This window comes from Homo sapiens, chromosome 13 (genome assembly GCF_000001405.40).
Source record: "Homo sapiens chromosome 13, GRCh38.p14 Primary Assembly".
Taxonomy (NCBI): Eukaryota; Metazoa; Chordata; class Mammalia; order Primates; family Hominidae; genus Homo; species Homo sapiens.
The window spans coordinates 58,563,620-58,685,515 of NC_000013.11; the positions used below are offsets into that span (position 1 = coordinate 58,563,620).

General features: G+C 35.5%; 2 long non-coding RNA genes across 2 annotated transcripts, besides 1 other annotated feature; one reads left to right on the plus strand and one right to left on the minus strand.

The window, feature by feature from the left end:
* The first annotated feature begins 64,134 nt into the window (after positions 1-64,134).
* LOC105370218 (uncharacterized) lies at positions 64,135-79,973 on the plus strand. The gene is made up of 4 exons (XR_941984.3): positions 64,135-64,241; positions 70,618-70,742; positions 70,978-71,058; positions 79,734-79,973. It is a non-coding gene; the product is annotated as an uncharacterized LOC105370218 (long non-coding RNA).
* Positions 79,974-89,507: 9,534 nt separating this feature from the next.
* On the minus strand, positions 89,508-121,188 carry LOC105370219 (uncharacterized). Its single transcript, XR_941985.2, has 3 exons — positions 121,075-121,188; positions 95,518-95,680; positions 89,508-89,631 (listed from the first exon to the last, which is right to left on the minus strand). It is a non-coding gene; the product is annotated as an uncharacterized LOC105370219 (long non-coding RNA).
* Positions 116,275-117,116: an enhancer, noted in NCBI's record as "OCT4-NANOG hESC enhancer chr13:59254028-59254869 (GRCh37/hg19 assembly coordinates)". NCBI's record gives its function as "activates a minimal SCP1, AML or CMV promoter by ChIP-STARR-seq in naive and primed H9 embryonic stem cells {active_cell/tissue: H9 hESC(naive and primed)}" and the evidence as "EXISTENCE:reporter gene assay evidence [ECO:0000049][PMID:30033119]".
* Positions 121,189-121,896: the final 708 nt, after the last annotated feature.

The window sequence follows — 121,896 nt, forward strand, 5'->3', positions numbered from 1 at the left end:
GTACAGTGTGGTGGTGATGGTGTTGTGATAACTGAAATATGGGGATGAAGAGCTAGAAACTTTAAACTCTTTTTCCTTTAAAACCAACGGTATATGTCTTACTAAAGTATGATTTTTCTCTGTCTCAGAAGGCAATGCCTTTGGCAAAAAATCTCAATGAACATTCATGGTGCATAAAGGGGCACCACTTAGTTAATGTGGTGAACTATAGCAATTCTGAGATCACTGGAAGATTAGATGCCCCAGAAAGATCAACCACGCCCTTTATTAAAATTAATAAAAGTATAACTTATTAGTTAGAGATCTGAGTTTGAATATCTTAAGACATTTGCTATGCATTAGTGCTTCTCTAGAATGTCTTTTAGAAAAGAAGAGGGGGGATTTCACCTATTTGTGGATCGAAACAAGTTAAACTCAGAAGCAGAGAGTAGAATTGTGGATACAGGAAGCTGGAAGTGAGGAAGAACTGGGGAAATGCTGATCAAAGGATATACAATTTCAGTTAGATAAGAGGAATACATCTGAGAGAACTATTACACAGCATAGTGACTACAGTTAATAATATATCATATTCTTTGAAATTGCTGAGAGTAGATTTTAAGTGTTATTACAATAAAAAATAACTATGTGACATAATGTGTATGTTAATTAGCTCAATTTAGCCATCCCACAATGCATACATATTTCAAAACATCCCATTGTACACCATAATATACACATTTTTTTAATTTGTCAATCAAAAAGAATTTTAAAATAAAGTTAACAAAACTTCAAATACAATAAAGGAAGAGAGAAGAATGTGGATATGGGGAGGGAGAAAAATGGAAACTTTGAAAAGAGCAAGAATATACTAGGAAAGAAGACAAGATGAAAAATATTATAATAGAAGAGATAGCACATAGAGAAAAGAAAAAAAGCCAAAAATGATACGGAAATGGAAATGGCCTGAGCATTACTTTTTCCTGACAAGAGATTGTTATCACAGATGGTCAATTTGTTATAAAAGTGAGTTTGGCTCCCTCTTGTTCTCTCGTTCTTACTCTCATGTATAATGCCTTCTGCCACATTTTGATGCAGCAAGAAAACCCTCACCAGATGCCACTCCTTGATCTTGGACTTTCTAGCCTCCAGAACTGTAGGTCAAATTAATTTTTTTCATTGTAATTATCCAGTCTGTGGGACTTGGTTATAGCAGCATAAAATAGACTAAGACAATATCTTTTACAGGTAAGAAACTTTGTACCAAAACTTGAGAAGTATCTTTATAACTGTGCTTTAATAATCTCAATAATACGAGCTTGTCACTTGATGAAATAGTTCTTACCTTTAGATCTTTATGAATTTTATAATTTTTAAAAATCTACCTCGCTTATGTTAACCTAAACTATATTTCCTATCTAGGCTAAGTATATCATGTAGACAGCAACTTTCTTCTTTCTTCTATTATAGAAAATATAATTCTTTCAGGATATTTCTGATGCTTCCCTTAAATCTTATATTTAAATCTTCATCAACGAATCCAACCCTCTCAATTTCTTCCTATAAGACTCTCATCATACTCTGCACTATCCAAGCTAGTATTATTTAGAATAATTCTAATTTTAATGCCCTTCTTAAAATATATCACTATAATTGGGCAATGATATTTAAGTGTATTCTAATCATCTTCCATGTCTAAAAAGTTAATAAATTTCAATTTGTCTTGAATTATTCTTAGAATGGTCATGTTATTTTCTAGTGCTCACGGCTTTAGTTTCTAAGTAGTCATGAAACAGTTAAGAATTATCTCTACATTTTTCCCATGAATATACTTAACACCTGCGTTCATATGTTCATATGTGACTTGCTTTGTTCAATCTTATTGAAGAAGGACTACATGTATTTCCCACTCCATTCTTTCGTGGTTTTTTTGGTTGTTGTTTGTTTTTTACAATAGAGCATAAAAATAAACACCTGCTTTTGGTGATAATGTTCTATACATTCAGGGAGAGGATAAAACATGCAATAACCACAAACAGATTGTATAATACAAGAGATTAGGAAAATGGCTTTTATCCAGTATTTTATCCATTACCTTTAGTGTGCTATCAGTTGCCATATTTAACCTATGAGATTAAATGTTCTAATTTGAAAAATTAACATAATATCTCTTTTTGAAGCAAAATACGTGGTTAAGGTGATGTTCATACAATATAAGATGTGTAAGGTTTTCAAAGATAAAAAATACTGCATAGACATGTAAAACAGTGTACTAAATTCTTTGGCCTCTTCCACAAAATGGTCTTCACACTCTCACAACAAATCTAGCAGCACACATAAAATATGACTTTAACACAAGTGATATTTATTTCTTCACTTTTTTGACAGTCATAGAAACAATTTTCCAAATTAATAGATTATAATTTTTAAAAATATTGAAAATTGTTCAGAGTAGATTTTAAATATTTTTTCAACAAAAATGATAAGTATGTGAGATAATGCATGTTTGCTTAGCATGCAATAACCAAAACCACACTGTCTAGTGTAAAATGGCAATGGATCAGGCTTATGTTTAAGTCCTGTGAATGCTACTCAGAGTCAAAAATCCTGACAAAGTTATTTGAGTTTTTAATTTTCAAACAATTATAGATTCACAGGAAGTTGTTTTAAAATATAGAAAGCAGTCCCATGTGCCTTTCATGCAATTTCCCTCACTGCTAGTAACTTGCATAACTGTAGTACAATATCAAAACCAGGAAATGACACTGACACAATTTACAGAGCTTATTCAGATTTCACCAGTGCCAAGCTATTTCCCATATGTGTCTGTATCCGTGTTTGTTTATAGTACTAAACAATTTTTTCAAGTTTCCAGATTCACATAACCTTTATTGCAATAAAGATACAGAACTGTTCCATCACCGTGTAGCACCCTTGTGCTACCCTTCCATAGCCGCACCTACCTTGTTTCCATGCCTAACACCTGGATACCACTAATCTGTTCTACATTTCTATAATTTTATTTCAACAATGTTATATGAATACAATCATTCATTATGCAACACTGGGACTTTGGATTTTTAAATTCAGCATAATATACTTGAGAAACATTCGGGTTATGGCTTGTATCAATAGTCTGTCCCATTTTATTGCCACACAATAGTTTATGGTATGAGTAAAACACTGTTTAGCTATTCAACCTTGAAGGACATTTTTGTTAGTCTACAATTTGGGAGTATTTTATGAATAAAGCTGTTCCAAACATTTCAATACAGTTTTTGCCTAAACATAAGTTTTCACTTATCTGAGATAAATGCCCCAAAGTCCAATTGCTGGATCATATGGTAATCATGTATTTAATTTTATAAAAATTTGCAAAGCTCTTTTCCAGACTTATTGTACCATTTTACATTCCCACCAGCAATGTATGAGTGATTCAATCTCTCTACGTCCTCACTAGCATTTAGTGTTTTCACAATTACTTTTTAATCATTCTGAGACATCAGTAGTACTATCTCATTGCAAATTTAGTTTGCATTCCCTAAATGACTAATGGTATTAAAGCGTCTTTTCATGTGCTTATTTTCTATCTGTATAACCTTTTCACTGAGATGTCTCTTCAGTTTTTTTTGCCCATTTTCTAGTTGGATGGTTTATTTACTGTTGAGTATTATGACTTCTCTGTATATTTCAAACACAATTCTTTTGATGGATATGTCATTTGCAAATATTTTTTTTCCCAGCTTGTAATTTGTTCTTTATCCTCTTAGGCTTTTTCACTGAGCAAAAGTTTTAGTTTTATGAGGTCCATTTTGTCACTTTTTTTCTTTAATAAATCATATTTTGATGTCAAGTGAATGAACTTTTTGCCTAGCAATAGGCCCTAACAATTTTTTCAGAAAAATTTTGTCAGAAAAATACTCATTTTACATTTAAGCCTATAATCCATGTGGAGTTAAATTGTATATGATGTATGAAGTTTAGGTGGAAGTTTTATTTATTATTTGTGGCCTTTGATTATCTAATTCTTCCTGAACCATTTATTGAAAAAGCTATTCTTCCTCCATCAAAAATGTTTTCACCTTTATTAAAAATCTGTTGAGCATATTTGTGGGGTCTGTTTCTGGGTTCTCTATTCTGTTACATTGACCTATGTGTCTATCCTCCTGGCTGTATCACATTCTCTTTAATATTAGAACTGTATAGTCTTGCCTATTACAGGCAAGTTCTAATGTACAGTTCTAATAGTCAAGAGAATGTATATGCATGTATGTGTGTATACATTCTCTTGACTATTAGAACTGTATAGTTTGTATACATTCACTTGAATATTAGAACGATATATACAGATATATACACATATGTATGTGTGTATATATAAAACTCATACATGTATAATTAATATATGTATTAAATCTGTAATTTATTATTTTATTAACAGAAGTACACACTTTAAAAAAATTATCTTAGTTTTTACTTAATGTTCTGTTTCTGTTCCAAGATCCTATCCAGGATAATTCATTAGACTAGAGATATTCATGTCTCACTAGGCTCCTCTTGGAAGTAATAGTTAATCAGATTTCTTATTTTAATGACTTATGCAGTTTTGAGAAGTACTAGATAGGTGTTTTGTAGAATATCACTCAGCTGTGATTTTCCCAGTTTTTCCTCATTATCAGACTAGAGATATAGCTTTTGGGAGGGTGACTACAGATTTCAACTGCCATTCTCATCATATCCCATCAAGGATATGTATTGTCAATTTAACATAAAACTGTTGATCTTATCTTTGGTTACCTGGCTGAGGTAGTGTTTGTCAAGTGTCTCCCCTATAAAGTTACTGTCACTTCCCACGCCTTTCCATATTGCATTCAGTGGGAGGAAATCACAAATGAGATACAAATGGATAGACTGGAAAGAAACAAATATTTATTTGCAAATGCCATAGTTTTCTACTTAGAAAATACCCGCCCCCATAACAAAAAAAGCAAAAAACAAACAAAAATCTTTGAAGCCTCCTATAAGGTAGGATATGAGGTTAATACAAAAACATCAATTTCTTTTCTATATACCAATAATGAACACTTGGAATTTCAAATTTAAAAAATTACAATTATACTAATAAAAGATGAAGTTCTTTGGTATACATTTAAAAGTGCAGAGAAAATGTAAAATTTTGATGAACTAAATCAAAGATCTAAATAATTGAAGAGAGATATTTTGTGTTCATGAATTGGAAGACTAAATATTGTTAAAATGTTAATTCTTACCAACTTGCTGTATTAGAAATTCAGCACAATCCCAATCAAAATATCAGTTTTCAGATGTTGGCAACAAATTCTAAAATATATGTGAAAAGGCACAAAGACTTAGACTAGAAAAAAATAGATAGTCCTGAAAAAGAAGAAAAAAGTTAGAAGACTGCTCGATTAAAAGATTTTCTATAAAGCTATAGTAACTAATATATTGTGGTACTGGCAAAATAATAGACATGTAGTTCAAAGAACAGATAGAACTCAAAAATAGACCCATACAAATGTAGTCAGCTAATATTTGTCAGAGGAACAAAGGCAATGAAATGGAGAGAAAAAAACTGGGTTTTAACATCTTTTATAAAAATTAACTCAGAATGAACCATAACCTTCAAATAAAATGAATGAATATATATCTTCTATAATAAAAAACGTGGTAAAATGTGGGTGACCTTGGATTTTGTGATGAGTTTTATATACAAAATCATAAATACAATTAATAAAATAACAAATTGATAATGTAGTTTTCTGCATACAGATCCTGTCATCTTGTGATATTATTGTCATCTTGTGATATTATTGTGTTTTAAATTTCAAATTTCAATTATTTATTGTTTTTATGTAAGAAAATAATTAACTTTTAAAAACTTCTGTTTTGTAATCTTACTATACTCACTTGTCCCAGGAATAATGACAGTCATGTCATCTACAAACAAAAAGTTTTTTTCTTCTTCCCAATAAACATTATTGTTCTTTTCTAGTGTTATTACACTAGCTAAGACTTCCTATCTGATGCCAAACAGGTGGGTTGAGAAAGGATATTCTTGCCTTCTTCCCAGTCTTACGAATAAAACATCTGGTTTCTCACCATTCAGTGTCGTGCTAGCTATAGATTTTTTGAAGATACTCTTTATCAAGTTGAGAAAGTTTCCCTCTGTTCATAGTTTGCTGAAATGTTTTATCACAATGAGAGTTGGATTTTATCATTTTCTTTCTCTATTGATTGATGTCATACAATGTTTCTTTTCTTTCGCCTGTTGATAATGTTGGTTGCGCTGACTGACTTTCAATTGTAGAAGCATACTTATATACCTGGAATAAATCTCAATTTCTCATGGTGCATAAAACATGGATTTTATTTGCTTTTTTTGACAAGTTTTGCATGTATGTTCATGAGAGATTTTGATCTTTTATTTTCTTGCAATGCAATGTCTTTATCTATTATTGGAATTGGGATAATGTTGGCCCTATAGAATAAGCTAAGAAATGTTTCTCAGCTTCTTTTTTTTTTCTGAAAGAGATTCTACAGAATTGATAGCATTTCTTCCAAAAATATTTGGTAGACTTCACCAGTGAATCCCTCTTGACCTGGTGATGTTCTAAGGACATTAACTACATTAACTATTAATTGAATTGTTTTCATAGATGTACTTATATTGAGATCATCTGTTTCTCCTTGTGTGAGTTTTAGTAGTTTGTGTCATTCAAGGAATTGGTCCATTTTCTCTATGTTATGAAAATTGTGGGCATAGAGTTGTTCATGATATTTCTTTATTATCTTTTTAATATCCATGAAGTCAGTAGTTATGACTCTCACTTCATTTCTGATATTCATAATTTATCTCTTCTCTCATATTTTCTTGGTTAACGTGGCTAGAGGTTAGTCAATTTCATTGATTTTTTTTTTCAGAGAACCAGCTGTTAATTTTGTTGATTTTCTCTATTCTTTTCCTGTTTTCAGTTTCATTGATTTCTGCTCTAATTTTTATTATTTATTTTCTTCTCCTTCTTTAGACTTAAATTCTCCTTTCTCCTCTAGTTTCCTAAAGTGAAAGTTTAGTTTATTGATTTCAGATTTTTCTGCCTTTCTAATGTTTGCATTTAATGCTGTAAATTTCCTGCTATGCACCACTTTTGCAGCACAAGTGCTACAATTTCTAAGTTGTGTTTTCATTTTTGTTCAGTTTTACGTATTTCCAAATTTCTCTTGAGATTTTTTCTTTTGTACATATGTTTTTAGAAGTGTGTTGCTTGATCTCCAAATACTTGAGGATTTCCAATTACCTTTCTGCTACTGAGTTCTAGTTTAATTCCACTGTGATCTGAGATAATATTTCATATAATTTTCATTCTTTTAAAAATTTTAAGTTGTGTTTTATGATGGAGAATGTGGTCTGTCTTGGTGATTTCTCCATGTAAACTAAAGAAGAATGTGTTTTCTGATGTTGTTATATGAAGTATTCTATAAATGTCAATTAGATACATGTGACCAATACTGTTATTGATGTCATTTTTATCCTTACTGATTTTTCTGCCTGCTTGATTTATCAAGTACTGGAAAAGGAGTGTTACAGCCTGAAACTATAATAGTGGAGTATCTATTTACTCCTTTCTGTTCTATGTGTTTTGCTTTACATATTTTGATGCTCTGTTGTTATGTGCATATACTTTCAGAATTATATCTTCCCTGAGAATTGACCCCTTTATCATTAGGTAATGCCTCTCTTTATCCTTCATAATTTGCCTTCTTCTGAAGTCTTCTTTGTCTGAAATTAATAAAGCTATTCTAGTTTTCTTTTGATTAGCTGTAGTGTAATATATTTTTCTCTATCTCTTTACTTTTAGCCTACCCATGTCTTTAACATTGAATTGTTGTAGACAACATATAGTTGAATCTTGTTTTTTTTTTTCTTTTCATCCACTCTCACAGGCTCTGTCTTTTAATTGGTGCATATGGTCCATTTACATGTAAAGTGATTATTTACAAAATTGAATAAATATTGATTGTATGTGTAACCCTTTTTATATCAATTTCATTTTTTCTTTTGTCGCTTTTTTCTTTTTAATCTGATTTCTAGCATTTTAGTTGAGTGTTTTATGTGGTTCCTTGCTTTCTCCTTCTTTACATAACGATTCTACTTCTTATTTCTGAAATTTAATGGTGTCTTAGAGTTTCTTATATACTCTTTCAACAAATCTCAGTCCATTATTAAATAGGACAATACCCCTTCACATGTATAACAGTATTTCAAATTCCTCCTTCTCATCCTTTATGACATTGTTGAAAGTTTAATCTAATTGCTGCCTAGAAATTGATGACAATAAGATAGCTATTATAGAAATAACTACAAGAATAAGAAAATTCACCCATGTTCCAGTTCAAACTTAGAAAAAGAAGTCTCCAGATTCTCTCTTTAGAAGCTAGTTTTCATTTTCCAGAAAGTTCAAGACCTTAATAGAAGTAGCTCTAGCCATACTAAGAATTTATTTAATACTCCCTTGCTTCTTACCTCTCCTTGTTGGAAGCATTCAATCAACTATAGAGGCAATAGTAGCTAGGCAAACTACCACTCAGCTATTAGGTATATGAGAAGTCATGAAAACAGGGCCCACATAGTGGTATAAGTGCCCTTACAGAGGAAGAAACACCAGACCTCTCCCTCTCTACCATATGAGGACACAACAAGAAGGCAGGCATCTGCAGCCCAAAGAGAGAGCCCTCACTAGACACTGAACTTGCTTGCAACTTGATCTTGGACTTCTTATCTCCAGAACTGTGAAAAATACATTCCTATGGTTTAAGTCACCCAGTCTATGGTATTTTGTTATAGCAGCTCAAACTTACATAAGATAGAAGTTTTGGTAATGATAAACTTCCTTGGTTTTTGTTTGTGAGAGAATGTATTTCTCTGTCACTTTTGAAATATAATTTCAATTAGTAAATAATTTTAGGTTGATGGAGTTTTTTGGTTTTTCTTTTCTTCAGACTTTTAATATTTTATTCCATTCTTTCCTTACCTGCATTGTTTTTGAGAATTCTACTATGATTGTTATCTTGTTTCTCTAGGTTATAGGTTTTACTCCCATTTTCTTTTAATATTTCCGTTTTGTCTTTTATTTTCTGCAGTTCAAATATTATATAACTAAATGTTGTTGGTATCTTGTTTTTTATTTTACTTTTGTAATTTGATTTGTGTCTTCTGGATGTGTGCTTTGATGTTTGTCATTTTGAAAGGTTTTCAGCCATTATTACTTCAAATATTTCTTCTGTTCTGTTCGTTCTTCTCCTTATAGTATTATAAATACATATATGTTATACTTCTGAAATTATGTCATGGTTTTTGGATGTCTCCTTCTGTTTTTATTTGTTTGCTTTTTTTTCTCTTTTTATTTCATTTTGAGAAATTTCTATTAATCTATCGTCAAGCTCATTGATTCTTTTCTTTGTTAGGTCCACTCTACTGATCCCATCAGAAGCATTCTTTATTTTTGTTAGATTGGTTTTTCTTTCTAGCATATTCTTCTAATTCTTTTGTGATATTTCTGTCCTTCTGCTTACACTATCCATCTGTTCTCACATGTTGTTTACTGTTTCTATTCTCCTTATATATTAATCATAGTTATTGTTCAAAAAATTGTCAGATAACTCCAAAATTAGTGTCAAATCTGAGTCTGTTTCTGTTGTTCACTTTGTCTCTTCAGATTATGTTTTTTCCTGCGTTTTTGCCATGCTTTGTAATTTTTTGTTGGAAGATTGACATGGCAGGTAGGGTATTAGGGACTGAGGTCAATAGGCCTTTAGTTTGAGGATTCACATTAATCTGTCTCAGAATTTGTCTGTGGTTAATGTTTGTTACAGCTTTACATTCCAGAAGCTTCAAATTCATCCAGCATCCTTTTATTTGTCTCTCTTTTTGACTTTGGGCTTTCCTGAGTACTAAACCTCAGAGAGTGCATGTCTTCTTGTAGCTTTATTATCTGTAATCCTGTTACTTTAGTGGAGTCCAGTTGCTGTAGCTGTCATGTGTGAAGGAGGGTATTCTATAATATTAATCTCAGTCTTTTGGTGGCCTGTGTCTCTGGTCTGTGCCCTTCATAAATGTTTCTCCATTGTTACAGCTTTTATTCAGCCACTTTTGGTGTGAGAATGGAACTCTGGTAGGGACTTGTATTAGTCTGTTTTCACACTGATATAAAGAACTACCTAAGACTGGGTGGTTTACGAAGGAACAGGTTTAGTTGACTCATAGTTTTGCAGGTTTAACAGGAAGCATGACTGGGGGCTCAGGAAACTTACAATCATGGTGGAAGGTGAAGGGGAAGTAAGCACTGCTTACCATGGTGGCAGGAGAGAGAGAGAAAAAGGGGAAGTACCACACATTTTAAATCATCAGATCTCATGAGAACTCACTCACTACCCAGAGAACGGCAAGGGGAAAATTTGCTCCCATTATCCTATCACCTCCCACCAGGTTCCTCTTCCAATTTGAAATGAGATTTGGGTGGAGACACATATCCAAACCATATCATTCCATTCCTGGCTCCTCCCAAATCTCATGTCCTTCTCACACTGCAAAATGCAATTATCCCTTAACAATAGTCCCTCAAGCTTAACTCATTTCAGCATTAACCCAAAAGTCAACAGTCCAAAGTCTCATCTGAGACAAGATAAGTCCCATCCACCTAGGGAAATGTAAAATAAAAAAACAAGTTAGTTATTTCCAAGATACAATGGAAGAATAGGCATTAGGTAAATACTTCTGTTCCAAGTGAGAGAAATTGGCCCAAACAAAAGGGCTATGGGCACTGTGCAAATCCAAAACCCAGAAGGTCAGTCATTAAATCTTAAAGCTCCAGAATAATCTTCTTTGACTTCATGTCTCACATCCAGGGCATGCTAATGTAAGAGGTGGGCTCCCAACATCTTGGGCAGGTCTGCTTCTGTGTCTCTGCAGGGTACAGCCCCTTTGGTTGCTTTCATGAGCTGGCATTGTGTGCCTGTGGCTTTTCCACCTTCCCAGTGCAAACTGTCAATGAATCTACAATTCTGGGGTCTTGGAGGAGGGTGGCCCTCTTTTCACCGCTGCCCTAGACAGTGTCCCAATGGGGACTATGTGTGGGGACTCTAAACCCACATTTCCCCTGCTTAATGCCCTATTAGAGGTTCTCCATAAGGGCTTTGCCTCTGCAACAGATTTCTGCCTGGACATCCAGGCATTACATTCTCTGAAATCTAGGCAAAGATTCCCAAACCTCAACTTTTGCCTTCTGCACACCCACAGGCCCAACACCAAGTGGAAGCTGCCAAGGCTTGGGGCTTGCACCCTCTGAAGCAATTCCCTGAGCTGTACCTTGGCCCCTTTTAGCTGGAACTAGAGCAGCTGGGATGCAGGGCACCATGTCCCAAGGCTGCACACAGCAGTGGGGCCCTGGGACTGGCATGCAAAACCAATTTTTCCTCCTAGGCCTCAGGGCCTATGATGGGAGAGGCTGCTACAGAGGTCTCTGTCATGCCCTAGAGACATTTTCCCCATTGTCTTGGCTATTAACATTTAGCTTCTCTTTGCTTACATAAATTTCTACAGCCAGGTTGAATTTTTCCCCAGAAAATGGGTTCTTCTTTACTACCACATGGTCAGGCTGCAAATTTTCCAAATTTTTATGCTCTGCTTCCCTTTGAAACATAAGTTCCAATTTCAGACTATCTCTTTGCAAATGCACATGACTGTGTGCTATTAAGAGCAGCCAGGCCACATCTTGAATGCTTTGCTGCTTAGAAGTTTCTTCTGTCAGATACCCTAAATCATCTCTCTCCAGCTCAAAGTTCCACAGATCTATAGGGTAGGGGCAAAATGCCACCATTCTCTTTGCTAAAGCACAGCAAGAGTGACCTTTTCTCCAGTTTCCAACATTTCCTCATCCCCATCTGAGACCACGTTAGCCTGGACTTCATTGTCCATATCACTCTTAGCATTTTGGTTACAACCATTCAACAAGTCTCTAGATACTTCCACACTTCTCCACATCTTCCTGTCTTCTTTTGAGCCCTCCAAACTGTTCCAGCCTCTGCCAGTTACCCAGTTCGTTCCAAAGTTGCTTCCACATTTTCAGGTATCTTTATAGCAGTGACCCACTTTCCCAGTACCAATTTTCTGTATTAGTCTGTTTTCACACTGCTGTGAAGAACTACCTGAGATTGGGTAATTTATGAAGAATAGAGTTTAATTGACTCGCATTTCACAGGCTTAACAGGAAGCATGAGGAAGAGGCCTAAAATATCTTATGATTATGGTGGAAGGTGAAGGGGAAACAAGCACTTCTTACCATGGTGGCAAGAGAGACAGAGAAGGGGGAAGGACTACACATTTAAACCATCAGATCTTGTGAGAACTCACTCAGTATCATGAGAACAACCAGCAGAAAACCTGCCCTCATGACCCAATCACCTCTCACCAGACCCCTCCTCCAATTCAACGTGAGATTTGGGTGGGGACACAAATGCAAACCATATCAGGACTGGTTTGAAAGGAAGAGCCTTCCTCCAGGTGAGATCAGACTCTTCAAAGATCTTTTCCACTGAAGAGAGGCTTTTATTTTGGAGAACACTCTGGACATATTTCACAATGCTTACTTTCCTCTTCTCATTTCTGGTACTGACAAAGATCTTCTGGGATTTTTACTCTGGGACCTGGCAAAGTTCCTGGAGGTAATACCTACAAAAGTGTGGGATTTCTCTAAAACTGCTGCCCTCAAGGGATTCTTATTCTCATACAAGTTTACATTCATCCTCTGTCACATTTTCAAATTATCACTTTAGTGTTCCTGCAATTATGATGCTCTAGCAGCTTCTGCTCCAAGTAAGCAGATCTTGTCTGTGACTCTCCATAGTCAACATTCTCTAATTTTCATATGGAGATGTGCAGTGCAACTTTCTCTGTTGGGTACAAGAAAAGTTGTTGGTTTTCATTTTGTTCAGGTTTTTTTTCTTGTTATTAGGATGGGAGTGACAATTGCCAAGATCTTTGCATGTCAGATTTGAAAACCAAACACTTGTGCAGACCAATTTTTAATACTATTTCTGACTCATACTATTTTCATCTATTCAGAATGTTAGTAAACATCTATCACTAATATCCTAATCATGAGAATACAAATGTCATGTACATGTATTGATTTGCAGGCAGAAGTAACCTCAGGTGAGATTTGCAAATCAACCTCTTAAAATTCATCTTATTATTGTTTGGAAGAGAAAAGTTTGATTTTAAATTTTATTTTATTGAGTTAGTGATTTTTTGTTTTAAAGTCTTATTTTAGACTTGTAATAAGTCTGCATGTTCTTACTTGAAACTGTTTATTATGCACCTATATTATATTAGTTTTGGGGCCTTAGGCTGTTTAGCTTGGTTGGTTGTGACAAAATGTTAATGAAGCCAGGGTCACAGGGTTAATCCCACATGAGTCAATTATTTTTCTAAGTTCCACTGCCCCAGATTGCCCTCCTTCCACAATCTGCAACCAGGAATTCTGCAAATAGGTATTATTGCTCTTTCAGAGGATAGAATTAAAGAACACTATTGAATTGCTTTTAGGGAAAATAATTCAATATGCTTGTTGACTAGTTAGAAGATCAACAGTTTCTTTTTATAATAACAAGATTTCTAAAATTTATTTTTATAGACCTGAAATTAGTTTCAGTCTATCTCTTCCAAACACTAGATGACCAGAATATGAAATGACATTACACATTCCGAGATGTATTTTTATGTATAAACTTAGGTAGGTAAGTGTTCATATTGTGGGGAGACAAAGTCACATCCTACATGCAAAGAAATGAATTTTAGAGGTCTACTCCCAAAAAATTTCCATTTATAACTTTTGTATTATAGTTTGTGCAAATGCAGCACAGATATTGTATAGCAATTGGTGTGCTTCAACTAGAATATTTTTTGTATTTTTCATTTTAGAAAAAAAGATTCAAAATCTTAAATTTACTTTCCATCTGGGTGTTTTTCATAAGAAATGGAATTAACAAAGACCAACAAAATATCAACATAATCTATTGCTTTATTGTTAAGTACTCTATTTATAATCTCTAATGCTACCAAGCATTAGTAAATACTAATTTACTTGACCTTTCCTCTCAACAAACTTCTTGTATTACTCTGTAAACATTTGGAAGTTGTCAGTTATTTTACACCATCACAACATACTACCTCTGTTTTTATATCCTTATCTAATTACATTATTCAATTCTCACGAAAACACTCCACTACAATATGCTACAGACAGTGTGTCTATTGTCCTTTGTGGCCATCTATTACTATAAGATGACCATAACTTTATTCTGTATTCCTTTATTACATTGATTCTACTCTTTTTTTTTTTTTTAAGAGTTAGTGTCTTACTATGTTGCGCAGGCTGGCCCCAAACTCCTGGGCTCAAGTGATCCTCCCACCTCAGCCTCCAGAGCAGCTGGGAACACAAGTGCCTGCTACCACACTCAGCCTGATGCTGCTTTTATAAAAAGTAACAGTAACATAACAATTACCAAATCCAGAGGACCCTTTAATCCTTCTCTTACTTTACTACTAGGAGTCATTTGATTGCGTTGGCTACTTTCTAAAGCCTTTTCTTCTGCTGGCTTTAATAGCGACACTGTTTCCAAGACTCTAAGACTCATTCTATTCTTTTTTTTTTTTTTTTTTGAGACAGGGTCTCACTCTGTCACCCAGGCTGGAGTGGAATGGTGTGATCATGGCTCACTGCAGCCTCACCTCCTGGGCTCAAGCGACCCATCTCAGCCTCCCAAATAGTTGAGACTCCAGGTCTTTGCTGACTCCAATTTCTCTGCCTTTTCCTTACATATTTGTTATTCTCTCCAGGATTTTTATCTTCGGCCTTATTCTTTCTCTAGTCCATAAACTCTCTAAGTAACCTCAACCATTTTCATATCTTCCATTCCTGCATTTACATTAGATGTTTGGTTTCCAATTTTGCATGTTAAGTCCAATCCCATGTTAAAGCTCATAAACTAGGGAGTGAGAAAGTGATTAACTTTTCAGTTGTGTCTACCATTCCAGCCACCATAACACAAACAAATCAGTTCTCAGTTTCGCTCAATTTTACCTCCTTCACATTTCTTGTATCTGGTCTCTCCTGTCTAATTGCCACTCCTATTACTCTAGTGAAAACCCTAGCCACAGTCTGATTTTTAATAATAAGCTCCTAAATAGTTTTTTTCCCCTCCAGTTTTGCACAATCCATCTGGCTTTTCCTGCCAGATTGATTTTTCTAAAATGCAAATCTAATCACGTTTACTCCTGTCTAAAACGCTTTAATGGCTCCCTGTTTACCACAGGATAAATAAAGACTCCTTAGCATGATACATGAGGCTCTCCTTGACCTGGTCTCTTCCCTTTAACTCCACATTCCTCTTTCCTCATTGTATTTTCTTTGCCCATTCCAGATCCCTTGCAGATCCCCTATTGTGAAAAGATGGTTCACATATGTGAAAAAAACTCTGTGCCTTTGTTTTGTCTTCTTAGCTACTTTCTCAGTTCTTCACACCCAGCCCCAACATTCACAAATACACACACAAATATCTCCAAATTGCCTAGGGAATGGTCACTAAGCATTTAAAACTTACCTTAAATGTTACCTTTTCTCTCCAACTTTTCTGACATCTCTTTGATTATAAATGTATTTTTGCCCTCACCAAGCACACATTTTAAATTGATATTTCTATGCCCAACTGTCTTAGGGGATTTTAAATTCCTCAACAGATTTCTTACCCATCGTAGTATTCCCCAAATATAGCGCCATTCTTGGAAAATAAGTAGATCTGTAAAATAGTTAAGTGAAGTTTTATTACTTGGCAACATGAAGCACTACAAAGCAAATACTTGCCTCTAACTGCAAGTTAGAAAGGATCCCTGTATTCAAATAACTATATGAAAATTGAGGAACATTAGAACTATTACCAAGCAAAATTAGATACTTTGTGAGCCTCATGGAAACTGAAATGAAGCTGGGTAGAATGAGGAAGAGGCCTTCAAACACCCAGAATATGTCCTGCTTCTCAGAACATGCTGTAACTGAATTCTCTTGAATTCAGATATTGTATTCATAAATCAGAACACGGGAAAGTAAGGGGGAGAAGTATTATATTTTAATTGCAACTTGTAGCAAACTACTTCCATGTCTTTCATTCTATTCAACGTGTGCTAAATAACTTAGAATCATGCCACTGAAAAAATGCAAGAGAAAGAATAGCTAAGTCCGTTTATTTTGAACACTTTTCTTCAGTTCAATGTAAATGTATAAGTTAAACTTGACCTAACTGAGAATAAGCCAAAAAAAAAAACCCTTGTGTATGCTCAAACATCTGTGGCACTCCTGAATTGTCATGGCTATTCTTACTTACTACAGGTGAAATTATGTAAGACTCAGGCTAGATTTTAATTCTGAAAAATAAAATGAATGAATGAAATAAAATAAATATAACATAAATAAAATAAATGTAACAAATAAATAATAAATAAAATATAACATGAACACACACACATATGTGTGTATATATGTATATATGTGTATATATACAATGTAAGTGCAAACTTGAGATTACAAGATATGTGTGTGTTATATACAGACATATATATATGTATAGACGTGTTATATACAGACATATATGTGTATAGATGTGTTATATACACACACATATATGTGTATATATGTGTTACATACACACACATTATATATGTGTTATATACACACACATATATATATGTGTGTGTTATGACCTAGATAATTATCAACTGTTTATTCTTATTTGTTTTTACCCAGTCTTCTAACTTTTGTCTGGATGTGCATCTTCAGATCTAGACAGATACTCAGACTGACCCTAGAATGGAAAATTAACTATCATTTACTCTGATAAATTAAACACTTTGCCATGTACTGTCAATAGGTAGGAATGCCTTCAGAAAGCAGTCTGCTTTGTCAGCAAGTAGTGGTTTATTGCTATTCCCTTCTAATTTCTCTGTGGGCAAGTGCAAACTTGAGATTACAAGACAAACCGTCAGGTGTCAGATTGTTCATCTTCCTCTTCAGCTATCTCCTTTGTCCTCATTAACTCGCTCACCTGTCTATGGGAGAAACATTGCCTTGTCTCCTCGAAGTGCAGCATGTGAGTAATTTTTTAAAGATATATTACCCATGGACATACTTAGAGAAAGTCCTCTTTATTACTTTATATTATATTTTATCAACATTACCCATTAGAAAAAAATGCAAAAAGGATGACTGCCTTTTAGGAAGTAGTATAGCTAAAGAGGTGCATTTCACTTTCCCTTGATATTTTTTATTTCCATATGATGAAAGTAAATAACTTGGAGTGAAAAGAAAAAGGATGTAGATTTGTATGAGGTCAGAGATGAAGAGGGTCCTCCTGTGGCATATATGAAGATGGGCCAGGAAATATTTGCAGACAAGGAATGTAGACATCATAATTAGAGAATGCAATGTTTATTCTTATCAGTTCAAAAAATTGGCTCAGGTCTCCATCTGACAACTACCCAAAGCTTGTGACACAAGAATTGTGTTTGTTTTATATGCCCGGGTAACATAGATATTCCATTCTGTATTGCATTCAGTTTTCTGAATCCTACGTTTTCTAATATTACATCAATCAATCAATTCAATGAATGTATTGAAGACTTAATTGGATGGGACAGATGATAGAAACAGCACATATACCTTTCTTACAGAGCAGAATTCAGGATTCTGATAATAGGGCAAGGAAGACCCAAAGGGATAATTCAGATGCAAAATAATTCAATGGCAATGCAAGAAGTCGTATTGTAATTTCTATCTATATTTAATTTTATCTAAAACTAATTTTTAAATATTAAGCCAACTTAAATTTAAGTTTTTAACAACTTCCCTAAAGATCTATTGGAAATAAATGACAGCAGATATTTTAAATAGAAAATCGCTTCAACGTTCAAGAACACACATGAATTTTAAATATTTTCTATATATATTACATAAATGTGTTTTACGTATTTACATACACAAACAATAGAATTGTTTGACATAGTGGTTTAGCTGGCATAAAATGATAATACATTACTCAGGAGCGTAGTCTTTGGAGTCAGGATGATCTGAGTTTGAATCCTGGCTGTTATTTACAAACTATCACCTTGGGCAAGTAATTTAATCTTGTTTTGTTTTAGTTCCCTTCTTCCATTATTTTTTAAAATTGTAGTAGTAATATCTATATCACAGGCATGTTTTGAGAATTAACTTAGAAAACCCATAAAGAAATAGCTACCGTAATGCCTAGCACACAAAAAGTAGTTATTTTGATCCTGCCATGCAAAACATTATGAAAACTGATTAAATTAATCAAGAATTGGAATGCAGGAAAATTACTCTGCTGCTTCTAAGATGCTGACCATTGAAAATCATGGCAGTGAATTCCTATACACTTCTATGACAGAGGCCACATATTTGTTCCTCAACTCTTTGGCAGCCACAGTTACCCAAGGAAAACTAGAATAATCTTTCTCTAACCCCAGTCAGACCCCTGGTTTAAAAAGAAAAATTATATCAAATTATATCACAGCCTCGAAGGATGTATGTGAGCATGGTAATACTGGATTTTGATGGTGAGATAACATATGCCAAATAGATTATCTAGAAAATTCAGATCATATGGTTACTTCATTAGACAAAGGCTGCTTTATTTGGCTTCAGAAGCCGGTTGAATAAGTGATTAAAAATAATGGTTAAATATTTGAGAAACAGACACAGTTTCTTTCCTTAAAATTTATGTTTCTCTTTTATAAAAGATATTATAAAATGACTATAAAGTAACTATACTTACCTATTTTAGAGAGAACTTTCCTTCCTGCCTTCCTTCCTTCCTTCCTTCCTTCCTTCGTTCCTTCCTTCTTTCCTCCCTCCCTCCCTTTCTCTCTCCCTCCCTCTCTCTCTCTCTCCTACCTAATCCTCTTTTTATATAGAAAAGTGAGGGGCCACTCTTCACATAATACTGTCTGTTATCATTGCCTAGACTAACAAAGTAAATGCTCAATTGTTTCTTTTTTTTTCACTCTTATCACTGGGAGTTCTTTATCAGAGAGTCAGGCAACATAATATTTTAGAAATATGCATTATACTATAACACCCTGGTTACCATGGCACCAGAATAAAATCCAAACTCTTCATCATAGCTTACGTGGTTCTACACAACTGAACTTTGCCCATCACTGACACTCCTGGGTACCTGTCTCCCATTTTCTTGCTACTGTCCCATAGAGAGTTAGGTCCTCTAAATCTCAAAGTGTATTTCTAACTCTGGGCCTTTGTCCTTGCTATGTTCTCTTCCTGCAGTTTTCCTCTAAGGGTCTCTGTGTGACTGGTTCTATCTCCCCTTGCAGATATGCTCACATTCAGTTCCTCAGAGAAGCTTCCCTACCTAGAAACATAATCTAAAGGAGTTCCCCATGTACACACAACCTTGTGTTATTTCCTTCACAACATTTATGATAATCTCATTAACTTTTAAATGTATATATTAGTTAATCCAAAACTCAAAATCTTCTGTCTTGTATACTTGTATATTGATGCTCTGAGAGAAAGTTATTAGATTTATCTCTCTTTAAATATTCTGAAATTATGCATGTGGAAACACTTGGTATTGTTACCTGCTATTAATCTCAAATGATACTAATACAAATACATGCACACAGCACATACACCACACACTGACACACCCACCCACACACACACCTCACGTATAGCCAATCTATAAGATCTTTTTCTTCCTAAGAGTCACTTAAATTTAAATTACATTATATTTTTAAAATAAATAAATGTAAGTATTTATTGTATTCCTGATCATGGACTCAACATTAAGTGCATTTCAGTAGTTACTAAGAGTATAACATGGAAACAAAATTAAACTATAAATTCTGGCATTGCATAAATCACTGGATACATAGTTATTTTGGCTCTGAAGTCTATACCCTCATGCACACAAACAAAAGTCATTAGATGATACCTGTTGTTAATAGGCTATTTTATTTTATTAGATTATGCTTCTTGAATCCCTAGTAATTCAACTAATTGTGTGTTACAATAAAGTTTGCCCTAGAATGGGATGCATATTCCACACCTACCTTTTTCCTATGACTTTTATGTTTCACTCCTCTGATTTTGGATCAATCTTATGCCAAAGTCTTATTCCAAGACTTAATGCCAAACTTATGCCAAAGACAAAGTTTTCTTAACCATCCTTCTCTTCTTATCCTGTTGAATCAACATTTGGACTATGTCTGCATCTTTTTGAATATCACCTACACAGTTCCCTCTTGTGCTAAATAAAGAAACTCTGGATCTTGTAGTGAAATCAATTCAGCATCAGTATAAGGAAAGGAGGTATGTTTAATTACATACCAGGGCTTATCCACAATATTACAGAAGCCTGATGAAACATACAATCAAACTTTCAAGTTTGTCTTGGCTGAGTCACCAGCCCCAAAGAGGTATTTTCCTTGTTTTTCTATGAAACTTCACAATTGACTGACTAATATTTTGAGGACAGGGAAACACAGCCTTATTCATTTGTTAAAATTCCAAACAATTTCTCCATCATGGCGCAGCACTAGGCACTCACTAATGCTCAACCAATGATTTATAATTAATATACAATGAGACACCACACTATTGTAAAATTTTTATATATAAATGTGGTGTCAGTACATTTATGACAAACCTGGACATTTCTTTCTCCATAACACAGAAACAAACAGAATGTCTGTCCTAACCCATGCAATACCTGCAGTGTAGGTCATATTATAATGAAATGAGTTTTTATCACTTCCCAACTGAGCTCATTACTCCATTTAGGTAGATCAAATTGCTTATCTTGACAGAGATTTGATTACCAATTAACTGTAGAATAAGCCAACAAAAATGAAGGGATGGAAAATGCATTGAAGTTTACTGAGACATCTTTATTAAATATGGAGGTCTGCAGCATAAATACTCCCCAAAAAATTGTTTTTCAAAAATGTTATAGATGCCACATGAGGTGGTAATGGTATTTTTGACAAAATAGGAAATCTTAGTAGCTCTGTAGTGAAACTTAAGGTGACCTTGTAAATAGCTGACATAAGCCATTTAATAAAACTCAGATTTTCTGACATTGTTTACTTTTGCCACAATTTGACACTGAGTTGCATCAAGTCAAATGAAACTTTGTGAACAGCCATCCTTCAAACATTAAATTCCATCCTTTTTCCCTGCCTCCCAGGGCGTGGAATAGCTGCTTACCCTCTCCTGTTTGTAGGTTTCTTTGTCGGGTTGCAAACTGGGATGGATACCTTCTGACTTTCACAGCTCTCCAGACTTTATTATATCAGTGGTAGCCCTCAGAAAACAAATATTTCCCTATTAGGTCTAATAAAGTTAGCAAAGAGTGTTAGGATTAAACGTTTCCAAGACTTAATTTGTTGTAAGTTTTCCCACATGTGGCTTAGGAGACAGCTTCTGAAATGGCAGCTCCAGGGCTGATTCTCCAAATCCCAGGAGGAAGTTAGTGCAGCATCTGCAGTCTAAATTATTTTGGCTCCACCAGCTGCATGCCCTTTACGAAGTGATTGTCTGATGTGTGGCTACTTGGTTTTATCAAACAAGTACTGCTTTCTGGAAACTTTCAAAATGGCAATGAGTCTCCAGGACCTAAAACAACTTAATAAATTGAAATTCTACATTTGTTCCAGCTTCTAAAAAGCCCATGATTTTATGTTTTTAAGTCTTGAAAATATTAGAGCAAAACTACAAAATATCTACATCCCAGGTAACTCTGAAGAGCTGAATGTGTATGAAATAAGTATTGGAAAGTAGTCCCCTAAGAAGAGTTACTGATAAAGCTTCAGAAAAGACTTTTCTTCTTGTACTTGCCTGATGGATGCAAATCAAATTCCTTGACCTTAGGAGAGTGATCATAAAATGTAATCAAAGTTTCCAGATCGAAAGGTGCTCTAAATGGTTCAGTAAGCAGCTGCATCAATGCTATAAAGCATCATGACTGCTAACATAGGTCATGTTTCAGGAAAACAAGATGAAAACCTTTTGCTTTTAAAAGAAATTTGGTCAAGTCCCAGGAAAAGAATGACAGCTATATTTATACGGCCTCCAACCTCAAGGAACTTCCAGCAATTTGCAGGTTTTTAATGTCATTAACCTCCAGGGTATTTCTGTTTCATGTGTTTAAAAGCTGGTTGCAAGTACTATCATAACACTTTCCAAATAAGAAGTCTGCAGTGTTACATATCTACCAACTTATCTCAAAGTTAGAAATCAAATACTGATATAGGTTTTCAAGTATGATCTTATTTTTTCCTTGCAGGAAATTCAGCATATTTTGAACACTGGGAAGAAAGAGTCCTTAAACTTACTGTTGAACAAAAAGAGCAATCCGCAACATGAAAACCAATCAGTAGCACACTTGAGTACATAAACTTAAAATTACCAATTCTTTAAAAGATTACAAGAATGTAACTGTCTACTCTTTTGGTGCTTCAAATCTGTATTCATTTGAATCTAATATCTTTAATTTTAAATTCCTGTCTGAATGTGTCTGAGTCTATCCACGTTGAAGTGTGTGTGTGTGTGTGTGTGTATGTGCGTGTATGTGTATGTACGTGTGTGTGTGTGTGTGTGTGTGTGTGTGTTAAAGAGAGAGAGATCTAAAGAGAGGGGTTTTATTAAACAAATTTCCTATATAGAGTTTGCAACTACATTCCCTCTACCTTCCCACAAAATGTGAGGGATTATGCCAGAAAGAGGCTAAATTACAGGTTGTATTTTAGAATATTTTTCAAACTCTAGTAGAAGACAGTGTGTGACTTATTATAGGGGGAATATTATAATTCATCAAGTTTATTGGACGAAGTATTGAAGGAACCCCATAACAGGGCAGAGTGGTCAAATGTGGCAGTGAGGATATTACTGGTTCTTTCTCAAGGAGACAAAGGTAAAATAACTCATTTTGCTAGCCTCTTACATATTATCAATTAAAGTTGAAAAACCATTATATTCTTACTGAGCACCAAAACAAACCAAGAAATATACTATAAATTAAAGTTATAGGCCGAGCACGGTGGCTCACGCCTGTAATCCCAGTACTTTGGGAGGCCAAGGCAGGCGGATCATGAGGTCAGGAGATTGAGTCCATCCTGGCCAACATGGTGAAACTCCGTCTCTACTAAAAATATAAAAATTAGCCGGGCATGGTGGTGCATGCCTGTAATCCCAGCTACTCGGGAGGCTGAGGCAGGAGAATCATTTGAACCAGGGAGTCGCAGGGATTTCAGATTGCACCACCAGCCACAGAGGGAGACTTTGTCTCCAAAAAAAAAAAAAAAAAAAGATATAAAGAGAATTAAATAAGGGGAGTACCCTCAAGGAACACAAAGAGAAAATCATGTAATCAATTACAATGTTATCTTAAGTACTATCATAAGAAAAGAAATAGAGAATTGTGGTATGGGCTGAATTGTGTCCCCCATTCTCAAAAAAAAAAGAAAAAAAGTGTGATGAACTCCTAACCCCACTGTGACTTTGAGATAGAGCCTTAAAGAAAGTAGTTAAGGTTAAATGAGGTCACAAGGATGAAGCCCTAATACAATAGGACTAATGTCCTTATGAAAAGAGGAAGTGATACCGAGTATGTACACACAGAAAAAAAAAAAAAGGCCACTTGAAAACACAGAAAGATGGTGGCTGTTTGCAAGCCAAGAAGGAAGGGCTCACCAGAAACCAATGCTATTGCTGCCCTGATCCTACACTTTTAGCCTCCAAAACTGAGAGATGGTAAATTTCTGTCTTTTAAGACACCCTCACCCTATCTGCGGTATTCTGTATGGCAACTCAAGCTGACTAAGATAGATGATAGATAGATAGATGGATAGATAGATAGAGAGATAGATAGATAGATAGATACAGATAATTGATTAATATATATTTACAAAAACAGAGTAAATAATAAGAAATTCTTTCTATAGATATGACAGAAAGTTGCAGAGAAGAGCAAACACTTGAATTATGTCTTAAAAGATAAATTAGAAAGTGTGACAAGTATAGTACTTTCACAATTTTGTGTTTATGTTTTCCTGAAAATAAGTAATTACCACAATTTTAAAGAAAGGACCTTGCTTTTCCATTCTTATAAATTTTACTCTGTTTTTACTGCACACCTTGCTCCATACTCCATATATTGTGTCAATTTCTTTCAAACAAAAACTCTTCATTTGGATCCAAACCTCCCTGTTTGTTATTGTTGAGTTTTCAAATACTGCTCTTCCCCTTACCTATATTTGCAGTGGAAACCTGCAACTTGGGTCTTCTTTCTATTCCAGAAAAATAATTATTTCAGTCCTGTTGGCACTACCAGTACAATAACTACTACTAAATTTATATGTCTATCAGTACAGTAGTTCCATGCATGTAATTGTGTTAATTACCTAAAACAATGCAATCATGCAAATGTCTTTACTCAGATTTCAAATTGAAAAAAAATTAAGGTTCAGAGAGGTTGAATCATTTGCCAAAGTTCCTCAGTCACTATTAGGTTTGGTAACTAAGACACTAAATAATAGCTTCTGATTTTAAAGCCAGATTTCTTCTAATGGGTACTTACCATTTGGGAGCTAATGGCCAGCATGCATTTACTCTATTTTTTCTTTAGAGCCCATGATCTCAGTTTAGCAACACCTGTCTCCAGTTCTCAGTTTGTGTCTTTGAATGGAAGCCAATCTAGGCTTAGGTCATTCTGTGTGTTCTTTTTATCTAGTTTCAGAGATTCATTTAAAAATGGCCACATGAGGCTCATTTATTGTTAAACGTGGGGACTTTACTGGAATATCTTGAAGTGATGTTTGTTCTGTTCCTCTAAACTAGAGCCAAGAGAGAATAAAATGGAAACTGCAGCATCTATCTCATCACTATGTATAGCATGAAAAGGAAACCAACACAGGACACAGGGAGGAAAGTCAAGCCTAACAAAGTGGCAGTGAAATTGAGCCCTGAAGGCATCATTTGATCAATTAATCTGTTTGGATCTGATGCCACTAAATCACATGAATTCATATGAATCAAAAACATTCCCTTTTTTGGTTAAGCCAGTTTGAGTTGGCATTTATACTAATCACAACCTAGAATGCTAACTGAAAAAGTTTTACTCTAAACCAACTCTCTAGAGGCAACTTGTAGACTGACATCTATGCAGTCATACTTCATTTTATTGCACTGTGTAAATACTGCATCTTTTTCCAAATTGACTATGTGACAATCCTGCATAGAGCAAGTCTATTGGTACAATTTTTCCAACATCTTGTATTCACTTTGTGTCTCTGTGTCACATTGTGGCAATTCTCATATTTCATAATTTTTCTTTACTATTATATCTGTTGTGGTGACCTATGGTCACTGATCTTTGATGTCACTATTGTAATTGTTTTGGGGGCTCCATAAACCATACCCATTTAAGATGGCAAATTTAATTGATTTATGTGTTCTGACTGCTCCACCCACCAGCAGTTTGCTCATCTGTCTTTCTTCCTTGGGCCATCCTATTTCCTGAGACACAAAAGTATTTAAATGAGGACAATTAATAACTCTACAATGACCTATAAGTGTTCAAGTGAGAGAAAGAATAGAATGTCTTTCACTTTAAATCAAAAGCTAGAAATGATTAATCTTAGTGAAGAAGGTTTGTGGAAAGGCAAGATAAACAGAAAGCTAGGCCTTTTGTGTCAAGCAACTAAGTTGTGAATGAAAGGAAAAGTTATTGAAGGAAATTAAAAGTGCTACTCCAGTGAACACAAGAATGATAAGAAAGGGGAAGAGACTTACTGCTGACATGAAGAAAGTTTGAGTGGTTTGAATAGAAGATCAAAGCAGCCATGACACTCCTTAAGCTAAAGCCTAATGAAGACTGAAAGAGGAGAGGAAACAGCAAAAGAAAAGTTGGAAGCTAGTAGAGGCTGGCTCACTAGGTTTAAGGAAAGTAGCCATCTCCATAACATAAAAGTGCCAGGTGAAGCAGCAAGTGTAGAAGGTGCTCATGTAGAAGCTACAGCAAATTAGCCAGAAGATCTAGCTAAGATCATTGAAGGTGGCTGCACTAAACAGCAGATTTTCAGTGTAGCTGAAAGAGACTTGCATTGGAAGAAGATGCTGTCTAGGACTTTCATAGCTAGGGAAGAAAAGTCAATGCCTAGATTCATATCTTCAAAAGACAGGCTGACTCTCTTGTTAGAGGCTAATGCAGACGGTGACTTTAAGTTGAAGCTAATATTCATTTACCATTTGGAAAATCCTAGGGCCCTTGAAAATTATGCTGAAACTACTTTGCCTGTGTTCTATAAATGAAACAACAAAGTCTGGATGACAACACATTAGTTTACTGCATTTTTTTTTTTTTTTGAGATGAAATCTCACTCTGTTGCCCAAGCTGGAGTGCAGTGGTGCAATCTTGGCTCACTGCAACCTCCACCTCCCGGGTTCAAGTGATTTTCCTGCCTCAGTCTCCTGAGTAGCTGGGACTACAGGCACATGCCACCATGCCCAACTAACTTTTGTATTTTTAGTAGAGACGGGGTTTCCCTATGTTGGCCAGGCTGGTCTCGAACTCCTGACCTTGTGATCCACCCGCCTCTGCCTCCCAAAGTGCTGAGATTACAGGCATGAGCCACCATGCCTGGCCTGTTTACTGCATATTTTAAGCCCACTGTTGAGATATATGGCTCAGGAAAAAAGAACAAAAACAAAAACAAAACAAAATTAAAAAACCTCTTTGCAAATTTGCAAATATTACTGTTCATTGTCAATGTACTTGGTCACCCAAGACCTCTGATGGAGATGTACAAAAAGATTAACATTGTTTTCATGCCTGTTAACACAACATGCATTCTGCAGCCCATGGATCAAATTTTTTATTTCGGATTTTAACTCTTGTTCTTTAAGAAATACATTTTATAAGGCTATAGCTGCCATAGACTTTGATTCTTCTGATGAGTATGGGCAAAGTAAATTGAAAACCTTCTGGGAATAATTCACCTTTCTAGATGCCATTAACATTTGTGGTTTATAAGAGGAGGTCAAAATATCAACACTAACAGGAGTTTGGAAGAAGCTGATACCAACCCTCATGGATGACTTTGAGGATTTCAAGACTTTAGTGGAGGAAGGAAATGCACATGTGGTGGAAATAGCAAGATAACTGCAATTAGAATTGGAGCCTTGGAGATGTGACTGAATTACCGCAATCTCACAATACAACTTGAATAGATGAGGAGTTGCTTGCTAGAGATGAGCAAAGAAAGTGGTTTCTTGAGAAGAAATCTAGTCCTAGTGAAAATGCTGTGAACATTGTGGAAGTGATAACAAAAAAATTGGAATGTTACATAACCTTACTTGATAAAGCAGTGGCAGGGTTTGATAGGATTAACTCCAATGTTGAAAGAAGTTCTACTGTGGGTAACGTGCTATCAAACAGCATCTCATGTTACTGAGAAAGGAAAGGAAGAGTCAACCAACATGGCAAACTTCACTATTGCCTTATTTTAAGAAATTGTCCCAGCCACCCCAAACTTCAACAACACTGTGCTGATCAGTCAGCAGCCGTCAATGTTGAGACAAGTCCCTCCACAAGCAATAAGATTACAACTGGCTGAAGGTTCAGATGATTGTTAGCATTTTTTAGCAATAAAGTATTTTTTAATTAAGGTATGTACATTGTTTCTTACACATAACACTGTTGTACACTTAATAAACTACAGAATAGTATAACTTTTATATGCACTGGGAAACCCTAACAATTAATGTGACTCACTGTTGCCATATTCGCTTTATTGCAGTTGCCTGCAACAGAACCCATACTATCCTAAGGTATGCGTGTATTACTCCATGAATGTGTATTTGAGTTATGAGCTTCCTTATGAAGAACAGTAACTCATAACCATGATTACAGGGTTAGCATCTCAAAGTTGTGTTGGAAAACCTGCTTATTTGGGAGATAGACATTAAGTAAAATGTTGCCACATAAAAGAGAAGTGTACAATTAAAAGCAAGACAGTATGGTCTAGGATGAAATGAGAAATTACATTAGGAATAGACTTCCTTACAAAGACAAAAGAGAAGAAAACTGGCTAAAAACTCAAAATGAATAAACTGAGAGAAGGATGCTCAAGAAAAGAAAAATTCTGATTGTCAAAAATTTACAGTGTGAAAGTCCAAAAGAAACTGTCCTATTTGCTGTCATAAGTGGCTACTGGAAGGGCAGTTGCAACCTCACAGTAGAACTGGTGAAACTGTTGTCTACTTTTGATGGGAAACAGGGAGCAAACTATATATACTATGGCAGGGACTATGGAGCACACTGCTGAGAGCTATCTGTGTCCCACACCTCAGATTAAAGCAGCAACAGAGGAGTCCTGAAGGCTAACAATGATACAACCCAAGTCTCCAAGGAAAGACCTCACTGGGAATAAATTGGCCATTCATCTTTGTTTTTCAGTGCCTAGGATAATGCCAGACACAATACTGACTCAGCAATTTTATTCAACCAAATAAAAAAATGTGGAATGAATGGAGGACTCCATTTATTTAAAGCTTTTAAAGGGCTTAAAAGAAAAAAAAATCAAGCATGTAATCAGGACCAAAAGCAGGAAACTTGTTACCTAGACTTATTACCTAAAAAAGGAATGCTCATAGAAAGAAATTAATAAATGGTAAGAGGCATGGCAAGAATGGCCACCTTTAAGGATTCATGTAGTGTCTTAAACCTACACTCAGGTAAGTTTTTAAGATAATACCCTACATGCATGCAAATTTTATTATGAACTGCCTCACACTGTAGAATGAATTAGTTCTTAATTTAAAATGATTAACTATCCCAGTCTATTTTGAACTACGTGGAGGAATTCAAGGTACCAATGAGGCAAGAAAGGCCAACATCTCAGAGAAATGCTGGGATTCTGAGGCCATGGTTTCTAACCATTACTTCAAGCGATAGAAAGTTAAAGTGCAGAAGTAGATAAAAGAATCCTGTTGAAAAAGCACAATGACCATAAACTGCCTGGTTTTGTTTATTTGTTTGGGTTTTTTTCATATAATAAATTAAAAAGAATATCTAACCTGCCTAAGAAAACAAACTGTTTTCAAGAATTTTATTTGGGCTATTTCCATACACATATAATAATATGCTAATTTTAAATGAGTCTCAGCTTTTCACTTAAACATGCCAGCAGGAAGTCTACTTGGCAATACTTTCTTGGATGTTTTGCCAATTACTGTATGTACTTGAAAACAACAAAACTGCTTTCTATAAAAAGCATCATATAATTCAAACTTTTCAATGATCCAGAAGAGTTTCCATCTCAATTACTGTGAGTGTGTAAAATTTTACTATATTCTTTCTACAGCAATTTGGAGCCCTACTGTCGTCTCAGGAAAGAATTCTAGAAACCTTAAATGGGGGATGCTGGATTTTGCGAAAACCTTTTCCCTTGCCTCCAAAGACAATGATTGGCAAATCCAAATGGTTTCCCCTGCATGTGCTGTTCTGACCCATTCCTCTGTGGGGACGCCTTGACATTTTTGAAATGAGTTAGTGCTGCCATCTTCTAGCCCCAATACTTTCCATTTATTAAACACTAACAACATATTACAAACATAAGGATACTATCTTATTTAAAAGTTCTTTTGCACTTATCCTCAAGTATGGAAGAAGACGTTGATAAGCAGATGGGTTGAATAACACACTTAGTCACACAATTGGTCAATGAGAGAGTTATAATTCAATCCCAGGCCAATGTGGCTCTAAATTTGTTATTTAGAGCAGAGCGCTGTAAATATATTGCCCCACTTGCTTTTATAAATAAAGTTTTATTGGAATTCATCCATGGCTACGTGTTTATGTATTGCCTGTGGCTGCTTTTGTACTACGAGAGCAGAGTTGAGTAGCTGCAACAGAGACCATAGGATGCACAAAACCAAAAAGATTTAATAACTGGTCCTTTACAGAAAACAACAATAACAAAAAACTTGCCAACTCTGCTCCAGAGCCTATGCCATTAAGCTAGGACTCGATTCATCTCTAGGACTCGATTCTTTTACCAAAATAATTTTTCACCTTGTAGGCAAGTCTCAATGGAATTCCAGCATCATCAAGCAACCATTTGTAAAATGTCTGTCATTTTTGAAATACAGAAACAGAGCTTTGGGAAAATCTCCATATGCTTGTTGAAAGTTCATACTTCTGAAGAAATAAGTCTACCTTTGAATAATCCACATGATTTAATTTGCCCTTCTCCGGTATGATTTTTCCACGTTTGATTATACTTTACATTGAGGAAATCAGTTTACACTTAACTTGTTTAGCATGTGCTAAATAGTAAATCATAACTGTAGAAGACACTGTCTGGTATATTTCCCATGAATGAATAATATACACCAAAATATTGTTGGATTCTCATATGAAAAATTTCAAAAGGCAGTTTGACAACAGATAAAATATCCAGTATTCCAAGCATTCTTTTCCAAATGCTAAATGAAAGCAGAATGATTTGAGGGTAGTAGTAGCCAGAATAGGACTCAAGGAAGCAGCAGAAGATTGAGATGGGTGATTTACAAATCTCAAATATATGTAGCAAAAATTGAGGCTTTAAACCTTCAATAAAAAAACAGTCATTCTGCGAAGTTTAAATAAGAACTTCAGTAAAAGATTGTTGTTCCCAAAACACACTTAAGGTGAGAAATGGATCTTCTCATGTCCTATAGAGTAAATGAGTTTTGTGTTTTACCAATAGTCATTCCATTTGATCTTTTAGTGGCAACCTTTGTTCCATTTTCAATAAGTTCTTAATCTTTTACGATTTTTTTCTTTTTGAATTTTTCTGGGTTCATTTTATTCATGAATTTATTTAAAAATCTATTAGAGAATTATAAGCTTCACTATTGATCTGTTAAAGACAAAAAAATAAAAAAGCCATTGATGCAATACAAGCAACTGTTTTCTCAAGCCAAAATTGATTGAGAGCGTCCCCTGTATAAAAATGAAATGCGTTTCTGTGGATGCACTGACGCTTCACCATCTGTCCAACATCTTAGATTTACTCTCCCAGATAACTGCATATTTCACCCAGCAGTCCCTAAAGAAACATCACTTTAAACAGGGCCACATGGAAAAATGCACTTCAATAACATTTGAAGGTCTTGCATTTAGCTGCAAGGGCCTCGAACCTAAATGACTGATGTGCCTAGAGAGAAGCTCCATTTGAAGTTATGGAAATGGGGAGGAGCAAATGCAAGGGATGGAATGTATAAAAAACGAAATGATGGCAGTAAAAGACATAGGGATTTACAGATAAAGCCAAAAGATGCTGGCAGCCATCTATCTGTCTGCCTTGATGAAATAGGTATTGGAAATTAACTCAGGAACCCTATGAATTACATTCAATCCATGCTGTGGGCTAAGCACTTGTCAATTTCAGCTGCTATTGCAACCTATTACTTACAGACTACATGGCTGGCAAGTTAATAGCACTGGATAGTGTTAAAGAAAATAGGAGAATAAACTGAATGTAGCAAGGCTTGTCACTGACAGAGCATGCCTTTCTGAAGTCCAGGGTGAATACTCAGGGCCCTGACCTTCACTTGCTCCTAGGTGAGCACTTAACCTTACACATCATCATTTTGTCTATGAAGAAGAGTCTTCCTAAAGGATTAGTCAGCACACAGCCAGATACGTGGGGGCTTTTACTAGTGTTTTCAAGGCTTGTGAAACATTCTTGTAATTTAAGTATTTTTGAGTTGTCAACTCTTTCAGTAGTCACATTCTGTCTAAAGTCAGGGAGATACCAGCACTGACCATTTAGTTTTACTTGCAAATATGACCAGTCTGTTGCTTCATATTATTTTTATTTTAGTCATAAGTTGACTCCCTGTTTACCAAGGCAACATGGAATTCTTACTCTTAAGAGATAAAATTAAGGGAGAGGATTTAGTTTACGTTACAAAACATGTATCTTTACTTCCCACAGACTCTAAATCTATGAGTGAATATCTTCAATCTTATCTCATAAAAACTAAGAAAGATGCATCAGTACAACAAAACATTCCTTTAAGATGAGCTTCACCAGTGCTCCAGAACTGTATTGTATTTTTCAACTTATAAGCTTGTCTAACATTGAAATATTTTAATAAGCAAGCGCATTCAGAGTAAATGTCAGCCAGAGTGATCTTCTGACTAACAGATGCTAGTGGGTATAGAGGGGGGAGAGGGACGTAAAAGCACTGAAAAATCAAGCAAGGCCAAATTAGAACAAATGTTTGTCAAGTAAAAAGGGCAACTCTTCATCTGATGGAAGGGATTTAATTAGAAAAGTCACAGAGAGAAGCTGTCTCAAAAGTACCGGTCCCATTCTCTTTAGATAAGCTAATGAACCTCATTGAACTTTGCAGAGAAATGCTGAACCAATAATACAAAGAAGAAATAATTCACAAAGTGTGCTGCTGTGCCTCTTACATTCAAGAGGGTCAATTGCTTATGCTACTCCAGGTCATAATAGAGAAGTGCTGTGGCAATTTACCTTCTGATTCTGTCTCTGAGTGGCCAAATGGGTAAATGGATCCAAGGGAAATTGAATTTAAATATATCTCCCTTTTGTAACAATGAAATGAATTTTATTGTTAAGCAATAAATTATAAAATATGAATCACATGTTCCATGTACAAAATCACCTACAAAATATATAATCTATGCAGATTGTAGCCTAATTCCATCTCAGTTAATATTCTTTCCCCCTACAGTAGCCATAGCAAAAATGAATTAAAGGGCATTTTTTTTTGCATTAGTCAAGGGCATTTTGAATGCATAAAAGAATATTATAAGCAGAATTTTGTAAGTTACTGTGTAAGGAAGACACAAACCCCCTGGGAAATTGGATATGAAAAAATCTGAAATCATTTACAAAAATCACACTAAAAGAAAGAAGATTCTAAACTCTTCTGATTGTTTAATGCTTCAGTGCCTTTGTTTGTCAGTTTAATTTTCCTTACTGGTTAGCCTTTTGCAGATAATTCATGTCTAGTATTGAACTCCTTGAGAGAGTAATAAAGCACATATGGAAAAGAGTAGCATGTGGAGTTAAATTGCAAAGTGCTTATCATGTAGTATTTCGGATACAGGGTATTTACAAACTACCCTTAACAAAGTTTATCTTGTTATTCGACAGAAGCAAATGCAGTTGCAATAAGTTAAATATATTAATCAAATCCTATTAAATTAAATATATTAATCTAATCCACTTGACACCTCATGATAGAAACCTAGCAGAAACAAATAAACAAAATAACTTAGTGGTAATGTTAAAAATAAAAATCTTGAAATTAACAGGCACCATTCTCATTTTCAAAGGTATATAAAATCCACATAGACACAGATATTCACACCTACATACAAGCAGAAAGCCATGCACATGTCAAAAAATCCTGGTCAGAAAAAAAATTGAATATGTTAACTTTCACATTTTTCCATTGTTATGGAGAAGAAATCTTTATATTATTAAATTGTAACAGATTTGCTAACTTAAAGTCAGGGTGTATATAATATTTAAACACATTCCTATCCTTATTTTGCCTTTGGTGGGGAGGAGGGTGTCAGAAGTAAGACTTATTATCAGATTCTATGATATCTACTTATCATTTAATCTTTGATTCCATAGGTCTGATACATTCTGTTATAAAAGGTAATCACCCTTCAGGGAGAGCACCTAGAGCAGCAGTCCCCAACCTTTTTAGCACCTGGGACTTCTTTCATGGAACATAATTTTTCCATTGACTATGGTAGGGCAGGGACGGTTTTGGGATGAAATTGTTCCACCTCAGATCATCAGGAATTAGTTAGATTCTCATAAGAAGCGCACAACCTAGATCCCTCATATGCTCAGTTCACAACAGGGTTCTTGCTCCTATGAGAATCTAATGTAGTTGCTGATCTGACAGAAGGCAGAGCTCAGGTGCTAATGCTGGGTCTCCCACTGTTCACCTCCTGCTGTGTAGCCCAGTTCTCAACAGGCCACAAAGAGGTACTTGTTCACTGCCCTGGGGTTGGGGACCCCTGTCCTAGAGTGAAAACTTGAGACACATTTTGTATCTATCTCCCAGACCCTGCTTAATTAAGCCTCTTATGGCTTTAATATCAGAAAACTACCCTAGTCTCAGGGAATTTCCTCCATCACTCTAACCCAGTAGTTCCCAATTTACTTATTTTGCCCCCTAGGGAATTTTACAGAGAGAGACTTTTTGTTGTCATAACTAGGAGTAAAGTACTACTCATATCTAGTGTGTAGAGGCTGGGCATGCTGTTAAATATGTTACAGTGCATAGGATAGTCCATAAAAATGAATTATCTAGCCCAAATTGTCAATAGTGCTGAGTTTGAGAAACCATGTACGATCTAACCCATGAATATGAGATGTTTTTCTGAACTTGGATTTTCCAGGACACCTCTGTAATCACACATGCAATTGTTTCTGTGGCAGCCAAATAGTTTTCTTCCAACTCATTTGCATGTGCTGCCTCTTTCTATCCTTATAGTTTTCTTCCAACTCATTTGCATGTGCTACCTCTTTCTATTCTTACCAACAAGGCACATTTGAGCCTAGAGGTGTACTAGAACTCAGGAATCCACATGTACATTCCTTTGTGATAGCATGACACCTTTTATTTAGAAATGCCAGTGTTATGAGGCATGGAAGAGGGGTGTGTCTGGGGAGTGGGGATTGGAGGCTGTGGGAACAAAGGCTGCCTATTTATGTTCCTCCTCCTGGGATTCTTACAGAATTGTAGTGTGTCTCAAGGAAGTCCAATCAATAGCTATGCTGAGCCTCTCTTGCAGTATTATCCGCTCTCTTGATAAGAGAGAAAATAAACGAAGATACTGAAAGCTGGAAAGCAAATTGGCTACCCCCTACTTCTGACTTAATGCAACATTTTTAGTAGATTTATCATTTGTGAAATAACTTACTTAGGTAACCACTTACTAAGAAGCCATTCTGTATAAAGAAAAGGCTATTCTAATAATTATTATATCTACAAACCAATCAGGTCAGCAAAGGAAAAAAATTGGACCTTAATTTAAACCCGAGAACAGATTTGCTCTTTGATAGAGGCTGTTCTTGCACTTTTATATATAATCTTTTTTTCAATTCATAACTAAATATAATCATGAAATAGTTCACTGGATCTTCATGTTAGAAGGTGACTTAAAGACCACCTAATCAAACCTTCTAAGTAGTGAATAGTGAGTAATTTTTTTAAAAAATGATTTCTGATATATGTACAGCAAGTCTTACCAGAAATTTCCAAGGATAGGTGTACACTCAAGATTAAATGAATCTTGGCAAGAGAAAAAACTTGAGTTGGTAATTTGTCTAACCACTATCGAATTTTTAAAATCTCTCTGCAGTATCTTCGACATTATCTTTCAGCCATTCCTTAATTCAAAAAATATTATTTCAATGTGATTGTATTAATTTATTTGCGACGCCTTTGATTGTACTTTTAAGACATAGTATATAAGTGTTATCCTGTTTCAAACATTCAAGTGTTAGATTCTGGTAATGCAATAGTAGAATAAAGTTAGAATAATTCTTTCCCTCATGGAATATTATACTTAAATGGGAGAGATACACTTTATAAATATGAAACAATAGCTGGGTTGTTGTATCATGAAGGAAAAGTACAAGTAACTGATATTTTAAGGAAGACTTTCTTGAGGAAGTGATTATTGAGATCCAATAAAAGGAAACTTATACCTGACTACCCATATTTACCTGTAGCAATTGTCTAATATTAAGCTGGTACCTCTTTTTTGACTGTGACTTTATAGTTCAATAGAAAAAAAAGCTTAAACTTGTTAAAAATCGTTTCTACACTTTATTCATCCCTTAAATGCCAGTCACCAAGCTAATAACTTTATATACAATTATCTAATTCTATCTTCCCAACAACTTTAGAGATATTTATTGTTTTCCTCTTGTAAAAACACAGACACTTAAATTCAGATAAGCTAAATCCCTCTTCAAGTTCACATTGCTTATAAATCAGTAAGCGAGGAGTGAAACTGCATCCTCTAAGGCCACACACTGGATTACAGTTTTTGAAAGCAGCTGTAATATCTACTTGTCACCTTTCTCTGTCCAAACTAAACTCCCCTGGTTCCATTTTACTATTCTTCATCTCACTGGTTTTTATAACCTTACCATCCTCATGTTTCTTCTCTTTTCTCATTTAAACAATATTTCAAGTTGATTGCAAACTCTAGATATAGTTCAACAATCATAGTATAAATTGAATGAATGTTGCTCTTTTTCTAGATATTATATTGCTTATAAGTCATAATTCCGATCATTTTTAGATTATTCAAATTTTGAATCAGATTAAATTTCATGCCCATTGAAATTTTTGTCCTGTTTTGAATACACTATGATACTAAACTGTGTCTCTCCCTTATACATTTGTATTACTTCACAAGACAGCTATTTGATAATAGAACACTTAAAATTTATATAAAGATTTTTCCTATATTGGGAAAAGTATATGTACTCATACCACCCATTGATTCTACTTCTCTTTAGAGTAGAATAAAAAATACCTGTCCATGTGGCCACTTGTCGCTGAGGATAATAGGAGCTAGCATGTTTAAAGCACTGTAATAGGTACTTTCTTTGAATTACCTCATTTTATCTTTCACTAGGTGTTAGGAACTATGTAGTATTTCCATGAAATAACTGAAACTTCAGGAGACTGTGTAACTATGTAAGGTCCCACAAATAGTAAATGTTAGAGTGAGATGGGATTAAAAATGCCGCCTATAACTCACTAAAAACCCTATAAATAGAACTACTATGCCTATCCTTATTCTCCATTCTTTCATCTGTTCATTAAGCATTTAGTGAATATAAGAAGGAAAAATAAGCCACAATATATACTCTCCATATCTTGTATTGAAGTAATCAAACTGCAGAGCAGAAATAGAATATGAAATATTGTATTTCATATTATATTGTCATGCAAGGTATTAGTGGTAGTATTCAACACTGGGGTAGAATCAAGATACTTGCCTCCCTGCATAAGGTATCTTCTGAATTGGATTTTGAAAGATGAATGAAAGCCACCTCCGAAATAGAGGGTTGGGATACATGCACAGTCTAGAGTAGATGTATCCTTTTTGTAAATGGTCTTTGTTCAATATTGGAAAGTCATTGAATAAAAAGAAGTGCAATTGAAGAAGTAAACAGATGCCAAGGTCATAAAATACCATATATGCCATGCTAAGGAGTTTGACTTTATCATGAAAGCTATGGGAGTCATTATAAGACTTCCAAGCAGGGAAAATACATGATTAGATTTGCGTTTTCAAAAGCTCACTCTGGCAGCGTGTAAATAATGGATTAAAGGAAAGTAAAACTAGAAGGAAGGAATCCAGCTAGGAGGCTGTTATACAAATCCAAACGTGAGAAGGTGAGGGTCTAAACTAAGGTAGCAACAGTGAGAATATTAAAACTAGGTGGATTCATAATGCAAGTGATAGTTTGTAGACAGAATCAACATGATTTGTTGGCTAGATAAAGGAAGTAAGGAACTAGGGAAATTCAACCTGTTTCCTGGATTGTGTACTGTTATCAACTGAAAATAGCCAGAGGCAAAAAGAAACAGATTTAGAGCAGGGAAATGAGGTTGTTTTTGAACAGTTTGCTACATTGCCTGTGAGACATTGTATTAGTCCATTCTCACGCTGCTAATAAAGACATACCCGACTGGATAATTTATAAAGGAAAGAGGTTTAATTGACTCACAGTTCTGTAGGGCTGGGGAGGCCTCAGGCAACTTACAATCATGGTGGAAGGGGAAGCAAACAAGTCTTCCTTCACATGGTGTCAGCCAGGAGAAGTGCCAAGCAAAAGGGGGAAAAGCCCTTTACAAAACCATCAAATCTCATGAGAACTCACTCACTATCATGAGAACAGCAGCATGGGGGTAACCACCACCATGACTCAATTACCTCCCACTGACTGCCACCCATGACATGGGGGGATTATGAGAACTACAATTCAAGATGAGATGAGATTTGGGTGGGGACACCGCCAAACCATATCAGATATCTAAGTGAATCTGCTGGGAGGCAAAGGGTGCTGGCCTATAGCTCAAATTGACCTTGCGAGTGATCAACTTACAGGTGGTGAATAAAGTCATTACTGTGGATAAGAATGCTTACCCTAAGTATATCAAGTGATAAGAGACTGCTAAGTACACATGTAAGGGGAACACTACATATAAAGGACATGGGATTCCAGAAAAGTAGGAAGAAAAGCTGTAATGTATTCAGTCACCAAAATCAAAAATGCAAAGCAACTCAAGACAAAAAGAAAAAGGAAAAAGAATAGAAAAGAAAACAAACTCAATTGATGCCGAAGACAATGGAGATGTTAAGATAAAGTCCAAAAAGTCTTCTTGACTGGAATTTTCTAATAGGAACAAAGAGGGTACTTTCGAAGAACCATGGGGTAAATGAGAAGTAAATGTAGCAAATAAATTTAGCAAATTATTTCCAAACACTTATCTGTAGAAACATGTTAGCTGGCCAGGGGGAAATTGTACAGCAAAATTGGTTAGCTGACGCTTCTTTGCTTTTCTTGTTTTGTTTTGCTTTGGAATCATAATAGGTAAGAAGGAATTTAGATGGATGAAAGTAAGAAAGCACTTATGGTGTTGTTTGAGGCGTTAAAGAGTTCTACACTTACGTCTATTTTTTCCTGTGAAGACATTGGAGGTATCTGCCTCTTGAGAGTGAGGGTTTTTGGTTATCAGGGAGAGAAATGCCAAATATTTGAAACAGCCTCTGGAGGAAAAAGGTTCCCTGGGATTGTTGCAAAGACTTTCTGGTTGAGATTAGAGACCAGGAGTTGATACTGACCCAAATTCACACTTTTAGGAAGGATTTCAAATAATCCTTAGCAATATCCATCAGAGAAAAGTTACCATGGAGGCAGAAGTTTAGGTTGATTGAAAAATGGGCTCCTGGAAGTGGAGGCGGGGTGGAGTAGGAGTTGATGGGGTGGATGAAAGATGGGGGATGCTAAGAAGAAAAATGGCTGAAGGGACTATTTAATTCATTCAACAAATATGGATTGAAAACTACATGTATGCTTTATATATATATGAAAGGCTAGGCATTGCAGATATAATTCTGAACAAGGTAGATACAGTCTCTGCTCTTATAGGAGATTTTAGTTACTGGACCTTGAAGTCTAGTATACAGAGAGAAGACCATATACTTAATCCTCTAATGCTAGGCTGCATTTATCACCCAACCAGTATGAACAATATCACATATTTAAACTTTAATGTATCTTCATTATTGAACTTCTCAGTTTTGAAAAATATATTTTAATTCATAACCACAAAAATAAAGATTATCAACTTATAATATTTTTCATCTCAACTCCATTCTTTAATGTTAGTAATTTATATTATAATTTCTGCATTTTCCCTGATTATCATGTTTATATTATCTTCAGAATCATCATTTCTATAAATGTGGGAGGCTTTCTCAGGTTTCTAACATATTCACAAGAGGTTATTGTCTCTCCATAGAGTAATCTACTTCCTTTGGGTGGCTCTGTGACATGAGAATTCTGTATAAGATCAGTGGCTACAAGACAGAAAGAGAAAGTGAGGGAAGTTCTTCACTGTAAGATAAGAGTGTCCCTCACATTTTCTGTTTTGATTTTTAGATAGCCCAAGAAAGGATACAAGGCAAATGTTTCTTTAATTTTCTATCTTTAAAATTCAAGATTCCTTAATCCGAATGCCATTTAAAACCCTTTGAGAAAAAAAAAGCTGGGATCTAAGTTAATAAATCAAAGTAGTAGATAGAAGGTGTTCCACAGTGAGCAGGTCTATGCAAACCTACCTGCAAAAGGCTGAGGGAGCTGAGAGGCCAAAGAAAGAGGCTAACAAATCCCATTTCTCAGAAGGAAACATAAAATAGGGGCTTTAAAATAGAAGCTATGTCTCAGGTAGCCACCAGATGGTGAAACCTGGCACCTGCCCTCCAGAAAGTATTCTTTATATAGCAAGTTTTTAAGGTAAAACATGTGCAGCTGGTGAGGTATTCAGGCTTTCATGCCAAGATTTGTGACCATTTGGGAGGTTAAGTAAGCATCTTTATGAGGGTTTATCTATGCTACAGGCATTGTTTAAAGACCTTACTGCAGAACACATTGGTGTGTGGGGGTCAAAACACAGTCATCACGGCAGTTTTGCTTCAAGATGGTGCCACTCTTGCCAGGCAACAGGCTATTTTTCTATAGAAGGTAATATATGAAGCTTCAACCCAATGCTTAAAAATATCAGTTCAGAGGCAAACTTTTGTTTGACTATAACAATGTTATTAAATTACTGGGTTTTCTCCGGATTTTTCCATTAACAATTTACAGGAAAATTTTCATTTTACAAATACTTGTAAAATCACCAGGCAAGTAAAAATTGTGTTATCTCTAACTCTCTAACTGGGGTAGCAATTTTTGACTGAAAATGAAAAAAAATACAGATGTTGTTTTACACAAAGGGAGAAATGATTAATCTAGAAATTCAGAGTATTTCAATAATTTTATTGTTTAGTTTTTTTTTTTAACCTGGTTTACTCAGTATTTTTTATTGAATTTTTGGTCTAGGACCTCAGTTTCCTCAATTGAAAAAGAAAACAATTATCACTGCAACTTGTAACAGCCAACTTTCTTATCTTATAATTTAGTAAGGCATTTACATTAAGAGTGCAGTAATAAGGGCATGAAAAAAGTGCTTTGGCAATAGAGGAAGGAAGCAGAAATTCTGATTAGAAGAACATGAACACCGTCTAAAAATCTAACCTCAAAGCTCAGTGAGAAAAGATGGTTAGGGATCCCATAGCCTCCAGGAGCCTAGAATTGTTAGGGGAAGTATTAGGGTCTACTGAAGAGATTTGTGTTTTGGTTCAGAAAACACTGTCACATAACATATTATCACAACAGACATGACTTGCTGGTATCTCTGCCCTTTTACATACAGAAGCTGATTTCTGTACACTTTTATTCTTTATCCTTTTCTGTTACTTAATAGTGAAGCTCTGGCCAAAATAAACATGCAAAAAATTTAATTTCTGTCTTATTTTCATGCTGTTTTATGTAATCATATATTTGCACTTTGCACATATATTTATATACTTTTATAAGATTTTGTACATTTGCGAGGACATTTTAGAGACCAAGAAGATGTTGTCATTATGCACACTTCTGTCATTATCGTCATTCCTCAATATGTCCAATTGGTATTAGCTAATTATTCTTGAAGTGTGCATGTAATGCTCATTCTCTCCTTCTCTCTCTTTCTCCCACCCCCCATACCATGTATTTCATACCACATATGTCACAGACCCAAACCCATCAACAAACAAGTTGAATAAATTGTTTACACAGGTAGAATTTGTTGTTTATTCTTTTGTTCTTATCACAGGTTTCAGTGTTCATATTTCCTATTTATTGGTACTCTCAGAAAAATATTCCATATTTAAGACATTAATAACATGTTGAAAAGATGGAACAGTCTTACTAATAAAGATCTCCAGCCAAGTCAATCACAAATGGAATAAGAATAATTGTACATTCCATCTGCTAGATTACAGTCACTTATCTTCTTGAGCATTACATTATTAATTGCTCTTGGAAATCTTTCATTAAAGGTATTACAGAAAGACATCTATTTATTATCTAGGTTTAGGTGGAGAATCCATTTGTAATTCAGCTGTTGATATGTAGCACGTGTTCTGAGGAACTAAAATGGCTATTATATAGAAATGGAGTGTTATTTCATATCAAAGACATCAAAAGAAACATCACTGGAAGTAGTATTCATACATAGGCATGAGAATGGCCAATTATGACGACTAGAAAAGAAATCTTTCAGCCAGTATGCCAGGAACACCTGGCTGTGCCATATCTTCAGGGAGAAAGTCAATACCAATGATAATGTCTTTTAATTTTTCAATACATTACAATTTATAATAGATCTGTTAGTATTTTAGTAGATTACTCAGGGCAGTATTTATAAAGTAAGTTAGTTTGAGCTACAAAGATAAAATACTAAATAAAATAGTCAACCATTAGTAGGATAAAAAATATTTCTTATAGTGAAACTAGGTAATTGGTATTTAGATAATTTGAAACTTTGCATTAAAATTCACAAAAAAAGTTTAACAAAGTACACATTAAAAATCAGTCTTGTTAAAATCTTGAATCAGAAGACTCCAGACCTGTTTTAAAGAACTTCATATGGGCTATTAAGGGTTTTGTTTTTAAAAACAATGTGGTCACTGCTAGTTTTACCAGACACAACACAATTTAAATTAGTTGAGGTAGGCCAATTACGTTCTATAGTAATATCTCAGTAAATGCTAATGATATTAATTATCATCTTCATTATCTTCATTTCCTAGCCATAGCATACATATCAGTTGTCTATTACATTGTTATTTATTGTTAAGCTCTTAGTTATACCTCATCACACCTGAACAGAGCTTTTCTTGACTTCATTTATCATATGAGTTATTGGCGAAGTCATATAAACTATCTTTTCTTCACAGAAAATGAGAGGGAAGAGCATTTTCTCTGCTTTGCCACTAATTGTTTTACATAGAAACTTTACTTACATATATAAAAGTAATAAACAATGGAAAATAAATGTGATGTCACTAACATAATTATTTTACCTTTAATGGCTAATAATTTGAAAGAGCTAGAAAAAAAATTTATGTTTGACCATGTGGATTCATTTGTGTATTAAAAATCAGTTACTGTTATTAAGCATGCAAACACACGAACACACACACACACACACACCAAATATAACTATCACATTATTTTTTTTCAGATTTTGTAAGGTTGCTGTATAAAACTGCACCTTTTTTGAGTAACAGAAAAAGAGCTTTTTTTCTAGTGTTATTATTTGATTCTCCTTTTCCTCAATGTAAAAAAAAATGAAACTAATGATGCTTTATTACTTACATTGAAGAAATACTGAGGATGAATTAGATGTGCATGAAGTTGTCTGAGCTCTTTGAAAAGACGGCAATAATAAGTAATATTAAAATGAGTAAAACAAAATCATATATAATATGCATATATTAAATATATGCATATAGATTCTGTTTCTGTTTACATGTGTATCTATATTAAATTCATAATTATATAAAGACATATATTAATTTTGCCACATACACATACTTACACACACACACACACACACACATATAGTTTTGCCTTTTTTGTTTGTTTGTTTGGTGTTTATTAAAGTGAAAGTACTTCAGGGAAATCCTTTGCGGATTTTATGGCTCTTCAAGGAAATACCCTTTTAAAACGTCTGGAATGTGTGTTAAGAAAAATAAATGATTTCACATTTTCTTGAGAGAAGAAAAGTAATTTCACAGTGCACGAAATTGCTTAGAGTAATATGGATTTTTTTTTCACTGCATTGTTAATTAAGAAAGATTGACACCTGTGAAGGTTTCAAGCCAAATAAAAATCCCAGATTTTAATTAGCTTTTCTAATGGTTATGTTTTCCTGCTAGAAGACATTTGCAAATCTACCAGTTTCTCAGGGAGAGTAGCAGAAGATAAATAATAATAATTATGTTTATTACTTTCATATGTGTCATGGTATGGAGTCGTGCAGGGATAGCACTAGATTAAATAATTAAATATGCTACTGTAACTCTCGGTGTGCTCTCTTCCACCTTTTTAACCTACTCTCTAGCTGTCTTCACGGCACACTCAATTGCCACCACCATCCCTGACCCATTGTCCCATTGTACATGCCTCTGGGTACTCTCACCCTCTTCCTGTCATGCCCCATCCACATCAATTTTCCACAGATAGTGACCCAGTCCTGTGAGTTTCTAGCCTCTCTCCTGCAAAATACTGGTTTCCATCGCTACTTGCTATAAACTGAGAATATTGATAAATAACCTGAGCTAAATTGAGATATTATACAGAAATACAAGATAGATACTTTTTACAGAATTTTATTAACCGCTGAATAATGCATAACATGTTTCTCTTCCACAAGGGGTATTCTTATTTTAATACGGGAAAAGCATTAACTTGAATAATGAATCACTGATAGTGGAATGTTAAGTAGTGTTTTTCAGCCAGGGACAGGTGAGATGCTATTCAAACCTCATCTGATAGGTGACAATCCATTTCATACTACTGCATAACATTTCTGAAAAATAGCTGAGGGACTAAATATTAATCATTTATCATATCATGAGTCACTGAGAGAACATATTACTAATCGTAGAGTGAAATCTTGAGATAAATCAATACAGAATCATGTGTATTTTAATACAAGTCTTTATATAATTGTATCTATACAGGCTATACACATGTACATACATACATGTGCATGCATACACACATACACAAACACACATCTGTATTTATTTTGGCCTTAGCTTGTCTGTTCATTATATTCTACAGCAAGGCAATCAATTGTATTGACTATAGAGAGTGATTTAATTAAGTCATTGTGTTAGCTAAAAACAACCAAGGCCAGTTTTCTCACATTGTCTAAAAATAGCTATTATTTTTATGGGATTATTAAACTTCTTGGATATATAAAAGGGTCATCTGTATATAAATTGTACAAATTGCTTGAGATCATTTGACAAATACATTATCATTAGAAAGCTTACTTAAAAAGGAATTTCAGACATTCACTTGAAAGAGCAAGATATTAATAAAACAAAATTAATTAAAGAAACACGATTAAATTAAATGTGTTACAAACTCAGAACAGTTGACTCTTCAGTGAATGAGTTGTCATTGGAGACATTCTAATAAATAACACATAAGTGTTTGGTTAATAAGTGCAAGTAATTTCTAATATTCAAATGTTGAAAGGAGTTTAAAACTATAGAAACAATCTGTAGAACACACTGCATATCTGAGGTGGAGTAATTTTTACATAGTAGAGCTTTTTGTTCCATTTTTTCAGTAGGCTCAGTGGACTTTCAGAGGCATATGCCAGCATCTTTGGGCATCAGTACAGTCAATAGGAATTGAGCTAATAGATATGTTAAATAATTTGCAATTAAATTTATGAAAATTCAGTTCTACACCTTGATGAGCACAGTGTCAAAGTTAAAATATTATAATTATTTTCCTCCAATGTGACAGTATATGTCTTCTAGAGAACAAAAGAGTGAGACACCTCGTCTAACCTTCAGGCCTGGAACTGAAGCTAAATTTACAAAGCAGTGTAGTTTTTGGTGTAACACTAGTCTATTCCTCTTCTTCTCAAACTTGTTTCCTCACTGTCTAAAAATCACTGTTAAATATCTGCTTTACATACAGTAAGCAACAACAAAAATACATACTTATATAAGAAGTGATGTTCATCTCCTCAACAAGGAATGCAGAGGTAAAAAAAAATCTCATTTTCATACATCTTACTTTATATTATGGGAGGTGAAAGTGGCACTAAAAAGACAAAAAGAAAACGTATTCTACATTAGAAAAGGCAATTTAAAAAGAGAAAAAACAACGGGAACTGGGATAAGAGCTGTCAACTGAGGAACATTTTGACATTTTATACAAGTTTTTCAGGGAAGACCTCACTGAAAGAAGGTGATAATTGGAGCAAAGACTTAAAGGAGGTGATCAAGTGAGCCATGTGACTATCCAGGAGAATAAATTTCCAAGTAGGAAAAGCAGCAAGAAAAAGCCCTTGAGGAAGGAGTAGGTCTGACAAGGGGCAGGGGGAGAGTGGAGCCGAATAGGCAGCAGGAAATGTAGTGGCAGAAGGGATCAGAGTGGTAATCAGAGGGCCGGGCTCTTGGAAGCTACAGTAAAGACTGGCTTAAACTCCAGCTGAACTGAGGAACCATTGCAGCCTTTAAAAAACAAAGTGAAATCTAACCTATATTTCAATACAATTACTCCAATTACCATGTTGAAAATACAAAATAAGGAAGACAGGGAAAATAGCATAGGGTTCAGGAAAGAGTCTTGGCAATAACCCAGATAAGAACCTCTAGTGCCTGGATTAGCATGGTTGCATTGGAAATTAGAAAAGAGTCAAGAATAACTCCATAGGTTTTGACCAGAGCAAGTGGACCAGAGCAAGTCGCTATCAACTTAGATGGAGAATGCTAGTTTTACAGCAGGAGGGATATCAAACTTTGGTTTGAGATACGATCATTAGATTTCTTGTTAGCTATTCAAATGGGGGATGTGAGTAGGCAAATTTGTTTCAAATTGCAGGGCAAGGTTCAGAGTGGAAATATATGCTTGTGAATTATCAATATATAGATGCTATTTAAGACTAAGACTGAAAGAAATAAAGAAGGGGTGTCAATACAGAAAAAGAAAGATCACAATCAGAGCCTTGAGACATTCCAACATTAAATGGTTTGTTCTAAACAGAAATTTACAAAAGAGATTAGGAGGAGGAGGAGCCAGGGGATCAGACAATTAGAAGGAAAATATGAAAATGATGTGAATAAAAAGTTTCAAAAGGTGGAAATTATCAACTTTGCTACTGAGAGGTCAAGAAGGACTGGATTTAGTACGTGAAGATAATTACTTACCTTGATAAAATCAATATCTATGGAGACATGTTGGGAAAATCCTTTAATTGGGTTTATAAAAGATTGTGAGAATGTGATGAGAAGAATTGGAGATAGCTAACTTTTTGAGATGTTTTACTGTAGTGAGTGTAAGGCATTGACTTCCAAAGTAATGCCATCAATGCAAGGTTCTTATATTATTATTTTTATCATTTAATACAGATGAAAAAATATTCATAGGGGAGTGCTGGGAAGTGAAGAACATGGTCCCTTTAAATGATACAGAAAGGGGGACAGGAAGTACTGGGTAGAGGAGGGCGTGGTCTCTGGTTAGGATCCACCCCCACAGACCTAGGTGAGGACTGGCACTCCTGCCTTCATGCCCAAATGTTGCATTACCCAAGACCACCCTGGCCTGCCAGGTCCCCATCCTGTGCCTATATAAAACCCCGAGACCTGCCAGGCCCAGTGGATCATGCCTGTAATCCCAGCACTTTGGGAGGCCGAGGTCAGGAGATCGAGACCATCCTGGCCAACACGGTGAAACCCCCTCTCTACTAAAAATACAAAAATTAGCCGGGCGTGGTGGCGCGCACGTATAGTCCCAGCTACTCAGGAGGCTGAGGCAGGAGAATTGCTTGAACCCCGGAGGCAGAGGTTGCAGTGAACCGAGATCCCGCCACTGCACTCCATCCTGGTGACAGAGCGAAACTCCATCTAAAAACAAAAACAAAAACAAAAACAAAAACAAAACAAAAGAAATAAACAAAAAAACCTGAAACCCTAGCAAGGCACACACGGACAGCTGGATGTCAAGAGGAGGAGATCGACGGAAGAAGACGCAAGGAGCTGGATGTTGAGAGGACATGGGGGGAGCACGCTGGCTGAAGAGCACACAGACAGACACCAGCATGCCTGCAGACCATAAGGCCATCAGGCCATCGACTGGTGGAACGAGTTGGAGTTTGGCCAGGGCAGTCAGAGGAGAGCCCGGGCCGCAAAGCCACCCAACTCCAGGGGAAAACTATGTCTTTTCTGGCTCCCCCATCTGCTAAGAGTTACTTCTACTCAATAAAACCTTGCATTCCGCAAGCCCACGTATGATCTGATTCCTCCAGTACACCAAGGCAAGAAACCCCAAGATACAGAAATCCCTCTGTCCTTGTGATAAGGAAGCTGGTCTAATTGAGCTAACACAAGCCGCCTATACATGGCTAAACTAAAAGAGTGCCCTCTAACATAGGCCCACTGCGGCTTCAGGAGCTGTAAACATTCACCCCTAGAGGCTGCAGTGGGGTTGGAACCCCACAGCCTTCCTGTCTGCATGCACCCGGAGAGGTTTGAGCAGCAAGGCACGGAAAGGTGAGCCACACCCCCATCGCACGCCCTGCAAGAGGGACAATGGAACTTTTCCAGTCTCAGTATCCTGTTTTGTGTTCAGTGGAATTATCTCGGAAACAGAGTTAACACTGATGTAGGAGAGAAGACTGAAGAAATTATGTTCTTAAGTATGTGACAAGAGATAGGATCTAGTACAATGTACTCATCTATAGAAACTGCAGAGAAGACAGAGTACACAGTGAAAATGGTTGCAGATGATTGTTTTGGGAAGGAGGGAAGTCTGTGAAAGTTTCTAATTTCTGTATTGTCTCAATGAAATAAATGAGCTGCTTGGCTGAGCATAAGAAAGGTGGTGGGGAAGTAGAGATTGAAAAAGAGAGGACAAGGTGGGAAGTAGTCTTCTGGGATAGTGAGAGACTATGTAGAGGTAGGGGGTGTACTGTTTTTGTCTGGCAAGGCTAAAGGCTCACTGAACATTAATCATCCAACATTTAAAGCTGAAATAGTAAACATGATAGTGTATTTTTTCTTCAGCCACATTCAGCTGCATGGTACAAGGTTAGGGTGAAAAGAGTTTTGGATTTAACTCAGGTTGAAATTTGATGTGGCAAAGCAAGAGAAGACAAAGATTGCAGAAGGTTGAGGACAAGAGAAAGTGAGCTGGAAAAAAAGGCTGGAAATCTTGGAATAAAATGAATAAAATTAAGATCAAGAAAGGGTTACAGTAATTAGTAATGATTAATGATCCAGTCTAGGTACAGCCATGGAAATGAAAAGAATAACTGGGTGGAGCACAGTCATTGGGAGATAGCTATTCAGCTACTTGAGAATCTCTTACAGAGGAAGAGTGGGATTGTTTACATAAACATTGAAATTATAAATAATTAAATATGGAGCAGTGAGGAAGAGAGAGAGCCAAAAACTGAAATACTTGAGAGATGAGCATGACTAAACTTGAGGTTTGTTAGGTTATTGGCAATATAGTGCAAAGACCTGGGATTCAAAGTTTAGGAACTTTAGAGAAGAGAGGGAGAGAGGGCCTGGAATAAATACTGAGAAGTAATGGAGACATCTACTCCATTGCTAGGTCTAGTAGTATGAATTATGGAGAGTGAACTTCCAGTAATTAAGAAGGAAAAGGAGGAAATAGAGTTTTTGGAGAACAACCAGGTTTTAATTAAAGCGAGAAGGCAAGAGGAAATTGAAGAGGTTGAGAATGTGGGCACAAAGAGGAGATGGAATGAACTCTGCACTCCGGAGTGGTGGAAAAGTTTAAGGTGGTAAAGAAGGACGGCAGACAGGGACAGAATAGGAGAACTGGATGGGAGGGACTGAGAATTTAGGGCTTCTCATGGTGATCAATTTAAAAATCCTGGAAAATAGACTTAATGAGTTTCATGGCAAATGATGGTGGTGAGGTTAGACAGTGAGAAAGACGGGGTCCAATGACCTCATGTCATACTTTCCAGCGAACAACTGGAGCTGGAAAAGGATGATCTTACTCCAAGCATTCTTTTATTTATTTATTTATTTATTTTGAGACGGAGTCTCGCTCTGTCGTCCAGACTGGAGTGCTCACTACAAGCTCTGCCTCAGCTTCCCAAGTAGCTGGGACTACACGGCGCCCGCCACCACGCCCTGCTAATTTTTTGTATTTTTAGTAGAGACCGGATTTCACCGTGTTAGCCAGGATGGTCTCCATCTCCTGACCTCGTGATCCGCCAGCCTCGGCCTCCCAAAGTGCTGGGATTACAGGCATGAGTCACTGCGCCCGGCCACTCCAAGCATTCTTGGCTCCCTTTTAAGACCTTCTTGATGAAGGATATCCTTATGAAAGGTCAAGATTAAGAACATGTTTATAGCAAAACTGACAAATGGGATCTAAATAAACTTAAGAGCTTCTGAACAGCAAAATAAACTATCAGGAGAGTAAACAGACAACCTACAGAATGGGAGAAAAGATTTGCAAACTATGCATCTGACAAGGGTCTAATATTCAGCATCCATAAGGAACTTAAACAAATTTACAAGAAAAAACAACTCCATCAAAAAGTGGACAAAGAACGTGAACAGACACTTTTCAAGAGAAGACATACAAGCATATGAACCAGTATATGAACAAGATTATAGAGGCACCAAGAAGCACGTGAAAAAAAGTTCAATATCACTGATCATTAGAGAAATGCAAATCAAAACCACAATGAAATAGCATCTCACACTAGTCAGAATGGCTATAATTAACAAGTCCAAAAATAACAGATGCTTGTGAGGTTGCAGAGAAAAGGGAATGTTTATACACTGATGGTGGAAATGTAAATTAGTTTCATTATTGTGGAAAGCAGTGTGGCAATTCCTGAAAAAGCTAAAAACAGAACTACCATATGACCCAGCAATCTTATTGCTGGTATATACCCAGAGGAATATGAATTATTCTACCATAAAGACACATCCATGCGAATGTTCATTGCAGCACTATTCACAATAGCAAAGACATGGAATCAACCTGAATGCCCATCAATGACAGATTGGATAAAGAAAATGTGGTATGTATACATCATGGAATACTATGCAGCCATAAAAAATGCAAGATCATGTCATTTGTGGTGACATAAATGAGGCTGGAGGCCGTTATCCTTAGCAAACTAATGCAGGAACCGAAAACTAAATACTGCATGTTCTCACTTGTAAGTAAGAGCTAAATGATGAGAAGACATGAACACATAGAGGGGAATAAGAGACACTGGGGCTTCCTTGAGGGTGGAGTCCGGGTGGGAAGAAGGAGAGGAACAGAAAAAATAACTTTCGGGTACCAGGCTTAGTACCTGGGTAACAAAATATCATTTACAATGAACCACCATGCCAGGAGTTTACCTGTATAACAAACCTGCACATGTATGTCTGAACCCAAGATAAAAGTGGGGGAAAAAAAAAAAAAAGAACTTTCAAAAAAATGGCTTGGCCCTTGTGGAGATAAAGAAGTCTTCAGTGACAAACTTGATAAGTAAATATTGCTGAGTGTATATAGAAAAACGAAGCATTTTGGTTTCTACCCATTGCATATTAAAAAGCCAAAAGATCATCTTATCAATCCTTTAAAATTTGGCAGATAAGTGAAATAAGTCACCTATTTGTGAGATCATGCAGTATTTCTCTTTCTGTACCTGAATTATTTCACTTATCAAAATGTCCTTCAGTTCATCCATGTTGCCACACATGACAGAGTTTCTTATCTCATAGATGTACACAGTTGAATAGTGGTTATCAGAGCCTGGGGAGGGAATAAGAGAGGGAATGATGGAAAGAAATTGGTCAAGGGATACAAAATTATAGCTAGATAGAAGGAATAAGTTGCAGTGTTCTATAGCACAATAGGGTGACTGTTGTAAGCCACATTATAGTGTATATTTTGAATAACTTGAAGATAATATTCTGGATGTTTTCATAAAAAATGATAAACGTTGGAGGTGATAGATATGTGAAATACCATCATTTGATCATTATAGGACAAAAGTATTGTATAGTATGTACAAAGAAAGGCAGTGAGGATATTTATATCATTATCAAGGAAAATCTTGAAGTAGAATATATTTTCTTGTTTTATTAGCTAGTGTGAATTTTTATTATGAAAATATACACATTAAGGCTAAGAAGTTCAATAACTATAAATTGGCATATTGAGAAAAGTAAGTCATTTGTGTAAACCTATTTCTTGGACTCCTTTTTTTTTTTTTTTTGTCCCCAGTGTTGTCAACCATGTTGACTGCATCGTGGTTCTCCTCAAAAACATCCAATATGTGTACAAACACATAAGCACATAAATCAGTGAACTGAAATTACACCCTTCCATAAGTTCTGCATTTTGCCTTACTTTTTTTCACTTAATAATATATATTAGAAATCTTGCAATGCTTTCCTAAACTAATTTTATGTTACTTTTATTTTACCTCTAAATTGTTGAACCACATGACTTTTTATAAACCCATGCAAAGTAAGGTTAGAAAACTACTTACTTGCTTTTCTAAATGACTAACTGGTCATCTCTACATCATTGATTGAGTTACCAATGTTTCAATTATCATAGCTTTATAGTACTTTGAAAAATATTAAGTGATGTTATTTTTTCTTCATTACCCTTATAGGATTTTTCTGCTGATTCCTACAAGCTTATTCTTCTAAATGGTCATTTTTATTACTTCATCAAGAAAGAGGTTATTTCAAGCGGATTTGAATTATTAGAGTTAAAACATATATCAGGTTGTTTTGGAACACAAGAGAATGCCATTTGCAGAGAACAAGAAAATAATATGAAGGTGATGCTAAGTTCATGTTCCCCAAATTAGTGGAAGCATAAAATAGTAAATCAGAAAGAAACAGGATGTTCTGATGAAAATCTTATGAAGTTATTTCAATATGCTAGAATTTATTGAGGTTCTGGCTATAAGATTTAAAATGTCAGACAAGTAGAGAAGATAACTTTTCATGGGATTCATCCCCTTATAGGAAAGATCTGCAAAAGTAGATAATATGAAAGGAATTAATTAAATATTATAAAGAAAGACTATAATAATATATAATGATGCTATGCCACTTCTATAGTTTTAGTATAAAAATTACACTTTTGCTGGTTACTACTTATTTCAACCCAGCTCCCCTTTTTCTCTGCAATTTTATATGCAGGATCAGTACCAGAGATGAGTTTGCAATAGTTTTTCAAGTTGCCTTGAAAGATATCTACAATTTATTTCTGCTTTTATAAAGAATGGAAGTCAAACTAGAAGAATATATGGTGTGTGATAAATTGATATATTTTTCATTATTTGAGAACGTGGACTATTTTCTCTCCTATATATTTAGCTGTTTTGGCTTTGAACCTTTGCACTTCAATCAAAGTGTAATTTTGAAGGAAGACTGTGTCTTAAGTTTTATTGAAGACTCAGCTATGTTTTCTGTTTCACTGACTTCACCAGAACTAAATAACTCAGCAGCAAAAGCTCACTGCTTGGTACCATTTGAAATACCCACTGCCCATAGGCATAATTGTCCATCAACCCTATAGAAATCTGTAAATTTATTTAGAAAGCCTGCAAATGAGATTGATCCAATAATACATACCCCTAAGAAAGAAGCTAGAGAAAACACTGGAAACAAATATTCTTCTATTATCACCTCAGCTTCCACTGTAGTTAGCTCCATGATGAAAACAAAATGAAAGAACATTTCATGACAAGTTGCAAAATTCCTGACTGAATGATTGTAGACTTCTTAGCTGTATACTTAAGATGAAATAGATAAATGTGTGTGACATATGTATAATTACTCAATTACCATTGTGTGTGTATGTGTAATCTTGAGTAGCTCATATCCTAATACCTTAGGTTTTAAAGCTTTAAATGATGTCAGCAAGTCTCTATGTGATGCACACCTACAGAGCCAGCAAACTCATGTGATAAACATTGCTATGATCTCTCATAACCAGCTATATGTTGGGTAAATGCATTTAGGTTTAGAAATAGCAAATTATTGGGCCATTTGCTATATTTCTAATGTGAAAGGCTCGGGGGTATCTATAAATAGTCTAAACTCATACTTGCCATGGAAAAATTTTGCTTGTCGCTGAATTATTACTTGGCCTCTGAAAATCATTATCATCATTTGGCTCCCTTGGAGAGATAATTTACCTCATATGGACAAGCACTTTTCTCCCAAGAGGGAGTGAGTTTTACTAGCCTGTGCCTCATAGGATCAGAAATACTTTTAATTGTTTCTTTAGCGCTGATAGCTTCTTTCAACTGGTGAGAGGACTAATCATCTTATGCAAATACCAAGCCAATGAAATAATATGATGTTTGTATTCAAAACAATTAGATTGCCACTTCAATTTCTGTTCTGTATTCATAGATTGCAATAAGAAACCCTGACACATCAATTGTGATCTTTTTCACTTGACCTCTAATTAGTAGAACACATTTAGAATATGTTTGAAGATTTTAAAGATTATATATATAATCTTTATATATATATGTGTATATATATATATACATATATATATATATCTGACAAGTTATATAGATTAATATTGTAGTGTCTTGATAGCTTAATTTGGGAAAATGAACTTAAACATTCAGAATTTTAAAATATGATTTAAAAAATTGTTTTCTAAGAACATGGTAGATTTTCTAAGAACACAATAGATAATAAAAATAAAATGATCAACCATATTTATCTCTTAAGCATTTTCTTTTTTTCCCTAGACTTGTAGCTAAATAGCTCAGTGAAAGGCTGCTAGATTATTGATTACACACACAGTCCCCATACACAGACCTAAACACACACCCACATGTACATGCACATACACTCACAGATTCTGTGGTATTTTATTCTATTTTTAGTCTTCCCAATGGTCAAGTTATCATTTCTGTATGAAATATACTCTCTAAATCACTCTGGACCTCTACCTTGGGCAGCTTTATGCATCCTAAATAAAGACAGCAGGGCTGTGGCCTCCCCTAAGAAAAAGGTTCTTATTTCAGGAGTCAGACAGCAAGCAAGAGGAGTCCCAAAGCAGCATCTGACTCAAGCTTGTCAAGCTTCACAGGCTGTTGTTTTCCTTGCCTCCTCATTGTCCTGGGGATTGCCTGATTGTCCTCTTGAAGCTTTCACCATTGATTCCCATTTTCTTACTGTGATGCTCTTCCTGAAAGATATAGGGGCTTGTACAGATTGTTCTAATGAGAGTAACGCAGAGAGCTAACTACAAAGGAGATGTGTGGGGAGCAGGAAGGAAGCACCAGGGATGCCCAAATGATTCCTTTAATCTGTCTTTTCTATTAATCTGCATGTTGTGCACCCCATTCCTTTGAGAGGTTTGCCGTGATATGTTGATGTTTGAGGCGGCCAGATTTTGTATTTATATAGCTCTGGACTGGGGAGGAGAAGCACTCTGCCCTTTCATTATTTTTTCCTTGAGACTTCAAGACAGAAGGAAGAAAAGGGTCTGTTGTATGTATGATGTTTTACAGCTAGAAAAGTGATGCTGGTTGACAGAGAACTTGCTAACAATATCCCATTCTGGGTGGCCCAGTCTACATCACATAGACTCTGTAGTATCACTCAGAATCATTTTATTGTTTTTCCTCTGAATTTTGTGAAAAGAGCAATATATTAGAGAGAGAAAGAGAAACTGAGAGGGAGAGACTAAAAATGAAAAAGAGAGGGACAGTTTCTTGAACAGTAAAGACTTTTTTAACAGGAGTTACAGTGCAAGTGAAAAAACACTGCAGCAATTGAGATGCAGATTCAAGTTCTGTTTTATTTACTTTAAAGCATTACAGATGCACTCAAAAGACAAGCCATCAGTCAGCAATGACAGGGAACATGAAAATGTATAAGAATAAATTGAGCTTTAATTTTTCTTGACTAAGTATAGACATTTATCATAACTAACGCACTTATAATAGCATAGTACACTCTTGTTTTTTCCTTCTATTTAGTAATCCCATCTATTTTGTTTTGTGTCTTAAACGTAATTAGACAACAACAGTCCAGGATTCTGCAAAATGGCAATATTTCTTTTAACCAATATTGGTGAAATCAGCTGCAATTAAAGTTATGGCAAGAGTTTAAGCAAAAATAGTGTGATGTTTTTGCTAAATAGTGTGTGAAGTCCTCCTACTTGTGACACCTAATTACTGGTGTCATGCTTGCAACAGCAGCATCTGTGCACACTCAACACTCTAATGGGCAGCTCCTACAGGACTAATGTATTTTAATTGATGGTATTTAGCGTGGCTTTTGGTTTCTCTTTCATATGAGAAGCTATGCCCTTCTGCTCTCCTGTCCCCAGATGAGCTGGCTGTCTGCTGGGGAACACACAGTACAGATGGTCAACAAAAGGTGAAGATTGCCAGGATTCCAACTATCAGTCTCCTTTCATTCAAGATAAAATCTGAATTACTAATCAGCTTCCTTCTGCCCCCACACTCAGTCTTACTCTAGCCCAAGCTGTTTACATTTGGACTTAATGCTAATCTCTCTTTGTCAAATGGCTTTATCAAGTCCCATTTGATTTGAAACATACCTTCCTAACTAGCAAATCAGGGCCGGACCATTTTAGTTCCTCATCACTCATAGTTCATTTCAAATACAAATTGTTCTTTCCCTGGGGAAAGAGCTAAAGCCTGGTTAAATTTCATCTCTGGTATCATCTGAAATGGGAAGAAAAAGTACTTGAACACAATAGAACTAAATGACGAATCACGTGTGCTTCACATGAATCTGGATAGTGTATCCTCCATAGAATTGTTATCAATGTTATTATGTTTAGCTCTTCACAAATAGCACATTTACAGTTTTGAGTTTTCTGAGCTGCGTGTCCTTAGTTCTTTGATAAGAAGTCAGGTATAAAAAAAAGAATAAATAGAATTATGTACACCTTTCACTGCATCGACCTTAGCAATGCTTACATCATTTTCTTTGTTACTAGAGAAACTTTAAAAAACACATAGGATACAGTTGTAAAGAAAGATTCTACAAAATTGTGTATAATTCACTAGAATACTGTGCTCGAAACATCTGAGAAGGAGCAGCCTGGAGAATATGACAGAGTCGATCCCTGGTTTAGAAGGAAGCAGGAAATTGGCTACCCCTTGCTGGCCAATTAACAAGAGTCTGCATCCTTAGTTTTAAAGACAGTAAGCAGTGGGCCTGCCTGTGTGGCCACCCAAAGGGAAATGTTGCAAAGTTCTAATGAGATGCTGTTAATTTTGAGTGATATTCAGTCTAGTCCTCTTTTTGCATTAGGGGAAAAAAGGGACATAAAATTACACTCCTTAAATCATGATCCTGGTACTGGTTTCTAGGCAACCACGAGTGAATGGAACAAAAAAAAAAAAAAAAAAAAAAAGAAAGAAAAAAAGAAATAAGGAAAAGAGAGACTTTGGAAGCTTTTTTTTTTTTTCTGAATAAAATACATGTTTTTGCCAGTCAATCAGGTCTTTTTTTTTTTTTTCATATTCTGTAATGGAATAGTTTCTAAATCTGAGCTTTAAATTAAAGAAGAAATCACTCAAGATAAATGCTATGTGCTTCTGTTTATGCTTTAAAAAGACATCCTTCTTAAAAGCAACTTAATGAGATTAAGATGTTAAATTCTGTATATATTAGGAAGTAGACATTCTTACAGATATATGCAGGCTCGTCCTTTCTTGGTAGCAAAGATTAAAAAACAAAACAACAAAAGCAGTGTTGCAACACTAAGCAAAGAAATAAAACCAAAGCAATTAAACAGCTACTTCAACATAAACACTTAGTAATATTGAAGGCTACCATGGAGGTGCACACAGAGTCTGCCGGATAATAGTGCTTTATGCTTACATCATTTTCACTTTGCAATTTAATTTATATTAACTGGTTTAGTTCTCACAACAACGTTTTGAGATAGGACTTATTATCTCATATTACAGGTGGGGAAATTATCCCATTTCTACTATTTTTAAGGATAATTTTAAGGTTTTTATTTGGGTCCTCTAATTTCTGAATCAGAGATTAGTTTCGTTAACTTCAGAATGAACAAAATAGCCCTCTGTTTATGTTATCCCTACACACACACACACACACACACACACACACACACACACACACACAAAAGAGAGAGAGAGAAAAAATAAAGAATTAAAAAATGAAATCTCCAGTTCTAGCATAACAGGTCATTCAAAGCAAACAGACAGAACTTCAGATGTCATCATGGGAATTAATATTATTTTTACTTTAATGTATAATAGATGTTCAATTTCAAAATTCATAACTTGGCCAACAACATGCTAAACTTGATTTACCTTTTTATGCATATGTCCTAAAACTTTATATTATGTATAATGTAGAAATATTACCTGCTTTTTGTCATATATACAAATAATGTAGACTTAAAGTAAAAATCAAAAGTACAAATTTTTAGTTTCAAACTTCAATTAATTAGTCTCTGGCATTGATAGTCACTAAATAAAGGTTTTTTAATAAATGAATTAATAAACTATTCTACCACACAATTTTACACTTTATGAGAAAGGGCAATTTATGCCAGACACAATTTAACAGTTTAGATCAACACTAGAGATGCAAAGACAAGTAAGACACTCCTTGGCAAAGTTCATTTAGGGGCAATAGGCACAAAGACAAATATTATTATAATTTACATACAATATTCTGCAGTTTACGGAAATGCATAGAGTATCATGGGAATGAAAGGAATGCCACCTGGGCCAACCTGAAGAAGATAGAGGTAAATGGGTCAAGCACACTTTCGGTGAAATGCCAAAAGTCAGCCCTAATTTCTGGATCTTTTCCAATCACAAATACAATGTGGATCAAAAGCAACCTTGAACCATGCAAAATACATTGCACATCAAACATACATACTCTGAATGCAACTGTGTTCCTACAATATTAAAATAAGAATCATTCTCTGCCGGGCGCAGTGGCTCACGCCTGTAATCCCAACACTTTGGGAGGCCGAGGCAGGTGGATCACCTGAAGTCAGGAGATTGAGACCAGCCTGGCCAACATGGTAAAACCCTTTCTCTCCTAAAATACAGAATTATCTGGGCGTGGTGGCACATGCCTGTAATCCTAGCTACTCAGGAAGCTGAGGCAGGAGAATCGCTTGAACCCGGAAAGTGGAGGTTGCATTGAGCCAAGATCGTGCCACTGCACTCCAGCCTGGGCAAAAAGAGTGAAACTACGTCTAAAAATGTATATATATTCTCTCAGATATTTGTAGAATAAGAAATATTCTGAGACAGGCAGAGCAATATCTCTCTATTTCCGTGTGCATATAATAGAGAGAAATACATATATTTACATTATAAAAAAGAAGTGAGAACTTATGAATATTCCAGGAAACTAATGACTTTTCCATCTTTCGCAAGCACATTCTTAATTTTAACACTAAAAGTTCTGAATAGTTATGTTTGCTATTTCTGTTTCTTGAAATGTCTTCTACTTCCCTCATGCCAAATATGCTTAGTTTTTTTAAATAATCCTAATTATTATATGATCTTTCCTGATGCTCTCTAATCAGCTGTAACCTGACTATTAATTCCATAATATTTATGTAGAACCATAGGAAACTCAATGAACATATATTTTGATTATTATTATTATGCATTATCATTTGCCCAAATTGGTTCCAGACAGATGCATGTCCCTTTACAACTTACTTGTTAAATATGTTTGAATTTTACAAACATATATAAACTAAGTTTGGTATTTTCATAATTATGGTAAGACCTGCAATTACAGAAGTGATCATACCAAGAGAAGAACCGGAAACTGTATTAGCAACGTGTATTAGTTCATTCTCACACTGCTGTGAAGAAATACCCAAGACTGGGTAATTGACTCACAGTTCCACATTGCTAGGGAGACCTCAGGAAACTTACAATCCTAGTCGAAGGCAAATGAGAAGCAGGCACCTTCTCCAAAAGGCAGCAGGGTGGAGTGAGTGCCAACCAAAAAGGAAAGCCTCTTATAAAACTATGTGATCTCATGAGAACTCACTCACTATCATGAGAACAGCATGGGGGAGACTGCCTCCATGATTCAGTTATTTCACCTGTTCTGCCCTCCACAGGTGGGGATTACCGGGATTACAATTCCAGATGAGATTTGGGTGGGGATACAGAGTCTAACCATATCACGATTAAATGGCTGGTTTATTAGAGATAATATAGATACAATGGGGAGTCTATTGCCGAGACTCACTTTAAAAAGTCATTTTGGCTGAAAATTTCTGATACCAAAATCTTGCCCAGAACAATTCAATAAAAACAGAGAGATCTCTGTCCAAAAATATCAACTGTTTGTTTATTTGTTAGATCCTGATGATGGCAATGTGGAACTGTAAAATAATAAATAATTCAAACTATTTGCCTTTTAATCCAAGGCATTATTTTGAAATTAGCCAGTAAAATCACAAAAATTTTTCAGTATAGAAAATAATAATAATTTAAACGTTAGCAAGTGCACACTGCAAGAGTATATGCATTTATTAGAAACAAAATGAGAAAAGATTACTTAGGCATTCATCTCTGTCTTCAGAGAAGAGAATAAAATAATTTCATAGTAGTGTTTGGAAGGTCTGTTGTCACTATACAGGTAGCCTACACCAGGGAATCAACTAGAAAGTAGAAACTACTTTTTTTCTTATGTTAACTAACATACTGCAAATTTCTCAGCAATGATCTAAATCACTATTGCTAGCTTGTAATTATAACAAAGTACCATTACCATTACCTCGGTAATGGTACTTTGTGTGCTTGTCCCATTTACCTCCATCTTCTTCAGGTTGGCCCAGGTGGTATTCCTTTCATTCCCATGATACACTATTTAACATTCCAGCCAGAATAATTAAATATAAATATATTAAGGACTATTTTTTCAAAGTTTACATGGAATATTCTAAACTTACATACAGATAAAGAAAACCTCAATATAATAATCACCAGTATACTCATCATCTATATTCATCAAACAAACAAATAAACACACAAAAGATCATCAACTATAGCCACTAAGGGAAAATAAGTAGATAGGTATGTCACAATATATTATTTTAAATATCCAGTTCTTAAGAGAAACTTATCAGATGCAAAGAAACAGGAAAGGGTGATCCATACTTAGGGAAAAAATGGAGACGTCATCAAGATAGCTGACTAGATGTGCCCGGACTATCCTCCTCCTCAAATATGGAACGAAATAACGAACAGATAACCACACTTGGTTCAAGTGTGGTTGAATAACAAGAAGATAACTTGCTAACTCAAAGTAGCAAGTAGATAACCACACTTAGCTGTCAAATACAGTATTTAAGAGTGAACATTACTTTGGGAGGCCGAGGCGGGCGGATCACGAGGTCAGGAGATCGAGACCATCCCGGCTAAAACGGTGAAACCCCGTCTCTACTAAAAATACAAAAAATTAGCCGGGCGTAGTGGCGGGCGCCTGTAGTCCCAGCTACTTGGGAGGCTGAGGCAGGAGAATGGCGTGAACCCGGGAGGCGGAGCTTGCAGTGAGCCGAGATCCCGCCACTGCACTCCAGCCTGGGCGACAGAGCGAGACTCCGTCTCAAAAAAAAAAAAAAAAAAAAAAAAAGAGTGAACATTGGAATTATGCAGGGAAGTGACAGGGACCTTCTGTGGTATTGAAAGGAGAAACAGGTGAAGAAGCTGGCCAGGTGGGACTGGCTGAGGAGCCAGGAGGGACTACCCATTACAGGGAAAATGTGAGTGAGAGATACCCACCATTCCACATTCCCACCATGGACACCTGCAACCCTAGCCACAGGAGAGCCTGTTGGCCCTCACAGCCCTGAGCCTAGCTAGTATAGAAAGCTGTCAGAATTCTACACCATGACATTGTTTTACAGATGGAATTCATGCTGGGGCCCACTCATCCCCTGAGCTGTGGCAGCATAACATCGTTTTGAGAGCCAAGTCCCCACCAGACTATATTCTGTCATTGATTCCAATATTCCCTGCATATCCACATCCCTACAAACCCATTGACATTTCCCCACATTCACCCAGAGGACTGCAGCGTCATGACACCACTGGCTGCAACATTGTGGCTGGGACCGCAGCACTCTAGCCCACACAGTGTCCTACACTTTGGGGAAGAGGCAGAGCAGCTCACCAGGGAGGCCACACCCAAGACAAAGGGAACCAAATTGTGCACTGCCCAGAAGCTGGGACCCACCTTCCTAGGGCTGCTACCATTGACAGCAACCCCACCCATGGTGGTGGCAGGGCCACCATGTACTTGCAATGCCTTAATGGGGCCTGAGGAGCAGCTTGTCACGCGTACTGTCTGGAAGCCTGAAGACAGATTTACACCACCCATTGGCAACAATGCCAATGCCCAGACACGCCATGCAGGGGCCTGAAAATTGGTCCTCCCAGCTCACCATCATTTGTACCCACATACTCCAAATGGGGACCTCTCCTGCCTGCCTGCTGCTGCTGCTGCCACTGCCACCTGTGTGCAGTCTGGGGGTCTAAGGATCAGCCCTTCTGCCCTGCTGCTGACAGGACCCTTGTGCACTCTCCTGGGGCTTGAGGACAGGCCCATCCCCCTCATCACCAGTGATGATAGTGTCCATGAGCCCTTTCTGGGGGCCCAGTGACCAGCCTGCCCAGGCCATTGCCACCACTGCCAGTGCCTGGACACACCTACTAGGGGACCAAGGATCAGCCCCCACCCACTGCTACTGTCACCAGTTCCCACCCAAGTGTGCCACCTGAAGGCCTTGGGATGGACTCACCCAGCTGACTACCACCACTGCCAGCAACCAGCACATATCACCCAGGGGATCTAGGGCTGACCTGCTGCCACTATTGCCATTGCTGGCACCACTCGTACCTATCAGAGCAACAAGGAACAGCCCATGTGGTGTGCTGCTGCCACCATTGTGCCTTTGCATGCCACCTGGAGGCCTGAGGACTAGCCCACCCCAACGACCCAACCACTGCTGGTGCCCAAGTATGCAGCTTAGGGGTGCTATGACTAGCACACCTAGTGCACCACTACCAACCCTGGTGTCTGCATATGCCACCCAGGAGCTAGAAGACCAATGTACCTGGAATACTTGTCCCTGGCAAAGCCTCGCCACAACCTCTATTAAAAACTGCATCATAAGCAACTGAGGAACTCACAGACACCACTGATGTTGATTGCAGCTGAAGCAATTATACAGAGACTACCCTATTGTTATGACTCAGAATCAAATCCAAAGTACCCTACACAATCAGCACTATAGATATGTCTACAAAAAAGTATTTTCAGTAAAAACCAACCCATAAATTTGAAGAAATAATTTTACACCAGATATGCAGATATCAACACAGCAACATAAAAATCATGAAAAAGCAAGCAAACATGACACCTCCAAAGAAACAGAATGATTCCCCAATAACAAATCCCAAAAAGGAAGTATTTGAAATGCCTGAAAATGAATCCAAAATTATGAAATTAAGGAAACTTTGTTAGATACAAGAGAACAAAAGTCAACAGATAGATATATATTATACAAAAGAGCAAAGCAGAAATTCTGGAACTAAAAAATTCAATGAATTGAATTTAAAAAATACATTGAGATCTTCAACAATAGACAAGATCAGGCAGAGAAAAGAATTTCTGAACTTGAAGACAGGTCTTTTGAAGTAACCCAGTCAGATAAGAAATAAGTAAGAATGGAAAACAATAAAAAGTCTATTTGATCTATGGAACAGCATAAAGCAAAATAATTTGAATTTCTGTGAGTTCCAGAAAGAGAAGAGATGGGCAAAAGCATAGAAAACCAGTTTAATGAAATGATAGCTGAAACTTCCAAAGTCTTGTGAGAAAGATTGACATCCATATACAAAAAGCCCAAAGATTCCCCTATGTATTCAATCCAAAAAGGTCTTCGCTGAGACATATTATAGTCAAAATGTCAAAAGTCAAAAACTAAGAGAGAATCCTAAAAACAGCAAGAAAAAAGCATCAAGTCACAAATAAGGAAATTTCCATCAGGCTAATATATTGGTCAGGGGACACCTTACAGGCTAAGAGAAAATGAGATAATAGATTCAAAGTGCTGAAAGAAAGAAAGAAAAAAAAATTAAAAACCTGCCAGTCAAAAATATACCCAATGAAGCTATCTATCAGAAATAAAAGAAATAATGTTTTTTCCAGGAAAAGAAAAACTGAGGGAATTCGACACCATCAGACTGGCCCTACAAGAAATGCGTAAGGAAGTCCTACATCTGGAAGAACAAGAACAATATCTATCATCATGAATACATGTGAAAGTATAAAACTCACTGACATGGTTTGGCGGCGTCCCCACCCAAATCTCATCTTGAATTTTAGTTCCCCTAGTCCTCATGTGTTGTGGAAGGGAAATGGCAGAAGGTAATTGAATCATGAGGAGGTTACCCCCATGCTGCTGCCCTCATAATAGTGAGTGTGTTCTCACAGAAGCTGATTGTTTTGTAAGGGGCTTTCCCCACTTTGCTTGGCACTTCTCTATCCTGCCACCATGTGAAGAAGGACGTGTTGCTTCCCCTTCCACTATGATTCTGCATTTCTTGAGACCTCCCGAGCCATGCAGAACTGTGAGTCAATTAAACCTCTCTCCTTTATAAATTACCCAGTGTTGGATATTTCTTCACAGCAGCATGAAAATGGACTAATACACTCACTGGTAGAGCAGATACAAAAATGAAAAAGAGAAATGAATCAAATGTTACAAGTACAGAAAACCACCAAATCTTAAAGATAATCAATAAAGAGGAATAAAGGAAAAATGGATGTACAAAACAATCAGAATATTATTAGCAAAATGACAGGAGTAAGTCCTTACCTATAAATAACAATTTTGAATAGAAACTGTGTAAATTCCTTGATTAAAAAATATAGACTGGCTGATTGGATTAAAAGCAAGACCCAACTGTATGCTGCCCATAAGAAACACATTTCACCTATAAAGACACATGTAGACTGAAAGTGAAGGGGTGGAAAAAAATATTCCATGAAAGTGGAAACCAAAAATGTACAGGAGTACAAAATCTATTATGAAATAGATTGTAAGTGAAAAAAAATCATAAAAACAGACAAGGTCATTACATAATGACAAAGGGATCAATTCAGCAAGGGAATATAACAATTGTAAATATGTGTGCACTCAACACTGGAGCACTCAGATATATAAAGAAAATATTATTAAAACTAAAGAGAGAAACAAACTCCAATACAATAAGAGTTGGGGACTTCAGCACCCCACTTTCAGGAATGACAAATTGTCTAGACAGGAAATCAACAACGAATCATCAGACTTAATCTGTATTATAGACCAAATGGACCTAATAGACGTTTACAGAACACTTCATAATCAGGGGAAAAAAAGAAGTCATAGACTGTCTCTGCGAGTCCCAAATCCTGGACTTTGCAGAAAATAATCTCAAAAAAGCCATTATAAATATTTTCAAAGAACCACAACAAACCATGTTTAAAAATTAAAAGAAAGTATTAATGATGTACCACAAAAAAGCAAATATTAATAAAGAGATAGATGTTATAAAAATAAAGAAATGAAAATCCTGTCACTGAAAAGTACAACTGAAATTAAAACTTCAACAGAAAATGTGAACTGATGAAAGAACGAATCAGTAAACTTGGTAATACCTCAATATCTATTACACAATCTGATGAACAGAAAGAAAAACAAAATGAAAAAAACTGAAAAGAGCCACAGAGACCCCTAAGACACCATAAAATATACCAACAGGCTCACATGGGAGTATCAGGAATATGAAAGCTTATTAAGGTTCACTATAGTTATCTCATTTTCCAGATCTCCCTACTAAGTTTCTGGCTAGTTTTTCAGTCTTCTGCTTGACCTAACCAAGAGAGAGAGAAAAGATCAAAAACATCTTTGAATATATAATGACTTAAAACTTTCAAATCTGATAAAATAACATTAATATACACATCCAATATGTTCAGTGAATTTAAAGTAGGATACACTAAAATATATACACATCTTTAAATATTATAATCAAATTGTTTAAAGACAAAGACAAAAAAATTTCTTGAAGACAGAGAAAAATGAAACATTACATATAGCCAAACACCACTATAATTAACAGCTAATTTTATATTTGAAACAACAGAGGCCAAAAGGAAGTGGAATTATGTATTTACAGTGGTGGAAAAAAAATAGACAACCACCTGTCAACCAATAATTCCATATCTATAAAAGCCATTCTTCAAAAATAAAACAAAATAGAGTTATTATAAAAAAATTTAAAACAAAAGATTTGTCATTAGCATATCTGTCTTAAAAGAAATGCTAAAAGAAATTCGCATCCTTTGGGCTCAAAAGAAATGACACTAGACAGTAATCTGAATCTACACCAAGAAATGCAGTGCACTAGAGAAAAAAGAGTAAGGAACTTCTAAGTAGCCAAATTATTCAAAATAAGCCAATATCTATCCAGCTAGTGAATTTAAAAAAATAAATAAACATTATTTTAAAAATGAAGTGCCTGCACTCATAAAACTTTTCTCTCTTCCTCTTATGTCTTCCAATGTTCCAACATCCAAGCCAGAAACCTGGGAACATCCTTTACTCTTAATTTTCCCTTAGTTTTTATTCCCCAACCAATAAATGATCTTTGATCTTTTTTTATTCTACTAAGTAACTATTTCTCAAAGATATATAATCTTTATTTCATCTAGTATCCCTGTTTCCTTACCTCACAATCATCTTAAAACTGCAGCAGGCTCTGACAGGTTTTGCTTCTTTGTCTTGTTGCGGTCTAACTAATTTTATGCATAAAGGTCAATGGGAGATTTCTAAGATGACCTTCAAGTTTCCCTAGTAAATAGGCTCTGTGTAATACCTTTTCCTTGAGTGTGAAGAGTTTTTGTAAGCATGATAGAATCAGGGTTCTCTTGATTGTGTTACATCATATGGGAAAAGTAGTGGGATAGTCCCAGTTGGGATTTTTCTGTGTTATCAGCAGATGGGAAAGAGTTTTCTGCTGGCTTTGAAGAAGTAAGTTCCCAAGCCGTGAGAGTATTACATGTCTAGGAGCTGAAAATGGCCTGTAGGAGCTGAAAGCATCCCCAGATTACATTTAACAAGAAAATTGGGAAATCAGTATTACAAGTTTGGGGAACTGAATTCTGTCAACAACCCAAATGACCTTGAAAGAACCTTAAATGATAGCCTAGCCCTGGCTTACACCTTGATTTTAGCCTAGAGAAACCTTGGCTAGATGATCTTTGCCTGGACTGACCTATGGAAACTGTGATATCATAAATGAGTGTGATTTTAAACCACTCATTTTGCAGTAATTTGTTATGCACAAATAGAAAACTAAGAATGCTATAACTCTTGTTTCTTCTTTAGCTTCTCTTTATAAAATATATTGCTCATACTCCAATCTATACTTTGACCAAATGGCACTTCCTCAGTTTATAAGGTATACTGCACTCTTTTGGGGGACCTTGTGGGGTATTCTGTTCTATTTGATAAGAAACCTTTCACAGCTTCTTTATATCTGTCTAAATCTATTTATTCATCAGGTCTTCACTAAAAGTTTCTTAGTATCTTTGGAGTAGATTTTTGCCTTAGAGTCATCTTGTACTAGGCAGATTGTGAACATTCAGCAAATGATAGATAATAGTTTTTAAGTGATGATAGCTAATTTAGTCATGAAGATGACTAAAGTGAGTGGGCTGTTTTCGCCATATCTTTTGAGTGATCAAATTAGGTTGACCACTTGTTGACATAATCACTTATTTGGCATGTCATCCCCTGAAAAACCATTATATAGAACTGGCCTTTTCACATCTTACTAATGGTAAATGATTATATACCTATTACTGCATAAATACCCCTAAGAAGTTTTATATCCTTATTGGAAAAATTTTCCACAAACATTGCCTGTTTACTAATAATATATTTTTTTCATTCTCTCTTAGAATGACAGGTAGGCAGCTCTCTCTGATTTTGAAGAGCAGAAAATAAATAAAATACTGACCTTTAGAATGCATTATTCATGAATATAAATATGTACATTATACTATTTAAGCAACTCTTTTAAAGGAAACTTTACGTATATATTCAAGCCGAACATTTAAATCTACATAATGCATTGGTTATCCTATACATAGCTTGCTATTTATTTTGAAAATATTCTCAATTTAAAAATCCAGCAAACTAATACATATAATAAAACATATATTCTAATTTATTCATTAAATAATTCATATTATTCAGAAAAATATTGGTCAAGTGATTTCATTTATGACACTTTAATTCCATGAGTAACAGATTAACATATACATCCAGGTAAAACTTGAATGTCTCTAAAATCATAATGTTTAACTCTAGGGAAATCAAATCTAGCAGTAAAAGACATTCTCAGTGGTCCAAATTACAAAAGGAAAAGGAAGACATATCAATCCTGATTTTGGTTTAGGTGTGACATTTAAATCTTGATTTTTTTTCCAATCTAGTAATCCACTTTCCTCTTTGAATAGTTAACTACAAAGTGTTATCCTAGATATTCTTCTAATCATATTAGCATATAACCTATAAACTACCCTGCAGTTAGCTTAAATACTAACTAGAGACTGTCTTTTTGTTGGCCCTATATTCCGTTGGTTTTCATATCTGTTCTACCTTAGTTTCTATCTACATTTTACATGCATGTTCCCTTTTGCCCCAGAGTTTGAGGAATCTGGATTCTCTTCTTCTTCTGTGTCATGGCTTTTAATACCCCATCATCAAGTACTTTATGTACAACTAGCCTTTGAGACACTCAATATTTTTTTTAAAAAAATTTCATTTCTAAAAATAGGAAACTTGAAAATAAACTGGCCTTTTCTCATTTGATTTCATATGCACACAGGAAGAGTTTGTTACCTATGAATTTGTAACATATTTTCCCATAATACTATCAAAGTCCAACAGGATAATTCAATGAGTTTCTTATAAATATAAGCCCATATTTAAAATCACATGTCTTTTCCAAGTATACCATGATGCACAAGTTTCATTTCCTAATAATATTCCATACATATTATGAGTGCTTGGATATCTGTATATTCTAATTTATTTTATAAACCAGAGCAACATGTAATAAATATTTGATTTAACTTAGTTTATGCTTTATGGTGCCACCAGTAAATATTTCTTTCTTCATTTTCTTTTTTTTCTTTTTTTTTTTTGACAAGGTCTGGCTCTGTTGCCCATACTGGAGTGCAGTGGTGCAATCTCTGCTCACTGCAACCTCTGCCTCCCAGGCTCAATATATCCTCCCACCCTAGCCCTCTGAGCAGCTGGGACTACAGGCATGTACCACCACAGCTGGCTAAATTTTTGTATTTTTTGTAGAGACAGGGTTTTGCCATGTTGCCCAGGTTGGTCTCGAATTCCCGGGCTCAAGCAATCTACCTGCATTGGCCTCCCAAAGTGCTACGATTGCAGGCGTGAGCCACCACACCGGCCACAATATTTCAACCAAGATATCCACTAGTGTAATTTTTATAGACATAGTATTTGTTTCCTAGACCATTCACTTCTTATAAAATTGCACAATTTTAATTGTTAAAATAATCCACATAAGCAACATTAGTTAAGAAGATATCTGAGTTTGATTCTCAATGCTACTTTCCTTTATAATTTCTATATATTTGGATAATTTTATTCAACTTTTAGAATTCTATTTATTTTTGTAACATGGAGATAATAATAATACAACATAGTTACAGAAACTTTAAGAATAATTTATGTGAAAGAAGTTTTAAAATGTTAATCTTATACAAATGCTGGCTAAAAATAATATACCATAGTATTTATAAAAAGAGATGAGATGGGATAAGAATGACAGCATCATTAAGCACTTGTCCCAGGAATTTATTCCACATCTCAGTAGTTTCTATCTGATTTCAAGGATCCATAGGAATTATAACTGATTCCCCCATTTCTTTATGTTTCTAACAGACTGGAAACATCAAATTAGAATTCAGTCTTTTTTCTCCCCATGGCTTTTAGTATCAAGTTTCCATTTGAACAACCAATGCATTTGTCTAAACCACCAGGGTGCCTAACTCTAAAAGAAGGTGGAGGCGTATACACACTAACTTTTATGTCATCTTGTCATGCTGTGGTATCTCAAGGTGCTTTGCAATGACATTAAACTTAAAAACGTTATCTCTCCTGCTGAGTTAATTAGTTAAAATCAGGTAAGTGACAATGACAACAAACACATCTTAAGTTCAAACTTAAACCTGAAGCCAATATCAATAGACGTAGAGGAGTTCCTTGAAGCAGGTGTATTGTAGCTCAAAGGGAGACCACATGCAGAGACATATTTCAGCAAGGAAGATGTTAAGAGCCCTGTTTTAGTTGACTTCAAATTATGAGTGGTGAAAAGAAATCTAGTCCAAGAAGGTAAGTTTTTATTTTTGACAAGCATTGTGAACCGGAGTTAGCTTAGTGGTATAACATGGCCTTCAACAAGTGCCACTGGAACAAGCTTTTCGTCCAGTGGTATAAATTCTGAATAATTGGCAGCAACTATGTTTTGAATCAATCACAGTCCATTAAATAAATAAGTTAGGCTGTCAGTGAAGGAAAAGGCAGATGTTTTACACCTTGTAAAAAAATGACCAAGACACCCACTGAAACCATCCAAAGAAGAGGTGATGTTCTGTATTTCCTTCCAGCTAAGAGCAGATATATTCAGAGATTGAGATCAATAAGCACAAATTCAAATTGTTTAACCACAGTAATATTCCATGGAATCACTCTCTGTCAAGGAAAAGAACCTTAGGAGGAGCATTTAGTACAGGTACAATCCCACAAATTTTCTGCAAGTTGTTACTCTTAGAAAGGTCTTGGGCAATTATATATTTTCATTTTTTTCTTTGTAATTTTATTTTATTAATATTATTTATTTATTTATTTTGAGACAGGGTCTCTTTCTGCCTCCCAAGCTGGAATGCCATGATGCGATCTTGACTCACTTCAGCCTCAGCCACCCGGGCTCAGGGCTCAGGTGATCCTCCTACCTCAGACTCCTGAGCAGCTGGAACTACAGGTGCATGCCACCATGCCTGGCTAATTTTTGTATTTTTTGTAGATATGGGGTCTCATCATGTTGCTCAGCTGGTCTTGAGCTCCTGAGCTCAAATGATCTTTCTGCTTCTGTCTCCCAAAGTGCTGGGATTACAGGCATGGGCCACTGCATCTGGCCATGTCATTTATTTTAAATTCCTCTGTGATTAGTCGTATTATTTTTTCAAATTATTCCCTTCTCTTCATTTTGCTTATAGGAATTGACTTGCTTTGGCCAAGAAATGTGAGCAGAAGTGATGAGAACCACTTTCAACCAAAGTTTTAAGAGTCATCATATGGTATCACCATGGCTTCCTTTCCCTTTTCCTTGAGCTTTAGGACATTCCCCATGGAGGACATGCCTAGGTCCCAACATGAAAAAACACAGACAGCCCACAAAAGACATCAACTATAATTGAAGAAGTTGTAGTTGTAGGTTTTTGAGTTTTGAGACTGGCTCATTACTATAGCATAACTTAACCAAAACTAATTGATACAGTTTTCATGCTAAAACAAAGAAGCAAGTAAGTCAGCAAAACAAACAAGTAGGCAAACATTTGGAAAACAAAATATAAATCATTAACAAAGAGAATAGCATTGCAAATATCTAGAAAAGGCTACGCACAACAAGGCATTTTAAAGCAGAATCGTCTCAAAATATTACACAGATTAACAGTGTTTCCTACATTATAAGCTTCACTGAAACTGGCACGTTTAACTTGAAATATCTTAAATATCTTAAAAATAGATATCTTACAAAAGAGAAAGGAGGAGAGAGAAAAACAGGAAAACTTGTTTTTCTAAGGATGAGCTTATTGGAGGTGAAAACTCTTCAAAAAACTTCAGAAATTATTCTCCACCACTAAGGTAAAAATTATATACAGAATGATAAGAACTCCACCTTTGTAATTTAGGCCCATAATTGGTGTTGGAAAGCATACAGTGATTATATGAAGGTAAATTTAATTTTCAGTTTGTCTGATTTCATACTTCTTACACGCTACAAGAAGAAAGACAAAACCAGGGAAGGCCGTTCCACCCATGTTACTCTCTTCTCACTAACAGTCTCCTATATTCCCACAGTCTATACAGCACTATTTCTGAAAGTCATTTGATTTCTAATTATAGCACCAACATTAACTCCTAACACTGGAAATATAAAAGAAATGACATATGTGTACTATGCTATTATATAGAATAAAGAAATTATTAAGTAAATGTATACAGGGAAATAGGAGAAATATTTTTTGTAGAACCACATATTGAAAATGACATAATGAAAAGACTTTTTTCTATGTGAAAAGTGTGTGTATAACCTTGATCATGAAAGGAACCACCACCAAAGCATCTGTTCACTTTGGCACTGACAAGGTACAATTTTAGAAAATCAAATTAGGATATCTCCTGTAACATATAAGTTGCTGGGTAAGTCATCACTGATTAATGGTGTGGCAGACAAAAAGCATTTTCAAATAATTTTAAAGACAGAAGCTCTTTGAAGAAAAATACTGCAAAAATTGACCAGTAAGTGGGATTTGTTTTAGAAGTTTCCTATATGCATATACTTTTCCAAGGAAAACATTAGTCAAAAAGATGGAAAAGATCCAAGTGAATATTTATCCCTCTACTCTGCCTGAGCATCTAGAGACTGATAGCGTGCATATAAGAAACACTATGGGTTAAAAGGTTAAGGTAAACATTGCTAATCTGCCTTTTTTATTCCTTTGAGTGTACAAGCAGCGTGGCTGTGGTTAATGTACAAATTGAGTATGATAAACATAAAAGTTTTTCTGTATATCTAACTCAAAGTTATCAAACATAAACAATAGAAAAAGTATGTACTACAATTTTAAATAATGCACCAGATCACCCACAAAGATGACCACTTTTTGGTTAATTTACTTCTCTAAAAATTAAGATTATTTTTCCCCACCAAATATAATTTCTCTTTATTAAACCCAATGCATTTCATCTTCCCCAAATTTGGAATAAACCAGAATTGTTAACTTTAATTTTACAACATCCACCCATGTATTCTAGCACACCTTATGTGGAGAAAAACATTACTTCATATGAAGATAAACACTAGAAAAATATTATTGTTTTGTGTAAAAATTAATATGTTAATTGTTCACTTTCCTGAATTTTTCTAAGTTGGTGCTAGCAGGAAGATATTTGAAAATGTTTAGTACATGTAATCACAGTGAAGAGTTGATACACTTTGATCTAGAAGAATTTAGTTAAGTAAGGGTAATAATTAAGGGGTTATAATCATAAAGCCTGAGACAAATTTGAAAACACTGACCAGAAAAAAAAATATATAACAAATAAAAAGTGGAGTGGGATTCTCAAGTAATCTTCATAATGGAATGTATACACTTGACACTTGAAAAAGAGATGCCAAAGTACTGTTCTGTAATCCATTGTAAGAAAGTTGACCAAGACAAAAAATAATTAAGGCATAGGCACATTGGAAATTGTACCTTTTATATTTGAAATATAATCATCTGCTTTTCAGTACTCTCACTGATATCTTTGACTTGCTGTATTCTCAGTTCCCCAGTGATTTTCCACCATTGGTTAGTACAAGTCAGTGCCATATTTGCCAGTCATCTAAACCTTGTTCACTGCTACCTTTCCAATCCCTAGTGCATATTAAGTAGTCAATACATAGTTAAAGAAACAATTATTCTTTCACTATGTGAATGTTTGGCTTATTCATCTTCCTAATCCATTTTCCCATAGATTATCAGAACTACAGATTAGCCGTATTCTACATTGTTTCCATTATATATATATATATATATATATATATAATATATATAATTAAAATTAATATGTTAATTGTTGACTTTCCTGAATTTTTCTAAGTTGGTGCTAGCAGGAGGATATTTGAAAATGTTTAGTACATGTAATCACACAGTGAAGAGTTGATACACTTTGATCTAGAAGAATTATTTAAGTAAGGGTAATAATTAAGTTATATATATATAAATATAAAAAACTCTCATGAAAAGAGAAGCTTTCTTTATACAAATTATTACATCCAAGACAGAAAAATTTATTAGAAATAATTCAACCCATTTTCACCACAGGGAATAGTTACTGTTATAGCCCTACAACAAATTATGTAAGAGTTGAGTAGCTTTTAAGAACCAACATATTTTAATTAAGGTTATACGTTAGATATTAAATAAAAGGTGGTAGGATATTTATATTAATCAGTTTTTAAAGTCCTATAATTCACTTAACAGATACAGTGACTGTGAAAGAAACTGAAATAGATAGAAGATAAAAAATTAAGAAGCCAGAAAGTGGAAAACCTAAGTAGAAACTAAAAATAGAAATAAATGACCAGTCGAATGCTTCCTTTATTTATACACCTCTTAGCACATTTCTTTTTTACAAAGTATGAATATATTTAATCCATTTTTACTAAAGCAACTTTATTTAGCTGGCTGTTTACCTTTCTGTTAAGCCTCATTACCCATAAAAACAAAGAATGAAGTTGATTAATGTGCTCTAAGTGTGATGTTCAAATTATAATTTTCATATACGTAAATGGATGCTTCTGCAGAATTTTGTTTGATAATTTACAGAGTTAGCACTGTCCAAACCACTAATCAGTTTCTTTTTATGATGACAACTGCAGTAGATTCTTTTGGAATGTTAATTTTCATTAGTGTCTTCCCTTCCTGTGGACTGTATTCCTGGCTTCAGGAGTGATTTCATCATTGCAAACTAAAATTTGTGAGGAAAGACATTTGGATCATTCATTACTTTTCTAAGAGTACACAAAGATAGAAATAATTGGAAACAAAAATTCAAATGGGTGGATTTCAAACGTGAAGTTAATATAAATAATATATATGATAGCTAAAGATGCACTACTTTCATTTAAAAATTTGATTAAGTTGTTGCTGACTACGTTTGTTAAGACTGATATATCAAACAAAAGAAAGAAAGAAAAATGCTTAAACACAGCAAAATGACAATGTCTTTGAATTTTGGAGAAAAAGAAAAATATTAACTTTAGTAATTAAATGATAATATTTTAATTAATATGATAGATAATTTTCTACCTAAACAACTATTTTGTGTAGTTGTATAGATTACCATTAATCATTTTTGACTTTTCAATTAAATCATTTGGTTTTAAAGAAAGCAATAAAACTTGTTCACCTTCACTGTCTGCCTCTCATATTCCAAGTGTGTCATCTCTAGAACAGCAGCAAAATTAGTATCGCATTTAAAGGTGAGGAAACTGAGGCACAGCATTTTTGGGAAGTTTGCCCAATGTTACTTGGCAGAGTGAGATTTGAAGCTAAGCAGTTTGGATTCAGAGCCTGGAATCCTCATTGGGTATACATATTAAATTCATGGAAAGAAAGCATAATTCAAAGCAGAGATGGCAAATGGATTAACGCCTTGTCCTATCATATATTAAGAATAAACCTTAAATCTATATTTTTAATATCCTGTTAAACCATGTGTTATAGAATTGCTTCTGTTTCTCATACTAACTCCCAATTTGCCTGAATAGCAGCATTGGTTCCTGTTAATTTGGAATTTTCATGCTTGGATGATAGTATTAATGTTTTATGCCAGTGTAAATGTTAAGTCTCCAATCAAAGGGCCTGAATATATTAACATTATGCCTCTGTGCATAGGTATGAGAAGATAAGATGAATTATGCTGTCTGAAAAATTGTTTTTGTTCAAACTAGATATATTTGTTTAAAAAACTGCTAGTATAGAGAAAATTTTTGATGTTTTCATTGCACTTTTGAAGACTGAATAAAATATTTTTCCACAAGGTCAAAATAATTGTCAATCTTAGATTTTTCAATCTTGATATTTCCAAATATTATATGTACGTATATACATACAAACATAAAATTAAGAGATAAATGTAATCTATAATATCGTTCATTGTAGATCTTCTTTCCTTTTTTTCCTTAAATATTATTGCAATTTTTAACATCTCTAGAGAATGCTAAGCTATAAAAATTGAGTAGTTTTCAGCAAAAAAATTACATGAAACTGCTACTTGGCAAGCAATTGTCTGCTTTATTTTCATCCTTCTATTTTCAGATTTTTCTCTGATAATTAGTAAGCGCTAACACCACTTTCACTTCTTTATCATCTATTCTCTTCTTAACTGTCTGTAACATGATTGTCCTTTTTGTCAGTCTATTCAAATGGCCCTCAGGAATACTGTGAGGTCCTCATTTCCCTTCATGAATATACCACTATATTATCATCTTTCTGTATTTGTAAATCCCCTATTGGCTGAAACACAAATTGATTTTAAAACCTATAGTTACAGTGATAATGGATTATAGAGTATGTAACACTATGTTGGTCATGAGGGTGAGTATGAGGATATCCTTTACGCAACCCAGGAAAGGCGCATATTATAAAAGGTGCTCCTCATACAAATGAAATAAAGGTATATGCACAGAAAAGTAGTGTTCTAGGATTGACAAAATTACATATACATTTTTAAGTAAGTAGACAGTTGAAATTCCAGTAGGCCTATTTTATGCTTTGAAAAATGAAGTATTGATTTCTGAAAAGTCCTTAAGTAAACTTGATGGGGGTAATATTGTTATTGTTGTCTCTCTTCATTCATGCAGCATACACCCTATTACATAAATAAACTTTGGTGACATAATTTATAAAAACTATGAAGAAAAAGAAATTAATGCATTTAAGTTTTATGATGGCACCCTAAAGACACCATTCAAAACATAAATGTTTTCTTACGGATTTATCAGGAATATTTCAGTGTCGATGGTTGTTAACATTTGTTTTTCCTTGAGAATTGCTTTTCCATGGGTTCTAAGGTGTGTAGAAGTTTTTTTGTCTTAATGATTGGGGGATATTATTGTCATTTCGAAGGTGAGGATGGTTTGGGTGAGACAGCCTTATACAATAAAGATTTTCCTACATCCCATACAACATTTTAATGTCACATGGAGTATTTATTTAGCTTGAAACCCTGTTTCTACAAGAAAGACACTAAGTAATTGAAATATAGAGTTCTAAAAGGTAATATAGAGTTCTAAAACGTGAGTGTGTCTCAGTTGAAAATGAGATAAATTTTACAAAGTCAAATGTATGATTGTTAGTAATTGTTGAGCCTTAAGAATTTTGAGTAAAGTTTTTCATGTCTTTCTAATCTTTGCCTCTCTCAAATGTGGAAATAATGATATTTGTTTTGTGTTAGGATTATAAAGATTAAAGGATAATATGTAAGTGTTTAATATCTTGCCTGACACATAGAAGACACTAGATGAAAAAAATTTTTTGAGGGAGTGTGTCTTGCTCTGTTGCCCAGGCTGGAATACAGAGGCACATCATAGCTCACTGTCGCCTGGACCTCCTAGGTTCAAGAGATTCTCCTACCTCAGCCTCTTGAGTAGCTGGGACCACAGGCATGAGCCATCATGCCTGGATAATTATTAATATTTATTTTTTGTAGAGATTAGTTCTCACTATGTTGTCCAGGTTGGTCTTGGACTCCTAGCTTCCAGAAATCCTCCCTCATTGCCCTCTGAAAGTGTTGAAATGACAGGTGTGAGCCACCACTCCCAGCCAAAATAAAAATCAGTACTGTCAATAAATACTATCATTACTGCTAATATAATTATTACTATTAATAATAGGATACTATTTTATACTATCTTATTATATATACTACATTATAGTGTTACATAGTAGTAATTATTATTATAAGTCATAATAGTAGTAGTAATAGCAGTACACTTATAGTTATGCTGTCTCAAATTTGGAATATTGTAATAAAGAGTCGGGCTCCATGTCAGGTGTGTAAACCACAGGTTTTTCTAAAAGCCTCACCCTTCCTTTCTTCTTTAGAACCACAATTTAACAGGCTGATAAGAATACACTTGCATGTGTGTGTCTCCCTATTTGGCAATGACAGGAAATTTATGTATTTATTTATTCATTAGAGATAGGGTCTCTCTCTATCACCCAGGCCAGTGGCATGATCATAGCTCACTGTAACCTCAAATTCCTGGGCTCAAGTGATCCTCCTGCCTCAGCCTCCTAAGCAGCTGGGATTACAGGCACACACCGCTATGCCTGGCCAGCTGACAGGAATTTAAGCCTCGCCTGCATCGACACTTGTCTCAGTCCAACCTGTTTGTTGCTGTAAAGGCCCAACTTACTCTCCTCTAGTTTATGCAAACCAGCCCAAACCTGCCTATATCAGACCAGCTCTCACTAGGACTCAGCCCTTTGTATGAGCAGTAAGCTTTCTTTCAAGTGCAAAACAAAACAAAACCCATGCTACTTAAAATTATCTGAAACTAGAATCTAATTCCATTTTACATAAAAACACAAAGTATTTGTTTTATAAATTTTATATACACTGAATTTTCTGAGAACCCCAAAACTGTATATCCAGAAAGAACTCTACATATATTATATGACATTTTTTCAAAGCTGTTCATTATTTCAGAAAATCACATCCCCAGTGGCAATGCCTCTTATGGTATTTAAGCCATTAATAAGTCACCTGTATCGATCTATATTTGTAGCTGTCAGAAATAGGTTGCAGAGAACTGATTTTTATTTATTTATTTATTTATTTATTTATTTTGAGACGGAGTCTAGCTCTGTCGCCCAGGCTGGAGTGCAGTGGCGCTATCTCAGGTCACTGCAAGCTCCGCCTCCTGGGTTCACGCCATTCTCCTGCCTCAGCCTTCCGAGTAGCTGGGACTACAGGCGCCCACCACTACGCCCGGCTAATTTTTTGTATTTTTAGTAGAGACGAGGTTTCACCATGTTAGCCAGGATGGTCTCGATCTCCTGACCTCGTGATCCGCCCGCCTCAGCCTCCCAAAGTGTTGGGATTACAGGCGTGAGCCACCGCGCCCGGCCAGAACTGACTTTTATAATATCTTCTCTGGAAGTCATATCTGTGTAATTACATACTGACATATGTATTATTAAGTTATACTTTATTTTCTTTCATTCTCTTTCATACATTTAGATCATTGTATTGATTTATAAAATTATATGTATAGGTAGATTTTATTGCCTGTTACTTTATTTTATTTTATTTTATTTTATTTTGTGACAGAGTCTTGCTCTGTCGCCCAGGCTGGAGTGCAGTGGCGTGATCTAGGCTCACTGCAAGCTCCGCCTGCCGGGTTCATGCCATTCTCCTGCCTCAGCCTCTCGAGTAGCTGGGACTACAGGCACCCGCCACCACGCCTGGCTAAATTTTTTTTTTTTTTTTTTTTTTTTGTATTTTTAGTAGAGACAGGGTTTCACCGTGTTAGCCAGGATGGTCTTGATCTCCTGACCTCGTGATCCGCCCGCCCTGGCTTCCCAATTATCTGTTATTTTTATTGTGTAGATTTTCTTAGTTCACTTTATATATAATAAGGCTGACAATCAAACATGTAGAAGAACATTCTGAAATGTTCCTCTATGTCTTTAATTAATTAAATATCCAAACTTTTCTTATTCACAATTTTTAAAATGGCAGAGTAGAGTAATTGATACTTGTTTGATATCGTTTTTTGATGTCATGAAAAGGAGAACAATGTTGTGTAGTGTCTTAGTATTCCTGCCTTCATTTTATATTCCTCTGTAATACACTGCAGTGATCTTATTACAGAATGAAACTTAAAAAAAAACAAGGAGTGACATGGGTTAGATGGTATCCAAGGTCATAAAATAGCACCATTACAGAAGTGGAACAGAGACTATTCCTACTAATAATGGAATTGAAGAATAAAAGCAAAAACAAGAAAGAGGTGCAAAATTCATGGCTTAAAGAAACAAACAAACAAATGACAAATTTCCCAAAGAAAGAGAAAAGGATGAAGTATATTGGTTATACTTATAAAAATAGAAGAAAATTAATAAAAGAATACGATTGATATATTCCTCAGAATTCGCATATTTATTTAAATCGCTCTCTTTTTTTCTTGTAGAAGATACTTGAGGCCTCCTTAAATTAGTTGCAGTAACACATGGAACAAGAGATCCACATTCTCCAACAATATAGAAACCAGAATTCAGCAGCTCTGCAAGAAATCTAGTCAACACATTTATTATGATGATTTATTATTCACTGAGCACCAACTCAGTGCTTCTTATAACAGGAAAAATAAACTTCTTTTCTATTTCAGATATTTTAAAATATAAACAAAAATAAATGGAAGAAAGAAATAGTCCCAAGTCTATTACTATACCACTTACCTCTTTTTTTCTAGAAACTTATAACAGAAAAAAGTAGGTTCAAGCCCCTAAGGAATAAGTGATTAAAACCAAGGAGTAAGGAAAATAACATTAAAAATGGAAAAGAAAGAATCATGGAAAAAAAAACAAACACATAAATTCCAAGTTTCCAATCCAATTTGAACAGTAATTTGGGTACAGGGGCACAAGTATCCAGTAAGTTAAGTTCTTTTCTCTATCCTTCACCATTTTATTCCACAAATTAACATTCTAATCCTATCTGAACATTCATGTGTGTCTTCTTAAATGCTTTAAGATTCAAATTAATCATTTTTCTTAGTAATTATATTTTTCCTATGTAATGTTTGCATATTCATCCTCAAATTATCAATAATTTATATTACATATTCATGGAAGCCCAAGAGCTCACATACTATATAAACAGACCATTGAATTTTAGACACCTAGTAGCTGAGAATTATTAGCCTGTATCTTCACAAAAATATATATTATAACAAGTTAATTGATCAGGATATAAATAATTTCTATTTTTTTAAAAAAATTCGACTTCTGTTTTACAACAATAAGTACAAATAATGTAATGAAAGCTTGCTAAGTGAAAAGTATAGTGATAAATCCTTTCCAGACCTTTTATTTCATTGAATCCTTGCAGCAATGCTAGTGATATTTGTTTTTGCCACTTAATGGTTGTGGAGGCTGAGGTGTGATGGATTAAGAAGGTTCTCATAGTCACAGAGAAAGTAAGTATACACCAGGATTCAAAATCATAATTCAAACTATGTTCTTAACCTTTCTTCTCTCTCTACTTGCCTCCAATAAATTAAGTTTATTTTTAACAAATTTTTTAAAACACAGAAAAGCACAAAATTTTAATGTAATCAAAACTCATTCATATCAGCACACTCAAATATGAATTACTACTATGTTTATTTGTGTTCTGTTTTACTCTAAGGAAATAATATATTAGCAAGTAAGTTAATGGTCTCCTTAACCATCACCTTACATCTCCTTCAATCCTTCTCATAGATAATCACTGCTATGTAATACTTCTCATCAACTTAATTATTTCATGTATATGATATAAATATGTAACTTCATTCTGAAGGCCTCATTGAGTTAGACACTGAACCCATTACTAATTGTTCACGTGGCTACTCTATTGCCTCAGCATTTGAAGGGAGTATCTTTTACAGAAACCGAAGAACTCTTTCTAGGAGTGACACCAGAAGCAAGAAGGTATCATCTTAGGTGATATTACACTTGCAGCATTTTTCAGAGTAATGGTTAGTTCAGTGGAGACAATGGGAAGACAACTAATTATTCATTTAAAGTAGGTAAATTATATGTATTTAGTTCATACTCTCCATTCCAAAAGTATCAATGTAGTGTTCATCTCATAGAAGTATATGAATGTATAGAACATCAAAGTCATGCCAAATTTCATTTTATAATCCATCACAATACATAATTGCAAATGTACAAATCAAGGTTTTATGAAATTGTTTATCTCAACTATTTGCTAAAGAATGGCAAAAATGAAACTCCACATAAAAATCTAGTAAGGCCTAATATTTTATATTACTTCACCATGATGTAAAATGAGGTTTCACTAGAACATTTAGCTTCATACATGAGGACTGTATGATTATTCGAAATCAAATGGCATGGCAGTTCAAAATGAGCTTGTTCCTGTTCAGTATGTTTCCCATTTAATCTCATTGTGTCCTTATTTTTTCAGTGCTTTGCTAAGTCGGACTACATAAGCAAGCCTTCCATAGCTAAGACTCTGTGTCTTCCTTGTTTCTGGATAGCTGAAGTAATGTCTTCTCACAACGGTCTATAAATGATAGTACTACTACTTACAGAACCACTTAAATGATGGTTCCATACCCACTTGCAATATTGATATTTTAAAGGAGGGCTGAGTAGTGCCCAGAACTAAAAGATTTGATCGGTGAAGATGGGTCTATCTCCTGGGAGATTTTTTTTTTTTTTTTTTTTTTTTTTGAGACAGAGTCTCGCATGGTCGCCCAGGCTGGAGCGGAGTGGGGCGATCTCGGCTCACGGCAAGCTCTGCCTCCCAGGTTCAAGCGATTCCCCTGCCTCAGACTCCTAAGTAGCTGGGACTACAGGCGTGCGCCACCACGCCCAGCTAATTTTTGTATTTTTAGTAGAGACGGGGTTTCACCGTGTTGGTCAGGATGTTCTCGATGTCTTGACCTCGTGATCCGCCCGCCTCGGCATCCCAAAGTGCTGGGATTAAAGGCGTGAGCCGCCGTGCCAGGCCTCTTCTGGGAGATTTTAACGTAGCTATTTCTACAAATGGGAAAAGCTCTGTACTCAGAAAAATGCAAAATATGAGTCTTAGAAATGGCTTTTGGGATACAGTGGTTATTGATATATAAAAAGGTATAAAATACAAAGTAAAAGGATATAAATTCAATTTGAAGGCAGCTCAAAAGTAATTTTACACGCACAGGGTAATTATAACACATGGAGAATAATTATAAAGGTATTTTTGATGGGCTCTTGTGCAGTGATATCATACCATGGACCAGGCTGTGATAGAAACACATATCTCAACCTATGTACTGAAATTTTGCAACAATTTCAGGCCTCATTTTTCTTGTAATACAAATGGGGCTAATACAACTTGTCATCTACTTCATAAGGAATATTATGAGGATTCATGAGATCATTAAATGAAAATTCTCCAAGTGCTTAATTTACTCACTGGCAAGAACTCAAAATTCCATTCACCTTTTCAGGGCATTAGAGCATACATGGTCCACAACGAGTTAATATATGTGCTTAATTTTCTTCCATCTATCTAGACAATCCTAGACCTGTGTGTGATACATAAATATGATTATTTATAATGTGTTATGAAATCCTATGGTAAGATGCAGAATTGCTGTTTAAGTAAATGAAAATAAATCTATTTTAACAGCAGCTTTAAAAGTCATCAGAATGGTCTGATACTACTTTGTCTCATGCTATGTATGGGGAACTAAAGTTTAAAGGGTCATAAGTATAAAAGTGCAGACCATCAGAAGTAACATTAAAAGGACTACGTTATACATTAGCAGTTTTTTGTGCCTTTTCTTGTGATAGAAACCATTCGATTACTCTTTTTAACTAAACATGATCTGTAATGGAGATTAATTATAAAGGTATTTTTGATGCAGCATTTACAACCTATTGTCAAATTCCAAGCTAGGGGATAAGAAAGGCTGTATCACTGAATGTCCTATTTATGATCTTTTAAAATAAATTCTCGTTCTTTTGTGTAGTAAACATCTTGACAACATAAAAGCTTATAGCAATGTTCTAAGATATTCAGATGTGAAGATTATGAATGTTTGACACAGCCCCTTATTGGGCTCTTGTCTGAGAATCAGGATAGAAACCTTCACACAGGGAAATGGCTCTGTGGCAATCAGGCAAGATGACTGCTCCCAGGACATTGCATGTCAGAACACAAGACCAGTAACCCTCAGAGGCAAGGGGTGTGCCAACTTACAGGACCCCAAAACTCATGCTTTTATGACAATGCCACACTGCTTTTCCCAAAAAGCTAAAATAAACAATATTTAAATCTGGTTTTCAGAAGGATATGAGTTGTTCATAAACCTGATACAGACTGGCAACTAACTCATTTGCTCAAGAAAAAGAAAAATTTTTTGTATTTGGTTTTGATAATAGAAGTACACTTTTAAAAAGAAAATAGATTAGCTCTGTCAAAAGACTTAAAGCACAGAGCCAAAATGAATACTAGAAGGGAAAAACACTATTGATATTCACAGAAATGAAAATATTTTATAGGAAAATGTCATAACTGTGACATTAATTATGTAATTCAACATGTGACAGTCATCTTCCAATTAAACAAATATTTCATAAAATCAATTCACCTATACTGCTGGGGACTCTGTGGAATATTTGGAACAGATACTATTAGGAGAAAATGTAGCTGAAAAAGAATTATCTCTTTCATCACAAGCTGTACTATTCCTGAAATTGACTCAATTGCTACTTGCTAGGCTTAGATATAAAACCATATTTCATACATGAAAATAAACTTAATCAAAATCTTTTGAAGCAGATTTGGAGGTATCAATAGTTTCTAAATTACTAATAATTGTAAAACTCTTTCAAAAACACCTAGTTTTTCTGCTCACTTACCTTCAAACATAAACAAACACATCTTAAAAATCTCAACTCAAGTATATTGAAAGAAATAAAATGTATTCCTATTTTTTATAACTCCAACTTTAGGATGGTATGCATTAATAGGAAATATAATAAAGTTTTTAGGACCCCTGGATTCTAGTTGCTTTTAGAACCCTCCCTTATGAACAAGGGAAATAGGCTAAATAATTTTAGTTTTTAAAAATCTCAGTTTGCCATATATACAAACATGTTCAATTATTCTTAAATTTGTACTCTTTCAGATTTCATTTTAAATATTTTCCAACGATGCACCTGACTTACATTGCATTTTTTATTTACTATATTCAATAATTTTGCCTCCTTAGCTTAACATTTTTACACAGTTGGTCAACACATAGATTGGTCAACTACTAATGAAACAAAATATAAGTGCCTTGTATTTTTACCTCTACAATAATGGGTTTATATTGTGAACAGAAGTGTGCTAATACCCTGCTCTTAGACTAATAGCTATGGTATATCAAATAGAGTCTTTCTTCTTATAGCTTTATGTAGCTGCTTCTAATAATTCATAGTTATACATATTTTAACACTATGGCATAAACAAAGTTAAATGGGGCAAAAGGAAAATTAGGATCTTGCCCTGAAAAGGTAAATGGAATATTCAAAAATATTAAAATGCCCAATAATTATATCACAGATAATTTCCTGACACTTTCCCACCCCAAGTTAAAATCTAGCCCCCACTATGGACTATCATGGCATCTATTCCAAGACCTCAGTCCATTTTATAATTATATCGCTTATGATTATTTGATCAATGCCTGTCTTCCTTGCTGGACTAGGAGTGAAGGTCTGTTTTGTCTTTTTGTTCTACTTCCAGTGTCTACCTGAGTGACTAGTGAACTGCAGGCATTGAATATTTATTGAATTAATGAACAAGTAAATAGTCGCTAGTCATTTCCTCATTTTCCTAATTTTTTCACCAAAATTTACTAGTCACTCTATTTAGAGGAAAAAATGAAATATTTTGAAGTAAAATAGCTATATACAGAGAAATGTGACTTAATAGTATTGTGCACCTTATTATAAAGTCTATTCTATCTCAAAAGAGAAGTAGTATATAGGTACACTGCTTTTTTTTTTTTTTGGCAGAGTCTTGCTCTGTCACCCCAGCTGGAATACAGTGTTCTCGATCTCGGCTCACTGCCAACCTCTGCTTCCAGGGTTCAAGCGATTCTTTTGCCTCAGTCTCCTGAGTAGCTGGGATTACGGGCATGTACCACCACACCCAGCTAATTTTTGTATTTTTAGTAGAGTTGGGGTTTCACCATGGCCAAGCTGGTCTCAAACTCCTGACCTCAGGTGATCCGCCCACCTTGGCCTCCCAAAGTGCTGGCATTACAGGCGTGAACCACCGTGCCTGGCCTTACCTTTCCTTTTTTGATAAAAATTAATAAAAAGAAAACCATATTTGTTGATGCAACAGTTTATTATTGTTTCTGGACATTAGTTTGGGACATTCTGGACATTCTGGACATTAGTTTCTGGACATTCTGGACATTAGTTTTCTCCAAATACCTTTCTGTCTAAATCAAGTTCTTAACCCACTATAAATAAGTACTTGACTATGTCCGATTATTTTTGTAGGCAAAGAATTGAGATTATAAAGAATGCTCAATGCCTATTCCAGTATTTAAGGTGAATATTCTAAATATATTAATAAGATCAACCCTATATAAAATGAGATCCAACCACTTATACAGATTTAATTTTCTGTACTCAAAATCAGAAAATAACAAAATTAGCATGATGGCTCAAGAAAATATTTATAATATTCATGGACTTATTTTGGAGATTGTACATCAGTCAGGATATACTTTCTCTATACCTCATCTCTCATTTCTTTGTACGGTCTTCATTTCTAGGAATCACAAACGTGTCCAGTGACAGCTCTAGGTTTGCACAGCCTGTAAAGAGGGAATCCTGAAGTGAAGATTAGCTCCAGCTAACACCATAGAAATGATTCCTTTTGGCTGCATCTCTGATCTACTTTAGCGTGGTCAAGTTACATCAGATTTTCAGCTCTATGTGAGAAAATAAGGCCCATGGGATTGGGAAGCAGCTGCCCCCAAATGGTAAAACAAATTCTCCAAAAGGATTAAAAAAAAAAAAGAAAGAAAGAATATCCTCCACCAAGGGCTCTACTTTTCTCAGAAAATTATATTATTAATTAAATATTTGCACTTGCATATGCACTTCCACAAGAGGACTAAGCCATTATAAGCATATTCAAGGACATAATCTCTTTCTTATATAATTTTACTTTTTAACTTTTAAAATAATTAAGATATTCTGGGAAGGAATTAGGAAAAGCCAACTCTGTAACAAAAACTTGCCTTCATTTTTCTGGTGCAATACATTTGCCTTAAAAACAAATGACAGTTCTGCACAATAATCTCCATTTGATGAGAGGAACCTTTGTTGAAATGATCATTGTTGAAGGAAAGTAGAAGGATTCAGTATACCTCAAATCCTTTTTTTCACACAGAGTGTGTATAGCTGATATTGGGCACTGTTGTTTGCACATAATCTGATGCATGTGGGAAATCTAATTTAATGGAATTTATTACACAGTCTCTAGAGGGGACAAGGATGCAATACCAATGGATGTGAATTTCATGGTGCTCTTTTCACCAAACAACAGTCTTTCTACTTAAAGTTTAGACTCCTGACTCCCCAAAATAGTTAAGATTGCCATTCAAAATAGAAAATTAGCCATGTATGTATAAGCACCTTTAAAGCTACTCTTCTATGAAATCAATTTATAAATATATACATATACATACACATATACACACACACGTGTATGTGTGTATGTGTGTGTGTATATATTTATATGTGTGTATATATTTATATCTTTATGTGTGTATGTATGTGTGTGTATTTATATATTGACTTCACAGAAGAAGGTGCTAAAGGTGCTGATAAACATCTAATATTATCTTCTCACTCTAGGATAGACCATGTTCTTCACATTTTACAGGCAATATATTCGGTCTATTCATTATCTCCAGTGAAAATGATAAAAAATTAATTGAAAATTTATATTGTAAAAATATATATTTCACTGTATTTCTTTCATATTGTATCATGAAATATATCAGTATTAAAAATGTTCCTAGTAAGCCTGAGAGTACTTATATGAACATTTGTCACATACAATATTTAACAGATGTCTCATTTCAGTGTTTCTATTACTAGAGAGTGTCAGCAATGATCTGGTGGATAGTGCATTACACCAGGAGCCAGAAAACCTGGATTCTTAAGTTCTTGGCTCTGCTGTTGCTATTAAATAACATCAAACAATTCCTGGATCATCTGTACCTCATTTTATCCATCTTCCAAACAAAGGGGAATATTTTTTCCTCCTGTAAAGTGTTATCAGGGAATGGTGAACATGGTTAAACAACTCAGATTTCAAATTTCAGGTCTAAAGTCAAGATGATGGTCAAAAATTTGATATCTTATTTATGTAGATACTAGAAATTAAGGAGCAAGGCATTCTTGGAAGACTATCAATACCAACCCAAAGTCTTAAATTCTTGGCTCTGATGCTGACTATTAAATAACACCAAACATTTCTGAATCATCTGCTCTTCATTTTATTCACCTTAAAAACAGAAGGGATATTTTTCCTGCTATAAAGTGTTACCAGGAAATAGTAAACATAGTTAAATATCTCATATTTAAAATTTCAGGTCTGAAATCAGGATGGTGATAAGGAATTCAAATTCTCATTTATGTAGGTATCAGAAATTAAGGAGAAAAGCATTCCTGGAAGACTATCACGACTAAAATTATAGGAATTGAACTGGCAGAAGAAACCATGGTCTGGCAATTCTTCCTGAGTGAAGAAGTAACCACTTGTCTGTACAGAAGAGCTGGCAGGTGTGCAAGTGATCATGTGATGATGTAACAATGCACCCAGCTACTTGCACTCTTTGCATAGAATGTGATCTCTTGAAACCGTAGTCCTAAAGCAGGGGCTTTGAGATCTGTGGTTCAGCGGTGGTTCATGTGTCCTTTACAGTCTTAAACCTCACAGTCTCCACTGAAAATTCAAATTCTTTGTCACATGCCATTGCTGTAAGAGAATAGTAAGAGGAAGATGAAAATGTGTAGTATTTTCAATAGCTGTAACAGACCAGAGAATTAGAGTAACAATTCTAAGAGCAAGTAACCTAAAAGTATAGTTGGTGTTGGAATAATGCAACATTAAAGACTCTTGAGATTATCTTATTTCATGCTCAGGGTCCTCAAGAATACACTAGTTGCAGTGATTTTCAACACTTGCCTCACATAAAAAGCATTTGGGAATATGTGGTTAAAAAACTCTTGTGTACATGCCACACTCCAGGCCAACTAAATAAGAGTTTTCAGAAATGATTTCTGGATCTTGGTGTTTCAAAAGTTGTACAGGTGATTCTAACTTGCATCCAAGTTTGAAAGCCACTGATCCAGTGCGGTGTACAGCTCCTAACGATAAAAACTGCTTCTTGACTGCTGAAAAGAAAAATCACAAAATATCTCTCTTCTTTCTCTTAAAAGAGCTGAATGCTATATATATATATGTGTGTGTGTGTGTGTGTGTGTGTGTGTACATATGTGTAAACCGCTCCTAAAACTCTTAAAGATTAACAACTAAGCCAATGTTTATTGACCTCTGGCAGAGTAGGGTACAATCCAAAGATTCAGTTTTTCACTCATCTGAGTCTATATTATCCTTTGAAATGCATGCATATAAACTCTGGTACTTCCACTCTGGGACTGTCTGCACAGGCTAAATATTACTTTTAAAGCCATTGCCTTAAAGTCCTCAAAGGAAGCTTTCTTCTCTAATTATTGATTTTTTTGTCATCAAAAGAGTTATTCTTTTTGATTAGGGACCTAAGTGGTAACATGAATACTCTGACCTACATTCATGGCCCATATCCATCATTTATTTATTCAACACAGTATAGTATCATCTTAGAAATGTCACCAAATTTGCTTATTCCTGTAAAACACTGATAGAGAGTGTCACATGCAGGCTTTCTTTCTAGGTAGATATATATTAAACTAATTTTTCAATTATCTACTTCAAACATCACTTTGATTCTTTAAATAGTTCTAAAAAGTAATTTATTTGCTTACTTAAGATTTTTCTTTGGGTTTTCTCACTTGCTAAAGCAGATTCTAGAAAGAATTGTCACATAACTTGCAACAGAGTCTAATTGCTGATCAGGTTGTACAAGTTTGAGTGGTCGGCTGCTTGATACCTAGCTAAAAGTCTTGTTGAAGAATCTTTAAAGAGAAACCATCTGGATTAAGGTAGTTAGATTTCCTTTGCTCCCCAAAGGGTTCATATGGCTTATGCTTCCAGCCCAATGTCACCATTTTAAACAGTGGAACATCCTAAGAAAATATAAATTGCAATAATACATTTAGTGTATCGATATTATTACCTTTTTATGCATACATTACAGAGAAAGCATGAAAGACATATTTTGTTGATTTTTCTCTTGAACAACTAAGTTATTTTATTTTATTTTATATATTGGCTTATTACCTTTCAACCCAAGCTTAACTTTCTGTATTCTGTTTTGTGACACTGAGACTGATAGTCTGCACACTGTTTCCCAGACTCATTGCTACCTCACTGTCTGGTAGTGTCTGAGCCTGGAGGGAGTTTAGAAAGCAGGACAAGGAAGAAACAGATTTCTTTTTGGTCTCCAGTTTCTGCTGCTTCCTTCCTGTAACAGGGGCCAGGTACCACTCCAGGCCCCAGCTCATTGCAGCATTCCTGTTATCACCTGCCATGCATCCCTCAGAGGTACCAGCTGGTCAGATTACCAGCTATAACACTCTTCCATGTCAGAGGTACCAGCACCAGCACCAGTGGCACTACACCACTTTCCATGCTGTTCTAGTGATTACAATCTTGTTCTTTGTTGTTTGAGCCCTAAGGGTGGGTAACTGATTCCTGTAGTTACTAATATCTGTGTCACTTTAGCATTTTCTTTTTTGTTGTTGTTTAAGCCTTCCAACACTTATGTGACCATTTTTCGGGGGGAGGTATCAAATCCTCTCTATTAGAAAAATACCTACAGTGGCTTCAGTTTTCCCAGCCAAACCCTGACTCTGATATAGGATGAATTATGTAACTTTTATTTCCATCTTCAAAGAGATTTATTGATTTGAAAAACAACAGGGAACTATTTAATTGACATTAATTTGGGGAGCAATGCAGTGATGCTGTACACAGGAAGCTTACAGTAAGTGAAGGTATCCAATGCTACCTAGTGGATGAGGAAAATGATGTCCCAGACAAGATGATGATCTGATTTTCCAGGAAGGGTTTCACAAGAACCCTAATGGTGCAAAACACATGACAAATTATACATGAAATGATATGTATCAGGACCAGATATGTCATTTGCAGGGCTGAGTGCAAAATGAAAATGCTGGATCTGCTATTTTAAAAACATATAAAAATTACAGCACGGCAGCAGCAGAACTTTAACTTTGCCCTTTACAGAAGACTTTGCCCAATCTCTGGACAAGTGTCATGGACTAGATACTAGACATAGAAAATTTATTAAATGCCTTATTAACTCTGGTGCTCTTTATTTTACCAGGTAACTGGAATAATTACCTTTCCCAATCACTTTTATCTCAAAATATGTGAAAATTAGGCCAAAGGTTTCCAAGTTTTAGATCAGAAAATCATAATCATTAGCTGTTTCCATGCAAATAAGGAAACCCTTGGAAAGTTATCAAAATTCCAGATAAGCAGTTCAGCATTGTGTGTAAAAAAGTAAGCATTTCAATATAAATACAATGTAAATAAGATACTCTTTAACAATCCACGGTAGTCCAAGCACAGTGGCTCACGCCTGTAATCCCAGCACTTTGGGAGGCCGAGGTGGGCAGATCTCTTGAACCTAGGAGTTGGAGACCAGCCTGGGCAACATGGCAAAACCCTTCTCTACAAAAAATACAAAAAATTAGCCAGACATGGAGGCATACAGCTGTACTAGAGAGGCTGAGGTGGGAGGATCACTTGAGCCTTGGAGACAGAGGTTGCAGTGAGCCATGATTGTACCACTGTACTCCAACATGGGTGACAAAGCAAGACCTTATCTCAATAAATAAATAAATAAATATCTGCATTATCTGAAAGTTTTGTGGCTGAAAAGCCACTACTTTTCTCTTACAGCATTTACAGATCCCACGCCAATGAGCATGTCTGTGTACCACTTCTATAAATGGCACATTAGTCTGGCTAGCAGAGGCCAACATTTATTGTTAGTTTTTGGAAAATTCATCTAAAATAACTGGACAATTATATAAAAGCTTATCCATAAAACAAAGTAAATCTTATTATCAGCACCATGCTCAGAAATTACCAACTTTCATTTTAATGACCTCCAGATGCATTGCACAATAGCAGTTCCTCATTTCAGGAAAATAGAAGTAGAATAACTATGCACGGGGGAGTTAACTAGAGAAGTATTCAATTCTTCAAAAATGCAATTTTACTTCAAGCATAGGCAGTCAGGGATGAGTTGTGAGTTTAGAACTCACCTAATGTTTTTTATTTGAATGGAGGGAAAGTTCAAATGAAGAAAATTCGACGTATTCTTTTCTCTGCCAAGAGTTGGGATTTTAACACACATATTATGTTGCTCGTTTAGAAAACATACACAATGGTATTCAGTTTAGTTTTAAACTGTGAATCAGAAATAAAAAATAACAACAGATGGAGAAAATAAAATTGAATTCCTAGTATATTGCAAACAAGCTTAAATACTGTGTTCAGCTCCCATGTGGTGTGCTATTTGGTCTGAAGGGCTGAATGTGACAAATGTTACCAGTGACTCACAGTCCATGTCTACCTGTAGCCACAAAATCCAATGTTTTGTGATCAGCTTTTTTGCTTTTTTAAAAAATGTTAATTGCTATCTACATATTCTAACAAACTTTGAGGTTGTTTCAAATCATAATAAGAATGTATTGAACAAAATGTAGCCATCACCTGAGTTGTTTTATTTTGTGTTGTTCAAAGACAGCCCATTCTATTGATCACCAAATGTGGTGGAGGGTCATTTTTGTAAGGCCTGAGATATCTATCAGTGTATGACATTTCAAATGTTTTCTACACCAGAGAATACACACATGCACACACACACAGACACAATTCTACATCTTTTGCCATTTCTATGCCTGTTGTATCCTGAAGTGATATTTTCATGAAAGATTCTACTGAGACCTGTGTCATGGCACTTTCATTATTGCTTTCAAGCATGCTCCCTACACAGACTTTCATTAACCTATACTCTGTTGCAAAATTTTTTATCATAGTGATTCAGGATTTTTCTTATTCCCTTCGTCAAACTTATGACAGGGGTAACCCATTTACTCAACCCGCTGCACTCAACCCCTTTCAGGAGGGAGAACGTGAATGAGCAAGTGCTGGATTCGCCAGACGTTCCAAGCACGGACACAGGAGCAAGCTTCTTGAGGTGCCTGTGGCGACACCCAGGTGGGGTTGCCTATGACAACCCCAGAGGAGGTGCTACAGCGATCTCTTAGTTCCACCGTCTGTAGATGGTGGTGTGTTAGCAGCTCAGTTGGCACCTTGTGGTGGCACCTGGGTGAGGATGCCTGTGACCCCATGCCCCAGAAAGGGCCCTTTAGTTATGTTGTCCATAGTCTGATGTCGGTGGCATGTTAGACACTCAGTTGGCCCCTTCCCTTGTTTCCTGGCCTGGCTGCCCTCTGCCTGCAAGGTCAAGGGCCAATATGACAGCCTTTTCTGGGTACCCGCCCTCAGTGAGTCCCGAGCTCTTGTCTGGTGTCCAAGAAGAGAACCTCATGACCATGAGGTCACATGGATGCTTAAAGAGTGGTGAAAGAGGAGAATTTTGTGAAAGGATGAAAACAGCTCTCAGCAGAGAGGGAAGCTGGAGAGGGGATGGGAAGGACAGATTATCTTCCTTTAAGTCTGAGGTCTTATAGGCACAGGATGGGTAATAGGCACAGAATGGGGCATGCATGCTGATTGGTTTGTAAGTATGCAAAAAAGGTTAAAGCAAAGACACCTACTCAAAGGTGGGTATGACAGTGTAGAAAACCAATTAGGAAAAGGTAGGCATATGTAAAACAGGTGAAGGGTGGGGATCAATTAGAGGAACGTGCACCAAACAGGAAGACAAGTTCCCAATCCAGTCAGAGCATTTCATGTGTAGTTTTGCTTTCAGGCTTTAAACTGTCTTTGGTTTGTAGGTGGGGTTTCACTGGGTACCCACTCCTATCTGCCTAGGTATTTGGCTGCCTCCAACTGCTCTCAATAGTATAAGATGCATACAGAACAGTACACAAATCAAAATCTGAAGCTCAACAAACTTCACAAGTAGAAGATATTCCTTTGACCAGTATGTATATAAAGGAGAATATGCAGCCCAATGGATGCCCTGTACTCCTTCCTTTTAGTCACAACCAAAGTGCCAATGTCATGAATCCTAACCTCAAATATTACTTTTGAAATTTTAAAATTTTATTTAAATAAAATTATACATATGTGTCCTCTGGTATATCTGGTTTATTACGTTCATTCCTCTGCTTTTGGAATTTATTCACATTGTAGCATAAGTTTCCGTTTTGATTTTTATTTTCTAGAGTGTTACCATCATATTATGGATCAAGATCCTTGTTCTCCTCTTCAAATTCCTTCAATATATCATCCTGTATTAGTTATCTTTTATTATCTTCAATTTTAACCAATTTTTTACATTTACTTTGTGTGATTTACCATTCTTGGCATTGTGAGAATAAAATTTTTGCTAAAAATATGTCTATGTCTTAAGGAATTTAACATTTAATGGAGGGTACCATTTATAACAAACTCAAATGTCATACACAATTACAGAAGCTCTAAATAGAGGTAAAAGAAATATATTACAAATGTGATTTAGTAAGACAGTCTTATTTTGCCTAAGAAGATCACAGAAAAGTTCATTCAAAAATTTACCTTCACTTTTGAGAAGGATTTAGGTAGCTAATGAAACAGTATAGGGCACTGCTGGCTGAGGGCAGCACATGAACAATGTCTTGTAATACAAAACTGAAAAGGATTTGTCAGAAATGATTATGATGAGCTGCACTAGCTGATTCTGCTGGCAAGATAACTTGAGACATATTTCTGAGGGACTTGTTCCTCATGCTAGGAGTGGTTCAGTTCCTCTCCCCATTTCCTTCTCTCCTTTTGCAAACTTTAGCCTGTCCTGTTTGTCCCGTAATTATTCACTGTTGAATTTACATCTTGGCTGTCCTTGGATTTTTCCCTATTCTTTTGCTTCCAGTATTTCCATTATTGAAATGAGACCTGATCACACTATCAAAACAAATCAAAACAGATCTAAATGTAAAACAATATGAATATTTTTCTAAATTATTCAGACTTCTCGTTCTCTTGACAATCTCTTCACTTAATCCCAAATTTACTACATAAAATGTCCTATAACAAATTTTATATCTCTATTATATATTTATTTTTGCATGTGATATGGTTTGGCTGTGTCTCCACCAAAATCTCAACTTGAATTGTATCTCCCAGAATTCCCATGTGTTGTGGGAGGGACCCGGTGGGGGGGTAATTGAATCATGGGAGTTGGTCTTTCTTGTGCTATTCTCATGATAGTGGATAAGTCTCATGAGATCTGATAGGTTTATCAGGGGTTTCTGCCTTTGCTTCTTCCTAATTTTTCTTTTGCTGCTGCCATGTAAGAAGTGCCTTTCCCCTCCTGCCATGAATCTGAGGCCTCCCCAGCCATGTAGAACTCTAAGTCCAATTAAACCTCTTTTTCTTCCCAGTCTCTCATATGTCTTTATCAGCAGCATGAAAACGGACTAATACAGTATGTTTTGAATCATATGTCACTAGATGCTCAGTACATGTTTGGAAAATGTTGATAATAAGATTGCAATTAAAAGCCTAAATTATTAGCTAGTATCTCATCTCATACATTTTGCAATATTCCACATCTATGATCTATCCCATTAATTTTTACTGTTATGGCTTAAAAGTCCATCATTACTAGTATTGAGTGTTTTTTAACATAGAAACTAATTTTTAATTATAGCAATTGTTGCCTCCTGCTAAGCATGCAATTATTAACAGCACATACATTGGATCCCATGGTCAGCATGATGACAGAGCTGCTCAAAATAAGTGAAAGTTCTATATGGTTGCAGTAATTTCCTCAATACTGACATTAGTACTAATATTTTTGAAGTTACCCTCCTGGTGTGTCTTGGAAACGTTTTTGTCTTTCTGTGTGTCTGGTTCATGGTTTGCTGTCTTTAGATTTCCATAAGGTAATTGTTGAGCCGTCTTAGTCCCATCCATTCTCATCACCTAATCAGTCCAGTGCAGCAAAGCAACAAAGCACAAGGCTTGAACCTGTAAAAGAAAAGAAGGAATGATGGAAAACTTGTTAAAATCAAGTCAGATGGCAAATTTTGGTGGAAAAAAATGGATCGAATTAATTCTTCATGGATATTAGAAATGCCTGATATAAGGGCTACCAAATCTGAAAAGAATTTCTTGTAGGGAAAGAAAATATATATTCTGCCTGAAATTAATTAAAATATCAATTATAATACTAATAGTAAAATACTTTATAAATGCATATGATTTTTTACTTGAAATGACAAATAGATGCCTGTAAAAAGTTTTGGATATTTGTGTATGCATGAGTTAGTAGGACAAATATTTGATCAAATTAAAATACTAATCTAGTGAAACTCAACTGACTCTTTTCCCTAAATTGATTGACAAAAATAATGGATTGGTGATTTATTCAACAACACACATTTATTTAGCATCTGTTATATATTAAAAACTAAGCTGTTAACAAATGATACAGTTTGGAATGAGATGCTGCTCCTGCCCTTCATTGGATTATACTCCGTTGAAGGGCAGGAGTAAAAACAAGATGAACTTCTCAGACTTCTTTTCCTATAAAATTAGGAAATAATGCACAGCAGGAGCAGAGTGAAAATATTGGTTAAAATAAAAACCATACTACACATTCCTTTGTTTTCTTGTAATGACCCTAGAATGCTCTGTGGGGACCCTTGTAATTCCTAGGAAAATAAGAAGTTTTATCAGTACCACTGTAAGCTTGTGGATGCAAAGCAAACAATTATAATCAATTTGGATGAGTTATTCTCATAACCATATTAAGCTATCACTTGATCTGGAACTGTACCAACTTTGCCCAGAAAATTTCTGAATCATTAAAACAATAGATCTAACTCAACCAATGTTATATAGACAGACTGTTTTTGGGCTAGTTTTTAAAGATTTTTATTGGTTGGAAGAAGGCCTAAAGTCACAAATTAAAAAGGTTGATGTAAATCTATTTTTGTTTTTTTTCTCATGATTTTTTTTTTCTGGTGTGCTAGAGCTGTATTTTTATCTTAATATTATTTACAAGGTTTTGTATCTCTGATTCTCATTCGGGAGAAAATTAGCACCCCATAGCACTAATCCATTTATAAATTATAATCTAAATGACAAAGAAATGATTTCTACATCAGCTATTCCCTAACTGTGTTTCACATGAGAAACCCTAAGTCCTCTTAAGTGAAAATAAATCTTGGTTCTGAGATGTTTTCTAAATGTCTCTAAGGGGACTTTGAAATATTTATATTTTTGAAGCGCCAAATACTGTGTAATGAGTTTAATATTTCTATAGGTTTTCAGATTCAGTTTACAGAGTAAAATGTAATTTAAAACAAGATTATTTTGGATGTCAAGTTACACTGTGCTGATCAAAAGTTGTTGTATATACTATGATTTTTAAAAAATATTTGTATTTGAAACTCCTGTGAATGATTGAATGATACTTTCAAAATCCCTAGAGGGCTTATGTTAATGATCGGGTCTGGACTGATAACAGTAATAATGAATAAGAATCTGTGGGAAAATTCTAATCAACAGGAGCTTTTAAACTTATTGCAAAAATTTCTCTTCTTTGGGGAGTAGGAAATCTGTCCAAGAAAATCAAAAGAGGGATCCAAGTCAAAATCTAATGACAGCTCTTTAAAACTGGGTTAGTTCTTTACAATAATAATAATGAAAAGGATAAGAGAGATAAAGAGACACTTCACAAAAGAAGATGCATAAATAATAAATAAAGTTGTAATGAGGGAACCAGAAATATAACTTATTGTGATTCTCTTTTATTCATTTCCTCCTTTGAGACTTTCCTTTTCCTAGTGAGTCAGAGACAGATTGTTTCCAAGATTATTACACTGGAAATGGAAAGAGCAAAAAAGTCAATGTTGTTCATTAGTATTTTTTTGTTTTTACATCCAAAATGGATCTGAGGCTAGCAGGGTACAAAGTTACTGCTATCTATTAAACTGGAAAGAGAATAATGAAAGACAAAATACCCAACTCCAAAAAATAAGAGTCACAGGTGCTGGGGGGCAGAGGAATGTGAGCATAGTTTTCGAGAGGGTCTGATAGTGGGAAGAAAATAGGAGAAGATGACCTAACCAAGTAAAGGCAGATTTTAAAAAGGTATGCTTTTATCCATCAAGAAGGCAAATGTTTGTTAGCTAAAACTCAGTGTATCCAAAGGCACAATAAACAGACATTTTATTAAGCAGCAACTAGGAGCATATGTCACGTCAAATTCTTTGGAGGTCATTTGACAATTTGTATCAAGGACTATGCAAATGGCCATATCTTTAACAAAGGTTAAGAATTTATTCTGAGGAACTTAGTAGGGGATGTGCATTAAAGCATGAGAGGACTCAAACTTCATAGAAAAATGGAATTAAAAGATAAAGAAAAAATTACACTTTATTTTTCAACATAAACTCCGGGGAGTTCAAGGCACTTTAATAAGTGAGAATACCAGCCATTTTGTCCATCCTTAAAAAACTGAGGGTCCTGGGAATTTAACCATCTTAATGTTGTCTTTTTGACATTAAAGATGGGTGCTGAAGAAAAATGGGTGCTCTTTATTTTTTAAGATTAGGAAATAAAAAGAAGTCAGACAGAGCCAAATCGGGGCTGTAAAATGGATGCCTAATGATTTCCCACTGAAACTCTTGAAAAATTATGATTTTTTGATGAGATGAATGAACGTTGCTGTGGTGGGAAGGACTCTCTGGTGAAGCTTTCCTGGGCATTTTTCTGCTAAGGCTTTGGTTAACTTTCTCAAAATATTCTTATAATAAGCAGATGTTATCATTCTTTGGCCTTCCAGAAAGTCAACAAGCAAAATAGCTTGAACATCCCCAAAAATCTGTTATCATGAACTTTGCTCTTGACTGATTCCTTTTTGCTTTGACTGGGCCACTTTCACCTCTTGACAGCCATTGCATTTGTTTTTGTCTTCAGGACTTTACTGGTAAAGCCGTGTTTCATCTCCTGTTTTCTTCAAATAAATGCTTTAGGATTTTGATCCCACTTGTTTAAAATCTCCATTGAAAGCTCTGCTCTTGGCCAGGCACAGTGGCTCACGCCTGTAATCCCAGCACTTTAGGAGGCCAAGGCAGGTGGATCAGGATCACCTGAGGTCAGGAGTTCAAGACAAGCCTGGCCAAGATGGTGAAACCCTGTATCTACTAAAAATACAAAAATTAGCCGGGTGTGGTGGCAGGTGCCTGTAATCCCAGCTACTCGGGAGGCTGAGGCAGAGAATTGCTTGAACCCAGGAGGTGGAAGTTGCAGTGAGCCAAGATCGCACCACTGCACTCCAGCCTGGACAACAGAGTGAAACGCCATCAAAAAAAAAAAAAAGAAAGAAAGAAAGAAAGAGAGAGAGAGAGAAAGGAAGGAAGGAAGGAAGGAAGGAAGGAAGGAAGGAAGGAAGGAAGGAAGGAAGGAAGGAAAGAAAAGAAAGAAAGAGAAGGAAGGAAGGAAGAAAGAAGGAAAGAAGGAAAGAAGGAAAGAAAGAAAAGAAAGAAAGAGAAAGAAAGCAAGCAAGAAAGACAGGAAGGAAGGAGAGAAGGAAAGAAAGAAAAAGAAAGAGAGAGAGAGAAAGCTCTGCTTCTGTTTTCAGTTAATCTGGGCACAATGGTTTTGGCACTCATCCAGTGGAAACATTTCTCAACTTTAATTTTTCAGCCAGAATTGTCCAAGCTGAACCAGTTGAGATATCTATGGTGTTGGAATATTGTTTCTGCTGTGAATCCGCTGGTTCTTTCCAATTAGCACACAAATAAGATTAGTTTTTTCCTCACAAATTAATGTGGATGGTCTGTCGCTTCCAGCTTTATTTTCAATGTCTTGTCCCTTCTTAAAATGAGTTATTCATGTGTAAACTGCTGATTTCTTTGGGGCATTGTCCCTATAAACTTTTGGTAAACCATTAATGATTTTACCATTCTTCCACCCTAGATTATTCATAAATTTGATGTTTGTTCTTGTTTCAATTTTAGCAGAAAAATAATGTTGCTCTGATAGGGCCTTTTTCAAACTGATATCTTATCCTTCTTAGTGCCTCAACCTAGATTCTATTCAGAGGTTACAAAAAGCTACTACTATGAGTTTATTTTGGTGTAAAATATTTTTGAAATTTATACATAGTTTTTTCATAATATTCATTTTTCATGAATTTTTGAAGACCTTTTTTATTACCAACCTACCATTAAGGCATTATTTATAATATTACAGAATTTAAAACTGCCTAAATGTAAACAATAGGATATTTTAAAATAGTGTTATATCCATAGAACAGAAAAATTTGCAAGTAAATTATATTATATTCGTAAGAATATGTTCATATTTCATATGTATTCATATATGTTGAAATATATATTTCATGTATTCATATATAAGATATATAATATATATGAAATATATATCTTTGAAATATATATGAATATACAAAAACATATATATGAAATATATATATTTGAAATATGTGTGAATATATAAAAACATATGAAATATATATTTCATATATGGAATATATTCATATTTTAAAATATATTCATGTTTTTAGTAAATTTTGTTCTATGTTGCATAATAGACTAGAATTGTGTCTTCTTTAAGGGGGAGTATGTTTTAGGCTACCATGAGCATCATTATGCTTCTGTGGATCAGTTGATTGCTGGCTGAGGTTTCAGAGAATTTTGCAACATTACACACACAGGTCAACTGTGATGTGTCTTCACATAGCCTGCTCAGAACGTTCCTATGATAACTCTATAGCATTTCTCCAATTCCAGCACATATTCCTGGTTTCCCAGTGCTTGATCCAACTACTCAATAATCATCTCCTCTGATATTTCAATTTTATTTCTTTATTGGCCAAATTATGAAATAGAATGGTTGTCTTTTAGAATACACCTTGAGTTAAGGTAATATCAAGTGCAACAGAATCTCCCTTTGGGGAAATTTCATAACATCTAAGAACAGAGTTAAAAGAAAAGAATGAGATGACTGACTCAGTGGAGTTGACATCTGTTTTTTTTTTTCATATACAGGTTTTCAGACACTAAAAACAGTACACTTCTACCTGTGTTATGCTGCCTACATCTAAATATTCAGTTATATCCTCAAATAACCTTTTTTATCCCAATGCTTACTCTACTGAGAAAAGTATCTAAAGCATTAGAAAATGATTACTACGACACTATCAGATGAAAGAAGATCTAATCTAGAAATGATAGACTCACTATAAATTTTTCAGAACTAATTGTTAGAGCATAGAGTTTAGAACTTACATGTCAGGCAAATACAATGATTTCACCTCCTCTTCAAACAAAAATGCCAACATTTTTTTGACTAGTAGACGACACCAATTAAAGGTAAAAAAAACAATTTAGTGAAAATGCATTGCATAATGATTAGAGTTTATTGATAAAATATTCATTTAAGAAAGATATAGTGAAATCAAAACGTCTGTGAAAATTTCTTTTTTGAGAAGTACCACTTCTTCAGTGATAACTTTCTTAAAAGACGAAAACTTAAATGCACCAGCTTTCCTCTTATTATTTTAGTAAGCAAGGTAAAAACAAACAGATGTGAATAATAATGGCAGCTGGTTGATTCATTATGATGTAATTAAGGGCTTATTAAGAGATGGTAGAAGCTGCTGCTCTGCCAAGATTCAGGACATTGTTTTGTCTTTAAGAGAAGTCAATTAAATGTTGTTGCTGTATCAATTAGGGTACTTTTAGTTAAAATGTTAAAAAAATACACAATGTATTTTAAACAATAAAGAAAATTGTTGTATCATATAACTGAAAAGTTCTTCTACACAACATGTTTCTAAATTAAAATTCTACGCAAAAGATAAAAGCATCTATTTCAACAATAGCTCGAGTTAGAAATTGAATTGCAGTAGCCCTGATATCTCTGACTTAGGCTCCCCAGTAATAGATTTTGGAACACATTGATTGGCTCATGTTATTTTGGGATTGCTCTAGGAGGAGGAGTGGGGTCTTTCCCAATGAGTCCAAGAAATTAAGGATCCATCCAATTCAAGAAGAGTCGACAAATCTAGTGGTTACTCCATTTGCCACTCAAAGTCATTTTGGATTTTCAAAATGGACCAGCATTTCTGATTGCCTATTTCTTAAAACTTTCTCCATACCAAAAGGTAAAATTTTAAATCCAGATTAAGCTTCACTATGAAAATTTTTCCCATACTTTTTGGTAGGATTGTGTGTGTTTTAAAGAGAACCTTGAAAGTCAGAGAGTGGCCGTAATCTAAGCCTTAGACCCTACGGGGTATCAGGTAAGGTCATGACAGAAGCTGAAGTGATGTCTCAGGGTCAACTTTAGCTCTATAGAGCATCTGACTTAAGTTCTACAGGATAAGATATTTGAAAAATTACAATATTCATAGTCAAAACACCTGATTTCTAGTCAAAGTTATAAAATCCTATAGGTTATGTGACATTCTCTCTGTGATGCAGAAACTTTATCTATCAAGTAAGTAGTTCCAAGATATTTCCGTCAACATCAAGTGCAACTATTTTATAATGTGCTTTATAAACTGTCAGGTTGGGCCGGGCGTGGTGGCTCACCTCTGTAATCCCAGCACTTTGGGAGGCTGAGGCAGGTGAATCACAATGTTTGAGACCAGCCTGGCCAACGTAGTGAAACCCCGCCTCTAATAAAAATATGAAAAATTAGCTGGGTGTAGTGGCACATGTAATCCCATCTACTTGGGAGGCTGAGGCAGGAGAGTGGCTTGAACCTGGGAGGCGGAGGTTGTAGTGAGCTGAGATCACGCCACTGCACTTTAGCCTGGGTGGCAGAGTGAGACTCCATCTCAAAAACAAAAACAAAAACAAAAACTGTGAAGTCCTCTACATATAAAAATAATGACATTACTATGTACAAAGATTAAGAATTATTGGCATTATTATATCCTATCAGCTAACAAAATCACTTTATAAGATGAAAATTGCATAAAGTTGTTTAATCATTACTTTGAGATTTTAAGGTGTGTTTAGGCCCTGTTTCTGAACAGATCTTGACAAATATGTCAATAAAAAAAAAGAAGCAGCCAGTGAAAGTGGTGCTGATTCCAATCAAGCACTTAAAAAACTGTTCTCTTAACTTTATTACTTTTTCCTACTTCCTTTCTCATGCTCCATCTGCGAGTTACTAATCCAAGAACTGTCTCCCTTGAGTATATTTTTTCCCACAAAGATAGTTGCTGGAACTGAAAGGATGTTAAAAGAAAGATTAGTGCCTAGTAGAGGATCTCCTCCTGAAACAAAAAGTGGACCCAATGGAACAATCAAAAGAAAGAAAGAATAACTTGGAGATTTGAAACAAAGCAGGTTTCAGGCAGTATGCTCAGGAAGAGAGGACTCAGAAAACTCCAACAACCTCATAAGAATTTTCATTTAGCAAACACAAGCTTATTTCTGAAAGCCTCTGTCCTTTCCATGACATTTCAGGTTGGTTTCTAATTGCGTGAAGTTTCCTAGAATAACCATTCTTTTGAAAGAAGAACATCCTGGCCAACACAAACTTTGATCCATTTGTTAGACAGAATTGTTATTATAAAATATTTAATTGACTATATGATGAATAGCAGAAGCTGGATTAACCAGTTAATGATTATAAATTTGGTGTCATGGACCTGTTTTTTCAGAGCTTGTAGGCTAAAATTTTTGTGATAAGCCCATACAGTTATTAACAAGTTTGATATACAGAAAGGCTAAAAACAGTCTCAGCTTTGTCTTTCTTGACACAATGCTTTTGCTGATGCTGTCCCAGTATTACCTTCTTAATAGACTTCTCCATGATTATTTTCAAATGATGACCCATTGTTTTTTAAAAAAGTGATATAATATTTTAGAACGTGCTGAATTATGTACTATTTCTACTGGTTTTTGTTCCTAAGTGTCTACATTTGCTAACCAGATTCTCTGTTTCTGGTTTCTGTGAAGATAGCTACCGGCACAAAGCCAACATGCAGCAAAGGTTTTTCATGTATTTATTAAACATCTGTTATGTGCTAGGCTCAGCACTAGGTGCTGATACATGGTTTTGAGTATGATATATTAATTATGTGTAATTGATATAAACATTTATACACAGAAATACACATATTCTATTACTTCTAGAATGCATTTAAAATGAAAGATAATTGGAGAGGAAAGTAAAGATTTCAGAGGTTATTCTATGCTAAATTAATTTTTTTCTTTTTCAGTTAATAACCATCTTTTCTCTAGAGTCTATTTTTAAACATTTTTAGGTCCAACAATTTGCTGTATAATTTAAACTGCATACGCACATTGTGAAGATCTTGTTTCATCTGTCTTTTAGATAGTGCCTGCAATTTTAGTTCTCAATAAATATTATTGTAGCAATAAAGTGTGAAGCGATTATAAAAATTGGCAATGTCTAAGACTTCTCTTCATTTCTAAAGCTTAGCAGCATCTCTGATAAAGTGCAATTTTTCATTGTAAAAATTTCACTATTTTCATTACATTCCAATAAACTAGAACATATTATGCTAGGTCACATTAAAAATCTAGTGTCCATTTAGACTTGGCTTGAAGCAGGAAGGAAAGTAGCACATGAAAACATATGAAATAAAAGAAATTGTTATTTCTTGCCTCTAGTTCTACTCTACAAATTTATTATTTTCTCAACTCACCTATTAATTTGACTCTTATGAAAGAATACTTAGATATAACTCTCCATTTTCTGACTTTTAAAAAAATGAAAGCATTAAAGCTAAATTTCAAAAACTACGTATTATAGGAGATTCAAGTAAATAGCAGGAATTGAACTAAAATCAAAAGCCCCAGCTTTATGAAGAGAGTCAAAAATTATGTAAAATGATCAGTGATAATTTGCTAGTAACTTCCCAGACTGGACTAGCAGCAAGCTTTGTCCCCCAAATTGTAAAATTCCATAAATTTTTGGATTAGTCATAATTGCATTATAGTCAATAGAATCCCAGAGATCCAAAGAAAATGATATTTCATAAAATAAATTGTGGTTATGGCCATCAGTTTAATTTGGTTTCTTTTGTAAATGCTTTGCCATTACCACAGTAAAATTCTGGATTCCAGCACTGCCTCTTACTTACCCTAGGAAACATTACCATTTAAAAACACTATTCCAAATTGCAAGAAAGACTGGTTACTGATTCTGCATGGAGTTTTGAAAAGGAAATATTAATTTTTTATATAAATCAATTTTTTAAAAACCGGGTTCCCTAAATTGTGCCTTGAGGTCTAAGGATTTCCTAAAATGAATAAGATTCTGAATTAATATTATATTTTTTCATCATTCTCAATGTATATTAGCATGTTAGAGGTTTTGAAAATGTTGCAGCAATAATAAATATTTAAGTTTCCTAAACTTACCTGTGCAGGAAATCCTTTTCACTATTAACACCAAATAACCCAAAGACTAAGCATTTGGAAACAGTTATCTAAACCTATCAATCAATTTACATTTCCTAGTTTCTAATTTAAGTATGCTACATAGTTTTAAAATAATTATTTATTGAGCATTATTGTAAAATGTGCTGGACCATTTTGTAATAAAAAATTGAATGTCCTGCATTCATCTACTTAGTTTTAAAATATTTATTGAATGGTCACTGTGAATAATCACTGTGAACAAGGAAAAAGGAGTTCTTACCCAGTGAATAACTGAAAAGATGTTGCTCAAAGAGGTGACAATACAGAACAGAAAATTATGCAAATATTTACCATGTAGTATAATAATTGATAAAGTAACTATGTTTTGATGGATTTTTTTTCTAAAATACTGTCATTTTTAGATTAGTTTTATGAAAGCCTCCTTTTCATACTTGTTAGGAAAACTTTGAACATGGATTGCACAGAATTACAATTTCAAATTTAAACTTTGTATAATGACATTATATCCTGAAAGAATGTAAAAAGATTTAGAACTATTTACACCTATATTTAATAGCACTATGTGGGTTCTCTTAGTTATTGTTTGTTCATTTGCTTCCTTCTATCAACTCATTCTACTTTTTGGCTGAACTGGATTATCTTTGTGCAAACTCTGACCAATGCTTCTTCCATTTTGTTGCCCACAACAAAGCTAATGATTGGAAGAGGAAATCAAACAACCCAGTTTAATCACTGAGCTGACCTTTACCCTTTTATAAAAAAGTGTCTGTGTTGATGAGCATTAACAGCTTTCTCGTCAGCTAAATCTTCACTTTTCTTACCACCATGTGTCATTTAATTCCCTTCTGAAAGAGATTTTCAAAGAAGACCTAATCCACCATCTGAAAATTTCATTCGCTCCTTAAGTGATACTTGATCACCAGCTATACACTTCCCTTTATGCTAAAGAGGTACCAGTGTAGGTAGGGAAGCAAAACTTACGTATTTCCCAAAAGAAAAGCAATGTAAAATAGCCAATAAATTAGAACAAAATCAATGAAAAAAAGAGTAGGCTACGTTCACACAAAATAAGTTTTGCAATTTTTTTTTTTTTAGGAAGAGGAAAGAGAATGTTGCCTTGTAAATAATAAAAAGGACCAAATTGTCCAATTGCCCTTAACACAAATGAAAGATTATAGGGAGAACCAAGTTTACTGATTTAAAGACAGAGGCAATAGTACAGACAGGCCAAGCATTCTTCCCCTAGCATAATTTGCCATTGTCAATGTAATTTTCCAAATATTATTTCTCTCCCAGATTAGGAAATGTTCTGGTATAGATTTTGTACGTGATATACAAGTAATGCATGCAGATCATTGTGTGAAGAGAGGAATGCATTCAGTTTTGGAGCATCTCTTTTTAATATTCTATTACTATATAACATATGAGACATCTATCAGTGAGCCATGCCCCTTAAAAGCATAAACTCTGGGTTCCTTAACATCACAGAGAGACCACATGTATCCTGACAAAAACATTTCCAAGTTATGAATTTGCCATTATCTTTCTGCTCATAAATATTTTAAGTGCATTTACCAAGAGATTTTGCATAGAGAGATATTTGACTTGGCCATCTCTGTCACTGAAAAGAGAGATTATGGGTTACAGACCTATTGTTAACCTAGTATTTCCAACTGATATTATTGGAGTGTGATTCATGGAAGAAAGTAATTGAACTTATGTCACTTAAGGATGGTCAGTATGACAAAGCTTATAGTTCAGTTCCTACCTCAAAACAATCTTGTGCCCTACTGTTTTTCTCATCAATTAAAAAGCCCAACAAAAAGTCCAAGGAAATAGCTATTTTTCCTTCTGATTCTTTTATCATACAATAGTATTTAATCTGGAAATAAATGGAAAGTGTAAAGACAAATAGCATGCAAAATAAGCAATGCCACAAACTCAGATTAAAACAGGCAACAATGATTTTGTAGTTTTGGTGGATCATTCTTCACCCTAATAGAATACATTTACAAACAAAATCATACAAGGAACATATTCAAGGGTTTTATCTTGTATTTGGCCAAGAAAGACTCTCATTCCTGAAACTCAAAAGAGTTTCTAATAAACTTGAGGTAATTTTTAGCATGCTATAAATGCACTGCAGCAGCAGCCTTGGTAAAAGGTAAGCTACCAAGACTTGAATGATATTTAACAATTTGTCAGCTATTTATAATTAAATCAATATCATTCTTTTTGGACGCACATCTTTGTCAATCAAATTCCTTGAGGTGGCTGCCCTAATCTTCATCACTTCCTGATTGCTGACATCTGAAATATATAGGAATCATGAGTTAAAGGTCAAGCTATTTTGAAAATGTGTTAGGTCTATTAGCATTAAATCACGGATTATCTACTAGCATTAAAAACTCATCTAATTTTATCCATTTCATCTTCATGCCACTGTACTTCAATGATATAGTACTTTTCAACCAGTCAGTACTTGTCTAATTTTTTTTTTACCAGAAGCCACCAATAAATGTATGATTAATTTAAAAAATGCTGTTGAAATCCATCAACAATTGTAAGGTATTATGTCAATTCATAACTTGCAACCATCATCAAATTACATAGATAAATATATATTTAAGTTATTTAATGAAGATATATGCATAAAGACTGTGTTTAGAGATTGATTTTTAAACATTATTTTAGAGCACATTTACATCCATCCAAGTCTGCATATAAAAAACTTGTATTTAGCACAAATTGCCTAATGATTATTTTATTAACCTTTCTGTGTATATGCCTTGAATAATCACAGATATATACATGTGTACAAACACACACACACACACACACACAAAACACAAACACACATCCAGAGGCATAAAAATCTAAATTTTAAAAACATTTTAATTACATTTAGAATTTTTAGAATTTAGGGCAAAATATACAGAGAGCAAACAAATAATATAAAACTTTATTACCAAATGATTGGTATCCAACTTGGAATGTGCACATGCCAGAGATATGCTGGGGTATTTGAGAAAATTATTAGGATTTCAATTTATATTTGATTTCTCATACATTTTTAATTACTATCTTTTACAATTTTAACATGCATAAAATGTTGATACAGTATAAAAATGCTTTGGGAAAGTAATTTTTAATGAAATATATGAATAATTAAAAATTGTGTAGATACATGGGTAAAGGACATAGTTCTCTGGTATTGAAACAAATCAGTCCTGTTAACATTTTTTTATCTACATGTATTCTAAAATATTATAGGAAAGGTTCCATATAAAACCTGCCTCATTGTCTGCTAATTCTTTTTATAACACTTTCTTTTAACTGTTTATCCAAGTAAAACAGTTTTTGTCAGGTAGGTGTGATTCATAGATGGAATGAAGAATATAATATTTGCTGAAATGTTTGCCTTACATATAAAGAAGCTTAAATGCCATGAAGCAAAATAATTAGGCTGTATATTTTTATTCTTTTAATTAAATTTTCCTGATTTAAATCTAATGTTATATTTGAAGAAATCTTGAGCTCTTACATGAGAAAATATATAAGATTTTCATATTTTAAGCTATATATACATATTTATGGAGGAAGAGAGACACAGAGGTAATCAGTTACTGCTTGTAACATTTATCAGAAAGGCACCAAAAAAAATCTCAACTTTTAATGGCCCTTGAGTTTTATATTATACTTGAGAGGACATGCTATTTGACAAACAGCATTTGATAAAAATGACAGTGACTATGTGAATCTAATAGTACCTTATCAGATTTATATTTATAATTATTATAATTTTTAAATTTAAAATTATGATATGGCAGTAAACAAATTACATATTCCTAAGTTTTTTTTTTTTCTTGTTTATTTTTCTTTTCTTTTTCTTTTTTTTTTATTATACTTTAAGTTTTAGGGTACATGTGCACATTGTGCAGGTTAGTTACATACGTATACATGTGCCATGCTGGTGCGCTGCACCCACTAACTCGTCATCTAGCATTAGGTATATCTCCCAATGCTATCCCTCCCCCCTCCCCCCACCCCACCACAGTCCCCAGAGTGTGATATTCCCCTTCCTGTGTCCATGTGATCTCATTGTTCAATTTCCACCTATGAGTGAGAATATGCAGTGTTTGGTTTTTTGTTCTTGCGATAGTTTACTGAGAATGATGGTTTCCAATTTCATCCATGTCCCTACAAAGGACATGAACTCATCATTTTTTATGGCTGCATAGTATTCCATGGTGTGTATGTGCCACATTTTCTTAATCCAGTCTATCATTGTTGGACATTTGGGTTGGTTCCAAGTCTTTGCTATTGTGAATAATGCCGCAATAAACATACGTGTGCATGTGTCTTTATAGCAGCATGATTTATAGTCCTTTGGGTATATACCCAGTAATGGGATGGCTGGGTCAAATGGTATTTCTAGTTCTAGATCCCTGAGGAATCGCCACACTGACTTCCACAATGGTTGAACTAGTTTACAGTCCCACCAACAGTGTAAAAGTGTTCCTATTTCTCCACATCCTCTCCAGCACCTGTTGTTTCCTGACTTTTTAATGATTGCCATTCTAACTGGTGTGAGATGATATCTCATAGTGGTTTTGATTTGCATTTCTCTGATGGCCAGTGATGATGAGCATTTTTTCATGTACTTTTTGGCTGCATAAATGTCTTCTTTTGAGAAGTGTCTGTTCATGTCCTTCACCCACTTTTTGATGGGGTTGTTTGTTTTTTTCTTGTAAATTTGTTTGAGTTCATTGTAGATTCTGGATATTAGCCTTTTGTCAGATGAGTAGGTTGCGAAAATTTTCTCCCATGTTGTAGGTTGCCTGTTCACTCTGATGGTAGTTTCTTTTGCTGTGCAGAAGCTCTTTAGTTTAATTAGATCCCATTTGTCAATTTTGGCTTTTGTTGCCATTGCTTTTGGTGTTTTGGACATGAAGTCCTTGCCCATGCCTATGTCCTGAATGGTAATGCCTAGGTTTTCTTCTAGGGTTTTTATGGTTTTAGGTCTAACGTTTAAATCTTTAATCCATCTTGAATTGATTTTTGTATAAGGTGTAAGGAAGGGATCCAGTTTCACCTTTCTACATATGGCTAGCCAGTTTTCCCAGCACCATTTGTTAAATAGGGAATCCTTTCCCCATTGCTTGTTTTTCTCAGGTTTGTCAAAGATCAGATGGTTGTAGGTATGCGGCGTTATTTCTGAGGGCTCTGTTCTGTTCCATTGATCTATATCTCTGTTTTGGTACCAGTACCATGCTGTTTTGGTTACTGTAGCCTTGTAGTATAGTTTGAAGTCAGGTAGTGTGATGCCTCCAGCTTTGTTCTTTTGGCTTAGGATTGACTTGGCGATGCGGGCTCTTTTTTGGTTCCATATGAACTGTAAAGTAGTTTTTTCCAATTCTGTGAAGAAAGTCATTGGTAGCTTGATGGGGATGGCATTGAATCTGTAAATTACCTTGGGCAGTATGGCCATTTTCACGATATTGATTCTTCCTACCCATGAGCATGGAATGTTCTTCCATTTGTTTGTATCCTCTTTTATTTCCTTGAGCAGTGGTTTGTAGTTCTCCTTGAAGAGGTCCTTCACATCCCTTGTAAGTTGGATTCCTAGGTATTTTATTCTCTTTGAAGCAATTGTGAATGGGAGTTCACTCATGATTTGGCTCTCTGTTTGTCTGTTGTTGGTGTATAAGAATGCTTGTGATTTTTGTATATTGATTTTGTATCCTGAGACTTTGCTGAAGTTGCTTATCAGCTTAAGGAGATTATGGGCTGAGACGATGGGGTTTTCTAGATAAACAATCATGTCGTCTGCAAACAGGGACAATTTGACTTCCTCTTTTCCTAATTGAATACCCTTTATTTCCTTCTCCTGCCTGATTGCCCTGGCCAGAACTTCCAACACTATGTTGAATAGGAGTGGTGAGAGAGGGCATCCCTATCTTGTGCCAGTTTTCAAAGGGAATGCTTCCAGTTTTTGCCCATTCAGTATGATATTGGCTGTGGGTTTGTCATAGATAGCTCTTATTATTTTGAAACACGTCCCATCAATACCTAATTTATTGAGAGTTTTTAGCATGAAGGGTTGTTGAATTTTGTCAAAGGCTTTTTCTGCATCTATTGAGATAATCATGTGGCTTTTGTCTTTGGCTCTGTTTATATGCTGGATTACATTTATTGATTTGCGTATATTGAACCAGCCTTGCATCCCAGGGATGAAGCCCACTTGATCATGGTGGATAAGCTTTTTGATGTGCTGCTGGATTCGGTTTGCCAGTATTTTATTGAGGATTTTTGCATCAATGTTCATCAAGGATATTGGTCTAAAATTCTCTTTTTTGGTTGTGTCTCTGCCCGGCTTTGGTATCAGAATGATGCTGGCCTCATAAAATGAGTTAGAGAGGATTCCCTCTTTTTCTATTGATTGGAATAGTTTCAGAAGGAATGGTACCAGTTCCTCCTTGTACCTCTGGTAGAATTCGGCTGTGAATCCATCTGGTCCTGGACTCTTTTTGGTTGGTAAACTATTGATTATTGCCACAATTTCAGCTCCTGTTATTGGTCTATTCAGAGATTCAACTTCTTCCTGGTTTAGTCTTGGGAGAGTGTATGTGTCGAGGAATGTATCCATTTCTTCTAGATTTTCTAGTTTATTTGCGTAGAGGTGTTTGTAGTATTCTCTGATGGTAGTTTGTATGTCTGTGGGATCGGTGGTGATATCCCCTTTATCATTTTTTATTGTGTCTATTTGATTCTTCTCTCTTTTTTTCTTTATTAGTCTTGCTAGTGGTCTATCAATTTTGTTGATCCTTTCAAAAAACCAGCTCCTGGATTCATTGATTTTTTGAAGGGTTTTTTGTGTCTCTATTTCCTTCAGTTCTGCTCTGATTTTAGTTATTTCTTGCCTTCTGCTAGCTTCTGAATGTGTTTGCTCTTGCTTTTCTAGTTCTTTTAATTGTGATGTTAGGGTGTCAATTTTGGATCTTTCCTGCTTTCTCTTGTGGGCATTTAGTGCTATAAATTTCCCTCTACACACTGCTTTGAATGCGTCCCAGAGATTCTGGTATGTTGTGTCTTTGTTCTCGTTGGTTTCAAAGAACATCTTTATTTCTGCCTTCATTTCGTTATGTACCCAGTAGTCATTCAGGAGCGGGTTGTTCAGTTTCCATGTAGTTGAGCGGCTCTGAGTGAGATTCTTAATCCTGAGTTCTAGTTTGATTGCACTGTGGTCTGAGCGATAGTTTGTTATAATTTCTGTTCTTTTACATTTGCTGAGGAGAGCTTTACTTCCAACTATGTGGTCAATTTTGGAATAGGTGTGGTGTGGTGCTGAAAAAAATGTATATTCTGTTGATTTGGGGTGGAGAGTTCTGTAGATGTCTATTAGGTCTGCTTGGTGCAGAGCTGAGTTCAATTCCTGGGTATCCTTGTTGACTTTCTGTCTCGTTGATCTGTCTAATGTTGACAGTGGGGTGTTAAAGTCTCCCATTATTAATGTGTGGGAGTCTAAGTCTCTTTGTAGGTCACTCAGGACTTGCTTTATGAATCTGGGTGCTCCTGTATTGGGTGCATATATATTTAGGATAGTTAGCTCCTCTTGTTGAATTGATCCCTTTACCATTATGTAATGGCCTTCTTTGTCTCTTTTGATCTTTGTTGGTTTAAAGTCTGTTTTATCAGAGACTAGGATTGCAACCCCTGCCTTTTTTTGTTTTCCATTTGCTTGGTAGATCTTCCTCCATCCTTTTATTTTGAGCCTATGTGTGTCTCTGCACGTGAGATGGGTTTCCTGAATACAGCACACTGATGGGTCTTGACTCTTTATCCAACTTGCCAGTCTGTGTCTTTTAATTGGAGAATTTAGTCCATTTACATTTAAAGTTAATATTGTTATGTGTGAATTTGATCCTGTCATTATGATGTTAGCTGGTGATTTTGCTCATTAGTTGATGCAGTTTCTTCCTAGTATCGATGGTCTTTACATTTTGGCATGATTTTGCAGCGGCTGGTACCGGTTGTTCCTTTCCATGTTTAGCGCTTCCTTCAGAAGCTCTTTCAGGGCAGGCCTGGTGGTGACAAAATCTCTCAGCATTTGCTTGTCTGTAAAGTATTTTATTTCTCCTTCACTTATGAAGCTTAGTTTGGCTGGATATGAAATTCTGGGTTGAAAATTCTTTTCTTTAAGAATGTTGAATATTGGCCCCCACTCTCTTCTGGCTTGCAGTGTTTCTGCCGAGATATCTGCTGTTAGTCTGATGGGCTTCCCTTTGAGGGTAACCCGACCTTTCTCTCTGGCTGCCCTTAACATTTTTTCCTTCATTTCAACTTTGGTGAATCTGACAATTATGTGTCTTGGAGTTGCTCTTCTCGAGGAGTATCTTTGTGGCGTTCTCTGTGTTTCCTGAATCTGAACGTTGGCCTGCCTTGCTAGATTGGGGAAGTTCTCCTGGATAATATCCTGCAGAGTGTTTTCCAACTTGGTTCCATTCTCCGCATCACTTTCAGGTACACCAATCAGACGTAGATTTGGTCTTTTCACATAGTCCCATATTTCTTGGAGGCTTTGCTCATTTCTTTTTATTCTTTTTTCTCTAAACTTCCCTTCTCACTTCATTTCATTCATTTCATCTTCCATTGCTGATACCCTTTCTTCCAGTTGATCGCATCAACTCCTGAGGCTTCTGCATTCTTCACGTAGTTCTCAAGCCTTGGTTTTCAGCTCCATCAGCTCCTTTAATCACTTCTCTGTATTGGTTATTCTAGTTATACATTCTTCTAAATTTTTTTCAAAGTTTTCAACTTCTTTGCCTTTGGTTTGAATGTCCTCCCATAGCTCAGAGTAATTTGATCGTCTGAAACCTTCTTCTCTCAGCTCGTCAAAGTCATTCTCCATCCAGCTTTGTTCCGTTGCTGGTGAGGAACTGCGTTCCTTTGGAGGAGGAGAGGCGCTCTGCGTTTTAGAGTTTCCAGTTTTTCTGTTCTGTTTTTTCCCCATCTTTGTGGTTTTATCTACTTTTGGTCTTTGATGATGGTGATCTACAGATGGGTTTTCGGTGTGGATGTCCTTTCTGTTTGTTAGTTTTCCTTCTAACAGACAGGACCCTCAGCTGCAGGTCTGTTGGAATACCCTGCCGTGTGAGGTGTCAGTGTGCCCCTGCTGGGGGGTGCCTCCCAGTTAGGCTGCTCGGGGGTCAGGGGTCAGGGACCCACTTGAGGAGGCAGTCTGCCTGTTCTCAGATCTCCAGCTGCGTGCTGGGAGAACCACTGCTCTCTTCAAAGCTGTCAGACAGGGACATTTAAGTCTGCAGAAGTTACTGCTGTCTTTTTGTTTGTCTGTGCCCTGCCCCCAGAGGTGGAGCCTACAGAGGCAGGCAGGCCTCCTTGAGCTGTGGTGGGCTCCACCCAGTTCGAGCTTCCCGGCTGCTTTGTTTACCTAAGCTAGCCTGGGCAATGGCGGGCGCCCCTCCCCCAGCCTCGCTGCCGCCTTGCAGTTTGATCTCAGACTGCTGTGCTAGCAATCAGCGAGATTCCGTGGGCGTAGGACCCTCCGAGCCAGGTGTGGGATATAGTCTCGTGGTGCGCCGTTTTTTAAGCCAGTCTGAAAAGCGCAATATTCGGGTGGGAGTGACCCGATTTTCCAGGTGCCTCCGTCACCCCTTTCTTTGACTCGGACAGGGAACTCCCTGACCCCTTGCGCTTCCCAGGTGAGGCAATGCCTCGCCCTGCTTCGGCTCGCGCACGTTGCGCACACCCACTGGCCTGCGCCCACAGTCTGGCACTCCCTAGTGAGATGAACCCGGTACCTCAGATGGAAATGCAGAAATCACCCGTCTTCTGCGTCGCTCACGCTGGGAGCTGTAGACCGGAGCTGTTCCTATTCGGCCATCTTGGCTCCGAAGCTCCCTAAGTTTTTATTATTGACAATTCTCTTTCTTATGAGAGCTGTGGAATTAGCTTGCTTATATTCTACTAGACTTCTTCAGCCATCAACTCATAAGCCATCACACTTAAGTATTATGAGCTACGGGGCAGTGAGGGAAAATAATGCCAGGTCAGATATACTCCTCCTTTTCTTTTCCAAGCTAATAATGTTGGTTACAACATATTGAGCACTTCCAAAAGTGGCAAATACCATTCTTTGTATATGACATTTACTTTATTCTTCATAACAGAATCATGAGGTGGTGTTTTCTCCAGTATACAGGTGAAAAAACTAAGACTTTGGAGGAGTCCCGTTATTTGCCGCAGTTCACACAGTTTTTAAATGGTTAAGGCAGAATTCAAGAGCATAGCTACATCTGTCTAGGTTTCCAGCTACCACATTCTACTGAGTAGAACTTTGTCTTGAGCTACTAATTTTTAAAAAAATTAATTAATTTTTAAATTGACAAATAAAATTGTATATCATGCACAACACTGTTTATATATACATGTTTATATATAATTTATATATGTATATAATTATAGTCTATAATATATGTATATATTACACACATATTATATACATATATGTATATAATATAAATATATAATTACATAAACAAATTATATATGTATATATGTATATGTTTATATATACAATTAATTTTTAAATGGACAGATAAAATTGTATTTATCATGCACAACATCACATGTATATATACATTGTGTAATGACTAAATCTAGCTAATTAACATTTGCATTACCTCCCATAGTTATCATTTTTGTGGTGGGAATACATTCACTTTCTTCCCATTTTTTAAGAATACAATATGTTGTTAGCTCTAGTCACCATGTTATAGAATAGATCTCTTGAATTTATTCCTCCTATTGGAAATTTTGTATCCTTTGATCATCATCCCCTTAACTCTGCTCTTCTTGAGCCCCAGTCTAATCACCTCAGCCCCTGGTAACCACCATTCTACTTTTTGCTGTTATGAGATTAACATTTTAGCTTCCACGTATGAGTGAGATCATGTGGTATTTGTCTTCCTATACCTGGCTTACTTCACTTAACATAATGCCCTCTAGGGTTCTCATGCTAGTGAGAAAGTCAAACAAAATAGAAATCTCAAGAGCCAATCCAAGACATCTACTAGGTTTCCTTTTGCTTTGATGCCCACCTTTACCATTATTCCTCCTGCTTCATGGAGTGCCTTCCAAGAATATAGTATTAAAAACAATTATTAAGATGGAGAAAAACTGGTAACTACAAATAACATAAGAAACTCAAACACCTCACTTATGCTACCAAAAATATCTGCTGCTCACAATTGGCATAATTGTGTCATTCCTGCGTCCTCAATTTAAACTTGATGGTCTTTAATGTATCTTGTAGATAGAAAACAAGGTAAGGGGAGTTCTTTGACCATTTGCAATGCTGTGGGGTCCATCCCACAGACCCTGACCCAACGACTGTTGAATAACGTACACTGACACAGATATTATGTTTGTCAGTCTGGTTGAGAGTCTGGGTCGCTTACAGACTCCCAGGAGAGTGCTGTAAAGAGTTGCAAACTCGGCCTGACTTGCTAGCCTTCCCTGCATTTATTCAGCACACATTAAATGACAAAAGTCTCAAGTGAACACTACCAGAAGGTAATTACCATTGCCAACCCCCTGAGGAGAGAGCAATCATACACCCATGGATGGTCAAAGGTTAGTCTTAGGACCACATGAATAAACAAACTATTTAGACTCTTCTACATTCCTTTGTTAATTACCCTTGTTATAGCTCAAAGAGGATTAGGCTGCCTTCCCCATAACTCTATCCTGAGGCTTTTGCAAAAACCTTCTGGCCTTCCAAGAAAGTTTGTATTTATTTTACAATTTTTCCCACCATCCTGACTGAACCCCTATACAATAGTCCATTTAAAAATAAAGTCTCCTAAAGTCCAAGTCTGTGGAGACTAGTCACCTGTGTAGTTCTTCCTCAGACTACCTAAAACATTGACAGTGTGTACCCATCTGTCATAGTCACTTGGAAATGTGTATCTAGGAAAGCCAGGATCATGCTGTTAAAATATTTTGTATAAGCTTAAAACAATGGCACTTAATTGTATGCCAGAAAGGATTTCAAAGTTCATGTAATGATTATAGTAATGATGAAGTTGCCTGATTTTCTTATTGGCACTCTTTGTTCTAGTTGTTACATACAGAAGCCAACATTTGATAAATTTATGTTTAGAATGATACCTATGAACAATTTTCAATTAACAGCCTGGAAATTCCAGATTCTCACTTCTTGACATCAAGTGGAAGCAAATGTAATGGCAATATAGATTCCTAACTCTGCACTTTAACTCTAACTTGCAGGTAATACCTTGTTTAGTTTCTCTGTCCAATGGTCATTTGTCTCCTTGCTGTGACTGCCAAAAGACTTGCCAATTAGTGTCACTTGCAGAGGCAGTTTGGGAATGTGGGCACCCAACCAGCAAAAATAGTACCAACATCAGTAGAACATTTTAATGCAAATAAAAACAAAACAAATTTGTCATTAATAAATTTACCCTAAAACATAATCCTGTAATATTTCCTGGTCTCCAAAAAAAATTCAGACTATATCAGTTAATATCGTCAAAATGAGAGTAAGGTATGATTACATGATATCTTATAAGTATATTGTTGAATTTAAAATATAGGCATTGCATTTATTTTTACCGTTTCCCAAACTATCACATGCATCTTGATGACTAATGCTTGGAGAATATCAATAACCAGAAGACAGCCTTCTGACTGTATTTTTTTATATCCTCTTTTCTATATATTCTGAACATTACACTGGGGAGATTCAAAATGAATACAAGAGAAAGAAACACTTTCACTCTTAATCTAAAGGGAGATAATGCTTTCCCAAGAGGTGTGTGGGTAATTTATAGTTAAACATTTTCCTTTGATCTCTATATCACTTTTTCTATTTGGAGTTAATTTGATTAAGTGCGCACCAAGAGGGAATCCAGAAAAAAAAAGAAGGGTTTTCTTTGGGCAGACAGCCAGGAACACAGTTTCAGAAACTTTTTTTTTTAATTGATTGAGCTGCTAGTGATACACATAATTGACTCAAAATTAGAAATGGGATCTGAAGGCACTGAGGATCTCAAATAGGGAGTATGGACCACGGATAGGCTTGTGCATTTTTACGACTTATATATCCAGAAAACTCCCATTCAAAAAAAAATATTTAATGAAAAATTCTAATTTTCTGTGCACAAAAGAGAGGTGTACAAAACATTGAGTCATGGGACTATGTCAGATATATATATATTTTTTGGAGATGGAGTCTCTCTCTGTTGCCCAGGATGGAGTAGAGTGGTGTGATCTGGGCTCACTGTAACCTCCACCTCCCAGATTCAAGCAATTCTCCTGCCCCAGCCTCCCAAGTAGCTGGGACTACAGGCATGTGCTGCCATGCCCGGCTAATTTTTTGTATTTTTAGTAGAGACAGGGTTTCACCATGTTAGCCAGGATGGTCTCCACCTCCTGACTTCGTGATCCGCCCACCTCGGGCTCCCAGAGTGCCAGGATTACAGGCGTGAGCCACCACTCCTGGCTCCAGAATTTCATGTATATATTCTTCTAAATACCTGAGATTATTTCAATGTCAGCATATTGATAAATATATTATCTTGTAAGTTCGAAGCAGAAGGTTTATTGAAATTAAGAAAATCTTAAATGTAAAAACATCTCAAATTTTCCTGCTTTTTTCTGCTTGAGCTTCTCAGGTACACATGAGGCAGGGTAGGTAGTCAGGAAAGTAACCATGTTCTCAGGACAAGGCAACCATGGAACCGTATAATTAACACAGTAAGCCTCAGCATCTGCATGGTAGTCAAGCTCAATCAAGCAAAGCTATCTCCAGTAGGGAATTTCCTCTATAGGGAGAATGCACATTTTGATTTTACCTGTCCTCAGAATAACCTTTTGTTCATTATAATAGTAAACAAACAAACAAAAAAAAAAAACACAAAAAACACCCCTACGTGGAGATTTAAGATGCTAATGAGACATGCAACCTGTGAACAAACATGTAAAGCTACTATGCATGTGCACCCAAAGGACCTCCCAGAACATGCTTACTAATAACACTTCTTCCCTTATGAATAATCATGTGAGACTCCCATAAAGGGAGTCTCTCTAGTGCCAGTCTTTACTGTTTCATCCTTATAAGCAGCCGACCCTGAATTCTCTCTCTCTCTCAGGATGTACTGTCTATTCTGCATTTAACATTTGTAATGGGAAAGGTTCCCTTGTCCCCCTCGCAGGGCGTTTGATGGGAGTATGGCTCACTTCTTCAGTGCCCTGCTGCTCAAACCTCTAGGGGAGCATACATATGGGCAGGCTGTATGTATTGCCATGGGGGCTCCGATCCCATGGCAATGTCTAGGGGTGAATGTTTACAGCAGAAGCCCCAGTGGGCGTGTGTTATAGGTGCTCTCTTAGTTTGCCGTCTATAGGCGGCTTATGTTAAGCAGCTCAATTAGACCCTCTACCTTGTTGCAAGGACAGAGGGCTTTCTGTATCCTGGGTTCTTGACTTGGTGTACCAGAAGAATTGGATCACACGTGGGTTTGGAGAATGAGTGCAAGGTTTTATTGAGAGGAGGTAGCTCTCAGCAGATGGGGGGAGCCAGAAGGGAGATGATTTTCCCCTGGAGTTGGTAGAATGGGCAGCCTGGGCTCTCCTCTGACTGTCCCAGATTAACTCCGCCTCCTTCCACCAATCAGTGGCCTGCTTGCTTGCAAATGCCTGCTGATTTGCTGTTCTGCGATGTGATTCCCTGGACAACCTCTCAACATCCAGCCACATGTGTGTCTGCCTGCTAGAGTCCCTGGGGTTTTTATAGGCACAGGATCAGGGCATGGTGGGTCAGGGTGGTCTTGGGAAATGCAACATTTGGGCGCAAAGGCAGGAATGACTTTCCTCACCTAGGTCGGTGGGGGTGGAGCCCTAGCCAGGGACCATGCCCTTCCTCTATCCAGCACTTTTCTTCCCTCCTTCCTTATCATTTAAAGAGACCACACTCTTCCCTTCCCAGCACTCCCGGATCACTTTCAAAATGTTCTTTCCCCTTTGCAATAAATTACTCTGTGCTGCATCTCCTTTGCTGTGTGTCTCTTGTTTATATTCTTTTAAACTAAGAAGACAAGAACCAAGGTCTTGCATCAGCCATGAACATACACACCTATTGACCATAGGTACTTGGTTTTACTTCAAGTATATTCTATTTTCTGAACCACGTTTTTATATTACTCTCTATGTTGTCTTCCTACCAATTTCTAAGCAACTTCATTGAACACCTGACATATAATCATGTAGAGAAAAAATACAGGATGCACATAGAATGTTCTAAATAGTACCAAACTTATAAAATGTGGGGAAAATTAAAAAGCTGGTGCTATATTTTAGGTTTACACCCTTAAAAGTGATTTAAAGAAACAAGCAAGAGCTAAGTCAGTTAAACAAATTTGCTAGCATGTGCTGATATGTATTGAAGCCTTAATGTCAGTTAAATATAATTTTGATATTTAATTTCTTTAGCCTTGGGAGATTGGGAATAAGGCTAAAAATAAAAATGCATGGTATTTACTTATGAGATAAGGTTTTGTAAAGCCATCTCAGTACTTCTAGGAAAATCAAGATTATTTCTCAAAATAAATCTGAGTCAGTATACTCTTGGGTCTGAGAGTACCAGAGACTTATTTACAATGTGTAAAAACAGTTAAGGAGACTTTAGAAGATTAAACATAAAGGAAGCCTTTGGAAAACTTGAACTAGGCTAGTTAAGGTTGCATCATCAAATAAGGGATGCCTATATGCCACACATCCTTCCTGGAATAATACATCCAATCAATTATTTTATAAACAAAAGAGGAGTGTTGATATTGACAATTTTCTACCTGATTGTATTAATATGGTTGTGGGCAGAGCTGTTTGGTGTGCCAGAGGGACAGGCAAAGGCCTGCTTACCCTCCATTTGAATAGTCCTGTGGATCAACTGTTTTCTTTCTAATGACTGCAGAGGGACTCTGGCAAATTTGCTTGGTCTGGAAGTTGCTAGTTTGATGCTGTGATTCTTCAACTTGGGACCTGAAAAAGCAACAGAATGAAATTTTATTTCTACCATATTATGAATAGGCTATAAGGTAGCTATTTGTGCTTCATCTTGTAGATGAGCATCTGAGACAGAGTGTTTGAATATGTTGTTCAGGGACACCTAACAAATGGCCAATCCAAGATTAGAACTGAGATGAGTATGATTTTAAAAACTGTGTTTTTTACTCTACTATAACATAATTAATAAGCCATTTAAAAAATAATACTATTAGGCAAGATCTTCCATGTGCCAAGTACAATTCTAATCAATGAAGCTAATTCGGAGAGGAAAGCTCGTTTTCATGAAGCTTACATTTTTGTTTTTTACAATGATTGATATCCAAAGTGTTAGTATTTTGTTACCATATTTTTGTCAGGTTCTCAAATATATTATTGCTCACACTGACCAGCCTGTTTTAAAGGATTATGTGGATAAATGACTAATCTTTTGAAAAGTTAGTTTCATAGACAGTGATAGTCATACCCAGCCACTCACATTTGTTCACAAAATTAAGAAAGGGTTTGTAAATTCTTGGTGGAGAGAATACTAATCCCATGCTTGATCATCTCCTTTCATCAAGGTTTCGATGCAACTTATGGTGGAGTATATTTTGTCTTTCTACTTGAGAAGAATTTCATTAATAGACCACTGTTACTGATAGGAGATTGCCATATCCCTTGACACATTAGAAGAGA